The 127,540-nt window shown below is 34.1% G+C and overlaps 1 protein-coding gene and 1 pseudogene across 1 annotated transcript; both read left to right on the forward strand.

Annotated features, from left to right (window-relative positions):
• Positions 1 to 2,535: 2,535 nt before the first annotated feature.
• Positions 2,536 to 121,064, forward strand: LOC145294085 (acylamino-acid-releasing enzyme-like). Its single transcript, XM_080141145.1, has 23 exons — positions 2,536 to 2,800; positions 43,981 to 44,210; positions 55,682 to 55,772; positions 56,118 to 56,196; positions 63,646 to 63,797; positions 65,200 to 65,343; positions 67,238 to 67,329; positions 69,822 to 69,865; positions 73,756 to 73,874; positions 75,726 to 75,783; positions 87,027 to 87,130; positions 90,299 to 90,350; positions 90,872 to 90,963; positions 94,097 to 94,241; positions 94,542 to 94,622; positions 94,900 to 94,980; positions 95,765 to 95,853; positions 97,631 to 97,741; positions 99,829 to 99,877; positions 103,045 to 103,075; positions 108,305 to 108,407; positions 111,374 to 111,480; positions 119,182 to 121,064. Exons 1-23 carry the CDS (start codon positions 2,738 to 2,740, stop codon positions 119,282 to 119,284), a joined length of 2,220 nt encoding a protein of 739 aa, XP_079997271.1. The 5' UTR covers positions 2,536 to 2,737; the 3' UTR covers positions 119,285 to 121,064.
• LOC145294275 (5S ribosomal RNA) lies at positions 20,035 to 20,151 on the forward strand (annotated as a pseudogene).
• Positions 121,065 to 127,540: the final 6,476 nt, after the last annotated feature.

Below are 127,540 nucleotides of genomic sequence, written 5' to 3' on the forward strand. Positions count from 1 at the left end.
TCCTTACCACAAAGTGGGAGATAGCCAGACATGTTAAAGTAGTTTGAGGGTGTCGTGGTGCACTCACATCATAGTTTATGTTTTGCTGCGCCAGCCATTTTTTCATTTGGGAACAATGTTATATATACCGCCTGGTGGCAAATAACCGTTTTCTCCAGTCAAACTGAGGTGAAGTAAAGCTAATTTCAACTTTTTCTCCATGAAAATAGATAGCAGAGACTTTGATTCTGAGCTGAATCGAACATAAACACAATCAATTTACACATGGAATTCTTTTGGTTGTATTCGATTCAGCGGAGAATTAATTCAATTCATTTGTTTTCTCTCTAAGCCCGGCGCGTGTTCGAACAATACCTTCTCATAAATACAGCACATGAGCAGCCAGCCAGCACCTCGACCGGGGAGTAGGAGGAGGCTCCCGATAGTGATAGTGATAGTGATAGTGATAGTGATGCTTATGCTGATGCTACCAGTCACGTTGACGGAATCCACTAGTCAAAGAATTCCCAGCAACACCAGCCATCTCTGCAGCAGTTCAAACAGCCCTTATCAGGGCTAATGTTTTTCTACTAATGCGATTCACTACTTCTTGTCTCCTTAGACCCACCAGCAGTGAACTTCACTTCCAGTCTCCAGCTCCTCCTGCAGCCTTCTTGCAACCTTACCTGCACCTGGCTCCTCTGGCCTGCAACCTCGCTCCTTTGATCTGCAACCTTGCCTGCACCTGACTCTCTACCAACTGTCTGACCCCTATGCTCTCAGTGTCGTCCGTTCCTTAACACTGACTCCGCATTCTCAGTATCATCCATTCCTTAACACTGACCCCTGTGTTGGCAGTGTCCACCATCCGTTCCAGATTGTCCTGACATCCAGCCGATTGTTCCAGACCCAGTGAGCAACCCTAAACCACGCTATGTCTAGAGTTCCAGTTCCAGCCCTCCAGACCTTAGCCTCCGGTGACGTGCGAGCTTCTGGACAACCAGATCATAAAATTTTTTGCTTTCTTTAAAGGCAAACCCTCGTCTTTAACCAAACAACCTGTGTCTTTCATTCTTCTTTGCCTTTTTGTAGTTTACTTTTTTCCTGTGTCTACCTTGTTAGTTGTTGGGTCAATTGTCCCTGGACGACCGGCCCCGCAACAAGGGAGTTAGAGGAATGTAAGTTAGTTTCACTTAGTGCTAAGATATCCTGGGAGTTTGCTAGGAAAATGATTCTATGTCATCTAAGATAGTTCTAAGACCATGGATATTTGTAAATGCAAGCCTCAAGAGAGGAGGTGAATTGTTGTTTTAGTGTGCATTTTGTATGATCATTATTTTGGATTGAGCTGTCATTTCACTTAATATTTTCAGTTCAGGATGCTAGGTACTAGACAAAGTGGATGTGTATAGCCTCCATCATGCAACACATGTAAACCATCAGCCAACTTCTCGTCTACAGGAATGTGGTCTCAGGAATGTCCAGCAGAGATGAGTGCAGGATCCCTTTCCATGCACAACATGGCACTACAACCATCCCGATATTATACAACTGACAATAGAGCAGCCACTCTATGCACTACAAAAGAGTTAGAGCTCCTGTATTGTGAGTCAGAATGCAGCAGCCAAACTGTCAAACCGGTACTCTTAAACCTATCAGACAAGAGTGCCCCAGTCTAATTGTGTGGTAAACAAGCACCCCCAAGATGCCTAGTTTTAGGGGAACGGAATGAGGTGGAAGTGGGGGACAATGTTCATTGCCTTAGTCAGGAAACAAGGCCAAGCACTGTGCGTCTCTAATGAGTCCCTGTGATCACACTCTACTCCTGGCTAGTAGGCAAAGAAGGAGTATGGAAGCCGGGCAATAGGCAGAGCCTATCTACTCCTTAAGCAGTTTAGGTTTGCAAATCGGTGATTTGATCAAGTCACCCGCTCTAGGGAGGTTGTTGATCAGGACTGAGGAGGCCTCCCTCCCCTGTTTTGTGCCAAGACGTATGAGGTCAGTGGCACAGGTTTAACAGTGGAGTTTTCCTTCTCCTAGCTGGATGACCTGACAAGATCTACAGGTCCATCAGCACCGAGAGGGGTACCTTGCGCCTGGTTTCAGCCAGGTATTTCTATGCCCCCGCAGGAGTAGTTAGGATTAATCGAGTTGCTATCAAAGATAAATTAGTATCTGTTATGAAGTTACACTCCTCAAAATGTATGAGTATGAGGTGTAGACTTAAGGTTAGTATGTACTCGACTTAAACGAGGATTAAATATGGTTTATGGATTAATAAATATATTGAAAAAAAAAGTATAGTATAAAGAGTTAGGGTACGATTCAAAATGAGCTTCGAAAATTCTGAAAGTAGAATTTTTTGGGGGGGAAAGAGGATTCACACATTTTTGTGTTTTGTGTATTCATGACCATCAGGCAACGCCAATAACTCTTGCTAGTACATGTTAAACTTTTATAGTTTTTAATCGTCCCTACCCTATGGCCAAAGTAATATTCGTTTTAAACAGCAGCAGCGGTGGGTTCTTTAAAAGGGAAATAACTCTGTAAGTCTCCGTTACTTCTTCAGCGTGTTTCTCCCTCACACGTCGGAGTTTGTTGTCGTCGTCACTTCATTAGTTAACAGCTTGCCTAGACAAGCGAACCTGCATTAAATAGTAAAACTTAACATCAATCAATTTCAATTTCTGCATAAAACCAATCAAATACGACACAAGAAAAGCAAGGTTCACCCCGAAGTTTTGCTTGTCAACATAACATGCAACCGTACAGGAAAATAAAACAAATGATGTCTACAGGAAAAGTTATAAAAGATTATCTGGTATCTATTCATTTTTTTTTTAATCCTTATTTTGCAGCAATTAGCTTATTTTTTATTTGCTTAATTAAATTTCAAGTACAAAAAACATTTTGAACTCTTCAAACATGTAGCAAACTCATTACTTTTTGTTCACCTTTAAAAAAAAAAAAAAAAAACTTTAACTTTTCCTCGTTTAAATCGATTTAGTTTTTAGTATTGATTAGTCTCCCTCTCTTCGATCTAATAATATTGTCTTTGTAAAAAGTTGCAACAGTCTGGAAACAACCACACAAAATGAAATCGGAGTTCCTGAGACCGACAAAAAAAAAAAAAAAAAAAAAAAGACCACTTTAAATACTGTTGCATTGTTTCATTGTTATATAAAGTCTGTTTTAGTAACTTACGGTTGTTCACAGCCATTTAATTTTAATTGTTTCTGTAGGAAGGCGAACCTTTCTTGAATTTTCTTCGGTCAAGACACGAAGGCAAAATAAAATAGAAATCTGGTTTGTATTACAATCCGCAGAAGTAGGAAAAAGTTCTTTAAAACAAAAAACAAATATATAATGTTATCAAAGGCAAGATAAGTTTTTCTACCTAACTAGATAAGTTTTTAGTGTTATTTAATGTAAAATGTTTTGTTCGAAAAACAAATATTGAGCACTGCCAAAGAACTAGAAATGGCCGCGATGTCTTTGAAAAATCTACAAAGACTTCAAATTAAGAAATAAAACAATGTTAGAAATTCATCCACCAGTAAATATCACGGTAACATTTATTTGGGGGGGGGGTCTGCCACCATTTTGTTTTATTTCTTATTTTGAAGTAATTATCGAGTCTTCAAAAGACATCCCGGCCGTCTTTTTTGTTCTCCGGCAGTGTTCAACATTACTCGTTTTTTCGGACTGAATAAACATTTTAACATAAAATAAAAAAACTAAAACCTTATTCATGTAGAAAAGTAACTTGTCTTGTCTTCGATAAAATTTGTTATAAAGTTATGTATTTGTTTTTTGTTCACAACTTTTCGTACTTCTGTGGATTGTAATACAACCCCAAAATGACGATGTCACAATTTAATTTTCACTTTCATGAACTGGAGGTTAATCTTGTGTGATCGTTTTTTAGATTTTACCGAGTCCGTATGGACAACCATGGGAGTTTGATCTGTATAAGCAGTAAGCACCAAGTTATTAAAGTAGACCTACATATTTGTTTTAAGATTGAAATATATTTAACTAGCATTTCAGCCCGGCGTTTCCCGGGTGTTTGGAGGTGTATATTGAGCAAAAAAAAACAAAACAAACGATTAATTTTTTAACTTTGACCCCCCCCCCTTATGACCCCTCCCTTAACATTTGTTTTGGGCTCAAATCAAATTAGATCCATGTCCAAGGAACCTATATCTAAAATTTCAAGTGTTTATATCCAAAATTGTTGGAGTTTGGTAGAGTTCTCAAAGGTCAAATCGTTGAACTTTGACCCCCTTAACAGCCAAATTTTTGGCCGAAAACTGACTATAAGGATTTTTCCAAATCTCAGTACCCTGTATATCAAATTTCGAGTCTGTAGACTGAAAATTGACAGTTATTGCGTTGGAAAATGTACAGACACACACACGTTCACTTTATATATATATATATATATATGATTGACCTTCCAGTTGCGATCGTTTTTTTTTTTTAAATCAAGTAAAGTTAAATTAATTTTTAAATGTAAATCAGTCTCCAAATTATTAAAATAAGGTTTGATTTCTTTTTTACAAGGTAGTCACCACTTATCAAGGGCCAGAAGCCACTGAGGGATAAGAGTTATTGCGTGTACAGTAATCAATGGGATAGTATCGTAGTAATCGTTAGTACTGGAGAGATTTGATAAAGTGTCTAAAGGGGGCGTTCATCAGAAACTTGTTTATGTTGGACTTGAAGACATCCAGGTTGTAATCAGGTGGGGAAACAGGCAAACGGAAGAGTTCCACAGGCGTGCACTTCTAAGAAAGAAGCTTTGTTCATGGAATCTACGTTTTGGTTTTGGCACAGATAAAGAGTGGGGAAAATTTTTGACCGTGGTTTTAGTTAGATGGGTGTTTATAGTGAAAGATTGGCGAGGGGGGGCAGAGATTGGAACTCAGACGAGCACTTGCCATGGAAGTAACGGTAATAAACGGTATTTATGTATTTTTGGTACTACGCTGAAATGTTATTTTGAAAGCTATTCTTAATATGAGTGTTTGTAACTATTCTGTGCTTCCACCTAACAATTTAATAAGATATTGTGAACTTTGAAAAACGATTTAAAAATATCGCGCTACCAAAAATACATAAGCACTAAATAAACTTTGGTACTTATGCAAAGAACTGTGCATATTTTAGGTAAGATTTCCAATTTAAGAATTTTAAGTTAAATTTTAATCTTTTTATTAAACTGTTAGTCAGAATTACAAAACAAAATCGCCCTTCCCATGTTAAGAATGAGGTTTTATTTCAGCACGGTCCGTATTCTGCGTAAGTTCCAAATTTTTTTTTTTTTTTTAAATGTCACTTTACACTTATATAAATTTCTTTAATGCTTCAGTTTACAGACCATGCTAAAATGTTATTTTGAAACCCATTCTTAACATGGGGAAGGAAGACTCTTAACTACTTTGTACTTTCACCTAACAATTTAAGCAACACTTGATAATGTTGCTACATAAGGTTTGCAGGTGATAAGAAAAAAATAAGGCATTAAAGATGTTTCTCATCTTAAACATTATTACACGAGCAGTCATTTTGAGTAAAAAGTTTATTTTACCTATCAAAACTCAAATGCGCAGTTAAAATGTGTAAACATTCAATGAATAAAAAATGTGGCTGTCCAGTTGCCATTTTGTTGACTAAAAGACAACATTCACATTGCGATCAAAAACTTAGATGGATTCAAACGGAACAAACCGGGACTTTGGTGAATCTACATTTATTCGACATGAATTTTTCGTTTTAGATTAAAAGTAACTTTTTTAAGTTGCTTAAATTATTTGTCACTCTAAAGTAATAGAAAAAAAATCAATTTAAAATAAAAATAACTTCATTCAGTTTTTTATTGATTTTCTACATAAGTAAAAAAAAAAAAAAAGTTGTTTGTCATGAAATGCGTGCAATGCAGCAACAAATTTCACTAAATTTGTGCCACTCGCTGTCTCCATAAATTCATCAAACTAAACAGATTCCCCGAAGTCCAGTCGATTCTTTCCGTTTGACTCCCTCTTTTGATCACAAGGTCAAGGCTGCTTTTTTGGCTAACAAAATGGCAACTGGACCATAAGAATTTTCTTCTCGCCTGTATTCATACCTTTCTTTACGTTAATGGGTTTGGAGTAGAAATCGGCCGTTATATTTGACCTTGGTTCCAAAGAAACATTTTAGGCAGGCTTTTCCCACCTCATCGCGTCTAATGGCGCTACCATAAAAAAATTCCAAAATGTTGAAACTGTTCCCTTAAAGAAGGGGACGGTCATTTGTCCTGTTCATGATTTCGCTTTGTACACTGTTTGGGAATTTTGTGAACAAGATATGGGCTACCATAGTCCCGATGTCGAATTATCAAAAAGGAAATCTGTACCAAATGACTTGTCCATTTTGCATAAGTCTAGTTTCACACTTTCGAGGTGGACCCGGAAGTTTTTTAATAGTGTAATACATTCTGACAAAAATTTGATCCTTAATTAAAGGATTAAGGAATCTCTTTTTAAACACGCCAATGCCTGGTCGTAATTATCAGGAGTTATGTCTAAGTTGGAAACAAGGTCGAACACCTTACCCGTTAATTTTGATTTTAATAAATGCAGCTTGTCCGCTTTCCTCATGTATGTTGAACAGAATTCGAACCTCCCAAGGAAGCTTCGAAATTCGAATTTGTCCGATGAGAGGGACCCAGTAAAATTAAGACTGTCCAATTACATTCTCGTCGGTTGAATAACAGTAGGTTATTTTAAACCAGATTCTTTTCAGCTAGGCCTCAGCTTGAGTTTATTCTCACGTCAGAATTAAACGGCTCCAATTTTCGACATGGTTTTTATCTTCAGTCGGAGATTTTAGAATAAACTGGTTGAACATGTCCAACTCCGTTAACTATTTATTAACATCTAAAGAACTCTATTCATGAGGCCAGTCCAGTAGTATTTTCAATAAACCAGTCCAATGTGCTGGTGATACAAAATTTCTTCATTTACCAGATCCTTAGCAACCATAGTTTAACGGCTCTAATCAGAAAGAACAAATAACTGAAAAAAACTTCCTTAAAACAGACCACGGTTTGATAAAGCTAGGGAAACATATTACAGAATTGTGAATGCTAATCCTTCCAACTAAAGAACAAATAAAAAAACAACTGCAAACAGTAATAAAAATAAGAATTAAACCAGTGAAGTTGAGCAGGCAAGAAAAATATTTGGTACTACCAACTTATTACTGAGAAAAACTTGGGTAATTTAGGATGGACAGGCAAAAGGAAAAATATACTGAAATGTGAATTTGTTTTTTGACAAAGAAAAAAATTTTTAACTCCAATTTAGTAAGATTATGCAATATTAAATGCGAATGAATTTAAATCTTCAGTAAGGAAGACTTTCAAAGGTAGGCGAACAAACTTAAATAAATTTTATAAGCCACAAAACGCCTTGTAGCATTAAATTTAATGATGGAAGGTTTTTAACAATTACATCGAATATGAAGAGACATTTCAGAATAATTAACTCTTTGATATATCTAGCATTTAACGCTAACTTAATCAAAAGTTTGAAAGGTTATCCTACATTTAAACTGGAAGTTTTAAATTATTTAGCAATGAACTACAAGTTTAAAGTAATTGCTTTTTGCAAATAAAACGGCATAAGAATTTTCCTCTCCTGTTTTTGCTCAGACAGTGGCAAAAAAAATTAACAATTACAAAGTATACCTCTAAAATTTGACACCATTTTATTTCTTCATTACAAAAAAGAAAATGCTTATTTTGCCTCTGAATAGAGCTGGTAATACCTCAAAAAGGTAATAGTTCTTTTATCTTCAGCTGGAATTGGAATTCGGGTTCAGCATTGTTTGAAGATTGGATTAATTACAGCCATTTGAAGGAGTTGGCATGATGTCTTCTGATTATGGATTCAATTCTTGACTAGTCAACATCAGAAGTCCATAAAGCATGTTCATTCGAAGGAATTATCATTAAGACAGGTCAATAATTCTGACTTTAAAAGTCTCTGGGAGAAATAACTTAGCCTAATCAATTAGGTTTTAAAAATTGTCTCAAGGAGATGAAAGATAGATGCCAAATGCCTTATGTCCAGAGAGTTGAGTCCCATGTTTCTTCTACGTCTGCTGTATCTGGAACTAAAAGTATTCAAAAACCTGCCAAGCTCATCGCTCGAGAGTTAAAATCTCAATCTGATTGGTCTAAAGGCAGTAGGTGGCTAATCAGCCGATGAGGAGCTTGTTTATAATTGTAGAATTTCTCATGGGGCAGCCATATTGATTTTTTTTATTCATTGAAAGTTTACACACTTTAACCGTGCATTTCTCAAGTTTTGATGGGTAAAATAAATTGACTTTACATGAATTTACTTGTGTAATAATGGTTTAGATCAGCATTTTTAATGGCTTATTTTTTTTCGTATCACCCTCAAACCCTATGTAGTGGCAGTACCCAAAAGATACTGTAAAAATTGCATTTAACTTAAATTTAAAAAAAAAAAAAAAAAATAACTCAAAAAATATTTCGACATTAAGATAAAAAGTGAGTTATGTCCCTTGACTTTTAATACTGAAAATGGCGGCAGGCAGCTTCCACTGATAAAATTTAATTTTAGTCTTTAAACAACATTTTTTTTAAGGTTTTATCCTTTAACCTATTTTGTACTCTTTTCTTTTTAAGAGCGTATTTGAATTGGAGAATCATAAAAAAATTTGATTACAAAATGAAATCCACCAGAGTAAATTTTCTTGATTTGTAAATCAACTGCCATTTTGTAAATAGTTGGAAAAGTGACCCATTCGAAAGTTTGAAGCATTTAAACTGGCTTTAAAAATGTTAGCAAATTTTCGTGTATTGAAAACTTGCAAATTTTAAAAGCAATATCCAATAATTGCAGATTAAAGCAATATAACCGTAACCAAATTAGTTTTATAACAATTTTATTCGATTAATAATTTTACAACCAAATTTGACTTTCAGCCTACTGTAAATTAATCAAGTAGTTTATACATAACCAAGAAAATCATGAGTAAGCAAAATGGGACTTATTGTGGTTTGGGAAAAGTGTGTGCAAGCAAGCAATAATGCCATAATTTTAACTTGCATATTGATCATTTTTAATAAAGTGAAACTGGAATAAAGATTCCCAGGTAATGTCGGCTATGTGTAGTTATAAAAAAAAAAAAAAAAAAAAAAAAAAAAATTATGCAGACAGCAAAATAGAAGTGACACAATGTCACCCCAACAAAATTTTTCAGCCATGCTAAGGTGTGAAAATAGGATTTATCAAAGTTTTTATTCTTTTCTAAAATATTAGTAGCTGAAGAATATTTTTGCCGATGTTTATTGAACTCTAAACCCTGTAGTTTTCAATAGTACATTCGAAATCATTTTAGGATACTCATCTCATTTTCAACTGAAAAATAGTTGGAAACAGGATTAAGTAATTGTCATATTTAAAGGAGGGGGGTCCGGGTGACAACAAAGGAGGGGTGACATTTAAGTAGACCGCCCCGGCTGACGTTTACTCCAGCTACGCCATTGATTGTGACATTGGGTGGGTTTCTACTAATATTTTGGTTATTTTTTTTATTTTTTTTTTTTTATTATTATAGCAATTATACAGACTCTAAGATGACTCTCATATCAGCTATTTTTTGTTCTAACTTACCACTCAACACTACTTGTTTAAAATAAGTTAAACCATGAAATTTATCGAGGTAGGCAGAAGACCAAACTTGCGTTTGGTAACACTTATTTTATTTTTGCTGCTTTTTTCCTTGTCTATACTACAAAATGCTACAAAGTTTTGGGCCTCTCCAAAAAACAGTTGAAAAAGCACCCTTAAAAATAAAATTGATTGTTTAACTGATTTGAGAAAACTTATTAAACTAATTTTTCACACAGTTGGCGGATTTGGAAAATGAAAGTTTTATTTAATGGTTGTACTAATTGACTGTTCGATCATTTTTGGTTCATCCCATGAATAGCAATTGGAGATATTTTGGCCAATATGAGTTCGTTACTATAGAAGTATCAAAAAGTGCTTTCTGTTTAGATGTGCCATCAAACGTTTCTCTTAAGTCTCTTCTAAATGGTTAAACTTAAGGAGTCCAGCCTATGTTCATAATTGAGATCCTTTTATTCCATTTTAGTCTACCTTCCAATTTTAGTCGCATATCTTAATACTCATGTCTAGTTCCTAGGATTAAGGTAAGCACAGTCAAAAAATGGTAGAAAAACCAATTTTTTTTTTTTTTTTTTTTCCAGAAACCCAAAAGGCTGTATTTTAATAAGACTTTTCTATTTTTAATTGACATTAAAATTTTCCGAAAAACACCTTTCACTACTTCTGTCTCTAAAGATAACACATTTAAATTTTTTTTAAAGGGTTTTGAATCAATTTTTTGTCTTAATAAGATTTAGGATTTTCTAATAAGAATATGCAAAAATTTAACATGAGTACCTGAATTTCAATTCCATTGTTTATCTCTCTGTAGATTTCCCATGGCAAAATTTAAAAAAATCCAAAATTTAATGATAGTTTGGAAGAAACTACAGTAGCCTTTACAGAACTAAAATGAACTGCATTTAGTTCTGTAAATTTCCATGTATTTTTAACATTTGTTTTGATTAAGTGAAGAATCAACTTTATAAGGGTCTTTTTCATAAGCTATATATAATTTGTTGCCTACATAACCCCCAGTTAAGCAACGATGAGGCTGGCCAGTACCAGATGGGTGATCATTTTGGGAATGCTAGATGCCATATATGTTGGAGACAACTCCTGTATCTAGTATCATGCTTGGTCGTCTGGTCAGTCTTGCCATCAGGACCAAGTGTTTCTGGACGAGAGTTGTAGATGCAAGTCTCCCACACTTTAAACTAAGTCAAACGCAAATCACAGCAAAAAAGGAAAAGCTGAAAATAACTGTTTGAGGCCTTATGATCTTCCATAGGTGAGGTAATATCACATAACGACAAATTGCTGAAATTATTGTATTTTTAGCAAAATGTGCAATTAGTTGGTATCAATTCTTTACAGCATTTCCTATTTAATGGTATATTAGCAATATTCGGCTTGCTAAAAGAAAATTGTTATTTTTCAAAGATTTAAGTGTTTTTCGTAAAGATTTTTTGTAATCTGAAAGAATTATGAACATATTCAATGAATTTCACACTTCAAAGCACAAAAGATAAAAAGTAAACATCTTCAAAACTCTGATTTTCAATCTTAAAATCAAATATGTGCAGTTTTTATCTACAATCCTCATTCTCTCCATAATACATTTTTCTCAGTTTCAGCTAGTTATTTTAAACATTTGTAACCACAAATAAAGGGGTTTTGTAGGCAAAAATATAAATATCGATGTTGAAAAAAAAGTACACCCTTATAAAGCTTATTTTTCACTTAATAAACGGTGAAAATTTCGTATTGATTGAATAATTACTTAATTTTTGGCATATTTTAAAAGAGACTCTGTCAAAAATACCTGCTCCCTCCTTACGTTTTGGCTGTCTAGATTAACGATATTTCTATACTAGAGGTATTAACTAGGTCGTAGACATTGGTGGATGAAGAACTTTTTAAAGAAAAATAATTCAAAACCGTTATGTTTACTTCTGTTTTCGCTTTTCTTATTTTATATATATATATATATATATATATAATGTCATCCACATACAGTACTGTTTCGCTGTTTCACAGCTCATCAGTGCGGCTAGACAGGCAACTACCTCAAGCCAGGATTGAAACCCGACCGTTTATACGGCAGTCAAGGCTTCTAACCATTACGCTATTGGCGGCTGCTTGAACGAGTAGTGAGTTTAACGATATATATATATATATATATTGATGTGTATTCAAAGTTATGTTTTAGACGAAACGCATTCGAGATCTTGGCTGATAGTTTGTTTCCCCATGAGAGCAGTTACCCACAATGTCCCTTTTAGTGTGTGGAAAATTTAACTCCCTACTAAGGGGCACTATAGATTTTAAGAAAAAATTAACTTTGTTTGAGTCTAGGATTTCTCTTTTACTGACCAAGGACAAAAATGCAGTATCGGAACAGATACTACACTTTGCTCCTAGCAAATAATGTTAGAGTATGCAGTTTAAATTTATTTTATAAATATCTACATTGAAACTAAAAACTTATCAAAAATAAAACAGCTGTTTGGCATGTCATCTCTTAAGTGCTTCAGATTTTTTGTAATTGTTGAGAATTTGTCTTGATAGTTTTCATTTTCTGCTGCATTAACTTTTTTTTCCCCCCACTTTTAAAATGCTGTTTTTTTTTACGAAATTGACATTCCTGAATTCCACAAGATTATCTTGCTTCCAAACATAAGCATATTTTTTTCTTTTTTTTTTTTCTATAAAGGAAAAGTTGCAAGCCCGTTTTGATATGAGGAGAGACTCCATCTCTTAAAAAGGGGCACTCGGGATGCAACACAAATAACCTATAGGTTCGTTGGCACTCCTTCACATTTAAGGATGGCAGAGAATGCTTTTTCCCCTCTGAAAAAGGATGTAATGCTTTGGACAAATTGGGGGCGGGGGGGATAGTAACTTAATTTATACAAATTAAGTACAAGACTTGAAAGTGTGAGTGGCAAGTTGGTTAGTATTCCTATTGACTTGGTTCCCCATGTGGGTAGAGTTAGACACAAGGTTAGTTTGTAATGTGGTAAATATCCAGCTCCTAAAAAGGGTTGTTTCAGATTAGGACAAAAATATAAATGGCCTTAATCTAGAATCTCTTCCTTCATAAATCAAAAACAACAAAAAAATGAAGTGTAATATCAAAACAGATATTGCTCGGAGTCAAGAAAATCATTCTGTCTATTCTATTAAACGTATTCTGACCCATTCATATAAGTGCTGCTTCTTTGACGATTTTTTTAACCTGCCATGCATGCATATGCAGCAGTCACATTTACTCTCTGGGATGCCCTACTTAAAATATTTCTAATGGTTTGAATTTTATTGTTCATAAATACATAGACTTTGATCTTCATCCAGATAAAAATCTAAAGTCTAATTTTTTTATTCCAGATTTTTGTCCATTTTAATGCATTTGAAAATACGTTTTCATTATTTTTATTAGTCCGAGTTAATCAGATTTGGACCTTAGAATTCACCGTCGTTTGTTCATTCCCAAAATTCTCAATAATTACACATTACATTTTTCTGAAATTTTGCATGAAGTTACATTTCCTTCCTTAGGTAGTTGTAACATGCTCAGATTTTTGATAAAAATTCTGGTTGCACCGAAAGGAGTCAAAATAGCCAAAAATAGCACTTGTCGGGACATAGAATCTTTTCGGACCATTAGATTTTTGCTGAAAATTACCCAAAAGCAAGATATACAATTTCAAACATATTTGGCCGTGGGAAAATCTTGGGGCTTAAGCCCCAGGGTGTTTTAGGGGTGAAAAACAACTTTTGGGGCTAATTTGTTTTTCTCCTAAAATTCAAGGCTACAGTCGAGGAACCACATAGTTTTTGGCTTGTTTTGTGTGAATGCACGGACATGAGCCCTTAAACTTTAATTCTAGCTTTAAATTACTTTCCAATCAGCAATTTAAAGGCTTGCAAAGCAATTTCGAATTTTTTTAATCTTGTCTCTTCAACTACTGAATCATTTGATCATTTCAATTTTCTTCTGAAAAATAACTTAAATTCTAAATGAGATTAGTAGTAAAATAACCCCATTCTCAAAGAAGGTAAAGCCTGGGAGGGTGAACCTGCTGAGAATGAATAGGACCATACCTCCACCAACAGTCACTGTTCAACTGATTGTTGAACATATCTCTACATATTTTGTTTTTATTTGCGGTCTGTTATCCTCATCTTTATAGTTGTTTCACAGCGTTTCGGCCAACTATTCTTCTGGCCTTTGTCAGGTGGTTAACCATGACGGGATAGGAATGCTGAATCTCTTAACTATATCTTCAGTAATGACTGTCTTCCATAGTTGTCTCGCCACGTTAACCACCTGACGAAGGCCTGAGGAATAGTTGGTTGAAATATTGTGAAACAACAATTATGAAGATAAGTCTGCAAATAAAATATATAAATCGCTCGTCTCCAAAGAATTCCAATTTGTTTTGTCTTATTTTTTATTTTAATTTTTTTTATGTAGGGTGGGGGGCAGATTGCTGAAATCATCTTTCATTTGATGATACAAGTACCAAAATTAAAATTTTTCAGGTTTGCTTCTGCAGCCATCTTGAAAGCTGGCGGCCATCTTTAATTTTCTGGTGGCTAACGTTTTCTTAAAATGTATGTTCTGCACGTCATTTATGTCAATTTTGGTGCTTGTATCACTGAAAGATTCTTATGGAATATTGAGATAACCTGCCCCACTATGAAATAAATGCTACTTCTGGTTTGCGAGTTAACCCTTAAAACTAATGAACCAGTCATTATGAATTTCTGAAGATAACTTTGAGGCATAACTTTGTAAGGTGGGCTATATGTACTAGGTACGTGCAAAAATGGCCTTGGTTTATACGGATTATTGGATAATCAGAATTTTTATGTTTCTGTTTAATTTTTGATACACAACCCTTTTAAAAATAAATGTACCCAGAAAAGTTGTTCCTTAGTACTTACTTCACTGTTGCATAGTGTCAGCCAATACAAACTGGGCAATATTAGTCTTACCAGTTAGTTTCAACAATCAATAAAGAGGGAACTTTTTCTTGAATAATTTAATATTAACAAATTGTTATAAAGAATTATATTTTTTTTTTTTTTAGTCTGAACTAATAAACAATTTAAAACTATAAAAAAAATACATTTTAAATCCCATAAACATTTGTTTTTAGACGGCGTTCATCTGCATACGAGAACAGATATTTTAAGAAGGATAAATTGAAGATAGTTGAATTTTTGACAGATAAGAGAAAACATTGAAGCTGAGATTTGTTAGCGTTTATTGCGGTGTTATTGAAGAGGAGTTCTGTTCGTTTGGTTTACGAGAAGGGCAAATCCATTTTATAAAGATGTATGTATTCCCCCCTCTGATTTAAAAAAAAAAAAAAAAAAAAAAAAAAAAAAAAAAAAAAAATTTCCTTATACCAATTCATTTGGTTATAGTCAGCTAACATACTTCCTAACTTCCAGTGTATGTAACTGGAAGCGGTTACAAGGCAAATCGGTTCCTTCACTTTTATTGCTCATCAATATCTATTGTCAAACGATTTATTGAAATATAAGACATTGAAAAATATACAATAAAAATTATTCATTTGCACTTTTATAATAACAATAAAAAAATAAGCTTTTATATTTGAAATTTTATAAATGCTTATAAAATTATAATTGTTTTTGAATTTATGTAATACAGGTTTCTAAAAGTATAAGATTAAACGTATTGTAATCAAAATAACAATGATTCTTGATTAAAATTTTTAAATGTTTTTAATACTTTTTTAAAGGCGAAGGAACTGATTTGCCTTGTCACCGTTTCAGGTAGCAGACACACCGGAAGTTAGAAAGTATGTTAGCTGGCTATTACCACTCTCTTCAAATCTAAAGTGTATTCCAAAGAGTGGAATGATCTGGGAAGGGAAAGAGAAACGGAAGTAAAGAGATATAAGTTTCAATAGAAATATTTCACACAATTGTTCTGAACAATGCCAGGTAATCCTGCTAGTATCAAAGGGCAAATGATGAGTAAAAACTGGAAGATGTAAATAAGTCTATAACATCACAATGCATTCTGACTTTATGAAATTCTTAGCCAAGAAAAATAGATGTGAAATTTTATGCAATTTTCTTTTCCATTGTTACATTGTAAGAGCGACTGAATTTTCTGTAATTTTTGTTTTTAAAGTAAATAAGACTCTAAAATATGATGCCTCAAGGGAAATACCATTTTAATTGAATGGAAAATAAAATGGTAATCATAATTACAGAAATACGAATCATTTATAAAGTGAATGTTAAATGCAAGTTTCCCTGTAGAGATTACCATTTTTATTTATTTACGTAAGCACTGATGGTCTTACCAACAAAATCAAATCATAAACATTACAAATATCTGGGTAAGCCGAAATAGTTTTATCCTTTGAATGGAACATAAATTTTTTTATTTTTTTTTTATTTTTTTTTTTTTTTTGTGAATTTGTAAGAGTTTATTCCCTGCATTCAAAGTGGTTCAGACAAGGTTTGAAACCACTTGATATAAGAGCTAAGAAGAATGAAAGATTATTATTACAAAGACGGGAGATACCTCTTGGTCTTGAAAAAAAAACAATGGAGGAAACTCATCAGAGTTCCACAAACGTACAGTTCTTGGAAAAAAGCTACTGGAATAAGCTGTATGACTGAGTTATCAAAACAGAAAATTTATGAGAATTTAAAGATAATTATTTCTGAATTCCAATTTTAACAGGAACTTGTTTAGAATTAGTCTGAAATATTTAATCTGATCTGTATATCCTTGTGTATGTATCATATTTTTTTTTTCTGCGATTTTGATAATTAAGTTTAATTCAATAAAGAACTTGTCATGGTATTTATAAAAAAGATTGTGATTAACAATATCACATATGTAAGAGTGCAGAGAAGGGAGGACAATCGGCTTAGGTAAGTCATTTTATAACTTCTAGATATCATTCAGTGTGATACAAAACCAAGCATTTAAGTAGATAAATTGTTAGCATTCAAATCTGGAATATTGAACCCTATCTAATACTGAAAATTAGTTCGGTAGTTTTTCACGGGGAAAATGAAGTGGTAGGAGGATGGGGTTTGTATTAAACCTGATTCTCATAATCTGAAGATCCGAGTTCAATCACTGTACAGGCGGTACATTTTCATTTTTACCTTTCCAAATGTTCTAAATTTGGTACTTCTGCAGTTTAAATCCTGTTTTTCCGTGACTCTCGCTCAGCAACGTCTGGCAGACGAAAATTGAGCGAACAGAAATCAATACAAAAACAAAATAAACAACCTACTGTAATAAATTCATAAAATTTTCTGTTTTATAATTTTTTTTTATTGTGAACTGATTTTTTGCTTTGACTTAGTGAGCAAATACAGGGATAGTAGTTTCTGCCGGTTGAAGGAAAACATTTCTTTCCTTCCTTGTTACAAGAATAAAGACTTGTTTGAAGTGCAATGAAACACCCCCCCCCCTTTTTTTTTTTTCTTCCTTCCAATTTGGTGTTCTCTGTCCACTCGTCTCTTTTGCCATTGGTTTCTCAGTGAATAAGTATTTTCTGGGCCGTTTTTCATCATCTGCCGAGTGTTGCCAAGTGATAATTGCTGAAAAATGGGATTTAAACTGCCATAAATTTTACTAGATTGCCACCACTTCCTCCCTTCAAATACCACTTGACCTGCTCCTCTCTTGTCACTGCCTTATTTTTGACTGTGCTGAAACCCCTTTAATTCCTATTGTTTTGATAGCCATTACCTTTGAGATAACCTACAAAGATAACAAAAATGGAGTAGGAGGTTTATGTGAGTGAAGCCATTCAGGATCGTGCCTCCCACTGATGAAACTATCGCCAAAGTGTCCCTCACAGCATCTTCCTAAGGTTACCTAAAATAATCATTAGGTAGTGCCCAGTATTAATCTATGTAGAGGTTCACATTTGAAATATTTCATTGAATGACATTAAAAGAAAGACATAGGATTATTTGGACTACCAGGGCTCTATGGACTAAATTTATCTTTAGCTGAACTTTGACAGCTAGATATTTTCGATTACTAGCTAAACTCACGTGATTTTTGGAATATGACCTATTTGTTCCATCTTGCAAGTCAGTTGGATTCTTTCAACCATCTCTCCATCAGAGCAGCACTCTTCCCCCCCCCCCTCATATTTCTACAAATAAAATTTCTTTGTACTAACCACGAGGCTGTTTCCTGTGAAGAAAAGAATGGAACATTTTCTGAAAACCCATTAAAAATTCCCAAAAGATTTTCCTTTCCTTCCATTTAGATTCTTCTCGATTATTACATAAAATAAGAACCTGAGAAAATCGCTAAGTCTTTCTTCACATCTCATTAGATTTTTTTATTATGATTTAAATTTTTTTCATTTTAACTCGCACGTCCATGAAAAAAAGTATTGTTCCCTTTGAGGGTTCTTAATAAACCATATTTGTAATATGGTTACTTAGTGTAGTATCTGTTCTTCAGATGCTGCACTTCCATTTCTTGTTCTCTCTCGGTGGAGGATCAGTCCTTCACGACTGAGACAATTTTTTATTTTTGTACCTTTTCTCCACCTTAAAAAACGACCCTGGTGTCTAACTCTGTCCCGTGGGGAGGCATAGTAAATAGGTACTTCTATGCATCCTCTCTTACAGACATGCTTTATTATTAACTCGCTAGGAGTGTTCACTGATTTCTCTTTGAGAACAACTTCTGGTTTTCCCTGGAGTCTGAATGACAAGTCTCTCCATATTTCCAGTACTCTCCACCTCTTCCAATAATTTACGTTATCGCAGCAGCCATTTACCATTGATTTCTCATTGGCAGCAATTGTTGGTCTTCACTGGAATTTGAGTAGCAATAAGATTAGTTCTCTTTGTGCTCATCCAATGGAGGTCTGCTTAGTACTTTCTCTCCTCGGTCTTTCCATCTTCCTTTGACTTTCCTCTATGGTGTGGTGGCAGTTAATTTTTCAATTTTTCTTGGGGGGGGGGGGCTAATTTACAATTATGCATTTTTATTTTTCATGATGATCCGTATGTTTCTTTGTGCTTTACTTTTGTAAATATGTCAGATTGCCACTTATAGCATGAAGCTACCATTCAGGATCATCTGTAACAGGGGATTGAGTGGAGTTGAGCAGGGAGATGTTTGTTCACATTACATTTCAGAGTTGCTCAGTTTAAGAGATGAACTAAAAACAATGGGAAGAAGAAAGGGTTGCGGCATCATTGTCCTAGTCAGGAGACAAGGTTAAGCACGGACACCTCTGCACCTGGCTGTCAAATGAGTGAAAGCCAGATGGGCAGAATTTACCTGTTACTAGTCTTAGTCTTTTATGACATGTTTTTCAGAATTGTCTGATTTTTTGCTTCCATTGTTCCAGCTTGTTTGCCTCGCTGGTCTAATGGTCTTCAGCAATTCGCTTTTTACACCCAATTATAATAGTTTCTTATCCTAGTAGCTTCTTTCCAAGAATTTCAGGCTTGTGGAACTGTTTTCCTCCTACCTAATAGATTTGATCTTTTCAAGACAAACGGCAATTGGTATCTCGTCTCTTGCAATAGTCATCTTTCATTCTTTTTAGATCATTACATCAAGTGGCTTCATACTTTGTCTGGTGCAATTTCTATTTAAACTTATTCGAGATAATAATAAAGATAAAATGGTTAATTTTGATATCAAATACTTTATTTTTAAATTTAATGTGATTTTGTGACATTTACCTTTTTAATTTTAGCTACTTTTGCAGCTTATAGTGTTAAAATGTTATTTAGAAAGCCATTCTTAACATCAGGGGAGCTTATATTATTTTCACGTAACAATTTAATAAAAAAGATACTGTAAGACTTTAACTTGAAAATCCTAACTAAAAGTAGTATGGTCCATAAACTGCACAAGTACTTTTTCTTTCTTACTGACGAGTCATTTATCAAAGCCAAGATCCACTTGAGGGCAAAGATTAATGAGATGGAGAGATTGCTAATCGAAAACAAATGAACAATTTGTGGAATAAATTAAGACTAGATTACTTAAGGAGCAGTTTATAACTAATTGACATTGGGTTTTAAAATGGTTATGTTGTAATCTGTCAGGAAGGCGCCCTGTGGTAATGTGTTCCACAGGCCTGAACTCTTGCAAAGAAGTTTGTTACTTAAGAGGACCATATTGTAGGCCTTGAAAAACACTTATTGCAACGTTTTGCAGTTGAAAGAAACTCTGTTCATGGAAATTCTGTTTGATAGGCAAATGATGGAAGAAAGGAAAGTTTGTTTCTCCAGATAAACCCAATATCTAAATAAAAAAACATTGCACAAAAACTTTGTACTTGTTAGGTTAAAGACTGTACGCATACATGGCATAATCGCGTTGACACACCAGTTCTCGTCAGATCACCGAAGTTAAGCAACGTTGAGCCTGATTAGTATCAGATGGGTGACCATTTGGGAATTCTAGGCGCTGTATGTGCTCTCCGTTTATCTCGGCATTGTTTCCAGTCGTTCTGTACTTCACTTGCCACTGGTACTTAACAATGTCGTTTCAGGAGAGGTGTGGTTGGAGATTGCGCACCTCCTACCATAAAAATTTCACGCACAGGCAACCCTTCGTGGGTATCCTTAGTCTGTCCAAGACTGAAGGAGCTTCTTCCTTTTTTTTTTTTTTTTTTTTTTTTTTTTTTTTTTTTTTACACGGTGGTCACCACTTATCAAGGCCCAGAAGCCACTCAGGGATAAGGGTTATTGCAAGTACAGTACGTTAGTGTGGAGATTTAATGAAGTGTTTACTTAAGAGACCGGTTCATTAGGAATTTGTTAACGTTGGACTTGAAGACATCAAAGTTGTAGTCAAGTGGGAAGCAGGCAGACAGAACAGTTCCACAGGCGTGCAGTTCTAAGAAAGAAGCTTTGTTCATGGAATCTACGTTTTGATTTAGGCACAAATATAGTGGGGGAAATTTTTCAGTGGATTCAGCTAGACGGGTTTTTCGTGAAAGATTGGCGAGGGGGGGGGGGATCAGAGATTGGAGTTCAGACGAGCACCTGCCATGGAAATAACGATAAAACAAGGATAGGCTCGCAACGTCTCTTCTGTGGGAGAGAGGTTGCAGGGTAGAGAAAAGGGCATCCCCCACTAAGCCACGAAGTCTATTTTGTACTCTGTCAAGGCAGGATAGGCTGTTTATAGCAGCTCCTGCCCAAATATGGCAGCAGTATTCCATCCTTGGACGTACTTGGCTTTTATATAGATAGAAAATTGCATCAGTAGTGAGATATCTTCTGGAGCGGTAGAAGGATCCCACCATCTTTCCAGCGACCTTGGCAACAGACTTGATGTATGTGTTCCATTTCAGGTCAGGAGTAAAGGACAAACCCAGAAGCTTGTCAAAACATGACTTTTCTCCTAGACAAGTCATCCATTTCAATTGATGTCAGATGGAGATCAGAGCGTTGATGTAAAGGTAGGAGTTTGGTTTTCGATGCATTAAAGGTAACCAGACACGTCTTCCCTCACTGAACCACGGCGCTCGAGATCAGAGGAGAGAGAATCAGAACTTTGTCATTTACAGCCTTTGATGTGTTGCTGTAGGTGTTTTTTTTTTTTTGTTTTTTCGCCAAAATTTACATAAATTCATATTGTATTTTAAAAAAAATCCCAATACAAACTTAGAAAGCCATTCTTAACATTAGAGATGGAGGCTTTGTTCCTATTTACTTGCCCCCACCCCACCCCTTGGCTTTAATAAATTGAAAGAAAAGGAAGAATAAAACTTTCAGTAATTTTAAATCCTGGAGCAGCACATAGCAATTAATCTAACTTTGCCGGACAAGTTAGTGCAGACACTGGAAACGATTGCACTGAAAGGAACGGCTAGAATCCTGAAAAGATCTCTTGGTTGGACTCACTAAAATATGGGTAAATGTCAGACATCTGGTTGGATGTCCCATCCCCTAGAAATAAAAGTTTAAGAAAAATTTAAAAAAAAGGGAAGAGCAAGTCGTAGAGTACTGTCAACAGAACAAACTTATAACATTGGAAATGAGGTGCAAGCCATGACCACAAAAGATCTGAAGAGAATGTGTTGTGGGCTGTGAACATAGTTACCGATTAAAGAAAATAACTTTAACCTATCCTCCCCCCCACACACACACACCAAAAATAAAAATTTAGGTTTTTAATCACATGATAAAATTTTTCCACGTACTCAAAAAAAAAAAAAAAAAATCTAAAACTTACTGTAAGTTAGATTTTATTGTTTTTACATTAAAAAAAAAAAAAAAAAAAAAACTAATTCATATCCAATAATTGTTTCCTAGTGTTTTTAAGATTCGCCTGCGGCATATTCTGACGGTTTACGGCAGGTGCCAGGCAAACACAAGCAGATATTTACAGAAATCCGGTTCACACTATGTACTAGTAGAATTTTTTTTTTTTCTTAATGAGGAATTATCAACTCTTCCTCCACTCGCCTTTTCATTTTTAATTCGCATAGCATTCCAGGTTTTAAAACTGTCTTACAGTTGTATATTACTTTGTAACCTCCTCACCCCCAGTGTGTAGGTATACTGCCCTCATATTACAGTTACATATAGTTGCATGTCTGCCTTGTGCCATACATAAAAGTTCATGATTATACCTTGTTAGCTGCAAAAATGTAAAGACTAGAAAACCATCTGCCCCCCCCCCACAATACCAACAATCAATGTAAATGTCCCCTAGGCGTCAGTGTAAATAATCTTCCCGACCCGTAAATGTCACCTTCGCGTTTGTGTAAATCTTCCTCCCCTCACCCAAGCATCTGTGTAAATTATGCCCCCCTCTTTTCTCTGGCTATGTGTAAATAATACCCACACCTCCACTCCAGGTATGTTTGTAAATAATGCCCCCACCCACAGGCGGCTGCGTAAATGCCCCCATCCCCACCTCGGGCATCTGTAAATAATGTCCCCTACCACCATCACAACCCCGTCTGTTTCGAAGTTTTTTTTAAAATATGAAAAAATGCCAACAACATAATTTGTTTAATTTTTTTAAAAAATAAAACTAAAATGGATAAAGTGAGGGTGGAGGAAATGGTGCAACAATTTCTTTAAAGAAAATATTACTTTAGATCATGTTAATTTTTTCATTAAAAAAACACTTAAACCTATTCAAGGTTTAATTTCAACATTTGGGTATGGGAAGCTGAGGTACATCGTCTGGGTGTTACCAAGGAGGTCCGCCCTCCCAGGCCTTCATGTTGCATAGGAGACCATATTAGAGAGATGGATGGTGACATTCGTATTGATGAGGGGAAGATACATTTATATAGATATTACAGAGGGGGAGAGAAGAGAGGAGACATTTATACCTTTTAAAGTTCTGTGGATGTTCCTTCTTTTAACACTTATTAGTGTAGAGATTGATGTTCTTTAACACCGGAGGGGACAGTCATTTCTTTGAGTTATTCAAAGTTCATATAAGATGAGTGGGAACAAAGTTCATATAAGATGATTTCATATTACCTTTGTGGTACGAAGACGGTAATTACAAAAAGATATTCTTTTATTCCATTTGACAGGTCAAAATGATCACATCAAGAAATTCAAAGTTGTTTCTACATGTTTAAAACTTCCCCCTTCGCTTCTAAAGGGGACCCTCCTCTGATTTGATCCAGACTCGACTCTGGACTCCATCTGTCTCTGTCTAACTTATCTTCGACTCTAGCTCCTATATTGAATTCATTTCTGCCATGACGTCATACGTATCCAAAAATGTGATCGACCCATGTGGCCTGAATATGCATGGTTTGCACATGTTCCCAACCCATTTCTGCAGACAAAGAATTTTTACTAACCTATTTTTCGACCTAACTTATTTTTCTTTTATTTTTCAATGTTCTTAATTTGTTATTGTTCCTTATTTTCTAGATGACCTTATTTTAATTCTTTGTTCAATTCTTTTTATGAAAGAAAAAAAAAAATCAAAATTCCTTTTCTTACAACATATCTAAACTATTTTATGTGAAACTGAACAATGCGAAATTCGCATTCCATTTCTGAATCTATTTCTGAACCTTGCTTACAGGGTTCGAATCTGTCTATCCTAATCTCATTTTTACTTATCTTTTTCTTATTTACAAGAAAAGGGCTCTTTTATTGTAACATTGCCACCTGGCTTTCAGGTGGTGCAAGTTTGTCAGTTGCTTGAGGCGCCCCTACTGGAGAATGCTAACAAGGGTGCTCAGGCAATTTTTGAGAAGCCAGAGTGCCCCTCTTTTAGGAGTACTGGTGTGACCTCCCCACTTTTCAACCTTGTGTCACATCTTGCTGAAGTGAGCAGCAATAAATATCTAGCCTCTTAATTATACCGAAAATATTTTTACAGAATTAAAATTAATTTTATACCAACCTGCATATTTTTAAGTGTTAAAACTAATTGTAGGATTTTTAATCATAAAATTGAATAAGTTTTTTTTTTTTTTTTTTTTTTTTTTTTTTTTTTTTTTTTTTTTTTTTTTTTTTTTTTTTTTGTTGGTCTTTCGATCTGAGGGACCTGTTTTCAGTGGAATCTGTTTAACCGTCCATTAGTTTTTCCTGAAATTTTGCCACAAATTTAATTTCATTAACTAGATGTGCACAGTAAAATTTTTTTTTTTTGCAAAAATTCCCGTTGCATCCCCAGGAGTCCAAGAGGTAAAAAAATGCCCCAAAATAGCTAAAAATGACACGTTTTGCCTCGTAACTTTTGATACATCCATTAGATTTTCCTGAAACTTGGCCAAAATGTGAAGGCCATGGTTCTTAATATAAATTCAGTATGGGTGACCCTGGCAAAATTCTGGTTTGCATCCCTCTGGGACTTTTAGGGCTAAAAAAAACATGCCTTTTGGGAGCTGAAAAACTGTATATGTATGTCTATAGGTTTTCCATGGTTCTTTAGTCAAATATACATGTTTTAAAGCGTGAAACTGCACCGTTTGTCCATTTTCACTGGGAGTCGACATTCCCAGGAGGTCGAAAGGGGTCACAAATGCCCCAAAATTACAAAAAAAATGACTTTACCCCATTACTTTAACATCCCTTAGACTTTTTTTTTTTTTTTTTTTTTTTTTTTTTTCTGAAACTTGGCAAAATGTGAAGGTATCGCTGGCCCTTCACTTCTCACATTCATCATTTCTTCACTATTTTTTGTGGTGTCATCTCACATGCAGCACCAGAGGAGGACCATGCATGCGTGGCTCGTTTTTTGTTGAAAGAGCTTTGAACGAATTCTAATTTTAAAGTAACAAACAAGTAGTGTCCGAGCATTAAGATTATACAAGTAGGTAGAAATTTAAATGTTTAGTAAAAATTTGTTGTACATTTTTTTTTCTTTTCCAATTTCTTTGCTTTTAATTATATTTCAAGATTACTTCTGCATCAAATGTGCCCCCCTTCCCCTGCAATAGTTTACTTTTGGTGACCAAATACTGTGCAATTAACATCTTTTTAGACTCAAATTTTTGAGGAATCATTACTCTTTATTTCTCTGCACCTGTTTCAACGTGAAAAAGCCTATTTCATTTTAAAGCTCACATCTATTGCTTCAAATCTCACTTCACGCAAGAACAGATTCTAAAGAATTGGTTCACATTATTCGAAGGAGGGGGAAGGGGTAATGTGGTTTGAACATATTTCCCGGCTACCAAACTACAGCTATGTAAGAAATGGTATGAAGATTTTGTTTCTTAATTTTTAAGATGAGGATTTATAATTTGAGTACTTACCCAGTTTACGACCCAATCTCCGGCAACTTTGCATTGACATTTTCTGGCAGATTACGTAAACAGCTGGAAGATACTGAAGTGATTATCCAATCAGCTGTTGGGTAAGTTTCAATGAAAGTGAAATTTGTAAATACAAAAAAATTTTTAATTATGACTTTCAATGTGCTAGGTTAATGAGAAATTTGTTATCCATTTTCTGTATGTTAAGAATGGCTTTCCAAATAGAAAGCCATTCTTAACATTGGGCAAGGAGGGATTACCGTGTTTTTATTAATCATCTGACACTCTTTTTCTGCATCTTCTGGCTGCATACATAACCTGTCAGAAAATATTGACACAAATTTGCTGGAGATTGGGTCATGAACTGGATAAGCACCATAATTTGGATTGTTCTTATTTTGGATGTTTTCACATTTCAGCTGATATATAACCAGTCTTTAACTCAAGAATCTGTATTAAATTTCGAACAGAACCCTTTATTTGATTCACATGCCACACCGGTTATAAACTTAAGTAATAATCACTTCTAAGTGACGGCCTTCTGGTGGTTAACGGTTCAGTCCTCAGTAAAAGCTATACTAAGAATACAATTACAACTTAAGACTTCCTAGTCATGGCTGACAGAATGAGAGCAAACAAATGACGTAAAAACATTTTGTACAGATTCCCAAATTTGACAATGCAGCTGAAGAATTTCAGAAATTGCATTGTCTAAAATGTTAGAACAACATGGAAGATGAGAACAGTATGACTACAAATCAAGATTTCATTGAACAAATTCAAAAGGATGGCCATTAAAGTGAAATTACTACAATGCTATCTCATTGATTACTGTACATGCAATAACCCTTATCCCTGAGTGGCCTTCGGGCCTTGATAAGTGGTGACCCCCATGTAAAAAAAAAAAAAAAAAAAAAAAATTTTTTTTTAAAAATAGGTAGATCTAATAAGGGTTCAGATTGGCATGTCACTTCTGGCAGCTGAAAAATTGGCTCAAGATTCTGATAAGTGGCAGAAATTTGTTGAACATGTGGCGAAGCACACTGGAATATGCAGATAACTTTTCTTTTCATATACGTATTTGGAGTAATCAGACTGTTTTTATCTTGAGTGTTATTTGCACGATTTGGTTAGTGTAACCTCTGATCTTCTTCAGGTGTACAGATTGCCATCTTTGGTAAAGAAAAGGGAGGGGGTTTAGCTTTACACTCCTGAGGTTTCGTATTTAGGTAAAGTTGAAAATAAACTTATAAAAAATTATAAAATCAATAAAATATCAAACAAAAAACTGGGGGATATTATTTTTGAACTATTTGTAACGGAGGGGGGGGGTTAAAGTTTAATTTTGAACATTAACGAATTGTAAGTTCTAAAACTCAACGAAATCACGTTATTTCTGTCTAAATTGTAACAAGATCATTTTATTTTTTTACTTGTAAGTTCTTACAAACCCTAAAATTTAAATGGTGCCAATGAAACATTAAATCACGTTGTCTATTTTAAAATTTTAATGAGATCTTTTCTTTTCCATATAGATGTTTAATATATCTAACGACTGATACAGATAAAAAGGGACGATAAGAAACACAAAGGGAGAACCGACAATCTTCCAAAGCTCATGAAGTGAAAAATGCTTTTTTTTTTTTTTTTTTTTTTTTTTTCAAACTTTACATTTATTTTATGAAGGCTATTAAAAAAAAAATTCCTAAAGGAATTGAAATCAAGTTTCAACATAAAATTCAGTGCATATTTAGAATTACTTATAAAAAATACAGAAAAAGGTCAACTAAAGATAAATTTGTCAGACCCCTGTAGGATCACTACTTATTAAGATCATGAGCCACTCGAGGATAAAGGTTAATTAGATGGAGAAGTTGTCAGTCGAAAGATGAAAAAATAGCGGAATAAGAGGCTATTTATGATAACTTTGTTGCCATTGGATCTGAAGACTCTTAATCTGCAGGGAATCAGTCTCACGATAATGTATTGCACAGATCAGAAGCCTTTCAAAAAAGGTCGTCTTCTCAATGAAACAAAGATTTTTTTCTTTTTTTTTAGAATATTACTCTACTCAAGTAGGAAGATATGTTTGTTTTACCAAATTCTTCAAGTTGTAAGGTTCTGCTGGGGGACAGTTATTATACAATGTGACAATGGCATGATACAGCATAATCATATTGATACACTGGTTCTCATTACTTAACTGAAGTTAAGTAATGTTGAGCCTGGTCAGGACTAAAATGGGTGACTTTGGAAATTTCAGGTGCTGTATGTGTTCTTTGCTTATATCTGCATTGTTTCACGTCATCCTGGATTTCTCCTTTCCACCAAACACAAGCAATGCCAATTCAGGAGGTGTGGTTGGGATTGCGCAACCCATGCCTCAATTACATGTGCAGCTGCTCCTACAGGGGGTATCCATTGTCTTTTGAGATTGAACAAAGACATCAACCTCATGAAATCAGTGAAGTTAAGCAATCTTGGGCCTGGTCAATACCAGATGAGTGACCATTTGGAATGTCAGGTGCTGTTGTAGGATGTTGAAACCTCCCTGCAAGAGCTGCAGAAACCTGACAGGGATATACATGCGACTCACTTGTAAATTTCATCATCCATGAAACTTCCTCCTTTAGAGGAAGCTGGTTCAGCCAAGTGCTGCTTCAATATGGTAATGGAGTGTATAAATCTCAACTGGGTCATGTAAAAAAAAAAAAAAAAAGTGTATTATAGCAAAGCCTGGAAACTTATTTTGAACACTTTTTGGTACAAGTCATACACCATTCTCTATAACTATGAAATTTATACAGTTTTGACACGCTTAGAAAACTGAGCTGTTAAATCTGACAAGACTGAGTGAATAGTATCCTTAGTCGAAGTCAGTATCCCTAATGCCGGCTTGAGCAGTGCCGAGAAAGATAATTTAATACCAGTCTTATATACAAAATAAAAAGAAACGAAGGAAAATCTCCATTCTGGTAATCATAGGAGTTTCTAGGCACATGAAAAAACTTCATGAACTACCTGGTAAATATACCCAGTGAATCAAGTGCAAGAGAGATTTAAACAATTGCACTTAAAGAGATAGTTAGAATCCTTAAATTGTCTTTGTAGGAGTATCTGAAATTGTGCAAATATCTGGAATCTTGTAGGATGTCCCATCCCCAACAAAAACAGCCTTCCATCATTTTCCTAATGGTAAATAAAACCATTACCTGCATTTCATATTTATTCAATTTTTTTTATATTTCAGCCTTTTTTATGCAACAGATGGCTGACTAAATCTGAATTTCTCTAATGGCTGTAAAATGCTCTGCAGTTATGTAATCAGATATATTAATTGAAAGCCACAGCTGTTAATATATCTAAACACATGTTTCTGCCAGGATTTACCATCAGGTCACATAGACAATATTAGATCTGCCAATAGGAGGATCTAATGCCTGGGAGAACCCCTTTCCTTCAAAAAAAATGTAATGCTGGAAAAATCAGATAACAGACATTAAAATATTCCTCCTCCTCCAAAGAGATAATTACTGAGATGATCTTTCATCTGAAAAGAGATACTTGCTGGAAATATAATTATAACAGAACATGTATTGAACTACCCTCCCATTATAAGATAGCCTACTAATAGATTTGTGATTAAATCGGTTTATTTTCGATTATGCATTACAGTGAACATAGTGAAGTAACCCCCCCCCCCACACACACACTCCCTTAGATTTTGACCTATATTATATACATCCTATAATACTTTCATTTTTGGTATAGTTTTAAACGGCATAGTTTCAGCTTCATAACAAAAAGGCAACTTGACTGTTGACTTCTGTTGGTTTCTAATGTAAAGGTGTCCCAGATTTTGACCAATGATGCAAAAAGACTTAAACGCTAGCCCAAGCATACAAAACTGTGGAAAACAGAATTATGAAAAATATAGGGTAAATAAAAACAAATCCGGTTGAACAGAGATGACACAAGAACAAAACTATCGACTACGTTTTGTCTGTTCCCTCCCATCACTCTGCTCCACACCGCACACCCATTTGTTAAATAAAGTGCAATTGTTTTTATAACCAAAAAAATTTATCATTTATTTGATAAACACAGCAATACTTCAGATGCTAGCTATAGCCACATGCATCCCTGCCTAAGAAATCAATGAATCAAAGCATGTAATACTGAGAGAAACCTCATTTGGCATTTTGTTGAGGAAAGAGGTCTCAAATTCTACTATAACACATAACTTGAATAGTCCATGGCCTAACTAATAAACTTTTACGCAAAATTTATTCCTCAACATAATCCCCTTCTAGAATGGTACACGGATTCCAATGGTTCTTTAACAATTTAATGCCATTTTTGTGGAATGATTTTTTTTTTTTTTTTTTTTTTTTTTTTTTTGGCTTCAAAATATGCCTTAATTCCAGTGAACTTTTCATTGGAGCTAAATTTCTTTCCTTGGGGTATTTTGTGGTTTGCAAATGGCCAGTAATCACTGGGGGCCAGATTTGGAGAATAGGGGAGTGTGGAAGCAATTTAAAGTGTCATTCATATAGTTTTGCCATTGTTTAAATTGTTACATGGTGCATTGTTTTGCTGAAAAGTCACTTTGTCACTGATTCCTGTTCGATGCACTAATAATGCTATGTAGTATTCATTGTTGAGTCCTTCTCAAGGTGATCAATGAACAAAATGGCTTGCACATCAAATACAGAGACCTCGTCTGCTACTTTGGACAGCTTCCTCCTGCTGCGGTTCACTCGGCTTACAACTGACTAAACTCCAGAGGGAAGTGATGGATCCGCGTTTCATCCATTGCTACATATTGATGCAAAAACTTGTGTTAACACTTGCAAACAATACTTTTAAATTGACGCATTGTTTTTGATCAATTGTCAGCAAATGAGGTTGTCGAAAATTGTGGGAACGCAGGCTTACCTCTTAAATGGCCTTGGTGTGCGCTTTGCCGACGCAGTGTCATGATGCTGAAAAGGGTTCAAGATGGCATCTGCTGCCTTATATAACAATGCAGTTTTGCAGAATCTCATGTGCTCTTGTGCAAATTTGGACCCCCGTCTTTTATAAAAACGGGCCACTGCAACAGATGGGACAGACGTGAAAACAACTCTACGGAAAGTACCGGACGACTCTGCTGCAGTGAGCTGAGGTTTTGTGTACTTTTTCCCCCCCCAAACAGGTGCTTATTTTCAACAGTTTTTGACATGTTTATGCAAAATGATGAATACACTGCTTTCTGATATCGACTCCGCAAACAACTTCAATTTATAATTGGCCAAAATGAGTTCGGGCACAACTGCTGAATTTTGAGCGACTTGTGCATTCAGCATTTGTGTTTGCATGACTGTTTAAAATCAGAATACCACCTCTTAACCATTGTTTTGCCTAAATATTTTTCCCCACCAGAAAACGAGGCAGATTAGTCTGACCCTTATCAGTATTAGGGGATGCAATCTGGCTAAAGGGACTGGAACTTTCAAATGGGACAGATTTACTGGCCCAAATCCAGGTGTTTATTCTGGCAATCTCAAGTTCTCTGTTTATACAGAGAATCTGCAGGATGTTCACTAAGTCCTGAATGAAGATGTAGATGCTACTGCTATTAAAACGGCTACTTTTTATAAAGTACTAATCTTCAAATCACACAGGCCAAAATTTGAGCCCAGTTGGATTATTAGTTTACAAATTAGTTATTTGAATAAAACTATTGAAAATTTTTAAAACAATAGAATCTAAATTTCATGTGTTGAAAGAAACGTATTCAGTGTATTCTGATATCTTTGTCTTCTCATGCAACTTCAAAATAAGTTGGAAATGTTTTTTTTTCTTGGGACAACTGTTGAATTTTGGGCTACTTGTGCATTCAGCATTTGTTTGTATGACTGCATTTAAAGTCAGAATACCACTTGTTAACCATTGTTTTGCTTGAATATTAATTTTTCCCACCAGAAAACGTCCCTTTTCTTCAGTCTGAAACAACTGTTTAAAGAAAAAAAATAAAATAAAACGTTGACCGGGTGTTTGGAGGTGTAAAACAAAAGGTAGGCTCGAACCCGAAGCCTTGCAGCAAAGGTGGAAACGAAAGGAAAAAAAACCCAGACACTTAACCATCTCGGCCACGAGTGGAGAGGAAGTGAAAGCTGTCTTTATCGTTTATAAAGTGAAATTAACAGGTGCTCGAAAGTAAGTCGTGTGATGTTTGACCTTGACGCGATTTGCACTGCAAGTTTATTTCCCCCGCCCCATATATACTGAAAAGCGAAAGAAACACGCAGCGATCGAAAAATCTGGAAAAAATAATGCGTAAAAGTCAGCCAAATTAAATACAGGCAACCCTCATTCGTTACTCGTACATATTATCATTAAGACAGCATATAAAGTTTTAAGGAGTGAGCTGACCGAAAAGCCCAGCAAAAAAAGCCTTTCGCAGACACAGAAAAAGTGCACATACACAAACTTTTGCATATATATATATATATATGTATATATATATATATATGTATGATAGCTTACATTTTTTTTTTCTTCAGTAACTATCGTTTTATTATGATCTATTTCTTGTAATGAATAACTTTACCAAGAATTAAGTTTGTTTCGATTTCAATTCCAGCTGATCCACTCATGTCATACGGATATATCTTTATTTTTGAAATCACAACTTTATAATATACAAGAATCAATAGAAAGTTAACTATAATATGTACGAAAACTGCAAGAATTAAAATCATATTAAGCGTATTTTACGATTGGGTTATACCGGGCATCCCTGTTAGCTTAGATAACTACTTTTGTATTTTTATCAAAAGGGCTACAACAATATCAGGGTGTATCCATTTACCACTGAACATTCACAGAACGCCAACATCAATATATTACATGTGAAAGAGTCTGCTGTGGAATTTCTACAGATCCCGCTAGTTTTTATATTGATATATTATGTTTTAGTGAGTATTTGTAATTCTTGGACTAGGCTTCATTTTTGATGGTATTGAGATTTGGCAGGTCATAACTTTATTTGTGTAGTTTTGCTATTAATTCTTAATACTGTTATTTGGGTACATGTAAGGCATAGTTGTCCAGAGGATTTCAATACTTGCCCAATCAGTCCAAGTATTGTCGAATTTCGAAGTCAGTCCTGAAAATGACCAAAACCATTTGAGAACCACAAAAAAATGTATAAAGGAAAGATGAGATCAAGGGAAGGATTAGTTTTTCAAATATTTTCTGAAAAAAGTGGCTTTTAAATCATAAACTGTTTTCTGGGACTGACTTGATTCTCCGACAGGACAAACCTGAGTATATTTTCCTTACAAGTACCTTAATCATTTTTTTTTTTTTTTTTTTTTTTTTTTTCTTCTATGTGGACGTGGTGCATGAAAAATAATTAAAGAAAAACAAAAAGGTTGGGAGATTAGTCTCCATTTTACTGCTTAATTTTTAATTTTATTAGGAACTTCCAAGTATATCTTGATAGGTACTGCTTTGGCTTGTTATCTATGGGGGGGGGGGGCAAAAATATCTATATCATACAGGTGATGATTTGGCTTTTTATCTACACTGTATGAACCCCCCCCCCCCATAATCTTTCAAATCCTTTTGTGTATGTGTTCCAGTATTGGGATTAACAAAATTTTGCTGCAGATTTATAAAATAAAATGGTGAAAATTGACTCCATTTGTTAGAAATGATTACTGATCATTCAACAACTTCACATTGAATAATTGGCAGTCTCTGCTTTGAACGTTAGTTAGGGTTCCAGGCTTTCTAACCACACATTCTTTTGAAACCAATTGGTGTCTTCCTTGCCCTTGTTCTGAGATCACATGACAGTCTAGATATTGTACCGAAGTAGATCCATGATAGATAAGCCAAAACGGCATCAAATTCATATCCAAAATAAGTCCATTCATCTACATGAAATCATTATGGTAAATTAAGTTACTTGACCAATTCATTTTCTGTATGTAAAATTCTGTAAGTATTGTATACTTGATTTGATGTTAGTCTTGTTCAAAATTGGTGATCTAGTGTTTACACAGGGCTGTGAAAAAGTAACGTAACTTCTTCCCCCTCCCTCGGCATGGTGTCATCTGCAGTTTAAACATTAGTCCAATTGTGAGAAAAGATGTGGCATATTAGTGGATAAATAATGGATAGCGAGTATCAATAGTGTTAAGTTTTGAGACTTTGTGTTGAACAATGATGGCGGCGTAGTTCAGATCAGTAACGAAGATGGCGGCCAAGAATCAAATGCGGTCCGTGGCGTAGTTAACGATGAACTGATTGAATCCAAAGTTTTCATTGGTTGTTTAGCACAGCTGTTGGTTATAAAAATGATTGGCGAATCTATTCGTCTCATACCCCCATTAGGAGTCGAAAACATTTTACGCACCCCCCCTTTTTTTTTTTTTTTTTTTTTTTTTTTTGATATAATTGAAAAATCCTTTCGGATTCAATTTTAGTTTCACTTGAGAAAAGGAAATAAAAATAGATGAACAAAGAAAAATAAACCAATAATATATATATATATATATATATATATATAATTTTTTTTTTTTTTCTTCTGGTTTTGGGGAATTTGTCTTTGTCTCATTGGTCAAAAAGAACTAATATATTGGTATGTGTGCAAAAGAAGCCTTTTTTTTTATACATATAAAAATAAACATTTTTCAAATATATAGAAACATACAAATAGAATACTTTTCAAATACATATAAACATGCACAAAAATTCAAATATACTTTTTTTTTTTTTTTTTTTTTTTTTTTTTTATCAAATGTTTGCCAAAAAAGAACTATTTGACAAATAGGAAGTTTACAAAAAGGTTTTAACAAGTGACCTTTTTTTATTTATTTTTTTTTTTTTTTAACAAAAACTGGAAACATTGTTAGGTATTAGTTGGTTTTTGGTTAGTAAAGTAGAAATGGTCGCTGTTTAACGTCGTGCCTGGGACAATAACTCTAGCAATATTATGAAGTTCAAAAATGCTTCTCTAAAGCAGACACCACCAAATTACGCACCTCACCGCAACGTCTCCAAAAATAATTTTCCCAAGAAAAAGAATAAAATTATCTGCTATAATTGTAGACGACCAAACCACAAAGGTTTCCAATGTCGATATAAACGCTCTAAAAATGGACTCCGTAAAAAACGTTGAACTTTGAGGAAGAACATACATTTCTATTCACATGTAACTTTGACAATACCACAAACGGTAAAAATCTCCTTGTAGACTGTTGTGCTACATACGTTTTGAACTTTACTGATCTGAACTATGCCGCCATCTTTGTTCTACACAATATCTCAGAACTTAACAGGTTAACTACGCCACGGATCGCATTTGATTCTTGGCCACCATCTTGGTTACTGATCTGAACTATGCCGCCATCTTTGTTCAACACAATGTCTCAAAACTTAACAAATAGGATGAATAAAAATTCTTAGGATAGGTTGATCGAGCTTGGCAAAAGACCAAGGGCCGGGCAAATCTAAATCGACATCTAAACCAGTGTATTTACCCGGACTTGGTCTCTTCAGTCATCAAAAAAGCGCATGAACAAAGCGCAATGCGCCGTTTACTGACACTTGAATTTTTGTCCAGTTGGCTTTTTGTCTGAAACAATAACTTCCCTCCATTGCCTGGTACTTCTATAATTAAAAAATTACTCGTGTTTTTTTTTATTTATTTTTATTTTTTACTTTTTTTATTAGGACATTTCATAAAAACTTCAGGAATGTGAATTCCCAGGGAAAAGAATTATTAAAACGTTTGAAAAAAAAAATCGACGTTGAACATCATACAGACTTAACATTTTTAGTGACACGAAACAACCAGGAAGGCAAAGGAAATGAAAATAACACTATTTCTATGCCTGAAGATGACCTATTAATCCAAACAACTGATTTTACACACACATACACACATATAACTCACTGTGGCAGTTTCCATATTTTTTTAATTTTTTCTTAAGTGCATCTCAGGAGATGCAAGGTCACAGAACAATGCGAAGCGGGTCAAATGATTGCATTTTTTCATGAACCATTGTTTTATACATATAAAAACTAGAAAAATAGTTAAGGAGTCATAATTGAAAAAATGGAACTTGATAGGCATAAGTCGACTTAAAGTGCTTGTGTACGGATATACATTTACATTTCTGTTAATTTTTAACTATTTCTTATCCATCTGATAACTCAAACAGTGACACCTAAAGCTGGAGCGTTAAATGTTTTGGCTTCAATTCTAGCTGATGGTACCCAAGTCTATGTATAATTTTTAACTTTGGAAATCATTACTAAATATTGGGTACAATATAATAATCAATAGAAAATTGACTCTAATAAATACTAAATCTGCATAAATTAAAATATATTTAAGCATTATTACTAGGCAATGCTGGACGTTCTGTTAGTACTATCTAAAAGAATTTTTTATATAGTCACTATTAAGGTCCAAAGGCTACTCGAGGCTAAGGGTTACTGAGTGGATACTAACCCTATATGGTGGTCACTGAGACAACAACCTTGCAATCGTCAATGATGAAAATTTGTATAGAACTTGATTATTCAAGAGAATGGCTCAACAAGAACTTGTTTACATTAAACTTGATGACAACCATGTAGTCAGTTAGAAAGCAAGCCGGCAGAACAGTTCCAGGAAAGAAGCTTTGTTCATGGAATTTGCATTTAGATTTCAATCAATGTTTTGGCAGAACTTAAATGTATTCTTATTGAACGTCAGATTTTTTATGAATTCTTATGCGTTTATGCCAAATAAAATAAGAGAAATTGCTTTTTTACACTCCCCCCCCCCACACCGTAATTTTTGTTTTTATAAAAATATGAAATCCATAATGGATTGGAATTTAGTAACATCTGTTTTTAAATCCAGCATATTACCCCACCCCCACCCCAAATAAAACGATATTTGCTCGATTGAATATACCTGAAAAGCTATTTATAAAATATATTTTTTCCTCTAATTATTTCTATTTAAAAATAAAAATAGAATGTAGTGTGGCAATTTTTTCTTTCTAGAAAAAAAAGGGTATGGGCATGTGTGATATAACACCAATAGGCATCTAATCAAAAAGAAAATGTAACATTCGATTGTTTTTAAAAAAAAAAAATTAAAAACATGAAAGTTCTTGTTACAGGATTAATTACGTTAGTGTATATGAAATATATATCTATATACTTAATGAAGTTGAGCTCTTTTTTTTTTTTTTTTTTTTTTTTATTTAAAAATTATTGAAATGAACTGTCATGACTGCCTGACTACATGAAGTAATTTGCATACTCCTTTGAAAAATGAACGTTCAATTTTTTATGGTTCCTTATTGGATGAGTAGTTTCGTTTAACTATTACGCTATTGATGCATATTTTCTACATTGTGCATAAGTCTCTACTAAACTCCTCTCTGGATATTTGATCTTCTTTAAACTTGATATATAGGGAATTTGGACCTGTGGAACAATTTCAATTTCTTAGACGGTAATAGCAGCTGAAGAATTAAAATTGAAAAAAAAAAATTGACCTTGGCAGGAATAAGCCGGCTAAACCTGTTACTTCTGCACATACAAATATACATTCATAACTTGAAATCAGTTAATTTTTAACCTTTCTTATCCACCTGTCGATCGATAAAACAGTAATAATTAAGGCTGGAGTGGTAAATGTTTTTGTTCAGATTTCGATTCTAGCTGACGGCACCCAAGTCATATTTTTAAACTTTTGAAATCACTACTAGATATTGGGTACAATGTAATAGAGAATTGGTTATATATATATATATATCTCCACTGACACGTGTTTCGTCATCTACAACTCCTCAGTGGCTGAATTTAGCTCTCTGAAATCAAGACCCCATAGAAAGAAGTCTAAACTTCTACCACTAAGCTATCTTGCATGGCTGCTTGGATATATCACGATTTACATAGATGTTATTTGTTTTTTGCAATACTTTTTGAAGGAATTCAATTATTTATACAAAAGTACATTTTTACCTAAATGTGAATTGGGAATAATCTTCTTTGACCAATTTGGTACCCACGAATGGGGAGCGGCATATATTGTTTTAAAAATAATTATCCACTGACACGTTTTGTCATCTATGACTCATTAGAGTAACCGAATCTAGTGAGATTCGAAATCGGGGACCCATATATATATATATATATATATATATAGTGTGTGTGTGTGTTTACCGTTTTTTATCTGTTTAGCTACATATGTTTCCAATGTTGGATCATGTTTATGATCCAACATCAGAAACATATGTAGCCAAAAAAATAAAACACATATTTGCTCTGCAATAGTATTGAGCACTTTCTTCAAGTTTTTACTAATTACCAGTTTTACCAAATGTGTGTGTATATGTATGTATATTTATTTTATATATAATAAATTTTATAAAGAGAGCGCTAAATATTAGCTGGAATTCTCAAATGAAATTTTGGCATTCTTTCAAACATTATTTGAATTGTTTTCAATATTTTTGAATGTCTGCTTTGGCTTTGTTCCGGTATGTAATAATTGAAGTAGGCAGAAATATCCAGCATCCTGAAAGGATTTGTATAAAGTTACGTTTGGTCAGGAATGTAATCGAGAATGAATGAATGTTTTAGATTTCCAAAAAAAATCTCAGTAATTCTGTTTTTACAAAGATTTTAAACAGTATTTGTGTTTAGGCGACCAACTCCCTAACTACGTTTTTCATCCCCCCCCCCCTTTTTTTTTATTTTTTTAATTTTTTTTTTTTTTTTTGCATCCTAAAAATAGAGCTATAAAACCTGACATGGTTGTATTGGACAAGAGGGAGAAAATAGAAACCCTACTTGAAGTAATTGTATCTAATGATTATTGGCTTAAACACAGCTAAGAGAGAGAGATAACAAAATACCAAGGTCTTATGTATGGCATGAAAAGAAACTAGAATCTTACGAAGATCTTCATGCTTCTAGTAATTATAGAAGCAACTGGACTTATAAAAAAAAATTTTTCAAGATTTTCTGGTAAATATACCGGGTAAACCAAGTGCAAGAGAAAAAAAAAATTGAACTTAAATGAACGGTTAGAACTTTAAGAACATTTCTGTTGGAACCTCTAAAGTGCAGGTCAATGTCTAGTAGGATGCCTCATCCTTGCAAGGACAAGAAAATTGAAAAGAGGGGGTTAATAAGAAAAAAGGGGAAGGGGGTAAAATTAAAGTGTCATGGGCTGGTATTGTTCCTTAAATCTTAAGAAATACAAAGCTAGTAAAACTGTACAATTTAAACAATGTTACCATGCATTAAAACTATATATGCCACTAGATTTTTTTTTTTTTCTTAAGCCCATTAAAAACTGACAAAATTCTAGTAGCCCGTTGGCTGAGAATGAGTGCTTTCAACCAAATTAATGGTTGAATATGGGTAAATTTGTTCATTAAATACTAATCTCCATTAATCCCTAACTGTGCATCAGATACATAGTTTGCTGAACCTTATAAAAAAAAAAAAAAAAAAAAAAGCCCATGCAAAATTTCAGCCACATCGGCCCAGTAGTTTCTGAGGTAAAGTGAAATACAGACAAATACGATAGTCATAGCCCACTCATAAACTTGGCCCCATATGTTGCGTTTATAGACCGATTTGTCTATTAGCCTGGGTGCCTAGCTTTGCCTGGGTGTGTTGAGCAAAAAACAATTGTAGTAGGCATGCAGGCTCGAACCAGTGACGCGAAGGCGGAAAAGAAAGTGTGGGGGGGGGTGCAAGCACAAGAAATCGTAAGCAGGCATAAACCCATACCGTGAAGGATAAGTTGTTTTTTACAGTGGTCACCACTTATCAAGGGCCGGAAGCCACTCGGGGGTAAGGGTTATTGCAAGTACATTACGTTAGTGTGGAGATTTGGTGAAGTGTTTACTTAAGGATGCCGGTTCATTAGGAATTTGTTAACGTTGGACTTGAACACATCCAAGTTGTATTCAGGTGGGAAGCAGGCAGATGGAACAGTTCCACAGGCGTGCAGTTCTAAGAAAGAAGCTTTGTTCATGGAATCCACGTTTTGATTTAGGCACAGATAAAGAGTGGAGGAAATTTTTCACAGTGGATTCGGCTAGACGGGTGTTTTTCGTGAAGGATTGGTGAGGGGGGGGGGGGTCAGAGATTGGAGTTCAAACGAGCACCTGCCATGGAAATAACGATAAAACAAGGATAGGCTCGCAACGTCTCTTCTGTGGGAGAGAGGTTGCAGGGTAGAGAAAAGGGCATCTCCCACTAAGCCACGAAGTCTATTTTGTACTCTGTCAAGGCAGGATAGGCTGTTTTTAGCAGCTCCTGCCCAGATATGGCAGCAGGATTCCATCCTTGGACGTACTTGGCTTGCTGTTGCGCCCTTCACCAAACCGGAAGTGACGTAGGTTTAAATTAAGGCTAGACAATGGAAAAGAGGCGATGAATTTCGAAAATATCAGCAAAAAAAAAGTGACCCTTCTCTGTAGAAAAGTGCCCAGTTGAGGGTGAAGGAATTGATGTCTTTAGCTAATTTTTGTCATGTCTTCAAAATGATACCGATCTTGTGAAAATCCCCCTCTGTCAAAAGTTTTAGGCAGACATACATTTTAAACACAGATGAGATTTACATTACAGATTTAGGCTATCTTTATTTGAAAAATTAAAATTATGCAAAAAATACTTTTTTTTTTTTTTTTTTTTTTTTTTTAAATTTTTTGTTTTTAGAGAATTACTAAAAATATTACTTATTACTCTACATATTATCTATTTATTAACGGCAAGCTTTTATCTTTACATCAACGCTCTGATTCCCCTCTGGCATCAATTGAAATGAATGGCTCTCGTCTTGGAGGCCCCGTGTTTTGACAAGCTTCTGGGCTCTATCTTTACTCCTGATCTTAAATGGAACACGTACATTAAATCCGTTGCCAAGGCCGCTGGAAAAATGGTGGGATCCTTCTATCGATCCAGTGGATATCTACCTGCTGATGCAATTCTCTATCTATATGAGCCAGGTACATCCAAGGATGGAGTATTGCTGTCACATCTGGACAGGAGCTGCTAGAAAGGACTTATCCTGCCTTGATAGTTCAAAATAGACTTTGTAGCCTTGTAGGGGATGTCCTTTTCTCTTCCCTGCTGCCTCTCTCCCAGAAAAGATGTGAGTTTCTCTGCTTTGTTATTTTCATGGCAAATGCTCGACTGAGCTCTAATCTATGGTCTCCCCCTCGCCAAACTTTCACAAGAAACACCCGTCTAGCAGAAAACTATCAATAATTACCCCCACTTTCTATCTGTGCCTGAACCTAAACATACATTCCATGAACAAAGCTTCTGCACGCATATGGAACCGTCTTCCGTTTTCCTGCTTTCCAGCTGACTACAATATGGTTGTCTTCAAGTCTAATGTAAACAAGTTTTTGAGCCGTTCCATATAAGTTTACAAATTTACCGAATTTCCATTACTAATGATTACTATATTGTCCAATTTCTACTGTACACTCTTTAACCCTTATCCTCTAGTGGCCTCTTGGCCTTGATAAGTGGTGATGCCTATGTAAAAAAAAAAAAAAAAAAAAAAAAAAAAATCTGAAATTCTATAAGTCTAAAGTACACTTATTATAGAATTGAACACCATATGGGAACCCCTGTGAATTAAATACAGGGTCCTGTGTAAAATTCTGTACAGATTCTGTAGTTTGACAGATTCCAGAGTTCGACAAGATACACCTGAAGGTCTGAGGTCACCCAAATCAACCAAAACATTGTGAAAATAACTCTAAAAGTGAGAACGGTAGTCTAAAACATCCAAATATGAACAACCAATCCTCACTTCAATAATTTAGACATGCTAATTTACTTTACCAAAAAAAGATTGATTTCAGATAGTCAAAACTATTAATTCTGAAGAGATATTGATCTCTATATATAATACAAATTATATTTCTGTTTAGGAAAAAACAATTTTGCAAACACAGACCCCGCATATAAATTCAATATGGTCAGATTACTAGTGAATATCTGTAGGTTTTGTGCGTATTACCAGTCGTTTTGGTTCATTATCATAAATTTTTATAATTCTGAGTCGCATTCCAAAACGAGTTGTATTTAACATTGGTAGCATATTTAGTCGCTAATTATTTTCTCACTTCTGTATCTCTTATCGATATTTCCTTTTTTTTACTTACGTAATCAGTGTTGCCTTTTTATTCTGATGAATTTAACATTAGTTCTTTCATTTACAATGCTTGAAATAGGGACCCCCTCCCTCCCTTCAAGTCCTGGTCGATTGCATTATATGTTCACATACGTTTATCAGAAAGGAATTTTGAATGGTTAAAAACTCCCTACAAACCAAACAAAATGGCATCATCCTACACCATCAAATCTGATAATTTGAAGATCGACTATTTTTAAAATTAGCTAGAGTTTCACTTAAGATTAGTTTACATTTACAGTTAAACAGAAGAGTCCAGTTAAAATTTTGTGAAAGTAGCCGTTTTCAGAATAGATCAAAAAGAGGTGTTTCTACAGAACTTGAACCTAACCAGATCGGTTTTTTTTTGTTTTTTTTTACTTTGCAGTGTCGCTTCCAAATAATTTAACCTACCAACACCTTATTCTAATTTTTTGTTCTTTTTATTCCACTTCTTTTTTTCACATTTAAACCCATTTAAAAAAAAAAAAAAAACGCAGATAAAAAAATTAGTCTTGCAACATCTTTTATGCACACTCTGCATGATTTTAAACTTATTCTGTATTTTCATCTAACAATTTAAGACCTTATCATAGCAGTCGTCTTCATGACTTATCAATTCACAAATGGCAGGGTTCATTGAATTTTCACTTGTCTTAAAGAGGCCTTATTTCTATTACCTTAAAAATATGGAAAATTTCTTGAAAAGGCCTTGAAAATGGCATTCTTTATGTCTTTGTATCCCTCTCCCCCAAAAACTTTTGTCCGGATGGGACTCTCCAATGGCAGGATCCCCCACCCCCACCATTTAAAAGCTGTAAAGAGTAAATATTTGAGATGAATTCAAAAATATTTAAAACTACTTAAAAACACAGAAAAATGATGTAGGTATGTCGCAAAGTAACTTTTATTGGCTGTGGTAACATTTATTTGTTATGTTTGACTTTTTACCATTTTTTTCGAATCGCTGTGGATTGTAAAACAAAACACAAGTTGTTTTGAAAAACTTTAATTTTGTTTGGAGAAGGCCTTGAAAATGGACACTGAAAATCTGTACAAACCCTGAATGGGTACTTAAGCAGAATACAGACTATTAATGAGTTTTTTTTTTTTTTTCTAACATTGAATATCATAGCTAAAAGGTCTGTAATTTTCCGCCGGTGTTTGCCCTTGTCAAGAAGTGACGTTAATCACTTAAAAATCACTGTTAATCATTGTCATAACTGTCCGTGACCAACAGTGCCTGCCACTGAATAATGGTACCATACAATGGATGACAGAGCATGAATATTGAAGGCAAGCAATTTCAGTTCAATGGGGTTAGACATTGGTCATGATCAATAATGACCAACAGTAACCAAATACAAATAACTGCCTAAAAACGTCTATGACCAGCAGTACTTGCCACTGAAGACAATTTCATTTTGGAGTAGTCCAATGGAGACTAATGACAGTTGGAAAGACAGCCAGTGTCCACCAGCAGATGCAAGTTACTGCCTCAAAACCTCACTAACCACCAGTGATCAGCGATACCTACCACAGGCATCTACTGACAGCTAATGCCCGATCTTCCTTGTGATAAAACAATTGCAAATTAAGATTCATATCCATTCGTGAGTGGTGGAATGGGAACGTGAACTCCATGGATTAAATAAAAGGTTCCGTTCAAAATTACTTAAAGATTCTCGAGTTCAACAAGATCTTCTCGTATCGTGGCATGTTCATGCCATAGATGAAATCATAGTTAGTGTTCTCCATAGGCTTCAGTTAATTGTTGGTCCGATTCCTCTGAAGACATCTCATGATTTGAACTTGGCAGAATAAATGGCAGGTTGCTATTAGTGCAGTGGCATCTGACTCGCCTGTTTGCACCTATCTGCTGTCTTTAGATCATCTGCATAGCTGCAGTTGAATGACGTAACTCTTGATACAATAGAACCGTTGATCTGCTAGACATTCATCCTCCATGGCCATCCAACACTCTGCTGCTGACATCAGTTACCTTTTCTTAGATGCATGTCTTAACTAAGACTAGAGGTGCATCTCTCCCAGTGAATTAATGTGCCTCCACATACCAACCTGGAAATTTCTTTTGACTCGGCACGGTACATACAGTGCCTAGCCTTCTCAAATAGTCACCCATCTGGTACTGGCCAGGCTCATCATTGCTTAACTTCTGTGATCTGGCGGGAACCAGTGTCAACGTGATTGTGTCATTCAACAAGATACATCTGAAGGTCAAAAGTGACCTATTTTTTTTATTAGCATTGAAATGGATTAATAATAGATTATTAACCGTATCTATCTGAATGTTTTTAAATTTTTTTTTTTTCCTTTCTAGGTTGAAGAAGCCATTTCCATCTATAAGGAGTATTCCAAATTCCCTGTCGTGACAAGCGCGAAGCTCAGCTTGTCGTCTTCATCTCCTCAGATTGTAGTCCGCTCCGAATATACACAGCGCGACATCGACAGACAAGAACAAGTAAAGTTTAGTCGAAGCCATATTTTCACGCATGTTGACGGGAATTATTCGCTCATTCATCGAACTCCACCTTCTGAATTAAATAAAGAGTAAGTATATTGAAGATTTTGTGGCAAATTTAAGAACTTGTCGCTTATGGGACCCTGCTGTACTTTCACCTAACAATGTAAGGCAAAAGCTACTTAGAAAATTCGGAAAGAGACAATTTTTATCTGTTCCGAAACTAAGTTGTAGAGCGGTGCTAGGGACCTCAAATTATGGACTGTCCTTTTATGGGTCTTTAGTTAAAATAGTTAAGAGGTCAAAAAGGGTAAAAATTGGAAAAAATTGCGACACCTTTTTGTACATTCATCTTCGTTTATTTTTAATCAGTCCATATGCGTGCCACATTGGTACAGTGGTAACGTCACCAGCTTTGAATGCTACAGTTTTGCTTTTGGTTTCAGTTTCGATTTTAGCTGATGGCATTCAAGTACATTTTACTTTTGAAATCATGACTCTATATAAAATCTGGACAAATTAAAATATTTAAGCATACTTTATGCCCGGGCAGAGCCCCCCCCCTTACTCCCCTGTTAGTACTATCTAAAAAAATAGCACAGTCCCTAAACTGCATAAATACAATTCCCCCACCCAATTTCAGACAATCTACTGGTTGGCCAGTTATGTATCAATTCCAAGAGCGAAAGGAACCTTCTATCATGTCTGAAAATGACACAATAAGCGAGATCCGAGATGCACCGCTGTACATGTTCTCTACCAATCCATTGGTTTGACAACAGGACCATTTCCAGTACACTTAAAATGTATTGCTGGGTTGCCACGAATAACACGGACATGCCCAGGGCGATGAAAACTATTTCCAGTCACAGTTATGATCTTTGGTGTTGACTTTAAAGCAGACTTCAAAGATGTGAGGTGGCATGATGTAGCCCTCACTTGAAACCACACCAAAGTGTACCTGGATGTGCTGATGAGTGTATTGATCCTCTGGTGTAATCAGGTGGCTACTGGCAAAACCAACGAGGCTTCAGGGGTACTATGACTTTGTACCCTGTCCTCCCCTGATCTGAACCCACTGGACTTTGTTTGGCCATACATCGAGAACATGACCTCCCATAACACCAAAGTTGGCCTGGTCACTGCCATCTGCCAAGCTCCTGCCAGCACTTGTGGAAAGGACATGCTCTCAGTTTCGAACCCGTATCAAGGCGGTGATTGAGGCTGAAGGCAACTACATGGAATAGATGTCAGCTCTACTACATAATCAAGTTACCTGAATTGACTTTTTTCAATAAATTTTAAAATAAAACTTTTTAGGACGAGAATCTTATCGTTTCGCCATGTACTGTGTAACCCCTCTCGTGAGAAGGTGGTTAAGGACCCCTGTCTATCTGCATTTTTGGCTCGTGTAGTCTAGTCTTCTCTGAGGTTGTTACATGAAATCTGGTATGCTGAAAGCGAATATCAAAGCAGCAGGCAGGGAGAAAGACACCTCATGTAGACTAATCTACAGTGTTAATTTTGAAACTTATGTACAAATGTTTTTACAAATATCATTCGGTCTTAGTAAGTTTTTTCCAAAGTCTCAAATCTCTTCACACAGCGACAGACGGTTGGATGAGGAAGATGTAAGCGTCATGTCTCTATACGGTCTGTTCTTCTCGAATCCCAACTTCTACTCCAACTGATTAATTTTAGCACGACAATCATATATATAGTGAGGTATGTGGATGGGGTGGAAACTCCCCCCCCCCTCTGCCCAAAATCGAAAGCCCCAGGTCCCTGCGTGGGCAGACAGTGGGGAAAATCTATTGGGCTGGTACACCAATCATTGGCTTTTCTCTCATAAAGAGGTGCTAAAAAAAAAAAAATTAACAAGTCTTGCACTGTCTGCTAAGCGCCAGCCTGTCACATCACTGCAATTGTATTCTTGTGCTTGTTTTACAAGTATTTCCATGAAATGTGCTCCAAACTTAGTGCCTTTGTACCCTATCAATGTAAATACCTTGATTCATCCATGTAGAGGCAAAATCCCACCCATTTTTTTTTTTTTTTTTTTTTTTCTTGTCTTTCCTGCTTTTCTCTCTTAAACTAAGTGACTTAGGGTCAAGATAGTTACATATTACACTTAGATATACATTTACATTCTTGAAACTAATATGAAGGTAAACTGCTACTTCAACTGCTCTACATTTACTAATCCAAGAACTTTCATCTATTCTTTTAACTTGGCCATGCCATTAAAGTAGACTCTTCTGCACACTTTCTGTACTATACAGATTTAATCTGAAATCAACAAAATTAAGCTTTATTTAATAAGTAAATTAAAATTTTAACCACCTCCTAGAGTAAACTTGTACATGCAAATAAGGAAACAATTTGCTAAAATTTCCCGCCCTTTTTTTTTTTTTTTTTTTTTTTTCATGAAACTATTCAAATACACTAAAAATTAGCAAAGTACATCTTAAAGAAATGTTTTTTGCACCCATATCGTGTCATATGCAAATCAGCCCAAATCTTTATTTTATTGATCTGTAAACAAAAATTTTTAAAATCCATACTACGTAATATGGAATATTAAGACTTGTGAAAAGTATCCGATGATCAAAAAAAGTTAGCACTCGTATTTAAAATGCAGTAAGTGTTGTTAATACCAGTTGTGGATATGTCTTCGACAATCATGCGAAAAGTGGCTTTGCTACATCTACATTCCCAGGCTTCACCTTTTCTCTTAGAAGGGGGTCTATTAATAATCGTTTGAGACGCCTCTACTGGGGAATGCCAACAATGCTGCTTGGGCATTTATTGTAGACCCTCATGCACTAGTTTTTCACAACCATGCCTGATCTTGTATTTCATGTGCAAATGCGCAGAACAAAGGTATACTTTGTTCTAGTGTCATAATAGTCAGACTAATAGTCTTTTTTTTTTTTTTTCTTGTCTTTTTTTCTTGTCTTTCCTGCTTAGTGACTTATGACCTATTAGGTCAAGATAGTTACATATTACACTTCAATATACATTTACAATCTTGAAACTAATCTGAAGGTAAATAGATATTTGAAAAGTACATTTATTTTATCAATTATATCCTCTACATGCTATGGTCTACCTGAGTAGTCGTTTGCTGAGTTCTTTGTCATTAGTTGATCAATTCATTTCCTCCTCTGCTCGGAGCTATGTGTTCAACTTGCAACTATAATTGTCATCAAGAGTCACAAACCCAAGACTGTCCTCAAACTAACCCAAAACCCACTGCCACACTTAAACTCCCTGTATGTGTAGTGAAATACTTCCTCTCCATTGTTCTACTAAATTTTTTTCTTAATTCCTAACACTTGGGCAAAGAAGCGTGAATGGTATCACAAACGGTGTATGATTGAAATTTGTTCCCTGTGTATTTTAGATTAACACAAAATCAAAAAATGTTTTGTCCTTGCAAGTTTAGAATTGTATCTTTTTATATTATCAAGTATTTAATATTTTATTTTCACATTAAACAAAAATCAAGTATTTTTTATGAAAATACTTTTTTTTTTTTTACCAATATCTTATATTACAAAAATAATCAGCCGGGGGGAGGGGTCCTTCACCAAATCTAACAGTTTTGACCATTGTTGAGATTATTGACTGAGGTATGGTGCTGGTCCTGTGCATCTAGTGTTATATAAGTTTCATTTTTATTATTATTATTATTATTATTCTTAGGAAGTCTTACTAAAAGTGAGTCTTAGAGAGTCTTATTAAGAGAGATGTTGTGTTCGTGTTATGAAGAGATTCATATATATAAAATGTGTTCATACTTAGAAGTAGAAGCTCTTAGAGTGAGGAGACAGTGTTGAGACAGTCTTAGTGTTCACATTGTAGATATGAGATGTAGAGACATTGTGTATGTGAAGACATTTTAAAACACAGGATATATAAGACATATAATGACAATTTCACTTTACCTTTTGGTAGAATTACAACACAAAGACGACGTTTATAAAAACACATGATGCGTTTATTTCCATGGACCAGTCGGTGGTTTTCTTAGTCAGGAATTCAAAGTTTTACATTTGACGTTTCAAAGTCTCGCTTCCAGACATTCGACTGTCCATCTCTGGACTCCAGACTGTCGTCTGTCGTCCTCACTCTCTCTGCTTAACTCTAAAGTTTCCAACTATATCGAGAACTTCCCATTTTCTATGACGTCATACACATGTTAAAACATGTCTTTCACGTGTTCTGGAAATGCGTGTCCAAAACATTTTCCTTTGTTTACAAAAGGAATTTTAACCTATATTTCCAGTAACCTATATTTCCAATATGTTAAAAACATGTTTATTAAATTATCCTATAGTTGCATTCCTCAATTCAATTTCATAACAGAATTGACAAGTGCACATTCCTTTTAAAACTATTTTATCTCTAATCTAAACAATGGTTTGTTTTTACATTCCATTTTCTAATTCTCTCTTGTAATCTATTTCTAAACCTAAATTATGAGGTTCGAATTTCGTCTATTCTATTTCATATTTACATTTAACTAATTCCCTATTTTTATACTTACATGAAAAGGGAACAGCCCTTATCATGTAACACTAGGTCCATTCCACACAGGCTTTGTATTCTCCCCGTTAGAAAGAGTTAAATTATTTTTAATCACCTGAATCATCATACTATGCTAACTGGACTGCCAAAGCTTTTTTTTTTTTTTCTTAGGACAATGCATTTCCTCTAGGTTGCTGGCTTTTAAAATCCCCTCCTCGTCCCGAGAGGCACATCTGGTTATTGGCAATTAGGCCACTTTAAAGATGTATTAATAAAACACGGTTCTCTTGGGGTTATCCGTAATTTTAACTTTGGATGGAGTGGAAATAAAACCTATAATTGTTTCCTTTGAACTTCTAAACTGAAAATCAGGACGATTGAGTGAGCTTCTCATTTATCATATCAATGATCTTTGTATTAGATTTATGGTTTGTCTATCTAGGGATGCAATTCAAAACAAAGCCCTACACTAAGATCAAATATAACTTTTTCAAATTTTATGAGAAATGTTTATTTTGTATGTTTTCTTTGTTTTTTGTTTTTCTTATATATGGACTACCTGTGACCCGTTGGGTCAGTATATTATGGAATTCATGTATGAGCATGACACTTGTGACGTAACGAAAATAGTTTTTTTTTTTTTTTTTTTTTTTTTTTTTTTTTTTTACATAACAGAAACATTTCTATGAAAGTATATTAAAATGAAAAATCACGGATGGATCACTCAAACATGAAAAAAAAATCCTCCCTATTGGTGTAAAGTTGCCTATTTTTCCGAATAGTCGCTCAAAAATCGAAAATCAAACATAATTTTCTTACGAATCGAACGCAGACGAAAGTCATTGAGCAGCAAAAATGCATATGAACCTACCGATGAGAAATATAAGAATGAAAAACCCATATTGGAATCCTTCAACCAAGTTATAGAAACTTAAAATCTCAAAAATAATTAATAAAACCTGAAGCAAAAAAATAAAACATAAATAAATAAAATAAAACTAATATTGAGACAGATTAGTAAATGTGTCAACAAATTCACCGTTCTCACAACTATTTTGTATCTAGAAATGTAAACAAAAAATAAAAGGAAGGAAAAGGGACGGATGTAGTAGTAATAGTTTTGGATTTTTACAATTATGTTTGTCAACAGGTTAAAGTTGTTTAGTTGTAAGAAAATAGCGACAGTATAGTTGTAATAAATAGTTGATAAAAAAACTCCCACTCTTCCCATGTTAAATAATAATTACGAAATAATAACGTTACTATTTCAGTGCGCAGGTCAAAATCTGCAAAAGTGATTTGTTTACGTTGCTATGGGTTAATGTTTATGCGCAACCGGATGTCATAAACCAGAAAGTGGGTTACATCACTCGTTACAAGGTCATTTGAGTTTTATAATTATACTAGATTACCAGTGACCCGTTGAGTCAGTATGTTGTATTAGCTATAGAATTCATGTATGAGCGTGACACTTGTGACATAAAGAAAATAGTTTTTTTTTTTTTTTTTTTTTTTTTTTTAACAAACATTTCTATGAAAGTATATTAAAAAGAATATAGATTTCTACGAGTCGTTTTGTTTATTCTAATTGATTATTTTTGAAAAAATTTAGTTACTGAATTATAAGTGGTTGGCCATATTTATAGGTAAATGTGCACTGAACAGATACCATAATACTTATACTTCAATTCAAATTTTGATTTTTTTTTTTTTTTTTTTTTTTTTTTTTTTTTACACCGTTCATCTCTGTATTACGTTTAAGTTATTTTAAACCCCACTCTTCCCATGTTAAAATAATTTCGAAATGATGTTAATATTTCAGTGCGCAGGTCATGCGCGCATGCGCAACTGGATGTCATAAACCGGAAAGTGGGTTACATACATTGTTACAAAGTCATTTGAGTTATATTTATTTTACATACAGAATATCATGCCTAACAATGTTTTCCTTTTTATAACTTATAAATTACCAATTATTTTTAATTGTAATATACGGTCCAGGGTTTAAAGCAATAGTGATCATGGGTTCTGATTCAATGCCAGTTGTGCTTAAATCATTTGGTCAATAGAATTAAAAAAATTTTTTTTTTTCTTACCCACCCACCCCTCTTCCATGATAATTCAGTGATCATTCAATTATAGATGGAAGTCAGGGAAAAAAATGCACTTGTGAATTGAAGGAGTTGGGTAAAATTCTTTTTTTAAAGAATAAAAAAAAATTGCATTTCTGTTTGAATCCGAATTTACTGAACCAAATCTTCCAAAAGACTTGACCCATTTACAATTAATGTCTGCTTAATTTTCTCATGATCTTTTGGGCTAGACAATGTGTAGTATCTATTCTGTCCTCTGTCAGTAAAGGAGAGATCCGTCTACACTGAGGTTATTTTTATTTTTGTCTTAGTCTAGAGTGCCCCTTTTTTGGGAACTGGATTTTCCCCACATAAAAAATTGACCAAGTGTTTAATTATGCCATCATGGGGAAGCAAGTAGATGGGGACACTGATTGGTCTGTGAACACCGTATCAGATTGGATGGGTCTTGTATGTGTTGATACCGCAATATTTAAGTGATTATAAATTATATTTAGAGACGCATACACACCTGGAAATGGAAACCTGGCGCTCTATCTTGTTTGGGAGTTTTGCCCATTATTGGTGCATAAAAAATGAGAGGAAAATTACCTATGTGCTGGCATTGGCTGTATTTTTTAATCAGTCTATTTATATAAGATTAGGTATGTGTTTATATTTGTATATACAGAATTTGCTACTAAACAGATTATAAATTATTGAACATAACTGTTAGGTATAAGGGGTCATAAAGTGGGTTATATTTACTCTTATGTAAAGGGAGTGAAAAGGCGAAGTAGAATTCGTTTGTAGAAATAAAGATATTTACTAGTGGGACCTGTGGAAATTCCATAGTGGACTCTTTCATATGTAATATATTGATGTTGGCATTCTGTGGATGTTCAGTATAAACACCCTGGTATTATTTTAGCCTTTTTGTTAAAACTGCGAAAGTATTTATCTAAGCTAGCAGGGAAGCCCGGCATAGTCCAGTCATAAAGTATGTTTAATGATATTTGAATTTATGCAGATTTCATATATACTATTATAGTCAATTTTCTATCTATTCTTATATATTATGAAGTTATGATATAAAAAAAAAAAAAATGTATCCATATGCCTTTGGTGCATCAGCTTGAATTGAAACCAAAACTTATAAAGAAAATATCATTCAAACATTACCGTTTTTGAATATATGGTTGTTAGTTTTACTCGTATAGAACTGATTTAAAGTTTCACCACTCATTTTGCGACCAAATTTCAAACAATTTTTACAGTTCATAGGTCACTTTCTCAGCTCTATTTTGAAAAAAAAATTTTCAATTTTCGTTTGGTAAAACAAAATTTATATAATTACTGTGTTCAAAACTTTCAGAATATGCAACTTCTTCCAACCAGCAGATTCATGTTACCAGATCAGGCTGTCTGAAGATATTGGCTTCCTAATCTAAGACACACTAAACATTGATGCTATTATTTTTTTTTTTTTTTTTTTTTTTTTTTTGTTCTGTATTTTTATTTTGGCTGTATTTTTTAATTAGTCTCTATATAAAATTATGTATATATGTGTATATATTTGTACAAAATTCACTTCTAAACAGATTATAAATTTTTTAACACAACTGCTAGACATAAGGGTCATAAAGTGGGTTATATTTCATTTTACTTTAGTTTTATGCAAATGGATTAAAAAGAGAAAGAATTCAGATATCTTGGATTTGTTAAATTTGAATTAATAATTCCCAAATTTTCAGTTTCTTTGCATATTTTAAAGGGAGACAGTTTCTTTGCATATTTTAAAGGGAGACAGTTTCTTTGCATATTTTAAAGGGAGACATAATATAGGCAATTCCCCCATTTGAAAATTCAAATATTTCAGATTTCATTGAATCTTATCCAGTCATTACACAAATTCAGCAAAATTCACTGAATAGCAACTTTCTGTAAAGCTTAAGTCATAAATTTTAGTTTTTTCTATGTTCAAAATCATATAATGGATTTTGAAAATTGAAATAAGGATTCTAAACATAAGGTTTAGTATCATATCTTGATTTAAATATTTGCAAATGGGACATGCAATCTAATAGTCATTTAGAAAGGGTAGGGAGTCTTCCTAACACCCGTTTCTTTTTTTTTTTTTTTTTTTTTTTTTCCACCTCAACCATGTCAATTAAATTATTGTATATAAACAACTTTGGTCAATGTTAAGATTCTTTCCAACTTCAAAAACTTTAACAATGACGACCTTTTATAGGTTTTCGGGAGTGTTGAAAACGAGTATAACATTTAAAAGTGGCGCAGAGAAATAGTCTTCATGATATGAAGAAATCACTTTTCTGTATAAATGTGAAATGAGCACCCACTTTCTAGCCACCTAGTGATAATTGTTTTTTTTATTATTTATTTTTTTTTTTGTTGTGCTGCCTGAATACCTTTTTGGTAAATTTTTACTTACTTTCCACCTTAACAATCGCCTTTAAAGAATACTTTTGATGCACACATGTACAGAAATGGCCACGACTGATAACAAGGAATTACATTGCTCAATATCTGGAACACTTGTTTACAGCAAATTTAAACGCAATATTCGTTTTCAGCATACCTAAAACTCACAGGTCCTTTTAAAGGTGATTAAGGTGGAAAGTAACGGTTTACCAAAAGCTTTCAGCCAACCCCAAAAAAAACAAATTATCACAAGGTAGCTAGAAAATAGGTGCTCATTTTCTGTTAAATTTATGCAGAAAAGTGGTCCTCACTTTTTGAAAAAGTAATTTCTTCATATCATGAAAACTATTTCTGTGCTATTTTTAAATTTTATATTCGTTTTCAACACCCCTGAAAACTTATAGAAGCCATCATTGTAAAGGTTTTTGGATTTGGAAAGAATCTTGATATTGACCCAACTTTTTAATTTTTTTAATCGATTTAGGAATTTTAAGTAGGATAATCCCTGGAGTGAATGTGGTATTATGGTGACTGGATCCTAGCTAAGGAAAACATGAACTCTTAAGTAGTGACAAGGATGACCATAGATCCCCCATAGATATTGTGTTAAAGATAACTGCAAATCTTGATCATGTTCTGCAAAGTCAAAAACAATATTCCTTTACAAAAACATTAAACTAAACACCATGACCAAATATTTCAAAATATAAAGAACTTGAAGCTTGAAAACTTTTAGCAAAATACCAAATTTGATATGCCATAAAACTAAACTAACCAGCAGGTGCGGTTGGAGCCCACCAATTTGCTGATGACTTTATCAGGCCATCAAAGAATGTCTAAACTAGCAAAGTATATTTTTCAGAAGAGTCTCCATGATGTTAGTGGTGTTGCCTCTACTATGAATGGTACAGTTTAGGATTTATGCTGACGCACCGTACACGATAGATGTTGAAAGCTTTGAATGTGGGAAGACTTTTATACGAGGGCTAGTTTTGCAACCCTCTTTCCAATTGTTTTCCGTTTGCCTTTTTTGTGTTGAAGTGTAAGACCTGTTATTTACTACATGGCAATATAGATGTCGACTTTCTGCATAAGAAACCCTGACTCTTATGTACTGTAGCAAACCACCATAATGTGTACACTAGAATAGGAATAAAATAAGATGAAGCCGAAACATCTACTGTGTTCAGTGTAACATATTCAGTCTTGATTGGACATTTATATATGCTTGGTATATTCACAAGCTATTTTTGCTTGATCTTTAATCGAGACCACAATCTACTCTTGAGGTAGAAAGCTGCACAGTCGTGATTGATACAGATTGCAATTTCATCATTGCATTGCCCTATGGCTGTAAAAGTTGAGCCAAAAGAGTTGAAATGGACTTCTTCAACAAGTTATGTTGAAAATGATAGGGATACAGTCAGAAAGAAGGTAGTTAGCTAACAGGATCTTTGTTTTTGAGGCATTGATCATCATGTCCATGCATTTTGATTGTTGGGTGCAGCTTAGATAAGTAGGTCCTGCAGACGGGCCTCGTTCTAAAAAATCTGAACAGTTAGGTCACGTGATATGTGACACCGGTGCTTCTATCATTGACCCTTTTACGTTGACTTTTCTTGCCTTTGGTTGCAATTATTTATTTAGTTTCACTTCCTCATTGTTTATAGTAATAAATGTTTGAAATTTCTTAGAATTTTGTCTTTAATTCTTTGAATTGTTTAATTTTTTATTTTTAGCTTAACTTGCTTTTATATTTCACCATTTTGTTTTTTTAGTAATAAATGCTTCTCTACCTTAAAAACCGACCTTGTGTCTAACTCTGCTCTCATGGAGAGGCAAGTAAATATGACGGCTGAAAAACGTTGTTCGACCCAAAAGCATTACAGTACATTTAAACCCTGAAGAATTTCCGCCATGCGCCCTTGTTGTTCTAAGTTAACAACTAGCCACTCCTTCTGTTTCAAACTTAAAAAAAAAAAATGCTTTAAAAAAGTAAAAACACTAAAGCTTTTTTCGCTTGTTTTTTTTTTGTTTTTTTTTTGTTTTGTTTTTGTTTTTAAGGGGGGTTTGAGGCGCCCCTATTATCCCAAAGAACCAGCTATGTAAACATTTTGCAATATTTTTCATTTAATTACAAAAAATTTTCTTTACAAGCCATTTTTATTTTAAATTTTCTAAAATGTTTACATTTTGTTTTTAAGTAAAATTAAGAAATTAATTTTAAAGATTGTTTATATCCATCTTCATTCAAAAGATTTTTCGGTAGCTTCATTGGTTAACCTAAATTTTCCAAATGTCAGAACAAGGCTCGTCTGCAGGACCAACTTATCTCAGCTGCACTGATTCTTTTGCTTGAGGTAACTGTTATTAATCTCTATTTGAAGCAATATTGGGAAACTTTGTATGCACGCGCAAAATCTCATGTCTTGAATTGCCTCTGCTCTGATTTTCTTAACTCTCCATTAGTAAAAGATATTTAAAAAATTTTTTTTTTTTTTTTTTTTTAGGTTGTGGAACAAGGAGTCTCCCTCTGGTCGCTTAAGGTGCATCATCCGCAGATTGACCAACCAGAAAGGAGAAGAAAAGGATTACATTGAGGTGAGGAAGATGCTATGCGATAGCTGAGGAGGTTGGTGCATGTATGTAAATAAAACTAGCGATTATGTGCCCTCACATAAGTTTTAAGAATGTATATGAAAACATTTCATCTTCTTTTCTTGTGCCTTTTATAAATGATATATAACTTCCGAAAAATTTTTCGGAGAGAAAGGGCTGACTTGTCTGGATAGATTTTAAATTCTCTATGCCCTCCCCACGTTTTACTTTGGCCAAGCATTTATCACCTGCAACGTCTGCCATTAATATGCATCACTAAAACCTGCAACTTGCTCTGTTTACATCAACGCTTGCACTTGTATTATAGGATTTCTTTTAAATTTTCAGATTTGGGATAAGACTCATAAAGTTTGGAATATTGATGCATTTGCCAAGGAAATCCATGGAAAAATATACGAACCAGATGGTAAGTATAGAAGAAAATCAAAATTAATTTTTTTTATTTTTCACTTCAACTTGAACATGGTTTTTTTAATTCTAATAAAAACAATTACGCTCTTTGGTAAAGACATGTAAATAAGTCTTTATTTTAATTAGTAGAATCTACAAATTCCATTATATCCTTCATCTTTTGTATATTGTGGTCGTGCAGTCTATGGATGTCTGCCACACAGATATTGCGATAATATCCTACCACCTTTTATTAAGTGTATTTGAATAAATGTTATAAAGTGAATAAAATTTAGAACCTACTTCTAAGTCGCATTGTTATGTAGAGGGTTTATCTCCAAAACCCTTATAGGAGTTTATGATATATTACCATTCTTGCATGTTTAGCATGAATGTACACCCTGCAATATTCTTGTTAGACAAAAACGATACTACACTTTGATCCTCGCCTAAAAGCCAAGAAAGTCTATTTTAGTTGGAGTTTCACGTTCTCTACAACAGAAATATCAAATTTTTTTGTATCTTCTGCAATCACCTCATTTAAAAGAAAATGGGTGAAGGTGACAATTTGTATTCGAATATGGAATTACCTTAATGAATTATTATGGACTATCAGAACCTGTGAAAATTCCATGGAATGAGAAATATATATTTAATCAACAAATATCTTTTCATGAAGCTGATATTTTTCTGGGTAGCATAAAGTTTTCTTGTCTGTCTGTCTGTCTGTCTGACACATGAAATTTTATAAATTTTATTTGAGGAATAGGGGTTGAGAAAATAAAAGAAAAACATAGAATAACAGCAAAAAAATGAAGGACCTTTTTGGGAAGGGAATTCTGTTCTCTTATGTAATTAATGGAGTCGAGTAGAAAACATCATCCGTATTTTATAAAGCAAAGGAAATGTCCATTCAATGTTTAGCACGGACGGGGCTGAGAGAGATAAATACTGTGTGTGTCTCTCTCTCCTTTTCCACTCCTTCTGATCTTCCTTTTGTGTTTTAAGGATTTTACAATTAATCAACTCCATAAGAAAACTCTACATTTGTCCCTAGTATACACTCTTTGTACAGTCAAAGGCTTGAGACACACTAATTGGTTGAGTGTCTATGCATCATTAAGGTGTGGGATGGGGTCACTTAATGTTGACTATTGCAGACTAAACTGTTATGGCATGGTCAAATCCTATTAGATCTAATGTAGTCATTTAAAAAGCAAAAAAAAATTTGAGTAGTTGATATTCCATAGATCAGATAAACATTGGCCTTTCTCAGTGCAGTCACCATTATTTGCTCTGCTTAAAACAAATCTGCATGTGTTGTCCTTGCACATATCACCTTGGCTAAAACGTTTTGTTTTTTTTTTTTTTTTAAATCAACTTTCATCATATGACTGCTTTTAATTGTCTGTTTCTATTATTTGACAAAATTGTTCTCTTATGTCTGATTATTCCAAGTTTGACTTATCTGCCTACTGTGTGGGGGGGGGGGGGCTCGTGCTCTCATACTAGCTGTATAAACCCAGCATTGCCAGGTTGAAACGCATTAGCAGGTGGAGAGTTTAGTCACATAAGATACACCAATATCCTTACGATTTTCCTGAATGTGAACCCACGTTTTGAATTTATGGAAGCATAAAACACATCCGTTTTAATCTGAAAATTAAATGGGGAAATAAATCTGATAGCTTAAAGTGGAATAAATCTCACAACTTAAATGAACTTCATTTTTAAAGGCAACTGGGGTTTACTAATAATTGAAAATAAATTATAAATTGAATTAATCAACTTTGTTATGTTAGAAATATTATTCAATTAAAACAATTCTATTACAACAAACAATAACAGTTAAGTATTAAAAATATGTAAATATTATCTCCTGTGTGTTTTTTTTTTGCCATTATTAGCAAATTACTATTTATACAATATTTTAAAATTATTTTGTATGGCAAGCCTGACCTGTTTTGATAATTTTTTTTTTAATTTACCAAAAAAAAAGGCACAGTGCCACTTTGATCTAAAGAGTTATTAATTGGAACAAAATTTACAGGGATACTATGAAGGGAGTTTAGCAGCAAGATGTCTATTAAAATTACACTTTAAACTTCTGTATATCAGAACAGTCAAGGAAGTAGAAACCCAGGACAGAATTCTAAAGTCTAGCAATTTGAGTGAAGATATTTGAGTAGAAGGCTTTCCGGCATTTAGAGATCTCTACTGTGTAGGGGTAGGAATTTTGCTGCTTGTTGGGTTAGTCGGGGGGGTAGTTATGTCGAGGGGGGGGGGACACAAGTGCTTTGAGTTTGTCAGAGTACATTCCATTAAAATTCTTGTAAAACAGGCACAGGGATGCATCATTTCGTTGGATGTGGAGAAAACGTTTAGTTGTTCATTTAAAATACATAAATATGAAAAATCCACTTTTCAACATCCGAACTGAGCCATCAAGATGGCAGCTCTTCAACACACAGAGCTCAAGCTCTTTTTAGAGTTTTATAACAATCAGAAACAAACCAATCTTTTCTTAGATATTGGTTTAAATTTGTATTCAAATCTATAAAACTATTCTGTACTTTAATAATAATATCAACTGATCTTAACTTTATTGCAGTTTCATGGCATCACCGATCAGTAGTAGTGTAGCATTGTAATTTTATATCGGAGAATAATTGTCTGCTGAATATTTAACGGCTGATCTACTATATTAATGAGGAAGTAGTTTTATTCCTCTCTCCAATCAGACATTATAGGACTTTAAGCATGTGCATCACACATCATTCCAATATGGTCATCCTTCCTGCCAATACCTGATGTTTGTTTCCAGAAACTGTTTCATTCAACTCATTTTCCCACATTAATTCCAACCTAACTGACTCTCCCCAAGTCATACTTTGTCAAAAAGGAAAAAAAATCTTCAGAGTAACTATGTAGTATTAATACTAGTATATATGGAATTTAAAAAATTGTTCTATTAGGATAGTGAGATTTAATGGGTTAATGTCTGGCAGTAATCGAAAAGTAAATCTGAAGAATTAACTATGTATAGTAGAGTGGGGACGATTAATCAGAATTGGATCTGAAGAATCGGACATTTGAGGGAATTGGAATCAAAAAATTTTGTGCCTATTGTCCGATGAAAAACGGTTCTTTGTCTTTTTTTTTTTTACTTGATTTTGTTTAAAGCATTACCTTCCATTGCTGGTAATTTAAACTACCAGTAAAACTAAAATCGAGAAAACATCCCTTACAAGTATTTTTACGTTTAGGAAAATATCTGCACATTTAACATGTGGTTTTTGGGTAACTGAGGAAAAATAATAAATCTATAGTTAAATATTTAGAAATTTATAAAGAATCGTAATTAGTAATTGTATCAGAACCGGGAATTTAGTATGGAATTGGTAAGTGTATCAGAATCGGGGGGGGGGGGGATATTGGAATCATCCCATCCCTAATTTATAGTAACATTAATGCCAAAGCTGTTCAAAATAATTATCTATATATTAATACGATAGCGTGTGTGCTATTTATTTTCTGTGTCATGTTACATCCGAGTCGTTTAATTGTTGTGGACTAGAATTTCTTATGAAAAATTCTTGATTAAAATTATTTATAAGCTTTGGATTCGGTTTCAATTATAGCTGATGGCACTCAAGTCATTTATTTTTTATAAATAATCTTACCAATAATTCATAAGTTTTGATTTCGATTATAGCTGAAAGAGTTCAAGTTTATATATATATATATATATATATATATATATATATCTCACACACACATTTTTTTTTTTTTTTTTTTTCATAAGATTTCGTTTCGATTCAAGCTAAGTCATATGGATATATTTTTATTTTGGAAATCGCAATTCTATAATATATAAAAATCGATAGAACATTAACTCTATAATAATATATACAAAATCTACAAGAATTAAAATGATATTTAAGCGTACTTTATGACTGGGCTATGCCGGGCGTCCCTGCTAGCTTAGATAAATACTTTTGCAGTTTTAACAAGAGCTACAATATCAGAGCATCTCTTTATGCTGGGCATTTACAGAATGCCAATGTCAATATATTACATGAGTCTGCTGTGGAATTCCCGCTAGTATCAATTAATGCAATTGTAGAATCAAAGTAATTGTCAATTTATATTTAACAGCTAATTTTATATAAAAATCAACAGTAAATATTAATACTAATAAAGTAGACATAGGAGCTACAGAAAATAAATTTCTAGTGTAGATATAACTATGATGACTAGCAGGGAGACCTGACATTGCCCAGGATTGAATGTAGTTCAACAAATGTGCCTCATTTCCATTACTTTTATCACCGAAAATGGTGAAATTGTTCATTTTTCCATCAAATCGATTGCTACCCTGTTCTTGTCACTGACCCACCACGGTTCACCAGGAGTAAGTTCTCATTCCTCTCCATAGTGACTTTGTCTAAAATACATCGTCATCCACATTACACTAGAGAACCTGTGGATTTTTATAAAATTATTTGTTTATTGGCTTAAATTAAAATGCAAAAGTCGAGTATCATGGTCCAATTGTGTGTTTTTTAAACAGAAACATTTGTAGGGAGAAGGAGTATCGACCAGTCTTCAAATTTATGATGGTGACAAGTCGAAAGTTCTTTCCCTAGCAAGAAAAAACAAAAAGAACATCAGTAAATAGCAACAACTCTGGAACAAATACAAACATTTAAAATAATTTTTTATTTAACCAGAAAGGATTTTTGTGTGAGAGATGTGCAAGTTATAGTAATTCTTGAACATTTGATATCTTCCCATGAGCAGGAAATTAAAAAGATTGAGTTCCATTAATAATGCAGAAAAATGTGTATTTAATTGACAAAAGTTCAGGATCATCATTCAAGAGGAAAAAGACAATTAGTGTAATTGCAAAGCTGATGAAAGTCTTTAATGAGTAAATTAACATAATTTTATGAAGAAAACCCTGTGAATGAAAAATACCAGGAGGGTAAAAGTTTGTGAGCAAAAAATATTCATCCATTGTTTGTGAACTTCATTAGTACAGGGATTGAGTAATTTGTCCATTTTATAGTTTGAACATGACACTTTTACAAGTGCAGATTTTTATGTCTTGTGACGAAGTCTCACATGTGTGATAATTTTCAGCAGTGGCAAATTAGCCTGTGAAAAGCTGTCTGAAAATTGTTGAGACTTGGTGCGGTTTTAACATTCTTGGATGGAGTCTGACACCAGCAACAATTATGGGCGGTGACAATGGTGACTTGTGGAAACCCTGTCTAGACTGGTTTTATTGGCGTGCTGGGCCTTTTGTATTGAGTTTCTAGAATGTTCCAACCTGTTTACTGTCTACATAAACAAATAGACAAAATATTTGTTTGTAAAAGGGACGCATTACAGCTACATTTCTACACACTGACAAAATCAAATGCAGGCAGTTGCAAGGAAACAAAGATAAGGAAAGAATTCAACTCGCTGTTTTTTTCCCCCCAGTTGAAACAAACATTTATTTACAGGTACTTCTAGAATAACACCTTGTCTCTTGTTCAAAAGTCATCTTGTACTCTAATGTGCTTAACAAAACTCTGCCATGTTGAACATGGGGTACTCTGTCTTTGTCCGGCCATGTTTAGGACACGTCTTTCTCTGTCGCTCTCAGGACACATGTGTAACGTTTATTTCTACCCTTCTTGATAACACTTTTCTTTTTATAATCTTTATTCTTTCCTTCTTCCTCATTGTGATGTTACCTTGCACATGGCTTGCTCATTTACATACGTTGGCTGTTGTACAACTGTCTGCACTGTTACAAAACCTTAGAACATTCCCAAACACAAAATACATTTGTGTGATCTTTAAAAAAAAAAAAAATCAGTTCAGCCATTTTGGAGTCTGTGGGAACAAAAATCAAAGTGCTTATATAATATATATATATATATATATATATATATATATATATTTTTTTATTTTTAAAACGGTAATCTACATACATGCACGTTTTGCGGGCCCTACCCCTCTTCAGCATAGCTTGACTTATTAGGATTCAAACTCTGGACCTTATGTATTTCAGTCCAACGTCTTATCCATTACGCTATGATGCCATAGACAATTTACTGTTTGTTTTATCATTGATATATTTACATAGTTTTTTTTTTTTTTTTTTTTTTTTTTTTAAAAAACGATATTGAGGTTAGCGTCTTAAGCTACGCTGAAGAGGGGTAGGGCCCCGAAACATGCATGTACGTAGATTACTGTTTTAAAAATAAATAAAAATATTTGTTTACGTTCAAAATAAAAAATGGGCAATTTCTAAAAAAAAAAAAAAAAAAAAAATCCGATCTTCAAGGTGAAGACACTAACCTCAATATCGTTTAATATATATATATATATATATAATATATATATATATATATATATATATATATATAATATATATATATGATACATTATCTAGATTTATAGGGCAACAATAAAATTAAAGCTTCAGTCCCAATAGAAAAATCTAAAAGTTAATACGTGTTTTTAAAATAAATAGTTAAAACTAAATATTTAGAATAAATCTAAATTATAAAGTTGAAAAAACGGAATTAAATTAAATTTATAGCAGACATATAAATGAATATCTGCTTTGCTGTAAGACCATGTGGTCCCCCCGCTCGACACCTCGTCGTCCATAATGTTTTCCATGATTTTCTCTTCTGTCCGTTTTGTCATCTCTCACATTAATGGCTGTTGAGGGGGGCATGTACAGGTGCACAATATAAGAATAAAACAAAGCACAAACTCCTACATATTCTGTGATTGGGGATCTCTTGTAAATTTGATATTCCCATGAGACTTCCTCCTTTGGAGGAAGCTGGCTCAACCTGCCTAGAGTAAGTGCTGCTAAAGTACAGTACATTCTGCAAATATCAGTTGCACTCTGCATATGTGCATGACAACATCGATCCTCTGGATGCTAAGGTTCATATCTACTGTCAAAACAATGTTCATTAGTCGGTTGACTAATTCATTTTCTGATTTCCTTTGTGCCATAACCTGCCTTCAATTATCTCCAGTTCGCAACTGTCCTCAATCATTGCAAAATGTCTCCAACTGTTGCAAAACGTATTGCAACTCAAACCATATTGACTTTGTCCTTTTGTGTTCCTTGATGAATAACTTCCTATCTATTGTCTGTCTACCAACCCTATTTCCTATACATTTGTTCCTCTGATTTCTCTTTGTTATACTTTTTCCTTTTTTCTAACACTTGAGGAGAGGATAGCAATAGTATCACATTTACAAATTTTTAAACTTAAGGTAGACAACTTCTGTTATATTCAGTTTGAAATGAGTTGTCCCCTTTGCTGATTTTTATTTTTAGGTGATTATTTAAAAATTTTCCATATTAGCTATATATATATGTCATTACATTGCGAATAACAGGGTATAACAATTATAACTGAAAACTTTGTTTTCCTTCTAGGTCAATTTGGATGTTTGGAATGGTCATCGACAGAAAAACGGTTAGCATTCATTGCAGAGAAGAAGCTTCCAAAAGCAACGTCATTCTTTGATGCAAAAGGAAATAGCAAATCACCTGACGATGAAAACAAACCAAGTGAAACTAAAGTCAGGGTCAGTCATTTGCATTTTTACTCAATTATTTCCGACAAGGCAGATTGTTTTTAGGTCAAGTTTATTTGCCACTATTTGCATATAGTATAATATCTACATCGTTCACCAAACATGGTCAGAATAGAAGTGATGGTCTAACTTAGTACTAATTTAATTTTGAGATGTCAAGGTCACAAAAGTTTAAAGTTTTTTTTTTCATAAAACATTGGTATTTATGACCTTGAAAAGTTTTGGTCGAAGTCGGAAGTTTAATTTTTTTTTTTTTTTTTTTTTTTTTTTTTAGTCAAATATATGTATTTCTATTGGCAATTAAATAATAGATATTACAACTGGATTTAAATATTTTATATCAACCATCTTAATGGTGAACAATAAGCAAAATATATCTATCAATGTTTCTATGGGATTGCTGGTTCTGCAGAGGCAGCATAGTTAGAACTAATATTTATATTACACAATATCACAGAATAACTTTATATAGCTATAAAGAATATATGATTAGAGATGATGGCTTAATGGACTCAACTAATGCTAATTAGCTATTATGATTGTAATAAGGTTGTAATTACTAGTAACACTAAACAGATTTCCTAGATGTCACATTTAACCTATTAACAAACACATAAACCTTTTATGAGAAAATTCCAACCCCATCCACAAACAGTTCAAGCTCTATAATTAAGCAAATACCTAAGTTTATAGAAAGTAGAATTAGTAACAAAACATTTAATAACCATAAAATCTTTTATAACACAATTCTAAAAATTTGTGCTTACACAAACAGATATATATTATAAAAATATATAAACCAATAGAAATAAAGGTTGGAAGATTATTTGGTTTACACCCCCCCTTCAATCTAATGTTAAAAACTAAGATGGGTAATAAATCTTGACCTAATTATTTAAAAGAATGTTGAAGATTACTTCAATAAAATAATTAATTCTTTTTATGCTTTTTAATCTTTAGTCTTAATGATACAGAATTGTTTAGGAAAAGTTTATGAGGATTGATAGTTTGGCTTATTTGGACTACTGTTCTCATCTTCAATGTTATTCTCTTAATGTGATGCAACAGATAAAAGTGCTAAGTTCACAATAAGTCTTTTAGTGGTTAATGGTTCAATACTAAGTATGGGCGATACAAAAACTACAATTGCTAATTACTTGATACTTAGTCATGGCTGTTGGAATAAGAGTAAGCTACCGTCATGGATTAAATAGTTCCATTAGAAATTTTGTACAGGTTTCAAAGTTTAACAAATCGTAATTGAAGGAGGTCAGGGGGTCACATCAGCCGAATTGTTGCAAGAATATCATCAAAGATGAAAACAGTCGTTTGAATAATCTAAATTAGACAACATTTTGATATTTTTAATCTTTATTTTTTTTTCTATTTCCAGGGAGATCAACATGTTCATCGTGAAGATTGGGGTGAATTATTGGTTGGTAAACACAGACCCACTGTTGTCATTTTGGATTTGGAAGGAAACGTGCCAGAGATTAGCCTTTTGGATTGCATTTCTGATGACATTTCTCCTGGGCAGGTAAGATCAATTGCATGTTCCTATCTTTTCATGGGCTGCCTTCATCTAACAGCTGTAAATTACAGAATCGGTTAAAGTGTGATTGCCTTCACAAGAAAGAAAATCACCCTAGCCTTCTAAAGACATACTATACAAATAAAAGTGAAAATCTGTAATACATGTCCTTCCTGTAGTCTTATACAGTAAACTTGCAAATATTTATTTGCACAAAATATAAAAATAAATTGAACAAATTAGGCACACAGCCATTCAGAAGTGTGGGGATGATAGGTGTCTGTCATCCTTGGTCTCCAATACTTAAAATTGTCAATCCTGCTCTTAAAAAGAAATATCTCAGTTACCACAATACCACATTCACTCCAAGGGCTGTTCTACTTAAGATAAACCCAAATTTGAAAAAGTTTTATTGAATTTATTTACAGTAGTAACATTTCATTCAGCAAACTTTAATGTGTACACTATAAAATTATGTCAAAAAATAGAAACCTTCCAAAACGACATGTGATCATCATGTAAAAATCACATCAAATAATCATCATTACTGATCATAAACTAATTACATCGTTACAAAGTTGCAAAAACTGGAATTCAATGTTCAATCATCAGATGTAAAGTTTTGAGATTATTTGGTCACATTAAGCGTTCCAGCATGGGGTTATGCAAATATGCGTTGATGGCATAATAAAAGGAAACTGGTTGCAAAGTAGATGAGAAAAGGATTATAGTCAGGTAACATACTTCCTAACTCCTGGCATGGCTGCTACCAGAAACAGTGACAAAGTAAATCAATTCTTTCACTTTTCTTGTTCAGTATTTATATTGTGAAGCAGTTTATGGAAATGAAATATAAGAAAAGGACATATTGAAAAATATACAATAAAAATTAACAATATTATACAGATAAAAATAAGTGTTTATTTGCACATTTAATAAGAAAATTAAGGTATTTTATTTGAAATTTTATAAAGAAATAGGTTTATGAAATTGTTTTTTTTTTTTTTACTTTTTTTTGTTTTTTTTTTTTTTTTAAAGTTTTTTTTCTTTGAATTTAATGTTCATGAAAGTATAAAAATAAAATTAAAATCAAAATAACAAAATTTCAAACAAAGAAATGTATCCAATGCATAATATTCCCAAAATGCAGGCACAGGGGAGATATAGGAGTGAGAAAAAGTGAAGGAACTAATCTACCTTGTCACCACTTCCAGTAGCAGCCACACTTGAAATTAGGAAATACATTATTTGACTATGACGGAGAAAATACATTTGTGAATAGACTGACATGAACCTAAACTAAGTGAACACCTTGGCTCAAAATTGTAAGGCTTGGAGAATTATCCATGTAAAAAAAAAAAAAAAAAAATATATTAACTTTTTTTTAGAACTGAAATTCCCCCATATTAAAAAATCCGCCCTGTGTCTAACGACCCTCATGAGTAAGCAAAGTTTTAGACTTTAAAAAAAAAAAAAAAAAAAAAAAAAAAAAATCAATTTTACTCAATCCACTCTAATCTGAGCTCTATGGATGACACGGCAGGTGGTCACATTTTTTCTAGTATGTGCACACACATATATATAATTTCAATCTTGAAAACCATATGGAAAGAAAAAAATCTTAATCCCAAGTCGTCCATCGGAAAATTCCTTTGATCTCGTAGGTTATTGCTATAAAATTTTGTATTCTGTTTAATAGCTTAAAAATAAAGATTTATTTTTAATAATTAAGATTTGATATTGTTTTGTTCAGCTCTATAATGATCTGAAATGGAAGTCATTTTAACTCCTTATAACTTGTCACTGCTTTCATAGATTGTGCGTTTGATTCTTTTTCCTCATTTCTTTTAAAAGCTATTTGATTGAAAAAATTTTTAAAATGTTAATTTTCTTTTATTAGCTCCGTTGGGCTCCTGATGAGTCTGGTTTAATGATGGTTGGATGGTGTCATGAACCCTATAGATTAGGCTTGTATTATTGTCCAGTTCGCAAGTAAGTAGCCAACACTTAGTCTAGTCTTTTTTTTCCTTTAAGTTTTGCCACTGGGGATAAATTGCTGTTAAATTTAAATATAATTTATATACCTATAAAAGTGAGAATGTGTACACATGTGAGGACACTTCTCAACCTATATATTCAAGAAATTTTTGATCTACAGACTTGAAATTTGGTATATAGGATATTCAGACATGTGGAAAACTCTTTAATCTGTTTTCACCTGGAAAACAGCTGCTAAGGGGTCAAAATTGAAAAATTTGTATGTGGAGGTGATTGGATTTTTATCTGTTTGCTAACCATTTCACAAATGCACATCCGTGAATTGTTCACATTAGATTACGTATGTTAAGAATAAGTAGTTTGAAAACATCTTTTGAAGATCCTGTCATGCTGGTATAATGGTTATCATATTTGACTCGCTGCTATTAGCTAGATTTTTTTTTTTTTTTTTTTCTGAACGGTTTGGAAAAAAACATGTGCATGCATATATTTAGTTTATTAATTAAAATATAATTATGTATTTCAAAGCCAGGCAATGCTGGGAAGCCTGCTAGTAATATAGATCTAAATGTTATTTCAGTATTTGTTACTTTTCCATTTCGCTTGATGCCACTTCCGACTTTCTTTGGAACCTGCATGAAGTTCCAAAGTTTGAAAAGATGCACCCAGTTTTGTATAAAGATTACCAAATTAGACTAGAAGAGTTTAGTTTGAAAAAGATGCCTCTGAAGACAGTCAGAAGTTACATCATTTGAAATGTTGTGAATATAACGACCAAGATGAGAATAGTAATCGGCGTGATACTATGGACTCCCACCTTCACCCAGGAGCGGAGACCCCCAGAGAATGTGGAAAAATTAATTCTTGAGGAAAGAAAGTTACCAGAAATGAGACGAGTAAAAAGATGGGAGGCTGCCAAAATCTTTGGAATGCTTCAGACAGGATGATGCCACCCCCCTAATAAATGGACAATTGAGAATGCATATTATATATATATATATATATATATATATGAGTCCGAATAAAACTGAGTAATGATAAGCAATTGGTGGCTTAGGAAGGTCCTCGAGGTTTCATCTTCAGGTAGATGGGGTGAGGAAGATTTCAGATTGGTGCAAACCCAAGCTGGGATTACTTCAACCAAACAATAATAATGCATAGACAAATTATTGCAGTTGTATCTTAGCTGATAAACTGAAACTTAAGATTTTGGGGGGGTGCAACTTTGCTATGATATTGAATTTCAAGGCAAACCAATAGTTTCTACTTGTCATGTTACAGCAATAAATATATCCAAAATTACGAAAAGTAGAGTAGAAAAAAATTAAAGAAAACATTTTTTTATATAACTTAGCTATTTGGCTAAAAAAAAGTTCCAAGGAAAGGTAAATAGTGTAATTATTGCCAATTTTTTTTATATGAATTCAATATTTTTCACAAATATGAATTACTTGCCTTGATTTTAGCATAACTGAGTTGCTTCCCTTATGTCACATGTTCTCAAAACAATATGGCAACAGTTTTTATAAAGATCAAACTTTTTTTTTTTTTTTTTTTTTTTTAATAATGTTAAGTACTTCTGACATGCCAATTAAGTAGATTTGCAAGGGGGCTTTTCTACAATATCATATACGCACTCCGATCACAACTGCTTTATACACAATGTATCAGAATTGTTCTCTGTCTTGTTTTGTTTATGTACTGAACTTGTAAAGATAAAGTAAAATACATTCAATGAGTCTAATGTTTGGTAATGTTGAATTTTTGCATATAAATATCTTAAGACCTTAAAAGCAGACAATTTTTAATTTCGAAGGATTTTGTTATATATATACTAGCAGGCTGCCTGGCGTTGCCCGGTTGTAAAATATGCATAAATATATTAATTAATGCATAATTATTTATTATAAACAAATACTTTAGGTATTAAACGTAACGTTAAATTCTTTTTTATAAAAAATTAAATTAAAGAAAATTAAGAAACTAAGACATGTGCATGCGAGTATTATGGTTTTTCTAAACAGTTCACTTCTTGTATGTAAAAAAAAAGATACTCGAGCTGAAATAAAAACCAAAGCAAATAGTCAAGTACAATAACCATTAGGTCAGTGTGACATGTTCTTTATAAAGTGTTTTCAAACCAACTTAACATAAGGAAACTCATGTCTTACGATCGTGCATGCGCAGTCGTGAAATAGTTGAAAACATAATCTGATCAACACCATGTATAAATTTTGACTCCTTAGCTGCTCTTTTTTCCGGAAGAAAATGGATTAAAAGGTTTTCCACATATTTGAATATCCTTTATACAAATTTCAAGTCTGTAGATCAAACATTAGTTGAGTATATAGGTTGAGAAGTGTCCTCACACATGCACATATCCTCACTATATATATATATATATATATATATATATATATATATATATATAAAATGCATATTTTTTTCATGTTCTACTGTCTTGACAAATTTCTTTTATTTTTCAGAAATCAATTGTACTTTGCACACACATCAGGTGAAGATGTCAGATGTAAGTCAATTTTTTTTTATTTAAAAATTTTTTTTAAGGAACGACTGTCAAATATGCTGGTTAGGTGTACCAAAAAGGTTATAATAGGAGTAGGCGCACTGGACACCTGGATATGCACCTAGCAGAAAAACAAAACAATGACATGATTGATTGCTGAAATTAAAATTGTTGATTAACCCTTTAGCGCCAGAATTTTTTTATGCAATAAATTTTTTAATTATGAATTTGTTCTTGACTCAAGAGAAGAGGATAAAGAAAAACTCACCAAAATGAGCTGACAAGCTATAACAGTAAGAACTATTTCCTATAGTTTTTTTTTTTTTTAATTTATTTTATTTATTTATTTATTTTTTTTTTTTTTTGAAAGGTGACTTGAAAGTACAACTTGGCAGTGGAGGGTTAAAACTTGTGACAGTAAGCAGCTGAATTAGTGTTCCAAAGGTGTAGTTACATTGACAGTCCCACAGTGAACATTTGCAGGTAGCGACAGGGGTGTCACAAATTGTTATATCAACCTGAAAGTGACATTGATCAATTGGCGATTTGCATCCGAGAAAACCATCCCATCACATTCTCCTCTAATTAACACCTATTCCTTCACCACCAGCGAAAATTATATTTTTTACATCCGTGTTTAAGCATATCAATTCGTTTTTGTTTTTTTTATGTAAACAAAAGAAAACCTAGGTTTCTGGGAAGGGCAACAATAGGCTAAAAAGTTTCGATCAGACAGGAAGAGAAGGAAAAAAAAAAAAAATCTAATAACATTCGACACAAGAAGTTACTAAGAAATTAATTTCCAAATCATTGCCTAGCAGCAATACTATCAAAAAGAAATCTTTGATACAGACCTTCTTTTTAAGCTCTGTTGCATCTCCAAAAATCGATAAATTCAAAAAGTAATTGTCTGTATTTTTGAGATGAGGTGTCTTCATTGATTGAGATTGTCTGACTGACTTCCTCATCTTGGTTGTTATCATCACATTTCGGCCGTTTTGCCCTCCGGCCTTCATCAGGTGTTTTGTATCGAACTGGGGAACCGTTTGTTAGGAGTCTCGAACCCAACCCTTTATTATTACGGGGGTACCGTGTCCGGACTCCAGCTAGGCTCTGGGAAATAGTTGCTGATTCTGTTTTGAATGTTACTTTTTACTGCCTTCGCTTTGGGTAACTGTAAACTTTGATACGTCTAGGAATACTCGGCCATATGTCACTAGGACAATTCTTAGTTGGTTTTTGTTAATATTAAACCCATGTTATTCAAGGTTTTCTCTCTATTAGAGGTGTCTAAATTGCATTCAGCTCTATGCTTGGTTTGCTCAGTAGGTTGTTATGTCCAAGCATGTGAGCTGTTTCTTTAAGTTTTCTCACTTTCCAGTGGGTCTCTGTTTATTATTTTTACTTCATCCCATAGGGGGCGATCGTCCCCCCTCTCCATCCAGACATGGTTGGCTATACCCGATTTTTCCGTCTCCCCTTTAGTTACCGCTTTTCGGTGTTCTTCCACCCTTACTTTAAGGGGGCGGCATGTTTCACCCTTGTAAACCTTTCTGCAACTGCATGGGATGGAGTATATGCAGTTTTTGGTCATGTTCTCCAGGAGCAAATCATACATTATTTTGTTTAGTAAACTCCCTTTATGTATAATCAAAATCCAACACCACTAAATTTTTAAGGCTCCTGCTGATTCAAGCAACTTTACGTTTTTTGTTTTTTTTATATGACAAACAGGAGTAGTCATACATCGATCAGACATAATCTTGGTTTTACATTTTTAGTAAACCCCTCTTTCTAATGACTCTCTTCTGAACTTGAGTATATGGTGCAGTTCAATTTTAATGCATCTAAAACCAAGCTTCTGTCTTTTCATCTTTTGTCCCAATTGAATAGAATGGTTCTCCTCCTGAGGAAGCCCCCCCCCCCATGCTTTGACAAGCTTCTAGAACAAACCTTTATTTCTGATTCGAAACGTAAATCAAATCCATTGCCAAGATTGCCAGAAAAATGGTTTGATCAGTTGAAGATAGCACTCCTGATGCAATCCTCTACCTGTAGAAGAGGCAAATACATCCAGAGATGGAGTACTGTTGCCACATTTGGAGAGGAGCTGCTCAGAGCACCCTTTCATGCATGGACAGGATATAAAACAGACTTTGAAATCTAGTGGGTAATGTCCTTTTCTTCTACCTACTTCCTCTTTCTCACAGAAGTGACATTGCAAGCCTATCTCGTTTTTTTTTTTTTTTTTTTTTTTTTTTTTTTTTATGGTAGGTGCTTGACTAGGCTTCACTCTATCCCTGTAAAGCATTTGTGACAAACATTCGTCTAGCTACAACCACTATCAGCAGTTTCCATTACTTCCTATCAGTGCCTAAAACTGGTAGAAAATTCCATGAGCAGAGCTTTTTTCCCCCCCCCCCAGATCGTCTCCTTTGTAGAACACAATACCATGGAGCTGTTTCCCAACTGACTATAATATGGTTATTTCCAAGTCCAACGTAAACAAGTTCTTGATGAGCTATCCTATAAAATAAATTAGCTTATCTGATTAACTCTTATAACTGAGTGCCCTCCCAGCCTTGATGTACAGTGACTCTATATTAAAAAAAAAAAAATCTGTCTTATCAAAATTTTATGATCTGACATTGATAATAGTGGAATTACTAGTTGCTAAAATGGCACTGTATTACCTCCCCTGTTTTAGAGTAATCTTTGGTGCTTCTATATTATAATAATGAAAAAATATTAAATTTCAAGTAAAACAAAAGAAAGGTACCTATGTAATTGTCATGTTGCAAATAGTAACATATCCAAAAATTGCAGAAAACAATACAGTACAAAAATAATCATTCATGAAAGACATTTGTAAAATTTCATGATTTGGTTTAAAAATGTACGAATTTGAATTGGAGAGTTAGCAGGGGAAGTAATTAAGGTTTCAATTTCTAACAAATTCAATCAGTTTTGTTTTTTTTTTGTTTTTTTATAAAAGAAATTTCAAACAGTTAAATCAATTTTTTAAAAATTTACAACTTTTATGTTTATTTTTGTTTTCTGAATAATTTTTTCTATACAATGTTTCAACCGAGTTACTTAGGTTATAAGGTTATAGTTAGCTAAAGTACTTCCTAACTTCTGGCATGGCTGCTCCCAAAAGCAGTGACAAGGCAAATCAGTTTCTTCACTTTTTTTTTTTTCCTCATGCCTATATTTCCCCTGTACATGTACTTTTTTACATTTGTTCTGATCTTGTTTTATTTAATAATTAAAAAGAAATTAGTTTTATTTTAAGGATTATTGAAAACCTTTTAAAATCTTACATAATATTCCCAAAATAGTTTTATCGGATAGGTTTTTTTTTTTTTTAATTTTATTTTGGTTTCAATTTTTTTATGCATCAAAAACATTTATCATATAAATTCAAATAAAAAAATTATTTTTAAAATAAAGTTTATTTTTATTATTTCATAAACATTTTGTACAAAATTTCAAATAAAATAACTTAAAAAAATTTTTTTTTATTAAAAATGCAAATAAAGACTAATTGTTGTTTTTATATCTGTATAATTTTAATTGTATACTTTTCAATGTCCTTTTTATATTTTATTTCAATAAATCACTTCACAAAAATACTGAATAACAAGTGAAGGAACTGATTTGCTTTGTCACCACTTTCGGTAGCAACCATGCCATAAGTTAGGAAGTATGTTAGTTGACTATAATCCTTAAATAATACATTTTTTTTTTTTTTTTTCGGTCTTAATGATAGAAAAGTTTTATTTTGCAAAAGTCTATATAAAAATTTGGAGTAATGTTGAATTTTTACCTATAAACATCTTGAATTGGAATCTTTTCAGCAGACAATATTTAATTTCCAAATTTGTTTTTAGGTTTTGGTGGTGAAAACCGAGCTGTTCGTTCTCCAGTATTCAGTCCAGATGGAAGCAAATGTGCCTATCTTGACAACGAATGTGGTGGGCCTCATTATCGTTGCAATCGATTATTAGTGGTGAGTACCAACACCTTTGTTAAGTACTAGGTGCCCTCAATAAGTTTTCAGACTTTTTTTTTTGTACAGGCATTTAAAATTGTCGTAGACTCTTGAAAATTTAGCATGTTATTGCTAAACATCATTTGAACTTGAAATCATAAAAATTAGTCATCTAAATGACTAATTTTTTCTTTCAGGTTCAAATGAAAAGCTACAGCAGGGATTAAATACATTCTACTAAAGCTTGATTGTCACAGCTGGTGAATTTAAAAAATGCAATCTGGACATGAGGACACTTAAAAAAAAACGATATGCAATAAAATTCTGTTTTAAACTTGGAAAAAATCCTACAGAAATGTATGGAATGCTTTAAACTGCTTTTGGACCATCTTACATGGATCGAGCATCAGTTTTTGAGATTCAAAGTAAGCAGGGAGTCTGAGGGATGATGTGTTGGAGGACTAAGGAGGTCAAAATCTCAGTTGATTGGCCAAATGAAGAATTTCATGGATAAGGACTGTCGTGTGTCTATATAAACAATAAGTGCAGTTTGATGTCAGTGCGTGAACTGTACACACAATTATTCACGGTTAACTGAAGATGGAAGATTTGTGCAAAGTTTGTCCTAAGGGTGCACCATCTTTGTCACAGACTTTTTGACCTAGATAGGCATCAAGACAGTTCCTCATCCTTCTTATAGTCTAGATCTTGTTCCCTGTAACTCTTGGTTATTCTCAAAACTCAAAACTTTAGAGGCTGTCATTATGAGACTATTGAGATGAAAGAGGCTGTGACGAGGGTCATTGACACTCACATGAGTACTTCCATGAGACCTTCCAGAAGTTGTTGAAACGGTACAAGTGCATTGCAGCCGGAAGAGATTACTTCGAAGGGGATTAGTTTCATGTGTGTACTATCGATAGAAGTACCTATACAAAAAAAACTCTGGAAACTTATTTAAGGCACCTCCATACTTGTGTTTTTTGATGGAATGCTTTCTGGTAAACAAAATTCTAATTTTATAAAAAATATTTTTCTCGTGATAAAAACCCAGAAATAAAATTTTACCAAAGTCTGGTAGTTTTTGCAGTATTTAAGATATTGATTATAGTCGGTTAGCATACTTCCTAATTTCCGGTGTATAGCTACCAGAAGCTGTGAGAAGGCAAATCAGTTCCTTCACTTTTATTGTTCTTCTGAATTTCTATTGCAAAGTGATGCAAGAAAAAGACATTGAAAAATATACAACAAAATTATACAAATAAAAATAACAATTGGTCTTTATTTGCACTTTTGATAAAAAAATTTAAATGTTTTCACTTAAAATTTTATAGGAAATATTTATTCAATTATAAAAATAAGTTATTTTTGAAATTAAAAAAAAAGGTTTTTAATTGAATTTATGTAATGTTTATAAAAGCATAAATAAAATTATTGAAATCAAAATAACAAAATTTCATACATCATAAAAAAAACAAACTATTCAATACATAATATTACCAAAATAGTTTTAAAGTGTTTTCAATAATTCTTTTAAAAACTAATTTCAAAAATTCTTTATTAAAATAAGACCAAAAAAAATTTTCAATGATTATTTAATAAAAAAAAACATACATGAACAGGAGATATATATAAGCATGGAAGAAAAAGCGAAGGAACTAATTTGCCTTGTTACCGCTTCTGGTGACAGCCATGCCAGAAGTTAGGAAATATGTTAGCTGACTATAACCAAATTTTTCTTTTTTTTTTTAATAGAAAAATTGTTGATTACTCGTTCGATTACAACTGAAATTATTTTGGAGTTTTTTGTTTTCAATTTTCTGGAGATAAAATCCTGTACTCTTACATTTATTTTCCCTCGCTTTTCAGATTGATTGGATTGAAAAAACAACTGAAGTTGTTGTAGACATTGTCGGCACTGCCAAAGGTAAATGTTTTATTCTATCTTGCAAATGTTATCAAACGTTTCTCCATATAATGTGAAAGAATTATTCAAACTTGGTACTTTTTTTTTCTTTTTTTTTTTATTGCATTTTTTTATAGCACTGCGATCAAGATCAGTACTTGACTGAACTCCAATCTATGGTCACCCTTTGCCAAACTTTCATAAAAAATACTTGACTAGCTACAACCACTTTCCCCACTTTCTTTCTGTTCCTAAATCTAAACGCAGATTTCATGACCAAAGCTTCTTTCCCAGAACTGCTTACCTGTGGAACACAGTTCTGCTGGCTTGCTTCCTTGTTGAATACATGATAGCCTTCAAATCCAATGTAAACAAGTTCTTGTTGAGCCGTTCCCATAAATAATCAAATTCTACTCAGTTTACATTAGTAATGATTACTACACTGCCACCTTACATTCATTAACCCTTATCCTCAGGTGGCCTTTGGGCCTTGATAAGTGTTGACTCACAAGTAAAAAAAAAAAAAAATTTGCATCAGTTTTGTTTCCCTGACAAAGATATGATGCTAAACTTTGTTTTGAACTCTTATTCCAATTTTGATAAAAAAAAAAATCAATTACATAATTTTGATTCTAGAAAATGTCTCAAATTTAAGGCTCAAGTTTTAAGGTTTTGAAAAGGAATTAACATGCAGAGAATTTTGCTTATTTGGTTATATCATATTAATCTGAAGATTCTATTGTTGGCATTGGATTCCCTGACATCTTGTAATCAATTCTTTTTAGAAAGACTTTGGTAACTTACGAGAGGGGCCACGAGAAGGTTGCCAACATCCTAAGTCAAAATGATTTTTATGGAATGCACTGGATTCAAATTTAGAACACTCAGGGCGTTGGTCATTGTTGTTAACCACTTGACTACCATTACTTCCCTGCTTATTTGGTGTGTAATAATGAGATTAAATTTAATGCAAATCTGAAATATTTGAGTTCTTAAATGAGAAGTTGTGTTCATATGATGCCAAATAAAATCCCTTTAAAATACTCCACAAATCGAGATTTGGGGAATATTTATTCATGTATGATAGCTAGTGTGAAAATCAACGGTATCTGAATTTTTACAAAGCGCTCCCATCGCCTCTTTGCCCACATTGTATAAAATTAAAACTAAATATAGTTCATATTAGATGTGCCCGGCATTACCTAGTATTAAATGTAATGTTAAATTTTGAAGAATGAAGTAAAAAAAAAAATAAATAAAAACGGAAAGAAACTGAGACACATACATGGAAGTATTGTTTTTTTTTCTAAACAGTTCGCTTCTTGTAAGTGAAAAAATATATTAGAGCTGAGATTGAAACCATAACCTTAAGACAGTAAGTCAAGTATGATAACCATTAGACCAGCTTTACACTATCTTTTAAAACCCGTTTTCAAACCTATTTATCTTAACATAACGAATCTGTCATGGAAACCATTTGCACATGCACATTTGTGAAACTGTTGACAAGCAGATAAGTTTAATGACCCCCCCCCCTCCCACGGACTAATTTTACAATTTTGGCCCCTTAGCAGCCCTTTTCCTGGATGAAGTTTTCCACACGTCTAAATACCCTGTATACTAAATTCCAAGTCTGTAGATCAAAAATTTGAATATATAGTTTAAAATGTGTTATCACACATGCGCACACACACACATTCACTTTAATAGATATAGATTACCCACCATATATAACGATGATACATGAACAGCAAACCATCTTGGATAGCATTGGAGGACGACGGATGGCATGGGTCAGAGATTCAAGCCTTTAGTTGGTATTCAATCCATTCAGTGGTTACACAAAATGTGGCGAAGGCAGTTATTGAAGATTTCAACTGTTCTCATAAACCACATTTTTCAACCAGAAGCGTATCATCCATACTATAATCGGATAGATGTCTCTTGGTAGCCGTTAACATCAGTGACTTTGGTGCTATCAGATCAGACCTATCTGAAGATATTTGCTTCCTGCGACGAAATGCACTTCACATTGATGGGTTTTTTTTTGGTTTTTTTTTCTACTTCCTTTTACAAAACTTAATTATGTTCTGCAAAACCAAAATCAAAAAACGACCCACTTTCCCCCACTCCCCGCTTTTCCTTCTTCCCACTTACCCCTTTCTATCTCCCCCCCCCCACTTCCTGACTGGTTTCCTAACTTAAAATGTACCAAACATTAATACTGTAATCGATAAAATCCACTGTAAAACAACCAAATCAAACGCTACAAACTAGCGATTGAGGATATAAAAAGCTTTTTTTTCAAAATAACTGGATTCGGCATTAAATAACCCAAAAAGGTTGATATGCCATAAAACAAAATCAAACATCAGTGACCACTTAAGACTTCCAGCTTCTATTTGAACTCGGCTGCCCCTTTTTTTCAGATAGTATGAGAGTAGTATCTAAGTAGACTTACAACTTTACGTCTTCCAAGTTGACACCATCTAATACGAGTGATTCCTAGATGTCTGGATTGGTCAGCGTTGATATGACCTCTATAATATAAATCTCACCTGTCTGTTTAAATGTATGTATGTATGCCTGCCTAAAATTTTCAACAGAGGTGACCGATTTTCATGAGATTGGTGTAATTTGAAGTTCTACCTTCGGACGACAAATATGGAAAAATTGGCCAAAAACATTAATTCCTTCACCCTCAACTGGGCACTTTTCTACAGGTAGGGGTCGCTTTTTTTGCCAATATTTTTGAAAGTCGTCACGTCTTTTCGATTGTCTAGCCTTAATTTAAACCTTCGTCACTTCCGGTTTGGCGATGGGCGCAACAGCTAACGTGTCACCTTTAACTTTCTTTTCCTCCTTCGTGGTCCAGGTTCGAGCCTGCTTTTTTTTTTTTTTTTTTTTTCTCAACACACGCCTATAAACACCTGGGCAATGCCGGGAATCCAGGCTAGTTGGTTTATAAAGTGTTAATGCTGCCTCTCCAAAAACAAATGCTATCATTTGTTGTCATCTCTTAACAACGCCAGACAATTTCGTGATTTCATAAGCTTTTATTCTTTATTTACTTGCATTATTCTGTTTTGATTGTAATTGCTCCATTGTTTAACTCTTAAGCTCCATCCACCACATGCCAAGTGGATTACCTCATTTCATGTCCTCCCAGTTCGAAGGCTGAGACTCAACTATAATCTTTGATCGTTCGGAAACTCCTGTTATGTAAACTCGCTGACTACTCCTCACCAAATATTGTTTATAACTAGGGCTGTGACAACAGCATGTTCCTTTCATTGTTTTGACTCTTGAGTATATATTCGTTAATATCCTATGTGTTTACATAGACTAATGTGGTTCTCGGTTGATTGACTGTCTTACTGTGGTGTCGGATATATACTTGAGAGGCAAAGTTTACTGTTAAAAATTCCAGTCTTAATTCAAAACCTTTTGTGTTATTGTTTTTATTTCTATAATTTTCTGGAGTTTTTTTTTTTTTTTTTTTCCACCCCCAAACAAGGCACAGTGCCACTTTAAAGCAGGGGGCTACTATCAGGAACATAATTTGCAGGGGCATTATGAAGGGAGATGAGTAGAAAGATGTTTGTTCACATTACACTTGAACTTCTGCATATCAGTACAGTTGGGAAATCAGAATCCTGGAAGGGACTTCCAAAGACTTGCAGTTCTGGGGAAGAAACTATTGGAGTAAAAGGCTTTCTTGCACCTAGGGATCTCTACTGTAACGGGATGAGACTTAATTGTTTGTTTTGGGTAGTTACGTCGGGGCGGTACAAGTGTTTGCAGTTTGTCAGAGCATTCACCATTAAAGTATTTGTAGAACAGGCAGAGAAATGCAACATCTCGTCAATGGGACAGAGGCTGAAGCCTAGATGACAGTTTAGGACCTATCAGGTTAGCGACTCTTTCTAACCCTGTCCAGGAGTGAGACAAGCAGCAAATGCACCAGTCCAAATGTGACAACAGTACTCCATACATGGGCGAATGGTTGCCTTATAGAGGTACAGGATACTTTCAGGCATAAGTAGTTTTCTAGCACGGTAGAGGGAGCCAACCTTCTTTGCAGCAGCCTTGGCAATGCTCTCAATGTATCTATTCCAGTTCATATTCCCTGTAAATGTTAGGCCGAGGAGTTTAAAAGAAGTACTTTCAGGTAATGTGTTCTTGGCCATTGCTATTGGTGGTAGAGAAGGTTTCTTGTAGTTATTGAAGGAAACTAGTTTAGTCTTAGCAGCATTGAATGTGACCATCCATTTTTGTCCCCATTCTACTACAGATTGGAGGTCATCCTCTAGTGTTTCTGCCATTTCCTTAGATATGTGTTCATTTGTTTTCCCTTCATATCTGTTATAAGAGTGTCATCGGCAAATATACGCATCTCCGAAACAATTTTATCAGGGAGGTCATTTATGAATATCAGGAATAATAGAGGTCCAAGAATAGACCCCTGAGGTACTCCCGCATTTGTCATGTTTAGATGTACGACCGTCGAGGACAACTTGGATTTTTCTCTTAAGTTTTTAATTACATTATGTACTCTTCCAGTGATACCATATGATCTAATTTTCCTTAGAAGACCATTGTGCCATACCCTGTCAAAAGCCTTAGATATATCAAGGGCTACCGCTCTACCCTCCCCTGTTTTGTCCAATGAACGGTATATACGTTCAGAAACTACAGTTAAGATATCTGCTGTTGAACGGGCTTGCCTGAATCCATATTGTTTGTCAGTCAGGAGTTTAGCAGCTGTTAGGTGCTGGACTGGGGCTTTATTAACTAAGGACTCAAATATTTTGGCGAAAAGTGGGAGGAGGCTAATGGGGAAATAATTTAGTGGGGCAGTTCTTTCACCAGAATTCTTGAAGACTGATACCACGGAAGTAGTTTTCCAGCAGTCGGGAAAGCAAGATTCGTTAAGGCATTTATTGTAAAGTTGGGAGAGAACTGGAGCAACTTCGGCAGAGCATTTTTTTAATAGCACAACCGGGATGAGATCTGGTCCACATGCTTTTGAGGTGTCTGTTTTCTATAATGCCATGTACCTAAGAAGGGGTGATTTTCAAATCGTGTATTGTGGCATCTGTCCGCAAAGGAAAGTCAGGGAAGGAGTGGTGTGCCGGGTCCAGTGTGGAGTTTGCCTCAAACTGACTGGCAAGCAGATTAGCCTTGTCAGTTGCCATGCAAGCAACCTCATGATTGTTTGATAGTGGGAGAATCGTTGACTGCCCATTTACTACGCTGTTGTAGATTTTCCAGAAATCACGGGTTCCTAATTTGTGCTTTGATGCGTTTTCTGGTGGTTTCAGAGTAATCTGCCTTACCTGTCGCTATCACTCTCTTACAATCATTTCTAGCTTCTATATACTTGTTTGTTTGAGCTGGACTTATGACAGTTGAATCTGCAGAACGCATGCTGCCTTTGACAAATGGCAGCTGCACAAGCAGAAGTAAACCTTTAGGGAGAATGGGGCTTGCTATAAAATTTCCGTGCGGGAACATGTGCTTCAATTGCGGTTTTGAACCATTCAGTGTTCTCATTTGCACACTGTTCCGCTGGAAGAGAAAAAATATTTTGCCATGGTGCATTTCTGAGTTCCTGATGGCTTCCCAGTCAACCTTTTTGTAATACCTCATTTTTTGAGTAGTGGGCCTTCAGTTTTAGGAGAGAATTTAGGGTGATTTCTACCATTATCACAGCATGATCAGCATTCTCAAGTGGACTGTGGGCATTTGTTGTACAATCATCAGGAACCGTTTTCAGAAAGATCTAGATGTGAGGCATGTTCATCTTGCTGGTCTGGGAAACGTGTCGGAAATGTAACCGTCTGAGATGGGGAATGGGATATAGAGAAGCTATGTGCTGTGCTATCAGCTACGTCTGTAATTAGAGAATCCTAGCCAGTTACTGTAGTGGACATTGAAGTCACCAAATACATGTACTTGTGCGCTAGTATCGAGGGAGAGTGCGATATCTATGCTGTCAGACTTTGTTTATTAGGGTACAGTCTTGGGTTGAGAGAGAGTGGTAGAGAAAATACAAGTAGCTAATATTATGTTGCATATTTAGTCTGAAGCACATAAAGGCCTAGTCGTCTGATTCTAGTTTTATTTCTCTAGTTAGGGGGAGGGTGTTACGAATATAGACTCCAAGCCCATGCATGTGTCTGTCAGTCCTTACGGCAGTGAGAGATAACCAGGCATGTTAAAGTGGTTAGAGGGAATGGAGTGAAGGTTAGTTTCACTTAATGGAAAGATATCCGGGTTGTTTACAAGGAGAAATGATTTAACATCATCTAAGTTGGTTCTAAGCCCGCAGATATTCATAAATGCAAGCCTCAAGGGAGGAGCAGGTTGGTTTTCTTTGAGTTTGGTCCTGGTTTAAACGTAACTTTTGCTTGAGCTGTCATTTCATTTTATTTAATTTTAAGTTTTAGTTAGGGTGAGTGATTGAGGGGGTGCTGGACAAGTGGTTGTGCAGAATATCAGACATGCAATCCAAGTCGACCATCAGCTGTCCTCACCCACAGGATTGTGGCCTCAGGAAAGCCCACCGGGGATGAGTACAGGGTCCCTTTCCATGCCCGACATGGCACTACAAACATCCCGATATTATACAACTGTTGATAGAGCAGCAGCTCTAAGTGCTACCAAAGAGTTAGGGTTCCTGTACTATCAGTCGCAAACCGCAGCCATGAACTGTCAATCCGGTACCCTCAATCCATTAAGCAAAGTCAGCCCAGTCCAACTGCATCAACATATATGGTACTGAAGCACCCCACTGTGTCCAGTTTAGGGGGATGGGATGTGGCAGGAGTGGGGAAAAGCGGCATTCATTGTCCTAGTCAGGAAACAAGATCAACCACTGGGTGATTCAGACAAGTCTCTGTGATAGCACCTCTACGCCTGGTAAATAGGCAAAGGAGTATGAAAGCCGGGCAATAGACAGAGCCTATCTCCTCCTTAAGCACTTTTAGGTTTGCCAACCAGTGATTTGTTGGAGTCACCAGCTCTAGGAAGGTTGTCGTCCAGGACTGAAGAGGCCTCCTTCCCCTAGGTTTAGCTTCAGAGTTTTCCTTCTCCTAAACAGATGACCTGGGAAGATCTACGGGTCCATCAGCTCCAAGAGGGTTCGCCCCGCACCTGGGTCCTAATCTAGGTATTTCTGCGACCCCCGCATGGGTAGTTAACCTAAATAACCAATTAATATTAACATCTACTGAAAAATTTCACTCCTCAAAAGTGGTTAAAGGACATTACTATGCTTTCCATTTTTAATGGGAGGGGATAGGTAAAAATTCAAGCAGTGGCAGCAACTAAATTTGCAACAGCATTGGATTGAGATGAGTTAATGTATGGTTAGACATAGTTTTGTAAGTTTAGGAATAGGATAAAGTGTTAAATATGATTTACTTGATATTAGAAATTATGATTTGGTGCCCAAACTAAGTATTTAATATGACTGAAAGATAAGATATATTTTCAGTATAGATACAAGAGAACATTTGATTTGGAGTACAGTCATACCTGATAGATATAGGTTATGGCGTATTCTGTAAGTATAGTTAAATATAGATGGATGGATAAGTTGCATGTTTTTACTGTATACGAATGCTAACAACATTCTTCTGCTGTTGAAATATTGTCATTCCCATAACATCGTCACCAATTACGTTGTTCATAACTCCCACCTCAACCTGGTCCTGGATATGACCTTAAACTATATCCAGTGGTGAGGCCCTGTTTGCGGGCTTTGGGAGTGTGGAGCCACCCTTTAATTGCCATTGCTCCCAGGTCCACTCTGACCCGGAGTGGTAGTACCTGTTAGAGTCTCAACTATGGGTTAAATAGAATCTGACTGAAAAAAAGATATACTCCATTAAAAATCGCTCTTCAAGATAACTAGATTCGGCATTAAATAACCTGAAAAAGGTTGATATGCCATAAAACAACCAACCAACCCACCTCAACCTAGGATATCTGATGTTGCCTCAGCAAAAATATCCAACAAGACATGACACGCACCATAACAAAGTGAAATTGATCTGTTTTCTCTTGTGATATAATAGGATTATTATGTCTTTGAGTTTTTGAGAGGAGGATTGGTTATTTGGATTCATCGGACTACTGTCACTTTCACATTTCAGTCAATGTAACCTCTGACCTTCTGCAGGTGTATCTTTTCGAACACCCGTCTAGCTGAATCCACTGTGAAAAATTTCCCCCACTCTATATCTGTGCCTAAATCAAAACGTGGATTCCATGAACAAAGCTTCTTTCTTAGAACTGCACGCCTGTGGAACTGTTCCGTCTGCCTGCTTCCCACCAGACTACAACTTGGATGTCTTCAAGTTCAACGTTAACAAATTCCTAATGAACCGCCCCCTTAAGTAAACACTTCATCAAATCTCCACACTAATGTAATCTACTTGCAATAACCCTTATCCCTGAGTGGCTTCCGGGCCTTGATAAGTGGTGATCACTGTAAAAAAAAAAAAAAGAAAAAAAACGCTTCGGAATGTTTCTGTAAACTCTGGAATTTGGACGGAATTTCAAACAGAACCCTTATTTACTTCACAGGGTTAGCATGCTTTTGTTCCATCAGCCATTACGCAGTGTTTCTAATAGGAAACATTCCTGAGGATATATGCTACCACAAATACAAGCATCAAACTGTTAATGATGAATAAGTATACCATTTGCATCCATTCTAATTGAATTTTTAGTGTTTGTTAAAATACAGCCAACAAATCGGTTATTTAAATACATCATTTGAAAAAAAACAACGTACTTGTCATGTTAAAAATTGTAATATATCCAAAAATTAGGGAAATCAGTAGAAAAATTGCTATTGTGTTTTTAAAATAAGTCTACCACGACAGACAACAAATATTGCATGCCATGAACAAGTAAACTAAAATATTCGTTCTGAATTATGTCCCGTCTTTGAACTCTTCACTGACATTTTTCTTAGATGTTATAAAATAGACATTTTACCCAATTTTCTGTAAAAATTTCAACTTTAAATAACTTTCTACTCAATGAATTTTTTTTTTTTTTTACATAGGCATCACCACTTATCAAGGCCCAGAGGCCACTTGAGGATAAGGGTTAAAGAGTGCACAGTAGTAAAATTGGAAAATATAGTAATCGTTAGTAATGGACATTCGGTAAATTTTTTAACTTGTGTCTAACGGCTCAAGAACTTGTTTACTTTGGACTTGAAGACAATCATATTGTAGTCAGCTGGAAAGCAGGAAAATGGAAGACAGTTCCACAGGCATATAGTTCTAAGAAAGTTCTGTTCATGGAATCTGCATTTAGGTTTTGGCACAGATAAAGAGTGGGGGAAATTGATAGTGTTTTCAGCTAGAGGAGTGTTTCTTGTGAAAGTTTGGCAAGGGGGGGGGGCATAGACTGTCGAGTACTTGCCATGAAAATAACGATAAAGCAAATTCGCAACATCTCTTTGAGAAAGATTGCAGGGAAGAGAAAAGGACATCCCCTACTAGGCTACAAAGTCAATTTTGAACTCTATCAAGGCAGGATAAGTCCTTTCTAGCAGCTCCTGTCCAGATGTGGCAGCAGTACTCCATCTTAGGACACACCTGGCTCTTATATAGATAGATAATTGCATCAGCGATGAGATATCTATGGGATAGATAGGAGCTTACCGTTTTTCCAGTGGCCTTGGCAACAGGATTTAATGTAATGTAATGTGTTCAGTTTCAGATCAGGAGTAAAGGTAAAGCCCAGAAGCTTGTCAAAACATGAGGCCTCCCCAAGAGGAGCCATTCATTTCAATAGATGCCAGATGGGGATCAAAGCATTGATGTAAAGATAAAAGCTTGGTTTTAGATGCATTAAAAGTAACCAGCCACCTCTTTCCCCATTGTACCACATGCTCAAGATCAGAAGAGAGAGAACTTGGTCGTTTACGGTCTTAGATGTGCTACCATAAATGGTAGTGGCATCAGCATAAATGTCTACGAATGATGTAAGGATGTGATTTGGAAGATCATTAATGTAAATAACTTTTGGATATATTACTATTTTCGACATGACAATTCAGTCCATAATATTGCTTTTGCTTAAAGTGATAGATCATTTTTTTTTTTTTTTTTTTACATAGGCATCACCACTTATCAAGGCCCAGAGGCCACTTGAGGATAAGGGTTAAAGAGTGCACAGTAGTAAAATTGGAAAATATAGTAATCGTTAGTAATGGACATTCGGTAAATTTTTTAACTTGTGTCTAACGGCTCAAGAACTTGTTTACTTTGGACTTGAAGACAATCATATTGTAGTCAGCTGGAAAGCAGGAAAATGGAAGACAGTTCCACAGGCATGTAGTTCTAAGAAAGTTCTGTTCATGGAATCTGCATTTAGGTTTTGGCACAGATAAAGAGTGGGGGAAATTGATAGTGTTTTCAGCTAGAGGAGTGTTTCTTGTGAAAGTTTGGCAAGGGGGGGGGCATAGACTGTCGAGTACTTGCCATGAAAATAACGATAAAGCAAATTCGCAACATCTCTTTGAGAAAGATTGCAGGGAAGAGAAAAGGACATCCCCTACTAGGCTACAAAGTCAATTTTGAACTCTATCAAGGCAGGATAAGTCCTTTCTAGCAGCTCCTGTCCAGATGTGGCAGCAGTACTCCATCTTAGGACACACCTGGCTCTTATATAGATAGATAATTGCATCAGCGATGAGATATCTATGGGATAGATAGGAGCTTACCGTTTTTCCAGTGGCCTTGGCAACAGGATTTAATGTAATGTAATGTGTTCAGTTTCAGATCAGGAGTAAAGGTAAAGCCCAGAAGCTTGTCAAAACATGAGGCCTCCCCAAGAGGAGCCATTCATTTCAATAGATGCCAGATGGGGATCAAAGCATTGATGTAAAGATAAAAGCTTGGTTTTAGATGCATTAAAACTAACCAGCCACCTCTTTCCCCATTGTACCACATGCTCAAGATCAGAAGAGAGAGAACTTGGTCGTTTACGGTCTTAGATGTGCTACCATAAATGGTAGTGGCATCAGCATAAATGTCTACGAATGATGTAAGGATGTGATTTGGAAGATCATTAATGTAAATAACTTTTGGATATATTACTATTTTCGACATGACAATTCAGTCCATGATATTGCTTTTGCTTAAAGTGATAGATCATTTTTTTTTTTTTTTTTTTTTTTTTTTTTTTTTAAGTCTATCTTAACAAACATAAATTTTTTTTTCTTTTTTATCTAGGGGATGATTTTCCTGGTCTTTATGTCGCTCTCAATTTTCCTGAAAGATGTTGGGCTAGTGATAATAAACGGCTGGTATTTAGCAGCGTTTGGAAATCTCAGTTGGTAAGTGTCCAAATTTGATTGTCTAGAATTCAACCTAATTAATAAAATATATATATATATACATATACAGAAAGATCTTTATGATGCATGTAAGAAAAATATATTCCAAAAATCATATAAGATCAAGTAGTTTCTTTGATTTTCTAAGAAAATAAAATTTTGTGAGGAAGTGAGGATGGTATGTCTAGCTTTGCCATTTTTAAATAAAGAGGCAACTCGATTCAAACTAGGCTGATCAAAATCAGCCTTGTAATAGCTACGATTTACTATTAACCTAAAAAAATTAAAAAAAGATACAAAAAAACTGATCAATTTATGATTTTTGGAAGATGACATTTTCATAAGAAAATTTTCATTAGACAGATTTTTTCTGCATTTTTTTTTCTTTTTTAGGGAAGATAACTCTGCACTTAATTTCCATCATTGAATTCAGTGCGTATTTGTCAGGATTTCTCTCTTAAGAAAAGTGGTTATTTAAAATTTTACTAAAGAAAACAAATTTATATACATACTCATTATAGAACGAAGATGTGATATTCCAAAAGTCACATAAATTGATCAAGTATTATTTGTTTTTAAGAAAATCAAATTTTATGATCAGTGAAACCATAGAGCTTTAAGCTGCCATGTTTCTTAAAATTCAAGGGCAGACAATTCAATTTGACTACCTAGATTCATGGATCGTCTTATGGCTACAAAACATGTTAGAACTGCTAGTTGGAATGTACGAACATTGTACAGTGAGAACTCAATCTCTCACTATGAAAACACTTAATAATTACATAGCTGGTATGGCTCGTCTTTCAGAGGTCCACCTCCTGGATAGTGACCACAGGCAGATCAAAATGCCAGGAACAGAAAATACCAGATTCCAAAAATCATAAATTGACATAGTAGTTTGATTTTTAAATTTAAAAAAAAAAAAAAAAAATCAAATTTTATGATTCTCGGAGAAATCTTGCCTGCCATTTTGAAAAAAAATCTGAAGAAACAAAGGGAGATAACCCAACAATTCAAAACTTGCAGGATTTATATAATGATGTCTTAATTTCCACTAATGGCTTAAAAATTATTTTCTTTATAAAAATAAAACTTGAATTTACATGATTTTTGAAATATGCTATTTTTGTTTTGTCACAGGTATGTACATTATACAGATTTTTCTGGGTTTTTTTTTTTTTTATTTAATAGAGGGAATTCTGGACAAGGACCCCCCCCCCCCATACTTTTTTTTTTTTTTTTTTTTTTTTTTTTTTTTTTGTCTACACATATACATTAATTTCAGCTATAAAAATCCACAATTCTAGCTAGTGCTACCAGATCAGGCTGTCTGAAGATACTGACTTCCTGGTTAAAAATGCACCAAACATTGATGTGCTTTTTATTTTACTTTTCTTCATATTCCATAAAGTCAAAAACAACAAACTTCAACAAAACCAAACATCTGCGGCCAGTTGTTCCAAAATACGCTTTTATAATTGCTAAATCTACTTTTGTCATTGTTCCAAGATATATACACTCTGACAGCGAGTAAAACACAACACAGTTGATCTATAAAATATCTTGTTTCTCATTTCACACTGACAATCAGCTTCGGATTTAAAGTTATTACTGATGTTTTGACATCTCTGGAAACGCGTGGAGTTGGTGTGGATGTTGGTAAAGAAATGTCCAGCATGCTCCCTCTGATCAACTGCCCTGCTTTCTCTTTATGATATAAACATTCTTTCCCATTAGAATGCTTACAATTACCATTGTCTGTTGTTTAATAGTTCCTTTGACCGATATTCTCTCACATATTTCTGGGTCAAATTATACTTTCCAATAGACATTGGTGGAAAGTCTCGCATTCCTCACATAAGCCATTGATGCTTCTCTTCCTGGGCTCACCTGGCAAATATCCAAATATATAAGTAAATTGAAACATAAAAGCTTTGTCTAAAAATTACTGGATTTGACACTAAATAACCCAAAAATGATATGTTGTAAAACAAAACCAGCAAACAATTCTGGAAACAAGTTTGTATTTTTTTTTTCTCGCAAATGGCTGACACTGAAAACATCTTTGAAGCTGATAAGTTCTTTTAATTGGCAAACCTGGCAGCAGTTTTGATTTTCAGATGTCTCTTCATCTTTATTGCCTGTTTCAATCTTGTGCCAGAAAAGGTGAACATCGATAGCCCCTATCCATGCCAAATGTGTTCCGAGTTTTTTCAGGATTTCAGATTTTAGCATACAGTGTATAACCGAAGGCTTAAATCAGAAGATAAGTTGAAGAGAATAATTGTTTGTATTTTAAAATTTTTTTCTTTGAATTAGCTTTATACTAACTAAAATAAAATTTTTCATTAAAAAAAAAAAAAAAAAAAAAAAATGGCCAGTGTTTGCACAAAGCAAAAATCAAACTTTTGTTCGGTACCTTCCATCTTTTTTCCATAAACTGCTTGGATAATTCCAAGATTAGCATGGTCCTTATACTGCATAAGTACACAAATATTTTTCAAATTGAAATTTATGCAAAATTTGAAGCTCGGATATCAACAGGATGCACCATAGCCTTATAATGCATATCAAATTTTCTCTGACCTCCCCTCTCACTTTTGGCAAAGTTTCACATAAAATCACCACTTTAATATCAACACAAAGATTTTCAGAATTTCTTTTTTGGAAATCGTCACTTTCATTTATGCGATATTAAGGATTATAATATTGTTCAAATAAATTTTGAAAGTTATAATTGAAATCCCTAAAAATTAGAATTTCTGAGAATAGATAGTAAAGTGAGGTTGCGGAGTTGGAACTTTGAGAAACTCTAACTCGTAAGAATGTTTAGAGACGGTGTTTTAATTCTTGAATCAACACTGTCTGAATATTGGAAGACTTTAAAATAAGGTAGTTGAGTAGGATAATTTGGAATTCTTTGAACTTTTTCATTTAGTATTTTCTCAATTTAACACGGCCCCTCCTCCAAGGAGGAATGGAAAGTACCCTCATTACCAAATTGGTAAAAATGGCACTCTTGTTCATAAATACCTAAAGGTATTCAAATATTTCTCCCAAGTTCAATAAGTTGTAAATAATTGTGTTCAATTAGTGATCAGAGGAAATAACTTTGTTTTTAATTTTTTTTTTTTTTTTTTTTTTTTTTTTTTTTTTTTTTTTTTTAAGGCTGCTATTGTTGTCAACACTGAAAGTCACACTGTAACCAGATTGAATAGTCGTAAGTATAAAAAACGTTTCAAGTCTTTTCTCTAAAAGAATAACCTGTTTACACTTTGCTCAGTTGTTTCTGTTGCCTTTTTTTACTTTTTTTTTTTTTTTTTTTTTTTACACTTCAATTTGATTCCTTTTTATAAAAGGAAGATATTTTGTAATTTTATCAAACTGTATTTTTTTTTTTTTTTTTTTGCATTTTGTCATAGAAAAGAGCGAAGTTCACATGATTTTCTTTTACTTTTTCTTGTTTTTAGTGATTTTCTTTAACTTTTTTTTTTTTTTTTTTTTTTTTTTTTTTTTTTTTTTACTTCCCTTTCAAAAACTAAGATGTTTTACTTTTTTTACTCCTTTTTATTTTTACTTTTTCTCTTTACTTTTATTTTACTTTCCCTTTTATACACTTTTTTTTTTAGTTTTTTACTTTTATTATTTTATTTTTGTTTTGTTTTTTTATTTGTTTCTGGGGATTGTATTTCTGATTCTTCCCCAATCTCTCAGTAACTCTTCAATAACTTCTTTCCACAGCGGAAAAAGGACTTGGAGCTCTAAATGTTCTAGACGTCCATGGAGATCATATTATTGCACTGCATTCAATGCCCAACAAACCTCATTCTTTGGTGAGTATCAGAACAGATCTATTTTTATTTTCTTTAATGAAGATTCTTAAAATCTGTCAATACTGGAAGCAAAAAAATAATAATCAGCACAGACTTTTTTAGAAAAGTGTTTTCTTAGATTCAGACCCCACCACCACCACCACCAAACACACACACACACACAATGAAACTACCTGTTGGCCATGGGTGGTGACTTGTGATGCTCGAGGACAGGATCGTAGTGACTGAGCAGCCTGTGGTCTGGTAACTAAAATTTTGTGGCATGCCACACTTCACTTTGAGCCTTACTGAGCTAGATGGACGATCAGATTGGTCTGATCCGACCAATTGGCTGGTCATATTAACCCTTTCTCACTTGTACAAAATCTGAATCAGGACAATGGCTATTGGGTCAATCTTTCTGAGGAAGGAGGCATACCTTCTGTCCCCAGGTGAGTAATTATCTTAAGAATCCCAAGGATAGAATCTTAAATTATCAGTCATCAGCATGAATATATTGGCTATGTAGCCCTGCTGTTACTGGGTGAATGTTTCCCCCTAGGTGTTATAGGGCTCTAAGGTGGGTGGAGAGCATGACCAATAAAACACAAATTTACAAATGCCAGTTAACAAATCCGAAACCATTGCAAGTAAAGTCATGAAATCCAGTAAAATACCATATCCAGAATGTATACAGACAAACCTCCAACCAAGATAGCAAAACAGAAATAACTGCTTATTATCCAACATACATAGTTCTTGAGTCTGTGGATGACAAACCCATCACCAAACTCTCACACATCATAATAGAAAAATATCTCGCAGTGAACATGGTTCCAAAATCAGTCAAAACAACTCGTAAACAATACCTTGATAGAAGTTAAAAACAAGTATGCAGAAATATTGCTAAGAACCACAACATGAAAATAAAAGTGTATCCCTATAAATCTCTCAACACCTCAAAAGGAGTGGTGAAAAGGCCAAAACTTGGATAATTGTACAACAGATGAAATTAAACAAAACGTAAAAAAACTTGTAACAAAAGTAAAGAGTCGCTATAAAGAAAAACAATCAAGAAATAAAAACTAACACATGCATCCTCATATTTAACTCTCCCAAACCTCCAACCAAAATTAAGCTCAGGTAAAAATAACTAAAATAGAAATCTATATTCCTAATCCACTTTGATGTTACAACTGCCAGAAGTTTAGACACCACGAGAACTGTTGTAACAGAAAGAAAATATGTAAAAATTGTGGAACAGATGCCATCACCAGGAAGCCACCTGCCAACAACTGAAATGCATAAACTACCAAGGCCAACATTCAGCTGACTCAAGATTCTGTGAAGCATGGAAGAAAGAGATAACAAAAATTAAATACACCAAGAACATCTCCTTCCCAGAAGCCCCAAAAATTCTTGAGACCTCCTATCCATTAACCAAGAGTAACTCTGCCACTGCAAACTACTAATTCTGAATGTCAAAAATGTGATCTTATAAGAAAACTGGCAAATATGAATTCTTAACCTTTCATAAAAGAACTATAGACATCTATCCAACAGTCTAAACAATCCCCACCTCAAAACCTACACAACAAAAACACCTAAAGTAAGCAACAGATATAGCATACTAGAAAAAGTAGAATTGGAAGAAATCCAAACAAATCTTATAGAACAAGATTTTCAAAACAAGATCTGTCACTAAAAAGTTGGTCACATGCTAATAGAAAAAACAAAATAAAACATAATGGAACTACATGGGTATAAAATCTAACTATGGAGAAATAAAATGCATAATGGTAAACTACAATCCCGGCATAATATGCTTGCAAAAAACACGTTAAGAAAAAAATAAACTGACATTAAGCAAACCAATACAAACCTAAACTTTCTGCCAAACTAATCACTTCCAGATTGTACAAACTCTACACACATATAAACCATATCTGGCATAAAATGACCCACTGCAGTTGATTTGCCGTAAAACCAAACTGCTTCTCGTCCATTTTCCATTCCAAAGTCATGCTTCAGTGTCTTCTTTTTTTTTTTTTTTTTTTTTTTTTTTTTTTTTTTTTTTTAAAGTTCTCAGAAACCAAGGGTCCCCTTCTTTAAGCTAACACTTGATACATAACTATTATAGTTCTTCTTTACCTATCAAATGTTGAGTTAGTAAAGTTAAGAATATTGATTTTCATCATTTTAATTGACCAGTTTAATGTTATACTATATCTTTGTTGTGGTCTCTTGGTTTTACCAGATTACAGAATAAAAATCTAAATGTTATTTTGAATATTTGTCAGTGTTTACTTGTAGGGGGGTGGGGTGCTAGTAAGACTAAACTGCTCTCCTTTCACAATTACAAGCCTCTCTAACCACAGATATCCATGATAATAAACTCCCTGAGAATTCTTCCCTCAAACTTCTCAGCTCAACATTCTCAAGAAATATAAACTGGAACAAACACATTGAGGACATTGCGAAGGCTGCTGCAAGGAAGGTGGGCTCCATCTATCATACTAGAAAACTACTCACACCTGAGAGTATTCTGTACCTCTACAAATCCACCATTCACCAATGCATGGAGTATTGTTACCTCCTCTGGGCTGGTGCATCTACCAGTAGTCTCTCCCTCTCATAGGGTCTAAGAAAGTGTCTTCAATCTAATAGGTCCCACTTTGTCACCTAGGCACCAACCTGCCCCATCACTGCAATGTTGCATCCCTGTGCCTATTTTACAAGTATTTTAATGGAATGTGCTCTGATGAACTCATTGCACTTGTGCCCCCTCAACATACATATCCCCAACAAACCCACTTAGCAACAAAATCGCACCTCTTCACTGTTGAGGTCCATAAATTCCTGAAAGCTTTCTACTCTAATAGCTTCTTCCCTAGAATAGCTAGACTGGAATTCCCTTCCTGCTACTTGCTTCCCTGACTGTACTGATATGCAGAAGTTCAAATGTAACATAAAACATCTTAATCTTAATCTTGGGCATGGCCGCAATTAGTGGCCCCTTAGGTCCAAATCCAAAAAGAAAGTTTCTCATGTCCCATTTATTTTCCATTTTACTTTTCACAGCAACCTTTTCCAAAATGCTGGTTATTTTTCTTTCGCGACAAAACTTGAGCCTTTTCTTTCCTTTGCGTTTCAGATGATAGGTGCTCTTCCTGCTGAGGGTCAAGAGGCAGACATAAAATGGACGAAGCTTGATCCAGATGTTGACCTGAAATTGGAAGGCATCAAAGTGGAGCTGCTGAAACATCAACTAATCGATGGCTTAATTAACAAAGAATATCGTAAGGACATCTTGTATACATAACAACCCTTTCCACTCAAACTTTCCATTCTCTACCCACACTTTCCATCCCCAACATTCTTCAGACTTGGTTCATAGATTTGGCCGAGTATCTTTATCTTTTTATATCTTTCACCCTCTCCTCCTGTCTGTTCCATTTTTTTTTTTTTTTTTTTTTTTTTTTTTTTAACTTAGCCTCCCACCTTTCTTTTTTCTACAAACTAATTTCACACCTTTCCCCCCTTAACATTGACATTATTTTTTTTCTGAAATCAACAATTATTGAAATTTTCTTTTACAGCGGATTTGGATGTTGAGAGTATTTTCTTGAAACCGTCCGATTGTGCAGATTCGAAATTACCCCTTATTGTTTGGCCGCATGGTGAGTAGATTTTTTAAGTTATAAAATTTGATCCTTGGTATTTTTTTTTTTTTTAATTCTGAACTTTATATTTTCACTTTATAATAAAAGTATTATTTTTCTTTACATCATTGGTTAAAAAAAAGAATTTCTCCATTGCCTTGTTGGAAGACAAAAAACAAATAAAATTCTTACTTCAAACTTCGGTTTCTGTTTTTTTTTTTTTTTTTTTTTTTTTTGCACAAAATATTTTTCCAAACTTTCCATATCTGAAATTGTTTTTATTTTCCAAATTCAGGTGGTCCTCATACCTCATTCATGTCAGATTTTCACTTGTACCCAGCAGCCATGTGTGCTTGTGGTTTTGCTGTTCTTCTTGGTAAGATTTTAGCTTTTTTTTTTTTTTTTTTTTTTTTTTTTTTTGTGGAAGTTTGGCAAGTAGAGGGGGCCATAGATTGTCCTTTAAAATGTTACAATGTATGTAAATGTATCTATTCCAACAGTATATGCTGTTACGAAATTATTTCCGACAGCACATGCGGTTTTGAAATTATTTTTTTAAAATAGCATTAATTTTTGCGTATTGTTTCTGAATTTTTTTAGATGAAGATTCTTCATATTTGGATTCTTCAAACTACTGTTCTCATCTTAACTGTTATTTTCACAACGTTTTCACCGATGTAATCTTCGACCTTCTTCAGGTTTATCTTGTGGAACTTGAGAATTTTTCTGTTGAACTCGGAAATCTGCACAAAATTTTGAACAGAACCACGAGAGTAGGATACTCTCGTTCCATCAGCCATGACTGGGTACAAGTCCTAAATAATTCGGTTATATTTGGAGTGTCGTTCATAATGAAGATTGAACCTTTCACCTTCAGAGGTATAACTTATAACTGAATTTTACCAAGTACTTTATCCAATATGCCATGTGTCCTTGAGACACTATACACTTGAAGGTCAGTTTACATCAACCAATGAATCGAAAATGACACTCAAGACGAAGTCGTGTGAATAATCCAAATATGAATTTTTGCATAATTAAATATTTCAGTGCAAAACATTTTATTTTCAAGATTTTCCAACTTTCCCTCTATATCCTCCTCCCTCTATATCCTCCTCCCTATCCTCATTGTTTTCTTGTTTTGTTATATTTTTAATTAGTCAATTACCGTGGTTCCCATGGCTTTGGTGAGGACAGTATCAAATCATTGCTTGGGAATATTGGTCAACAAGATGTGCAAGACGTACAGGTGAGTTGTCTTTCAAAGTTCTGTTCATTTCATGGTCATTTAATGAGAATTTGTTTCAATAGTAAATTTTAACAAGTAATATTAGATTATTAATCAAAATAAATGTCTTCTAAAATCAGCATATATGATAGATTATAATAGTAACATTTATTATATTGAATAAAATGTTATGATTTTTATTTGCAGTTTATTTTTTGTATTTAATTGTATTTATTTAGTTCTACATATTTTGTGTAATGATTTAGATTAAATAAAACATTTTTACTTAAGATTATAATAAAACAATCCATCGTTTTTATAAAATTTATTGATAATTTGCTGATTTTGTGTATTTCTGTTTTTATTTTGAAAATTAAAATTGTTTTTGGGGGTGGGGGTTACAATAAAATTGATAATTTACTGATTTTGGATTTTTACGATTTAAAAATGGTCTTTTTTTTTTTTTTTTTTTTTTTTTTTTTAAATCAAAATTTAAAATTTACTAAATCGTTTTTTACAAAATTGGACAAATTTTATATAAATGGATATTATTGCACTTCTAACGTTTTATATTCAATTTAGTTTATTTGTCAAAAAATTAAAATCAATGATAATCGTTTTGAAAAAATATATAAATATTTAAAATCTTCAAAAGTACAATTATATTTTAGTGCGTTAGGCACATCTGATTAAGGTGAAATAAGTTTTTATAAGATTCTTATATCTTTAAAGTTTGATAATCAATATTTTTTGGTAAAATTTTTCCAATAAAGCATTTTGTTGAACATTTTTCTATTGAGGCAGAAATCTTCAAGAAAATACCTGACTTTTTAAAATTATATTTATCAACAACATTAACAAAAACAATAAGCAAGCATAACCACTACACCATGGAACCTTTACAACTGGCTAATACCGTATATACAATTATTATTGTAACTTTAATGTCGCAATCTTTTCCGTACGTGGGAAAATTTTATGAACAAAAATTGCAAAAAGATTGATATTAGATGAAAATATGAAATAATCTCAAATTAATCAGAAAAACATTAGCACTATTCCCAAAGAATTTAAATATTTGGTAAATTTAAAATTTGTTTCTTATATAGTATACCTGAAGCTTTATTACAGAATAGTAGTTATCGCAAGTGAACTTAGCTTCAACACATTTTGTTGAGTCTCACGGTTCCTTGCTCGACGAATAGTTCCCGACTAGATCAAGCAATTAATCAATTATGGACGATTTCACCGATTTTGATGGCAAAAGTATGAAAAGTGTAGAATATTCATTGATCCTCATTCAATCCCCGGCAACGTCAAATCTTCCTGCTAGTGTGTGTGTGTATATACACACACGCACAACTGATGATCCCTGAAAACTTTAGACTTTTGTTAGTTTGAGAAAGCACGTTTGTTCAGCAATTGCAGGAAATTAAATGACTTACAAAATTTTTCCAGCAAAGGACTAAATGTTAAAAAAAATTTTTAGTTTTTATAGTTTGCAAAGTTAAAAAACTTCCAAGACTTTATATATATATATATATATATATATATATATAGCTGCAACATTTTTAAGAGTTTGGTTATGTCTTTGAAAGAAAACCTTGTTTCATAAGGTTAATTTAAAATTTTAGAAAACCAAATATTAAATATTTTAAATGTTTAAAATCTTTTTCTTTTGGTGTACATCTTTTTCAAAACAGACTATTGGGTTTTTCTTTTTCTTAATTTAACTTTTCTTTTTTTTATTCAAAATTGAAATAGTCTATAAATAAAAATTTTGTACTTTATTTTCTAGCTCGCTGCAGAATCTGTCCTAAAGCAAGGTTGTATTGATGAAAACCAAATTGCCATTTGCGGTGGTTCCCATGGAGGCTTTCTTACATCACATCTGATTGGACAATATCCAGTAAGGAAATTCCTTTATTTCTTTTCTTATATCAAGCAAAAGTTGATGTTTATAAGTACCCTCACTAAAAATTTTTAAAAATTGAGTAGAATTTTAAAAATAGTCAGTTTTGCATTTTGCTGACCCACCATTCATTAATACTTGGTTAAATGATACTGACTTATCTCCCTTTGCTTTACTAGATTTTTTTTTTCTCATATCAATGACTTGCCTGGGTGATTGTAGGTGTGTTGAGCAAAAAAAATAAAGTGGTGGTAGGCAGTCAGGCTCGAACCCGTACCACGAAGGAGGAAAAGAATGTGAAAAAAAGTGACGTCTTTGCTGTTGCGCCCATCGTCAAATTGGAACTGACGAATGTTTAAATTAAGGCTAGTCAATTGAAAAGAGGGGATGACTAGAATATCGGCACAAAAAAGCGACCCCCCCTCCCTGTAGAAAAGTGCCCAGTTGAGAGTGAAGGAATTAATGTTTTTATATTATTTTTCAATATTTGTCGTCCGAAGGTTGAGCTTCAAAACGATACTGATCTTGTGATAATCCGTTGCCTCTGTCAAAAGTTTTTGTGAGACATGCAAACATACATTTAAACACAGGTGAGATTTATATTATAGATGAATTGGTAAAATTTAAAACTGATTTTTTTTTTTTTTTTTTTTTTTTTTTTTTACCTGTAACTGCAAATTTTTTTTTTTTTTTCCAACCTGTACCCCATCTTGTTTAAACAACAAAAAATATTTCAGAAAATCAGCTGTGCTTTTTTTTTTTTCCTGACTTTGAATATTTTTCAGTATGCTAGATACATGGATAATAAAAAAGTGCTCAGAGTTGTTAAAGAAATAGTTTATAATTTTCCAACTGTTTGCAAAGTCAATTGCTAAACGGCAGAGCTTCAAGGAAATAAGGCATTCAGAATGTGCATAATTTGAAAAAAATTTCTTTTAAAATAAAGATTTATATTGAAGACAGGCCACTTGAGATTCTACAGAATTTATATCTACTTCAGATAATGGAGCAAAAATTGGAAACTAATTTGTTTCAGATGCATATGTTCATGTTACTCAATATTTGTTTTTTTTTTTTTTAATTACTTATCTTAGTATTATTAACTAGTCTTTATTCATTTTTATTTTCTGTGGTTCTTAGAATCGTTGGCTATTTGGTATTCAATATTATAGTTTTTAATTTAACCTTAACTACTTTGTATTATTAGTCTTTATTTATTTTTTTATTTTTTTCTGCAATTTTTTTTTTTTTTTTCCATAGTTCTTGTTTTGACTCTTATAATTAAGGGGGGGGCGGGGGTAACTGTTTACATATTTATGTTCAGATAAGAACAGAACTTGTCGTTCAGTAAAAAAAATCTAGTATAATTTTAACTTCTCAAAATGTTTTTACTTGTTTCAAGCCAGTGTTTGTTTGTAAGGAAAACCCTTTTGTTACATCTGACCCCATGATCAACACAACTCGTGTCAATCTATCAATAAGCCAAATTCAGAAAACGGCTAAATTTTAGATGAAAAGTATTGTTGTTACATATTTCTGAACACTTTCCAGATGATCTGTTAAGTGTTGAGCCATTACGTTTAACAAAGATGGCGGTAGTAAATCAAATCTGTGAAGAACTAATCCAGTCATGGTCTCGAGTGTTGAGTAATTCTTAAAAACAAAGATGGCGGCGAAGAATCAATGTAGTCTGGATCAGCAGTGGTTTAAGACGGAGACTGACAGCGAACTGACTTGCATCCAAAATTTGATATTTTTATAATGAGGTTGGAGGCTTCTCATTGGTTGATTGGTCTAATGCGTAGTTATAAGATCATCCAAATCATTGGGGTCATACCCTCAAAAACATTTTAACATGATCAATGATTTTGAGCAAACTAGTTTATTTCAAACATTGTTCTCTTTCCTACCATGCGGTCTCGTTGGACGACCGAGAACCTCTGGTATCGTTCACCCATCTCCAACCAAACCTGGGCTTGTCTGATTAATTTAAGATGTAATGTTTTGGGGGGTTTTTTTCCATATTGAATAAAACTGATGTGTAATATGAATTTAATCTCTAACCTTTATTTCACATTAAACAGGACTTTTACAAAGTGGCCATTTGCAGAAATCCTGTCACTAATCTCATACGTAAGTAAAGTTTCATGATTTTTTAAATTAGGATTGATAATTTGCATTATTTTGACTAGTGTTCTCATCTTGGATGTTATTCTCACATTTTGGCTGAGGTAACCTTTTTAACGTGTGCATCTTGCATTAAGTGGAATTTGTATGGAATTTTTTTATTGAAAGTTACATCGTCCGAAATGTGAAAATAAAACTTTAGATGAGAATGGTAATCTGAATAATGCAGAGTGAAAATTTGTCATTTTCGCTGTTTACATGTTATCCCACAAAATAAGGTTGGTTTTTGACAAGAATCTAACTCCTGTAAAAGGGGTGCATGCTGGATTGGGACAAAAAGAAAAATTGTGGTTTAGAAGGATGTTTAGTTTCCCTGACACAAACAATGAAGTTTAGTATCAAAACGGATACTACACTTTGCTTCTGTTATTTTGATTTGTTTAACAATTGTTTCATTAGTTTTTCACAATATTTTGCATCAAGTTATAAAATATAACACAGAAGACCGAGCCTGGTCTGGTTTGCCTCAGGATACCGAAAATTGGCAATATACTTGGCAAATATTTAAAATCTTTCATTAGGTTTTGTTCAAAATTCACCAAAAACTTTGAATTACTTTTTATTTATGTGAAACTAGTGTTCCCTGACAAAGAATTGAAAATATCATACAGATTGGCATTAATTCTTTTTCAGGAATATGTAAAACTAGTACATTATTGAATTTTTTAGATAAGGATTGGTTATTTTGATTCTTCGGACAACTGTTCTCATCTTGAGTGTCACAGTGGTTAGAGTACTTGGAAAAAATCAAAGGTTGAAGGTTCAATTGTCAGTGTGGGTGACGGAAAAATACAATTGCGAATTACTTCGAACCTCTGTTCAGTCATGGCTGACAGAATGAGAGCATGCTACTCCTATGAAGTAAATAAAGGGTTCCATTAGAAATTCTGTCCAGATTTCAGAGTTCAACATAAAAATTCCAGAGTTTGACAAGACATGCCTGAAGGTAGTCAGAGGTTACATCGACCAAAACGTGGAAATGACACTCAAGATGAGAATAATCTGAAGAATCCAAATACGAATGTAAAACTAATGTTAGTAATTTTTTTTTTTCTTGAAATATAAAAATCATGATTGCAGGAAGGATTGTTTTTTGTTTTATGTTCATTTCATAATGTAATTGTCTAAATAATTAGAAGAGGTTGAATTGTACGTTTGATAAGTAGCTCAAGTTGTAAGTTTCAATTTCAGTGTTGATTCTTTTAATGTAGGTTTCTCACTGCCAATGCAATCCTACCTGTATAAGAGCCAGGTACGCCCTAAGATGGAGTACTCTTGCCACATCTGCTCGGCACACCTTATCCATACTAGAGAGTTCAAAACTGGCTTTGTAATCTAGTAGGTGATGCCCTTTTCTCTTCCCTGCAACCTCTTTCCCACAGAAGACATTGTGAGCCTGTCTCTGCTCTATTATTATTTTCATGGCAAGTGCTTGACTGAACTCCAATCTATGCCAAACTTTCGCAAAAATGCTCAACTAGATACAACCACTATAAATGATTTCCCCCCACCCATTCTCTACCTGTGCCTAAATTTAAGCACAGATTCCATGAACAAAGCTTCTTTGTCAGAACTGCCTGCCTGTGAAATACTGTTCCGCTGGCCTGCTTCCCAATTGAATACAACATAGTTGCCTTCAACTCCAAGTTCTTGTTGAGCCGTCATCATAAATAATCAAATTCTACCTAATTTACACCATTAATAATTACTACACTACTACCTTAGATTCATCAACCCTTAGCCTCTTTGGTGTTGTCCCTGATAGTAGCCCCCTACACCAAAGTGGCAATTTGCCTGGTTTGGGGTGAAAATGTAATTAAAAAAAAAAAATTTTTTTTTAAATTATTACTATAATTCTATAATCATTTTTAATACCAATAGGCATTGTTTCATCCTTTTGGGAATTCAGTGCAGAGTCACGATTATTGCTGGTCAAAGGATTCAAACCCAGCCACGATGCCTTTTCTGACTCCATTAACAAGGAACATACCCATCAGCTGGAATATATATATATATATATAATATATATATATATATTTTTCTCTCTCTTTTTTTTTTTTTTTTTTTTTTTTTTTTTTTCTCTCTCCTTTTTCTTCCTAGATCTTTTTTATTTATAGTTATGTCTCGGAAGTAGAGTGAAAAGCACATCTTATTTTTCTTTTATTAATATTATTTTTTTTTCCTTGTACACATGTTTGTGAATTATTCCATGGATTTCTGCCTTTGGATTATTATGGACCATCTTCTTCCAATTACGGGATTTCTTTGGATTTTACTTGTACAAATGGAAATTTAACTTGAAGTTTTATATTTGGATTTTACCGTCACTGGATTTTTTATCTTCCACCAGACTATCCATTCATGTGTAATCACCTTTTTCTTTACCATATTCCCTCTGCTTAACTTATTTTGTTTTCAAGTAAGATCTTTGACTTACTTGTTGTTTCATCAAATACTTCTGCATGCAAAATCCGATCCCGCATTTTGCTAATTCCTACCCTCTGATGAGAAGGAGAGTATTTCTTCGAAACTCCGCGGATTAAGGACTATCCATTTATCTAGTGTTTCCTTTTCAGATTAAATAGGTTTTTAATTCATTTCAAAGTGTTTTTTAACATTTTATTAACTGTTTGCTCATTCATATATATATATATATATATATATAATCTCATCCACAGACTACTGGTTTGCTGTTTACATTTCATCAGTGCAGCTAGATCAGCAAGTGCTTCAAGCTAAGGTTGAAACCCGATTATCGAGCTGAGAGGCTTTGCTTCTACGTTATCATGCATAAATATATAATATAGTGTTTATTTTACTTGCCTCCTCATGAGGGCTGAGTTAGACGAATATTCAGTTTTTTTTTGGGGGGGGGGGTTAATGACCTATAACAGACAAATCAAAATTTAGCATTAGAACATACACTACATTTTGATTGTAGTCTTTTGGTTAAGATAATCATATATAAAGATTATTACAAGTGGAAAAATTATTTAATTTAAAATTTTTAATAAAAAAAACTACCTGGAAAAATTCTTTTACAGACTTAAAATTCAGTGATTTCGTTTGATTTGGTCTGAAATTAAACTTTTTTTTTTTTTTTCTGTTTTCAGCAATTTTTGGTTCTTCTGATATTACAGATTGGTAAGTAGGAATCTATATAAGTGACCTTGGTTGTGTCCTCATCAAACTACTTTGTCAATTTTTGGTCTACATACTTGATATATGGGAGATTCGGAGCTGTGGAACAAATTCCATTGATTTTTAACCAGTAAAAATAATTGCTAAGGGGTCAAAATGGGGAATTGGCAAGCGTAAATCAACTTAAAGTGCTCTTCTACATATGTGCAAATATACGTTTTATACATTTAAGTTGGTTCACTTGTAAAGCTTTAATATGCATGTCTTATTCGCTCAGATGGTAATAAATAACACTGGAGAGCTGTGTTTTGATTTCAATTCTAACTAATGGCACCTGTCTTTTTTTTTTTTTTTTTTTTTTTATCACTTCTATATATTGGGTATACAGGACTCTACATTGAAAGTGATTTTTCGAAGTGTCGACTAGAAATGATGAAACGCTTATCTTTAGTGATTGTTTCTTTCACTGACCATCTTCCAAAACTCACTACAGAGTGAAAAAATATCTTTTCAACTTCGTTTATATATATGAAGTTAAATTATATAAACAAGTTTAATAGAACAATATACTCTATTTTTTTTTTCGTTTACTGAAGGATATTTTTTAAAAAAATCTGAAGAAATTAGAATGTGTATACCTTCAAGTATCAACATAAAATTTGTATATTTAGAATTACACTTGTCAAAAGAACACCGAAAAATCTCTGTACATACTCGTCACAGAACTAAGATGTCATATTCTAAAAATCATGTGGGTTTGGCTAGTAACTTTTTTATTTGGCTAGTAACTGAAAATATTTAGTTGTCAACTAGAGAAGTTAGTCTGTAGAGCCCTGGTACAATATAATAATCAAGAGAATTGACTATAATAATAAATACAAAATCTGCATAAATTAAAATATTATTTAAGCGTATTTTATTATCGAGCCATACAGGGTTGACACTACTATATATATTGGGTACAATATAATAATAAATAGAAGATTAGCTGTATAATACAAAATCTGCATAAATTAAAATATATTTATTGGGTCATCTGTTTGTAAGTTTAGAAAAAAAGTTGTCTATAATAACAATGAGTATGCTTGTGTCCTGCCATCCGTCTGATTAAAACTGAACATGAAAAACTGAATGAGATGCGAAACTGAGAAGAAAGTTTCATAATCAGAAGGCTGCAGGTTCAATCTTTGTACAGGGTAGTATATTTTCATGGTCTTTTCTCTTTTAATCATGCTCAAAATAAATATTAATTGTAAATTATACAGATCGATGTTGAAAGCAGCCTGAAATTTCTAATGGGCCAACTAACGTATAATGCGATATCAAATAAAATTATTCCCCCTTGTCTAAAACAGTACAATTTTAAATCAATACATTTTAAAAGTGATCTTGGGGCTTTACGTTGCAAGTGAAACAGTCACATTTGTGATTTTTTTTACCCCAAACAAGGCAAATTGCCACTTTGGTGTAGGAGGCTACTATCAGGGGCAGCAACTACTGGGGCACTATGTAGGGATTTGGGCAGCAAGATGTCTGTTCACGTTACACTTGAACTTCTGCATGTCAGTACAGTTGGAAGCAGGGACCTGGGATGGAATTCCAGAGTCTAGTGGTTCTGGGGAAGAAACTACTGGAGTAAAAGGCTCTCTTGCATCTAGGGATCTCTACTGTGAAGGGGTGGGATTTAGCTGCTTGTCGGGGGTATTTATGTCGTGGGGGCACAAGGATGTCTGCTGTGGAACAGGCTTGTCTAAATCCATATTGTTTGTCAGTCAGAAGTTTAGCACCTGTAAGGTGATCGACTAGAGCATGGTTAATTTTGGTCTCAAATATTTTGGAAAAAAGTGGAAGGAGGATAATGGGGCGATAATTTGATGGATCAGTTCTTTCGCCAGAATTCTTGAATACTGGTACCACAGAAGCAGTTTTCCAACAGCCCGGAAAGCATGATCCATTAAGACATTTGTTGTAGAGTTTGGAGAGAACTGGAGCTACTTCGGATGAGCACTTTTTTAATAGCACAGCTGGGATGAGATCAGGTCCACATGCTTTTGAGGTGTCAAGGTTTTTATGATAGCATGTGTTATATATATATATATATATATATATATGTGTGTGTTTCATTATTATTAGTTTCTTTTTGTTATATTGTTTGTTAAGTCTTATTAAAGGTGATGTTGTTGAGTCTTATTAAGAGTTTGTTGTTGTAAGAGAGATTGTTCGTTTTATAATGAGATTCATATTTATAAAAAAGTTCATACTTAGAAGTGTAGAAGCTCTTTGAGTGAGGAGATAGTGTTGAGACAGTCTTAGTGTTCATATTGTGTATGTAAGATGTATATGTAAAGACATTTTAAACCACATGATATGCAAGACATATAATAATTTTCACTTTACCTTTTGGTAGAATTACAACACAAAGACGACGTTTATAAAAACACATGGGTTTAGTTCTTCTCCTGACCGGTCGTGGTTTTCATCAAGAATTCAAAGCTTCACATTAAGTTTCAAAAGTGACCGTCTCGCTTCTAGGCGTTTGAATCGCAACTGCCGACTATCATCTGTCGTCCTCAAACTCCTGACTCTCTCCCCAGTTTCTCCCTGCTTCTCTCTAAAGTTTCTAACTATATCGAGAACTTCCCATTTTCCATGATGTCATGCACGTTAAAACATGTCGTCTTTCACGTGCTCTGGAAATGCGTGTCCAAAGCTTTTTCCTTTATTTCCAATATGTTAAAAACATGTTTATTAAATTATCTTGTAGTTGCATTCTTTCAATTGAATTTTCATAACAGAATTGACAACGCACATTCTTTTCTTCTTTTTTTTTTTTTTTTTTTACACAGTGATCACCACTTATCAAGGCCCGGAAGCCACTCAGGGATAAGGGTTATTGCAAGTACATAATGTTAGTGAGGAGATTTGCTGAAGTGTTTACTTAAGGGGGCGGTTCATTAGGAATTTGTTAACATTGGACTTGAAGACATCCAAATTGTAGTCCTGAGGGAAGCAAGCAGACGGAACAGTTCCACAGGCGTGCAGTTCTAAGAAAGAAGCTTTGTTCATGGAATTCGCGTTTTGATTTAAGCACAGATAGTGGGGAAAATTTTTCACAGTGGATTCAGCTAGACTGGTGTTTCTCGTGAAAGATTGGCGAGGGGGGACCAGAGATTGGAGTTCAGACGAGCACTTGCCATGGAAATAACGATAAAACAAGGACAGGCTCGCAACGTCTCTTCTGTGGGAGAGAGGTTGCAGGGTAGAAAAAAGGGCATCCCCCACTAAACCACGAAATCTATTTTGTACTCTGTCAAGGCAGGATAGGCTGTTTTTAGCAGCTCCTGCCCAGATATGGCAACAGTATTCCATCCTTGGACGTACTTGGCTTTTATATAGATAGAGAATTGCATCAGTAGTGAGATATCTTCTGGAGCGGTAGAAGGATCCCACCATCTTTCCAGCGACCTTGGCAACAGACTTGATGTACGTGTTCCATTTCAGATCAGGAGTAAAGGTTAAACCCAGAAGCTTGTCAAAACATGGAGCCTCACCCAGACGAGAGCCATCCATCACAATTGATGCCAGCTGGGGATCAGAGCGTTGATGATGTAAGGATAGGAGTTTGGTTTTGGATGCATTAAAGGTAACCAGCCACATCTTCCCCCACTGAACCACGCGCTCGAGATCAGAGGAGAAACTATTTTATCTCTAAGCTAAACAATGGTTTGTTTTCACATTCCATTGCTAATTCTCTCTTGAAATCTATTTCTAAACCTAAATTACGAGGTTCGAATTTCGTCTATGCTATTTCATTTTCATTTTAACTAAATCTCTCTATTTTTATACTTACATGAAAAGGGGACAGCCCTTATCATGTAACACATGCACCTGAGCAGGGGTGATTTTTAGATCGTCTAGCGTGGCGTCTGTCCGCAAAGGAAAGTCAGGTAGGGGGTGGTTGGAAGGGTCCAGTGTGGAGTTGGAGGCAAACCGGCTGGCAAGCATATTAGCCTTGTCGGTTGCTGAGCAAACAACCTTGTGATTGTTGGTTAGTGGGGGAATTGTTGATTGCCCATTATTTACTACACTATTGTAGATTTTCCAGAAGTCACGAGTTCCTAATTTTTGTGCTTCGATGCATTTTTTAGTGGTTTCAGTAAATTCTCTCTTAGCTGTCACTATTTCCTTAACGTTACTTCTAGCCTCTATATACTTCTGTCTGTTTGAAATGAACAGTCAAATTTATTAAACAAAAGTTTAATAGAACAATTTTTTATTTTTTTTTTAACGAAGGCTGTTTAAAAAAAAAACATCTGAAAAAATTCAAATGTTTTAAACTTCAAGTCTTAACATAAAATTCGGTGCATATTTAGAATTAGCCTTATAAAAAAAATACAGAAAAATCTTTATGATGTATGTACTCCTCACGGAATGAAGATGTCATATTCCAAAAATTGTTTTCTATTTGGCTAGGCAACAAAAATGTTTAGTTGTCAAGTCAACTAAAGATAAATTTGTCTGTAGAGCCCTGCCTAAAGGTTCATACAAAATTTCAGTCAAATTGGTCAAGTAGTTTCTGAGATAAAATAGAATATTTTTAAAAAAGTTATTAGTTTAATTGCTTTGAAGAATATTTTATTGACGATTACTTTCACTTTAAAAGACTGAGAATATTTGTTTAAAAAAAATTGTTTGGCCTTTTGGTCAAGATCAGAGTGTAGTATCTGTTCTTCAGATGCTGCACTTCTATTTCTTGTTCTCTTTCGGTGGAGAAATCCTTCACGACTGAGACAATTCTTATTTTTGTACCTTTTCTCCACGTTAAAAAACGACCCTGGTGTCTAACTCTGTCCCGTGGGGAGGCATAGTAAATAGGTACAATAAATGGTTGAAGTAGTTTGCTTGAAGCATTGTTTAATGTGTATATAAAAAGAAATGTAAGTTTATAGACGGCAGAACAATGCAAAAGTGTGATGGATACTCAAACTGACACAACTTAAGATATAATGGTGGAACCAGCTATTGTAGAGCAGGTTTGCAAAAATTATTACTAAATAGCATTTAATTTATCGACCAATAACACTCATTACCAAGCCAATCAAATTGCTTTTTACAATTTTACCAATCCTGTTACATTCTAATTTGAGAAAAGTTTAATAAAAGTAAACTGTTTCACTTATGTACATTTTTAACTAAACAAAGGTGTTTTATATATATTTTTTTTTTTCTTAGGGCTTATACTGAATGTGGTCTGGAATATAAACATGGAAAAGTTGCTGATATGACTACACTTGAAATGTTTTGGAAAAGTTCACCAATAAGATATATCGACCAGGTAAGTGTATGTAGGATTCGTGGATGGCTGCCTATCCGTCCACAATATGCGGAGAGAAAAGGTTGCCACTTGCATGTGAATGACATACAGGAAATCCGATAGTCCAGAGTGAACACAATAAAAGGTTATGAATTAGGCTTTAACAGTTGTGCAGGAAACGTTGTAAACATGTGTAAAAGGGTTAATTTTTTTTTTTTTATTCAAACAAGGCACAGCGTCACTTTGAAGGAGGGGGCTACTATCGGGGGCATAAGTTGCAAGGACATTATGGAGATGAGCAGCAAGATGTTTGTTAACATTGCATTTGAACTTCTGCAAGTCAGTACAGTTGGGAAAGCAGAATCCTGGAAGGGAGTTCCAAAGTATAGTAGTTCTGGAGAAGAAACTGGTTAGAGTAGAAGGCTTTCTTACACCTAGGGATCTCTACTGTTTAGGGCTGGGATTTAGCTGCTTTGGGTTTGTCGGAGGTGTTTACATTGAAGAGGTACAAGTGCTTGTAGTTCGACAGAGCATTCACCATTAAAATACTTGTAGAACAGGCAGAGGAATGCCAGATGTCGTCAATGGGACAGAGGCTGAAGCTTAGATGAAAATTCAGGACCTATCAGGTTGGTGACTCTTTTTTTGAACCCTATCCAGGAGGGAGACTAGTAGAAGGCACACCAGCCACAATGTGATAACAATACTCCATACATGGGAGAATGGTTGCCTTGTAGAGGTACAGGATACTTTCAGGCGAAAGTACCTTTCTAACACAGAGCCCACTTTCTTCCCAGCGGCCTTAGCAATGCTCTCAATGTATCTGTTCCAACTCATGTTCCCTGTGAACGTTAAGCTGTGGAGTTTGAAGTAATTTCAGGTAATGTTTTTAGCAATTGCTATTAGTGGTAGAGTAGGCTTCTTGTAATTATTGAAGGAAGCAAGCAAGCTTAGTCATGGCAGCACTAAATGTGACCATTTTTTTGTCCCCATTCCAGTACAGATTGGAGGTCTTTCTCTAATGTTCATTTGTTTTCCTTTTGTGCCTGCTATAGAGCGTGGTGTCATCAGCAAATATACCCATCTCGGAGACAATTTTATCAGGGAGGTCATTTATGAATATTAGGAATACTTGTGTGGAATAGATCACATTAATTCAGCATATTCCAGCAATTTACATTAACCACTAGGTGCAGAACGAAAATTTATTTTTCCGAAACGTTGGTCAATGTTAAAACCTTAGTAAAAATATCAAGGTTAAAACATATATATTTTTTTTTTCTTTTAAAATTTATATATATATATATATATATATATATATATATATATATATATAAAACAAAATCTATTTGATTTGGGAACAATAAGTAGGACATCCCCTGGGGTGATTGTTGCGAGTGAGAACTTTAGCTAGAGATACTCCTTAGAAAAGTAAAAAAAAAAAAAAAAAAAAAAAAAAAAAAGGTGCAGTGATAAAAATGACTAGACACCTCTCCCCGTTTTTTTTGATTTGGCCTTGTTCTGAATTTTTTTTTTTTTTTAATTACATTTTCACCCCAAACAAGGCAAATTGCCACTTTGGTGTAGGGGGCTACTATCAGGGGCAACAACTACTGGGGTACTATGTAGGGATTTGGGCAGCAAGATGTCTGTTCACGTTACACTTGAACATCTGCATGTGTGTACTGTTGGGGAAGCAGGGACCTGGAATGGAATTCCAGAGTCTAGCGGTTCTGGGGAAGAAACTATTGAAGTAAAAAGATCTTTTACATCTAGGGATCTCTACAGTGTGAGGGTGGGATTTAGCAGCCTGTCGGGTTTGTCGAGGGTGCTCACGTTGTGGGGGCACACGTGATTGCAGTTCGTCAGAGCATTCACCACTAAAATACTTGTAGAAAAGGCAGAAGGATGCAACATTTCGTTGATAGGACAGAGGCTGAAGCTTAAATGCCAGTTCAGGGCCTATCAGGTTTGTGACTCTCTTTTGAACCTTGTCAAGGAGCGAGAGACTAGTAGCAGATGCACCAGCCCAGATGTGATAGCAATACTCCATACATGGGCGAATGGTGGCCTTGTAGAGGTACAGGATACTTTGTTTATTTTGTTTTAATAATTTTTACATTTACAAAGTGTAGTATCTGTTCTGATACTACACTTCACCTTTTCTGACCTCAATCAGTGAAGGAGAAATCCTTCTAGATTGAGGCAAATTTTATTTTTGCTCCTATCCAGAGTGGCCCTTTTTAGTAAGCTGGATTTTCCTTACATTAAAAACCGACCATGTGTCCAACTCTGCCCTCATGGGGAGGCAAGTGGAACGATGAAAAGATTTATTTCACAAATTACGATTGAGATGACAATAAATCTAACCACTGGATGTGCAAGGATAATGTCTCTGTAGTTGAAGACCCATATCTGTATCCTAAGGTGACACGACAGACTCCATCCCCTTACCTATCCAACTAAAGGCGAGCACTCATTAAGGGAAATAACTCTTTTCTTAGGTTCACCCTAACAGGCTGAAAGATTTTTTTTTTGGTGGGGGGGACCATTCCTAGGAAAGATAACAAGATGTTGGTTTACATTACATTTAAACTTCTGCATATTAGTACAGTCGGTAGCAGGAAGGGAATTCCAACGTTTAGCTGTTCGAGGGAAGAAACTCTTTTAGAGTAGAAAGCTTTCTGGCATTTAGGGACCTCAAGAGTGAAAGGGTGAGCTTTTATTACTAAGCAGGTTTGTCGGGCATATGTACATCGAGGGGGGCACAAGTGCAGAGAGTTCATCAGAGCACATTCCATTGAAATATTTGTAAAACAGTATGAAGAATGCATGTGCATTTGTGGTAAGGCAGTCAGTCAAAGGCGTTTGGCACGTTTGCAAACTTTGATCCTAATAAGATAATTGGTTTTGTATGATTAAAACCAGAATTCAGTGGCGGAACTTGAAGGCCTGAAAAAGAATTTTTATTTTCTTGTATTTAATAGGTAACTACGCCTACAATGATTATGGTTGGAGCGGTTGATATAAGGGTGCCACCTCATATAGGTCTTGAATATTATAAAGCTTTGAAAGCTCGAAATGTTCCGGCGAGGTAAGTAGATTTTTTTTTTTTCTTTTTCTCTCACCCAAAATAAGTTCTATTGCCTCTGAAGTGTAGGATATTTGTTCACATTACATTTAAATTACTGCAAGTTGGGAGCAAAGAAAGAATCCCAGAGGCAAATGATCCAAGGTAAGAAGTTTCTAGAATAGACAATTTTCTGGCATCTAGAGACTTCTACAGAGAAGGGGTGTGATTATGCTCATCAGGTGGGCTGGGAGTTCATTACACATTTTGTGGAAGTACTTGTGAAAAAAGTGCTTGTATGTTTTAGTTTACAAAAACTGTTGGTTGAAAAGCTTGATGTGTCAGCTTTTACTCAATATAATGAGGTGTTCCAAAAGTTAAGCCTCCTATTTTTTTTTTCAAAAAGTTGAAGAGCTATGAAGATGAAAGTAGTACCATTAAAATGAGCAACTTTTTCTGCTCCAGAATTTATTTTTCTACATAACCACCATTCTCAATGCACTTTTGCCATGAATTCAATAACACATCTCTGCTTCTGTCACACATCCATGACAGCCATTGCTTTCTTAGTCTCACACTGTCAATATCTACAACAGAAAGACGAAACTTTCAAGTCCTGCATGAGTTCAGTAATTATATAGCAATTTGGAATCCCCTCTGATCCATTCAGGTAGAATAAAAAATAGAAGCCATTACTTTTGGAATGCCCTTTATTTTCAATCCTTCATATTTTATTTCTAACGTATATATATACTAGCCTATGTAAGTTGGAGAAAACCTTAGCAGAGTGCTCAATTTATTAGGAAAATTAAAAAATAGTCAAATGTAATATGAATTTATACATGTATTAGAAAAGATCAAAACAATCTCAGTACTGTCAGTTCCAAATCTTAAAGGAGACTTATAATAGGTTTCCTTAACCTTTACTTAAAACAGACATAAATAAACTAATGCTGAAGAGTCTTGTAAAAAAAGGTCTATTAAATGTCCCTTTGTTAGGATTTGAAACTGGCGGTACCAATGTTCTGATCTATATGGATTGTTGTGTATCAACACATGAAGAAAATAAAAATCTATAAATTATTTTTCTAAATTTTTGAGATGAGGATTTATAATTCGTATTATTGGGATTATTTGGACGACTGTTCTCATCTTGAATGTTATTCTCACAATGTTTTAGCCAATGAAACCTTCGACCTTCTTGAGGTATATTCTGTCATACTTAGGAATCTGTATAAGAACATGCTACCAACATGGATTAAATAAGATTCTGTTTAAAATTCTGTACAGATTGCGGAGTTCAACAAAATATACCTTAAGTAGGTTGTAAGTTACATCAACTGAATCATTGTGAGAATAACATTAAAGATGAGAATATTAACCCAAATAATACATACATAATTTGTACATGTTTGTACGTGCATGCATACATATGTATGCATGCACGTACATACAAATATATGTATGCATGCACGTACATACAAATATATGTATGCATGCACGTACATACAAATATATGTATGCATGCACGTGCATACAAATATATGTATGCATGCACGTGCATACAAATGTATGTATGCATGCACGTGCATACAAATGTATGTATGCATGCACGTGCATACAAATGTATGTATGTATGCATGCACGTGCATACAAATGTATGTATGTATGCATGCACGTGCATACAAATGTATGTATGTATGCATGCACGTGCATACAAATGTATGTATGTATGTATGCATGCACGTGCATACAAATGTATGTATGTATGTATGCATGCACGTGCATACAAATGTATGTATGTATGTATGCATGCACGTGCATACAAATGTATGTATGTATGTATGCATGCACGTGCATGCATACATCTGCCACTCAGCAAGTTCCTAAAGAAAAAAATGCGATGCTGGGTTCAATCTTAGCCGAAGTAGGCACAAATAAAAAGTGAAAAAATAAATCATTTACTCTTTATGGATGGTCTCAAAATTTATGCAGAGACAAAAAAAAACACTGTCTCCCTGATAGTAAAAACTTTCACAGAGGATGCCACCTTTGACAAATGTGCGAAATGCGCAATAAAAGGAAAAGAGACAGCCAAACATCTTTGGTTCAATGACGATGTAGGAGAGGATGCCACATATCTATACCTCAGTATAGAGGAGAATGTAACTCTGAAGCATGAAAAAATAAGACTTAGGTGGAACAAGAATGCTAAGAAGCCTTAAAAAGATCCTCAAATCCAAATTAAGCTCCCCCAAAGCAATAACTGCCATAAATCAGCTTGTAATCCATCATTTCATACGGTTTTGGGATTGACTGGCCTCAAGGCAACATCAGTAAGCTCGATACAAAGACCAAGAAACTGCTATCCTTACATAGGATAATAACCAATGCATGGACAATATACCTAGCACGGAAAGAAGGGGTGGGTGGTCTAAGCCTCACTTAAATTAACCATGCATATTGAACCACCATAGTAGCATCAGACTACATAAAAAGCTCAACAGATGTAACATTGGGAATGGTGAGGGCCCATCATGAACACCTATCTCAACAAACATCAATCCCAAAGCTTGCTGAAAACTTTGCGGGTGTCATACTGGAGAATACTGCTGATATATGATGAACCAGCAACACAGATTGCAAGAATGAAAAGAATAAGTACACGGAAATGGAGATAAGAACAAGAAAACAAGAATGAAATAAGAAAGCAGGGAAGTTTCAAGAGGAACTTAACGAGGATATCTCACTTCAATGCCTCAAGCACGGTAGACTACCATTTGTAAAGACTCATTGTAGCAGGTCGAGATCAGGGCTTACTCATAAATGAGTTTTAAAAAAAATGCCTGCAAACAAATGGCCAGTGCAGGTTCAGCAATTGAAAACCACAAGCCACCTAATGTCTGGACGCCAAACCTTATTGGCAGATGGCCTATATATTGTCCAGCACAACAAAATATATAAATACCTCCAATGGAAAATTTGTGAAGAGATGCAGCTTGATAGATCGTCAAGTTAACGTTTTTCCAAATCTCAATACTCCTTATGTCAAATTCTGAGTCTGTAGACCGAAAATTGACAGTTATTTGGTAGGGAAATGTACACACAGACAGACAGACATGCACACATTTTAACTTTATAGAACTTTGCAGCTAATTCTACCCTATGCGACGAAGGCCATCAACTCCCCATATTTCCTCCTATAACACAGAGCAAGCTAGGTAACATACAAATATCCGTGCAGGAGGTCGCCAAACTAATAAAGAACCTAGATTCCAGTAAAGCAACTGGCCCTGACAGCATCCCAATTATAGTGTTAAAAAAGCTTCAACCAGAACTTGCTCCCATACTTACGAAACTATTTAAGCGCTGCCTTAAGGAGAAGTGCTTTCCGACTCCCTGGAAGACCTCTTCAGTTTGCCCTATATTTAAGAATTCAGGTGATAAGTCATCTCCCTCTCAATACAGGCCTATAAGTCTCCTGTGTGTTATGAGTAAGTTGCTGGAATCCATATTAAATAGAGAAATAGTCAACCACCTCAGCAGGAATAACCTTCTTAGTGACACACAATATGGTTTCCGCTCTGCAAGATCCACCGCAGATGTGCTGACGGTTATATCCCACAGGATAAGTGAATCTCTTGACAAAGGCTGTCTTTCTAGGGCAATTACTCTTGACATATCAAAGGCCTTTGACAAGGTATGGCATAAGGGTCTACTTCACAAGATTTCCAGCTACGGTATAACTGGAAATGTTTTCTCAATCATTAAATCATTTCTCTCCGATAGGCTCATAAGAGTAGTGGTCGATGGACAAAAATCGGAGGCCTGCAATATAAATGCTGGAGTCCCCCAGGGGTCAATCCTGGGCCCAACTCTCTTCCTGACCTACATCAATGACCTCCCTAAACACATACTTAAATCATTCGTTGACATCTATGCTGATGACACGACCATCTACGGCAACACATCAAAGGCTGTAAATGACAAAGTTCTCTCTGATTCTCTCTCCTCTGATCTCGAGCGCGTGGTTCAGTGGGGGAAGATGTGGCTAGTTACCTTTAATGCATCCAAAACCAAACTCCTATCCTTACATCATCAACGCTCTGATCCCCAGCTGGCATCAATTGTGATGGATGGCTCTCGTCTGGGTGAGGCTCCGTGTTTTGACAAGCTTCTGGGTTTAACCTTTACTCCTGATCTGAAATGGAACACGTACATAAAGTCTGTTGCCAAGGTCGCTGGAAAGATGGTGGGATCCTTCTACCGCTCTAGAAGATATCTCACTACTGATGCAATTCTCTATCTATATAAAAGCCAAATACGTCCAAGGATGGAATACTGTTGCCATATCTGGGCAGGAGCTGCTAAAAACAGCCTATCCTGCCTAGACAGAGTACAAAATAGACTTCGTGGCTTAGTGGTGGATGCCCTTTTCTCTACCCTGCAACCTCTCTTCCACAGAAGAGACGTTGCGAGCCTGTCCTTGTTTTATCGTTATTTCCATGGCAGATGCTCGTCTGAACTCCAATCTCTGGTCCCCCCTCGCCAATCTTTCACGAGAAACACCCGTCTAGCTGAATCCACTGTGAAAAATTTACCCCACTCTATATCTGTGCCTAAATCCAAACGTGGATTCCATGAACAAAGCTTCTTTCTTAGAACTGCACGCCTGTGGAACTCTGTTCCGTCTGCCTGCTTTCCTCCGGACTACAACTTGAATGTCTTCAAGTCCAATGTTAACAAATTCCTAATGAACCGCCCCCTTAAGTAAACACATCAGCAAATCTCCTCACTAACTTAATGTACTTGCAATAACCCTTATCCCCGAGTGGCTTCCGGGCCTTGATAAGTGGTGATCACTGTGTAAAAAAAAAAAAAAAAAAAAAAAAAAAAAAAAAGAGACTAGCAGTTCAGCACTTGCTAACACTTGATTTCATTATGATTTGAATTCATACCCGAGGGGGCCTTTTAAGGGTGGACACTGTTCTCTTTATGGCTGCTATTTGTATTTCATGCCAGCTTGGTCTTCAGGGATTGTTCCCAAGTATTTAAGTTTTTTTTTTTTTTTTTTTTTTTTTCATAAGGCCAGTTGCTCCTATCACAAATGATATAATGTTGATTTCTTTAAGGGACCATGTCATTTTTAAATCAGGTTATGATATTTTATCTTTGGCTATTCAACTCTATTAAAGCCAAAATCAAAACATAAAAAAAAACACAAAAAAATCTAACGTAAAGCAAACGAACACGTGAAAAATGGCTTAAATAAGCCTGTTTCGATATTAAAATTTAAAAAATCGGTGGATACCCGGGTGTCGCTAAGAATAAGGGAAGTAAAAAATAAAAAAAAAAAAAAGAAAACCAGGAAAACTAACGAAAATGGCTTAAATAATACAGGGTTCAATATTTAAATTTAAAAAATCGAAAACAAAACATCTCACACTACGATTCGAACCCAAAATGTTTAGATAATGAACAAACAGGCTAACCAACTGCGCTAAAGCGACGGAGATGAAATATGTTTGGTTTTTCAACTCTTTAAAGTAAATCAGGTCATGTCATCTGACGCATGCGTAGAATCGGGCATCGTTACGAGAAACTTCTCTGCTTACCTATTTTATGGCTGCTATGTCTTAAGTCCATATTAAAAGCCAATGCTGCTATTCAAAGCACAATATTTTTTGTTGTAACTTATTTTAACATTTTCCTTACAAATAAATATAATTTAACCTGGAGTTAAAAGTAAATGAAAAAAATAAATTAAAAAAATATAAAAAAAAGATTTAAATATGCAACATATAACTATAATCACATTTATAACCATATTTAATGCTTTTAGTAGTGCTCCTGTGAATTCTGACAATTTTTTTTTTTTTTTCTTTAAGGCCTTACTTAAAATGTTTTCTTAAAGGAGAGGTAGAAACTTGGTTTTAGTAGTGCTTTTAGTAGGGCTTCCTTAATTTTAATTAGTGCTTGCAGTAGTGCTCTGGAGGCTTCCTGAGTTTTACTTTTTCACTCCTCACTTAGAAAAAAAATCTTTTCTCGAGACAAAAGACATAATCTCAGAATCATTTTTTGAACATTTTGCATATTACCCTTTAAAGGCGGGTGGAGTGAACTAGTACAAATTTAATTGTTAGATGAAAACAGATCCATCTAGAAAATAAATTAAAACATTTGTATTTAAACCTTGTCTCACTTGCTTCAAAAATATTTTGAGAAGCATTATGCCCTTTGCATTCATTTCAATGGACGTGTTTAATTAATTCCCTCATCAAAATATATTCTTTTTTCAATTGTAAATATCTTAATAAATATTAACTTATACCAAAGATTTTTTATCCAAATTGATTTTCATATATTCATCCTATATCTTAAAACGTCACTTCAATAACAGACGGGGTCACATCATAGAGAAAAGAAACGAGTAAATAAAATCACTTTCCATATTTGAATTCTTTGGGTTATTGCTCTCATCTTCAGTGTTATTTTCAATGTAATCTTCAACCTACTTTGGATGTATTTTGTCAGACTTGGGGAATCTTTCTCTCAAACTCGGGAATCTGCACAGAATTTAAAACGGAATCTTTTATTTAATCCATGTAACATGCTCTCACCCAATCAGCCATGACTGATTGGGTAGAAATCCTAAGCAATTCGCAATTGTGTTTTGAGTGTCGTCCACATTGAGGATTTAACCTTCAATCTTCAGAAGAATGTAACTTACAACTGAATTTTACCAAGTACTTTAACCACTATGCCACAGATCCTTGCAAACAATTCTAGTATGAATTTTAGAATTTTTTTCTAGATGTACAATATATCTAGTAATAAATGATAGATATATATATAATCATTATTTATTACTAAATGTATATTTCTATACTTTTTTATACTAATATATATATATATATATATATATTAGTAAATAGGTTGTAATAAATCTATACTCCTATAAATTTGTTTTTTTTGTGTTGATAATCATATTAAAAACCCTTTTTATCAATTTAAAAAAAAAGATACAACTTTTATATATTACATTCATCTGCAAATTCTTTTAAACATTCATTTTAATTAATTCCCTATTAGTCTTGTTTTCTTATGGGAAGATCATCTTTAGTTATCTATTACATGTAATTATATGCATGCAGATATTTTACATGATTTATACTTGTGTAAAAAGCTTATAATAAACACAAACCACTTTCTTATATATATATTATATATATATATATATATATATATTATTATAGTAGAGAGTTAGAAGGCTGTCACAATGCGAGGAATGAAATATAGTCGTTGTTGGTAAGAGAAGACGAGAACAAGTGGCGATTTACAAATCAATAAGTACATACATATATTTCATATATACATATGTTTATTCAGTTGTGTTGGTAAAATGTCTTATGTCTGCAACAATATCCATTATTAATTTCGGGAAAAAATTCCCTTTTCAAATGGTGGGCATAACAGATTGATTCAAAGCATGCTAGATGATGGGGCAGAAGTTGGGGAGCTAATATATATATATATATATATATATATATATATATATAACCCAACTTCCGCTACATCATGTAGATTTTTTATTTTTGTTTTTTCGTCGGACGTAATTCTGGACAAGGGCCAAAGACTTAGTTATTAGGAAGAAAAAAGATTGTCTTTCAAAACATTTCTATATCAAAACAATCTCTAAATATTTTTTTATTTCTCCTGTTCCAGGTTTTTGTCATATGCTGAGAACAGCCATCCCATAAACAAGGTGGATGCGGAAGCCGATGCATTTGTGAACATGGTCTCTTGGTTCTGGCAGCATCTCTGTTGAATGGAAAAGTGTGTGTGCGGGGGGGGGGGGGGGGGCTTTCTAATTGTAGTATGAACCTGGGTGGAGAGTGAAAGTCACATTTATTTAGTGGCTTTATTATAACTTTATTTTGCTTGCAACATGGATAAGTGTTAAGTGGGTGATTACAGCATCTCCCATGAATTTGATTTAAAAAAAAAATAGCCAAATTCTTGTCGGCAAGAGACCAGAATATTAATGATCTCTTTAGTTTCTATTTTACATCTAATAACATAATTTTTTATTAACGTTACTTTTAAAAACTATTCTGCGATATGTTAATTCGAATATAAAATTATATAGGGATAAAGATGCATTAAAAAAAAATACCTTTTGTACAAACCAGACAAATTAATAAGAGGAAGGAAACCTAACCATGAAAATCTTAAAATCGTGTGCATTATATGATGAAAAGAAATCAACACTGTAAATTTTAATTTACAAGGAAATTTTATTGTTCGACAGAATACTCCAAAATCAATTTAATAAATCCTTATTCTGTGGAGTTTCAAAGAATGCTATTCTCTTCAGAGGAAAGAAAAATTAGCAAATTGTTAGTGTAGCCAAGCTAAAAATTTGCTGCTTAAATGAAACTTAATAATGGTTCATCATAAAATGCAAAAGAAAACATAATGGACCATCATAAAGTGCTGTTTCATTTAATGCAATAACCAGCAAATGCTTAGCTTGGCTATAATTTGCTAATTTTTTTTTTTCTTTCCTCTGAAGAGAAGAATAGCATTCTCTGAAACTCCGCAGAATAAGGATTTCTTAAATTGATTTTGGAGTATTCTGTCGAACAATAAATTTCCTTGTAAATAAAAAAAATTTAGTCTTGATTTTTTTTCCTTATCACAAGCTCTATTCCTATTGTGTTTGTATTGAACTTTTTTTTTTATTTGGTTGGGATTACGATATTAAGTTTACACTTGCTTTTATTGGGTAAAGTTTTCATTCCTATTGCCTTGATTGATATATGATGACGAAAAGTTTTTATTCCAAATGCAAAGATATTGCTCATCTTACTATTTATTTCTTTCAACATAGTAAAATTATGTCAACTTTTTAAATCTTTTTCGCCCTGACTCATCAGAAGGATAAATTCTCTTTAGAAGATAAAGAGAATTTGGGCATGATGAGATAAATCCAAAAAATATTTAAAAAATTGACACAATTATGATTGTTTCTGCGCTACGAAACGGGTGCTGCCAAGAATCAAACATTTTAACATGCTGAAAGAAATAAACAATAAGATGAACAACCTCTTGGAATTTGGAATATAGAATTTGTCATTTATTTGTATCTGCTCTGTAGTTATATTTAACATATAGTGAGCTTCATAAATAAAAGGATTGGTAAGCATGTTTTTCTTATATAAAAAAAAAACACACACACACTCTAAATTTTCCTGATAAAAAAATGGTTTAAATTTATTGCCGTGCGCCCCCCCCCTTACAGCCCATTTTTTTTTTTTTTTTTTTTTTTTTTTTTTTTGTGCCAACAACATATGCTTTGCTAATTTACCATTTGTAATGTTTTTCTTGCAAAATAAGAAACTATTAAAAAAAAAAAAAATACTCCAGTTGAGAATAGAAAGCAAATCAAGAAAAAAATAAAATTTGATCAATATTAAATTTGCAGAATCGAATGTTCCCTATTTTCTCAAACCTGATTTCTTTTTTTTTTTTTTTTTTTGTTTCTTTCCCAGTCCAAGATTAGACATGGTTTTAACAGAACTTCTTCAGTTGCTTTGAAAGAATTTCCAACAATACTTCAAACTTAAATCAAAGAACAAATTGAAAAATTTAAAAAAAAAAAAAAAGTAGCTTTAACAAATTATGAAATTGATAATCTTTTGAATTGACAATTATATTTAAGGATATTTTTTTTATTTTTTAACCAGTAAAATTTCATAGATATATTTTCTTGGATTGTCTCCTGAGAGAAGATAAAACATTGAAGAACATATATGAACTTCTCTCATTAGATATTGTTTACTTCTTTCAATTGTTGAACAGTAATGAAATTACTGAATCAGACTAAAATTAAGCAGTAGAAATGATATTATCAAGAAGCCGACATGAAATAAACTTATACAAAAATTCCTGGAAATTTTTTTTTTTTCTTTTTTTTTTTTTTAATACATGAATATTCCTTACATGGTCATTAACCGGAATAGAGCAGTGGTAAAAACATTGAAACAGTAATTGCTATTGAAAAATGTTTCTGTTCAAAGATTGCAAAAGATATAAAACAGACGTTATGGACATATGTATGCGTTTATTACATGAGTGTGTGTGTGTGCGTGCGTAAGTCTACAAAATCATTGGAAGGAATATTGCTGAATTGTAAAACAAAAAAAAAAAATTTAATCAATTTCTTTGTCAGAAGCAACAAAAATGTTTATTACTTTGTTAATTTTTTTTTATTAAATAGAATTTTGGTGTTAAATTTGTCATTTAAAAATGCAAGAGCTCAAATGCTTCACCAACAAGTTAGTAATCCCCTCCCCTCTTTAGATATGAAAAGGGGAGTGTTAAGACACATATCCGAGAAATCTTAACAGATTTTTTTTTTTCTTTAAATCTATTAAAAAATGAACCACTTCTCCCCAACAAAAATACCATTAATTGGTTAAGGAGAAAAATTTTTTTTATTTAACTTGTTGTTAACATTGTCAGAAAAGAATACAAAATAAAAGGTTTTATTTTCATAATTGTATTTACAAACTATTGATATTTGGAATTCATTGGGCTCTTTAATAATTAAAAAATAAAGATCTCATTTTTAAAATGATTAAACTTGACTGTAATTTCTTATATTGGAAATGTATATAAAAATATAAAGTGAATATTACTACATTAATACATTTTAGAAATTTGACTACTATAATCCTATTTTAATGTCACAAGATCTTAAATTGCATGTTTTTATATAAATGAAACACAACTATACATTTAATGGCTGACCATTTTACGCAAAGCCATATTTACTATTGTGCTAATGCAGTTATCTTCTTTGAAATTCAATCCGGATCTTTTCTTTATGGTAAATTGTTTGCTGTTTGACAGCAAATAAATCAATGTCCTTTCTTCCACCGGACAGATTTTAACAAAGTGGTTCCAACTTGATTTAAAATCAAATTTAAGAGGAAAGCTTTGTTTTAAAATGGAAAGAAAAAAAAAATGAATGTTCAAATTTCTTTAAACCTTTTGGTAATTTTAAGGGCTGAATGTAAAACAGCTTCTTTTAATGTTGAATTTTTGTTTGAGATTTTAACAAAAGCAAAAAATGAACGGGTATTAAGAATAAAGTTTCATTCAATTTGCAACTCTTTTTCCTTTAGATTGACTGACATCACCTCCATATTCCCCAGTCTTATTTTCTTCCGAGAAAAATTTTCTTGGTAAATATTTACATAAAATCAGAGGTGGGAAGGGTAAAGTTATATATATATATATATATATATATATATATATATATATATATATATATATATATATATATAATTACACACACACACTTTCTTTTATCAAACTTCAAGCAAATGTTTTTAAGTGATTGCTGCTATTGGGTAGAGAAAAATCATGCTTGACTTAGTGGTACAATAACAGAAAATATACAGTGGAGTAATCAATAGGGAGCACAAATCCAGCACCACCCTCCCTCAATTGTAGTTTGGGTGCTGAAACCGGGGAAATGTTTTTGCAACCTTTGTTCTCCACATCATCTGTGATGGTACTGTTTTTTGTTTTTTTGCTTTGCAAAATTTAGTTTCTATTAAATATTTCCAGTTAACAATAGTCATTATTTTCATAGAATGATTTGATAATTTGGCACAGCAATAATCTACAAGCATTCCCTTATATATAATCCCCACCCTCTTCCAAGAATCATCTTTTTATTAAGATACCCGTTTACTGAAATATCATTTCTCTACGATTGTTGTCTTTTGTTTTCAAGTAGGCAAAGTCATAGAATTTTGCTCTTCTTTCAAAAAAAGAAACGAATGTGTGATATACCCCCACCCCATATGACATACTTTTATCAACTTGATAAAATAAACATGACACAAGCATGATGTAGAAAGTCTTTTTTTCTTTTTTTTTTTTTTTTTTTTAAACTAAATTGTGATATCAGTTTTTTTTTTATTATTACCACCACCACTGCTGCAGAGTTGTTGGAAGGGGGGGGGGTATGCTTGTCTCCTCATATTCTCTTAAACATGAGTTGAGTACATTAAAATATGATTAAACTCTACCTGTCCCCCTCAATCTTCATCTTCGCAATGTGCAAAATGTGATTTACCTTTTAAAGAAAAAAAAATGCCTTAAAAATAAAATTTTATTCAAATGTTATTTTCATTGTTAAGTTTTTTTTTTTTGTTTGTTTTTTCTTTTTGTTAACGAACACATATCCAACAACTTCCCTCCCTCTCTGTCCAGGCCCAAAACTAAAATTCCATGAGCAGAGCATCTTTCTTAGAACTGTGGAATGAATACCGTGTCTACTTCCCAAACATGAGCATCTTCAAATCCAATGTGAATAAATTTCTATTGAGCTGTCCTCTTAAATAATCTTGCCTTACACAAGTTCCACCATGACTGATCATGTTGTCTCACCATATCTCACATTTAATCCTTATCCTTGAGTAGCTTCCGGACCTTGATAAGTGGTGATCCCTCCCCTCCAAGTGGAAAAAAAAAAATCTGTGCTATTTGTGCAGCAATTAGTAGTTGGTGTAAGAAAAGTTGACCAGAATTAATGTTTCTGAATTTTTGAGGTGATGATTCCGAATTTGTATTATTCAGACAAAGACCCAAGTGATACTAAGTAACACTCTCCTAGAGATCAAAGGTTTAATCCTCAGCCCAGAATACAATTACGAATTAAAATTTCTACGCCATGATGAAGTAGGATTATGCTACCCCATGGACTAAAATGGTTCTGTTGAAATTGTGTGCACGTTCTCAAATTTGACAACATTCACCTGAATACTATCTATAACATAGTGCATGTGGACGCGTGGGGAAAATATTAGCAGCAAAGGATGGCTGTCTTGTGAAGAGATTAGCAGGAGCAGTCGAAATTAGGACGTGTGCATGAGAAAAGAAAAATGCAGTACATGCTCGGCCAGAAACAGTGTCATAGAAAATGGATAAATGGCTGGCTAATGCCAATGTGAGGTCATAAAAACAAAGTGGACGTTGAAGAAAATGGACGTGTAAAGCAAAGGTGAGAAATGGCTGGCTGTAAGTAGCAGTGCGGGCTGGAGAGGAAAACGATAGCAAGAGATTTTTAAGTGGTGTCAAAACAATTATAATGGTAAAAAAAACTATTGTTAAAAAAGAAAAAATGCTGACACGTATATTTATCTGTTCATTTGCGACAATACCACGTTATGAGTCAAATGCTACATCAACCAAGTCGTGCAAATGATACTCGAGATGATAATCCAAATAACATGAATCATCAATCCTCATCTCGAAATTCAGAAATGCATAATAAAATACACTCATATGTAAAATCTGAGACTGGAATATCGTCAAGTTATGAAAACATTAAACAGAAAAATACAAGTTATGCCAAGGGTTGTTTGTTTTGTCTACATCCTGGAATTACAAATGTCATCATCAGCTAACAAAAATGTCTTCTGAAATGCATTGGGATTTGTACAAGATATAAAAAAAATAAGTTAGCAATCCATCTAATCACCTGTTAGCTATTACCCTTTTGGCAATGAATGACATACTTCCTAACTTCTGGTGTTGTTGCTACTGGAAACGATGACCAGGCAAATCAGTTCTTTCACCTTTTTTTTTTCTCCTGCCTATCTCCACCCTGTGTTTTTTTTTTTTTTTTTTTTTTTTTTTTTTAATAGGAATTATTGAAAACACTTTATAATTTCATAAGCATATTTCTTATAAAATTTTAAATAAAACAAACTTAATTTTATTAAAAGGGCAAATAAAGACTAATTGCGTTAATTTTATCTGTATAATTTTTATTGTATATTTTTTCCATAATGCTGTTTGCTTATATTTTATTTCAATAAATTGCTTTATAATAGAAATTCTGAAGAACAATAAAAGTGAAGAAACTGATTTGCCTTGTAACCGCTTCCAGTAGCAGACAAGCTGGAAATTTGGAAGTACATTAGTTGACTATTACCGCCAAGAGATTAAGTTATTTAGAAATGAATTTTTTTGTCTGATAATAAATGTTATGAGTTGAATAACATACCAAAAATGACCAAAGGATGACATATAGTCTTTAACAGATTTAATCAACAATTTACAGATTGAATGGTAATGTAAGAACTGCTGGATGTGTCGGGTTAGGGTTGCTATATAGAGTTGAGCAGTGAAATGTTTATTCACATTACGTTTAAACTTCAAGTTAGTATTGTCAGGGAAACAGGAAGGGAATTCCGAGGTCTACCAATACAAAAGACCCTATGAGAGTAGAAAGCTTTCCAGCATCTAAGGACCTTTATAGTGAAGGTATTGTGTTAGTCGGAGGTATTTACATCAAGGAAGTAAGCCAAGTACGTCCAAGGATGGAATACTGTTGCCATATCTGGGCAGGAGCTGCTAAAAACAGCCTATCCTGTCTTGACAGAGTACAAAATTGGCTTAGTGGGGGATGCCCTTTTCTCTACCCTACAACCTCTCTCCCACAGAAGAGACGTTGCGAGCCTATCCTTGTTTTATCGTTATTTCCATGGCAGGTGCTCGTCTGAACTCCAATCTCTGGTCCCCCCCTCGCCAATCTTTCACGAAAAACACCAGTCTAGCTGAATCCACTGTGAAAAATTTCCCCCACTCTATATCTGCCTAAATCAAAACGCGGATTCCATGAACAAAGCTTCTTTCTTAGAACTGCACGCCTGTGGAACTCTGTTCCGTCTGCCTGCTTCCCTCCGGACTACAACTTGGATGTCTTCAAGTCCAATGTTAACAAATTCCTAATGAACCGCCCCCTTAATTAAACACTTCATCAAATCTCCACACTAACGTAATGTACTTGCAATAACCCTTATCCCTGAGTGGCTTCCGGGCCTTGATAAGTGGTGATCACTGTGTGTAAAAAAAAAAAAAAAAAAAAAAAAAAAAAAGGTACAAGTTCTATGAATTTGTCCGAGCACATTCCATTGAAGTACTTGTAAAACTAGCATGAGGATACAACATTGTGATAATGGGACAAGGGTCAGAGCTTTGTTGATAGTGTGAGACCTATTTGAGTGGAGATTCTTTTGGGACCCTGTTTAAGGAGGAGGGATGAATGGTAGATACCTTAGCTGAGGTGTAGCAGTAGTACTTTATGCATGGGCAAATCGTGGTTTTATAGTTTTCTAGCATGATTTTTATATTTGTTTTTGATATTCGTGTCTGAATGATAAGCTCTCTAGTTAGGATATTATTAATCATAACAATCCGTGGTTGAGAAGGCTTCTAATTCTTAAAGGAAAGCTTAGTCTTATTAGCATTAAATGTTACCATCCATTTATGGCCCCATTCCACTACAGACTGGAGGTAATTTTCTAAGGTTTCAGCCATTGCCTTGGCTATGTGTACATTCGTTTTTTACCCCTCAGAAAAATCGCACCCCTTCACTGTTGAGATCCCTAAATGGCAGAAAGCTTTCTACTCTAGCTCTTCTAGAGAAGAAGCTATTAGACTTTGGAATTCCCTTCCTGCTTCTCTAACTGTACTGATATGCAGAAGTTCAAATGTAAAATAAACTAATATCTTAATTTTTCTTATGTATGGTCCCAATTAGTAGCCCCCCTCCCTTGAATCCAAGTGGTAGTGTCTTATTTTGGGTGAAAGTGAGTTTTTTTTTTTTTTTTTTTTTTTTTCATATATATATATATATATATATGAAACAAACAATGCTTGTTCTGGCATTATGTTGAGGCAGAAGTCCACATCCACTGATTTTGAAAATCTCTTTCAGAATTTAAAAATAACAAAGTCCATTTCCATCAGTGTGGGGCTAGTGCATCTACCACTAGCCTCTCCCTCTTGGATAGGGCCTAAAAAGGAGTCCTCAATCTGATAGGTCCCACTTTGTCAACTAAGCTTCAACCCCCTGTCCCATTGCCACAATGTTGCATCTGTGTCTGTTTTAGTGGAATGTGCTCTGATGAACTCATTGCACTTGTGCCCCCTCAATGTACATATCTCTGACAAACCTGCTCGGCAGCAAAATCTCACCCCTTCACTGTTGAGGGCC

This window comes from Euprymna scolopes, chromosome 15 (genome assembly GCF_053919585.1).
Source record: "Euprymna scolopes isolate OS-2025 chromosome 15, ASM5391958v1, whole genome shotgun sequence".
NCBI lineage: Eukaryota > Metazoa > Mollusca > Cephalopoda > Sepiida > Sepiolidae > Euprymna > Euprymna scolopes.

Bases quoted from the DNA above. Each gene is read 5' to 3' on its own strand.
- LOC145294085 (XM_080141145.1), top strand. From the start codon at position 2,738: ATGCAACCGTACAGGAAAATAAAACAAATGATGTCTACAGGAAAAGTT. The intron at 2,801-43,980 runs GTATCTATTCAT...TTTCCTTTCTAG, and splicing joins AAGTTATAAAAGATTATCTG to GTTGAAGAAGCCATTTCCAT. The intron at 55,773-56,117 runs GTGAGGAAGATG...TTAAATTTTCAG, and splicing joins AAGAAAAGGATTACATTGAG to ATTTGGGATAAGACTCATAA.